This window comes from Bubalus kerabau, chromosome 1 (assembly GCF_029407905.1).
Source record: "Bubalus kerabau isolate K-KA32 ecotype Philippines breed swamp buffalo chromosome 1, PCC_UOA_SB_1v2, whole genome shotgun sequence".
In the NCBI taxonomy this organism is placed as follows: Eukaryota; Metazoa; Chordata; class Mammalia; order Artiodactyla; family Bovidae; genus Bubalus; species Bubalus kerabau.
Window position 1 is genome coordinate 85,017,573 of NC_073624.1, and position 144,179 is coordinate 85,161,751.

General features: G+C 37.5%; 1 long non-coding RNA gene across 1 annotated transcript; it reads right to left on the bottom strand.

The window, feature by feature from the left end:
* Positions 1–3,220: 3,220 nt before the first annotated feature.
* On the bottom strand, positions 3,221–75,980 carry LOC129641672 (uncharacterized). Its single transcript, XR_008709390.1, has 4 exons — positions 75,891–75,980; positions 60,363–60,487; positions 32,036–32,192; positions 3,221–3,509 (listed from the first exon to the last, which is right to left on the bottom strand). It is a non-coding gene; the product is annotated as an uncharacterized LOC129641672 (long non-coding RNA).
* Between the last annotated feature and the right edge of the window lie 68,199 nt (positions 75,981–144,179).

A 144,179-nucleotide genomic window follows, 5' to 3' on the forward strand; every position in this document is an offset into this window, starting at 1 on the left:
AGTCCAACTCTCACATCCATACATGACCACAGGAAAAACCATAGCCTTGACTAGATGAACCTTTGTTGGCAAAGTAATGTCTCTGCTTTTCAATGCTACCTAGGTTGGTCATAACTTTCCTTCCAAGGAGTAAGCGTCTTTTAATTTCATGGCTGAAGTCACCATCTGCAGTGATTTTCGAGCCCCCAAAAATAAAGTCTGACACTGTTTCCACTGTTTCCCTATCTATTTCCCATGAAGTGATGGGACCAGATGTCATGATCTTCGTTTTCTGAATGTTGAGCTTTCAGCCAACTTTTTCACTCTCCACTTTCACTTTCATCAAGAGGCTTTTGAGTTCCTCTTCACTTTCTGCCATAAGGGTGGTCTCATCTGCATAGCTGAGGTTATTGATATTTCTCCCAGCAATCTTGATTCCAGCTTGTGCTTCTTCCAGTCCAGTGTTTCTCATGATGTAGTCTGCATATAAGTTAAATAAGCAGGGTGACAATATACAGCCTTGACGTACTCCTTTTCCTATATGGAACCAGTCTGTTGTTCCATGTCCAGTTCTAACCATTGCTTCCTGACCTGCATACAGATTTCTCAAGAGGCAGATCAGGTGGTCTGGTATTTCCATCTCTTTCAGAATTTTCCACAGTTTATTGTGATCCACACAGTCAAAGGCTTTGGCATAGTCAATAAAGCAGAAATAGATGTTTTTCTGGAACTCTCTTGCTTTTTCCATGATCCAGTGGATGTTGGCAATTTGATCACTGGTTCCTCTGCCTTTTCTAAAACCAGCTTGAACATCAGGAAGTTCACAGTTCACGTATTGCTGAGGCCTGGCTTGGAGAATTTTGAGCATTACTTTACTAGCGTGTGAGATGAGTGCAATTGTGCAGTAGTTTGAGCATTCTTTGGCATTGCCTTTCTTTGGGACTGGAATGAAAACTGACCTTTTCCAGTCCTGTGGCCACTGCTGAGTTTTCCAAATTTGCTGGCATATTGAGTGCAGCACTTTCACAGCATCATCTTTCAGGATTTGAAGTAGCTCAACTGGAATTCCATCACCTCCACTAGCTTTGTTTGTAGTGATGCTTTCTAAGGCCCACTTGACTTCACATTCCAGGATGTCTGGCTCTAGGTGAGTGATCACACCATCATGATTATGTGGGTCGTGAAGATCTTTTTTGTACAGTTCTTCTGTGTATTCTTGCCACCTCTTCTTAATATCTTCTGCTTCTGTTAGGTCCATACCATTTCTGTCCTTTATCGAGCCCATCTTTGCATGAAATGTTCCCTTGGTATCTCTAATTTTCTTGAAGAGATCCCTAGTCTTTCCCATTCTGTTGTTTTCCTCTATTTCTTTGCACTGATCACTGAGGAAGGCTTTCTTATCTCTTCTTGCTATTCTTTGGAACTCTGCATTAAGATGCTTATATCTTTCCTTTTCTCCTTTGCTTTTCACTTGTCTTCTTTTCAAAGCTATTTGTAATGTTACTTATGTTTTTATTAGTATGTTTATAACATTTTCTTACATCATTTTAACCCAAAGCCCCAAATCAAGTCTGCAATTTTGTAATACAGTTTCAGTTTTTGTTATTGTTTTGCTGTTATTGACCTCAAGTCCCTCCAGCCTTTGAGGTACTATGGACCTCAAGTACCTCAAGTACTAAGGAGTTAGTACTTAAGTGTCTTAGTAAATAATCAATAGAGATTTAGGAAATAATAAATAATAAGTACAGTAAATAATGAAAGTTTAGTAAATAATAAACACAGATTTAGGGAAAACTTTTCATTTATTTATTTATAATTACATCTTATTCAGGTTATTGCTGAACATATATCTTTTTCCTGTGAGATCAGTGATATTGTCTCTTTCAGGCTTTTATCTCTATCCTCTTTGCCACAGGTCCCCTTCCAAGAGCTACTAAACAGTTTCAAGCCTTAGCTTTTTTACAAAACTAAAATCCTTTCTATAGAGTTTTAAAACAAAAACTCCAGATCTACAAGTTGAGAGAATCCTGCAATCACCATCTCCTCTTCTTCCCTTTCCCTTCCCCACACTTGAAGAGGTCCCCTTGACAGTCAGCCTGATTTCTTCAATGGTCAACCCAAGCCAATGGTCAACCAAAGCCATACTTCTCAGCTCTGAACTTAGTTCTCACTTTCTCTTTCTCAGAATGTGCTGCTCCCATGAAGTTCCTGGCACCACATGCTGCTGGAATTTTTTCTTTCTTTCTGGCTCCTCCTTCTCAGCTTCCTCTTCAAGCTCCTCTAATTCCATCTTTCCCTTAAAAGTTAATGTTTCACAGGATTTGCTTCTCCTCCCTCTTTTCATCCTGTACACACAGCCTGCACAGTCTCATTCATAACAATTTATATCTCTAACTTGATAATTCTCCTCATCTTTTGTTGCCTATTAGTCATGGATATCTAGCTATCTTGCAAGTAGATCACACTTAACAGCTTTCCATCTTGGTCCTTCTTCCCTGGACCTGTTCTTTTTTTTTTTTTTTTTATTTCCTTCACCTTTTGAGAATACCACCAGATAGCCTCTTGCCAACTCCAAGCACTGAGTGTGTTAGTTGCTCAGCCCTTTGCAGCCCCATGGGCTATAGCTCCCCAGGCTGCTCTGTCCAAAGAATTTTCCAAGCAAGAATACTGGAGTGGATAACCATTTCCTTCTCCTGGGGAACTTCCCTACCCAGGGATTGAACTCAAATCTCCTGCATTGCAGGCAGATCCCTTTCCATCTGAGCCACCAGGGAAGCCCCAAACACTGAGGGACATAGTAAATGTCAAAATATATCTTGAATAATTAAATTAATTCCAAAAAATTGAGAAACATTAAGCTATAACAGAAGTTATAGATTTAAAAAATATCCTTCATGTTATTAGCATACAACTTATTTTAACAAGCCAAGTGAGACCAATATTTTTTTAACTGAATTGATTTTTTGGAACATCTATGTCAAAAATGTATACTTAGAAATATATTTTTAATGACTTCCAGGAGGCTGCTTCTCCACATTTTATGTGAGAAAATGTTACACAGTGAGTAATTTACTCAAAAGAGCCTTTGGATGAGGTTTAACGTATGAGCATTTAAAATAAAAAAGCATCAAATGGAAGCAGTATATAAACTGAAGTTTGCTGCAATGAAATTTCATATATTCTTTTCATTTGGGGTTGCAAGAACTATGTTTCTAAACATCTTTGAAACCTTCTTATAAAATTCACCATGAGAGAGTCTCTTTAATGTATTTTAATTTATAAAAATTCAGCTTCAGTTTAGCGATAAAATTCTAATTGTTCAACATACATGTGTTCATAATGAGGCAGCAATGAGTGTGGATAATTAGGTAGCTCTGTTGAAAATTGAATCCTGGTAATTCCTTTATCTGTAATTAGTAACTGGATGCTTCACTTTCCCAGGGCATTAGTTTTAAAGATCTTGCTGAAAGCTTCTGCAATGCAGCATTCACATCTCATATTCAGTCTTCTGGCCATCAAACACTACAGGCCTTTAAGGAAGGAGAAGAAGAAAAGATTACTTATGAAAGGTCCTGTGTGGAAGAGTAGAGTTGCTTCTAGAGGCTGTGCTCACATACTGGCCTGTCTAGATTTCCCCCTCTGTGAGACTCATGGAGGTTCTAGTCTGCCTGTTGGGATGAACTTGATGCTTGAGATGCTCTATAGTAAGGGGATGGTAGGATGTGTTGGAAGGTGAATTAGAGACTCTTTAGCCTGGATGCTGTTTAGAGACTGGCATTTAGAATTGATCACCCTTGTGATGATTGATGCTTGTATACATCCTCAGATACTGAACAAAAAGGAGAAATATTAGGTAAAGTCATCACGGTCAGCCTTCAATAGGTCTTGTTATTGCCCCTAACTATTATTTTTATTTTTTTAAATTTATTTTATTTTATTTTTAAATTTTACATAATTGTATTAGTTTTGCCAAATATCAAAATGAATCCGCCACAGGTATACATGTGTTCCCCATCCTGAACCCTCCTCCCTCCTCCCTCCCCATACCATCCCTCTGGGTCGTTCCAGTGCACCAGCCCCAAGCATCCAGTATCGTGCATCGAACCTGGACTGGCAACTCGTTTCATACATGATATTTTACATGTTTCAATGCCATTCTCCCAAATCTTCCCACCCTCTCCCTCTCCCACAGAGTCCATAAGACTGTTCTATACATCAGTGTCTCTTTTGCTGTCTCGTACACAGGGTTATTGTTACCATCTTTCTAAATTCCATATATATGCGTTAGTATACTGTATTGGTGTTTTTCTTTCTGGCTTACTTCACTCTGTATAATAGGCTCCAGTTTCATCCACCTCATTAGAACTGATTCAAATGTATTCTTTTTAATGGCTGAGTAATACTCCATTGTGTATATGTACCATAGTTTTCTTGGTAGTGTACTTAATGAACTTGTGAACTTTGAAGTTAGGGTTGTTTAGACACTGGGTGGACAGATTTCCAGTACCAGATTTTCTTTTTTGCTAGAGATTCCTTTGACCTTGGTGAAAGCCAAAAGAGAGAAAATAGCATTCAAGGAGGCAAAACTTAAAATAAAAAACACACATGTACTAGGCGCTCTGTGTAAATGAAGCATGGAACACTGCCTAGGAACGTGGTGGAATTTGCCCTTGCACAGCGTGGCCTGAGGACTCAGGAATGCCTGACACTGGGTTGGCCATGTGCAGTAGGCACAGTGCAAAAGAGATAATGATTGGCCAGTGAAATTTCGTCTATGGTTTCCCAAAACTATAAACATTTTTTGATAAATATGTTTGTCTAAAGTGTTCTGTGAACTTGTTAATGGCTATGAATTTCACATGTGTCTTTCATGTTGTCCATTTCAAGGCACCAAATAAAAAGGCCTTTAATTTCTTTGATTCTTCCATATTCTGTAAGACAGAATATAACAAAAGGCATGTATTTATAATTTAGATATGGAAGCTTTGTTATAGGTGGCTTTGACTGCCTTGTGGCAGATGTGATTCTGTATTGAAGTTACTTATATTGTTAACTAACATTTATTGTCTCCTATAATGATAGCATTGGCATTTAAAAAGGAAAACAAGTCAGATACTTGTATGGAAATTAATCTGCTAAAATTAGATTTTAAAAATAACTCCAAAAACAATTTTATGCCACTCTGAGTGAGATATGAATTGCCACTAACCTAACATATATATATATTTAAAATTTCATTATATACTAGTGAATTATTTTTCTTTCAGTATATGTGTGTGATTATCTCTTCCACTAATATATTTGCTTTGGAGTTTTTGGTCAAAGAATATGGATTTTATAACAAAGATAGTACATTTGGTTTATTTCCCCCTATGAAATGTGTGTAACTGAAAAAATGAACTACTGGATTTTTATTGAAGGACAAATCAGCTCTGTATATTAAAGATTTTAAAAATTGTGCTTCCCATGCCTTTACTTACCCTGATTTCAATGTTGATTGCACTTTCCTTCTATTCTCAATTTGGTGAAACTCTATCCATCCTTCAAATGCCAATATGAACGTCATCTTCCCCAAAGGACTCTTAACTGAAGGAATCAATGTGCCTTCCCATGTGCCCCCTTTGCCCTAGGCTACAGGACCTGGGGGCACCTATGTCAATGATGTACTATATGCTATGGTTTTTTAATGAAGGTGGGCTGGCTGGCTCTTCACCGTATTTGGGACCCAGTGGGTGATGCAATACCTTTCACAGAAGAGTGTTTGTCTTAAATAGTGAAACATATTAATAAAATAAGCTGATGGTCTTTAGATATGTTTCAAATGAAAATATCATTATTTTCCTACTAACTTAAGGAAATACATATTTTACTTCAAAGAAATAAACATTTATTATCTTTATGGCTTGAGTGAAGGGATCCAAACTGAAAGGCCTTTATTTTGTGTCTTGCTCTGTATTTTTTTTTTTTTTTTTTGACTAGGTTAAAGACCAAATGACTAAACATCAACAATGTTTACAGAAACCTATGCCTACTTAATTTGCCTAAAATTGCTCTGCTGTCTCCAGTTTTTCTTAAAGAATCATCTCTTGTTTATGGCTCCAGATACATTACTGTTCAAAGCAATTTGTAATAACCAACAGTAAATTATTTGTCACTGTATCATGATAAATCCACACCTATGTTGGCTCAGTGGTAAAGAATTCACCTGCCAATGCCAGAGACGCAGGTTTAGCTCTTGGGTTGGGAAGATCCCCTGAAGATGGAAATAGCAACCCTCTCTAGTATTCTTGCCTAGAAAATCCCATGAATACAGGACACTGGTAAGCTACAGTTCATGGTACTGGGAGAGATTCTTGAGAGTCACCTGGACTGCAAAGAGATCAAACCAGTCAATCCTAAAGGAAATAAATTTGAATATCCATTGGAAGGACTGATGTTGAAGCTCAAGGTCTAGTAATTGGGCCACCAGATGTGGAGAGCTGGCTAATTGGAAAAGACCCTGGTGCTGGGGAAGATTGTAGGCAAAAGGTAAAGACGGCAGCAGAGTATGAGATGGTTGGATAGCCTCACCAACTCCGTGGACATGAATTGGGGCAAACTCTTGGAGATAGTGAAGGACAATCCATGGGGCTGCAAAATGTCAGACATGACTGAGTGACTGAACAACAACAATGTACTATATTAATTTGTATTGAAAGGAAACATATATAATATGCACAGGTATGACAACATATGATGTCACAATGAAATATTATAAGCAAAAATATTTGTATTAACTGTAATAATGAGGAAAAACATAGGTGAGAATTAATCTCATAAAATATTAAAACAAACCTAATTAATCAAAATTAATATTAAATTTAAAAGCAATCCTTATAAATACATTGAAAATAAGTCTAAGTAGGATAAATAGTATAACTTTAATATATTTTGCTCAGTATATAATTGCTGATATTTAGCAGTAAGTCTGGCTAGTAGGTCCTTTCAGTGCTGGAGAAAGGCTCTGTGACTAAGACCTTCTGGCAAAGTGTGTGCCTTCATCTTAATGATGCCTTTAAATCTGAGGAAATAGATGAAGTAATTTAGAGAGAAAAAGTAGAGAAAGAGGAAAGGTCATTTTAAGATCAAGGTCAGGAAGAAGCACATTTAAAGGTTGAGTGGAGATGGAGAAGTTCACAATGGAGATTTGACACTTGAAACTAGCTTTATAGGTAGTATTTTATCTTTAAAATGTCTTGAGCAAAATTTACAAAATGCACTGGTGAATCAGAATGACAGATACATAGATTCTGTTTTAGTATAGTCTATGAAAGTGAAAGTGAAGGTGTAGTCACTTAGCCTGTCTGACTCTTTGCAACCCCATGGAGTGTAACCCACCAGGTTACTCTCTCCAGGCAAGAATACTGGAGAGCGGGTTGTCATTCCAATTTTCAGGGGATTTTCCCAACCCAGGGTTTGAACCTGGGTCTCCTGCATTGCATGCAGATTCTTTACCATCTGAGTCACTAGGGAAGCCCCTATTCTAGAGTTTTTTACTATGCTTAAAATACTGCCTGACTTAAAACATTTAAAACTATGGAATGTTTTGCAAAAGTCATTCACAACATGTCCTGTGCTTAGTCCCTCAGTCGTGTCCAACTCTTTGAGACCCTATGGACTGTAGCCCACCAGGTTCCTCTGTCCATGGGGATTCTCCAGTCAACAATACTGGAGTGGGTTGCCATGTCCATCTCCAGGGGATCTTTCCAAACCAGGGATCGAACCCAGGTCTCCCGCATTGCAGGCAGATTCTTTACCACCTGAGCCTCCAGGGAAGCTTATTCATAACATAGCATTAGGTAATATAAACTTCACAAACTCACTTATTTCTTTATTAGTTAATGGCTAATAAATTATGACTATAAATGTTGAAATTGACCAGAATGCTGAGGATCTTGTAATGTAAATGATATGGATAATAAAGCATAGTATGTAGGTCACTACTGGAGACATTTTAAAGTGACCTTAAAAGGCAAGTCTCTGAAATGAAACTGTCTTCGAGTCACATTCTCCATTTGCTGTGAGCCATTGATCCCAAGGCAGGAAAGGGTTGTAAAGACATCTAATCCATCACATCATTTTTTGATGGAGAATCTGACTCTCAGAGATGCTGAAGGGCTTGTTCAGTCTCAGCCGGGTCCTCAAAACTAAGGCACAATTAGATAACATGTCTCCAGGGATGGCTTTATGCTATATTAGAAATACACATTTTAAAACATCAGGTTTAGCTTGCATGGTTTAGAAAAGCCCAAGTAGATTGCTTTATAACATAAGTTTTGATTTTTAAAACATCTCTGTGCTGTGTAATTCAACAATTAGGCTGTGAGAAAAATTTTTCTACAATACAAATAATAAAAAGTTGTGAAATATGTTTTGATTTAAGCAAGCTGATTAAAGAACAAACAAACTATACTCAAATGACAAAAATAATTAAATATATTGCAAAAGGATTTTTTTTTACTTTATATAAAAAAGTAAAAAATTTTCTATTTCCTTAAAAGTAAGATCTCCTAGTATAGAAATGCAAATAAGCTTAATTACGTATGTCACCTCTAATTGGCAGTGGCTGCCTAGAGCAAGCTTTGAGAGAAAAACCATGCCTGGACTTACTGGGCATATTAGTTATAGATCTCCAGAACCAATGTGTTTATTTAAATACAGAAAGAGATTCATTTTAAGGAATTGGCTCTTGCAATTATGGAAGCTGGCAAAGAGTAGAATCTATAGTCCTGGTCAGTAGGTTGAAATTCAGATAACATTGGATGGTACGGTCTTGACACAGAATTGTTTCTTCTTTAAGAAACCTCAAATTTTCCTCTTAAAGCCTTCAACTCATTGGGTAAGCCCTACTCATACTATGGAGGGTAATCTGCTTTACTCAAAAGTGTACTGCTTGTAAAAATTAATCATTTCTAAGCAATTTCTTCACAATGACATCTAAACTGTATGACCAAACAACTGGGTGCTTTAGCCTAGCTAAGTGGACACATGAAATTAACTATCACACTGAAGAAGAATGCAATGCAAGCTTGCAGCATGTTGAATGAGAGCCAAGAGTTTTGGCAGTTATTACTGCCGTGCGTTTGCCATCCTTATCCTGGTTTTATCTAAATGTTCCTTTAGTATAAGAAAATCCCTTTTATTGGCAAAACTTCAAGAATATTATTGGATAAAATGAAATAACTTAATTTATAAAGATTTTTTAATTTGAAAGACAGAAAGACATAAACTTTGTATTTCCTGAAGAGAAAGGTGAAAGAAAGTGAAAGTCACTCAGTTGTGTCCAACTTCATGACCCTGTGGACTATAGTCCATGGAAATCTCCAGGCCAGAATACTGGAGTGGGTAGCCTTTCCCTTCTCCAGGAAGTCTTCCCAACCCAGGGATCGAACCTAGGTCTCCCACCTTGCAGGTGGATTCTTTACTAGCTGAGCCATCAGGGAAGCCTAGAGATTTCAATAAGTGTACATTTTGCTTTATTGCTGCATGGTTTTCTAAGAAGGTGTTTAAAATCCTTCCTGTCTTGTTCTATCCCATTATATAATTCAAAATTTCAGACCACATTCACTATACATCCCTCACTCACCCATGTATGCTTTAAAGAGATCTCAAATGGTAATACTTTTATACTCTTACTTAGAGAAATTACTGTCTGGATTTTTCAGAAACTAACCACCACTTACAGTCCCTAGATTAAAATGTAACTGTCAAAAAATATTTAATCATCATTGATGGATTTCCTTAATCTATTACATTAGTTTTAATCTTTTAAATGATGTGATGCATCTTAACTTCTGATGACTTAATCAGTGTCTCATCTAAAGGGATGTGCTGCAGCCCAAACAATTGTACTATTGTACTGAGTAAAGCCCACAGCTTCAGAAAAGGACAGGGGAAAGTTTCATTTGAGAAGTGGCTTCAGCTACACTTTTTAGTTAGAAGATATTTGAAATAAGACTTAAAATAACAACCTCTGTTATAAAAACATCTTCATAGAAGAGTATTCAAAAAATCTCAGAAAAATGAACTCTTAAAACAATGATTACCAAAGCAATGATACTTGGATAACATTGGAATAAAACCAAATCCAACAAGTATTTTCATTAGAGTGTCTCTTTTGTTCTTCTTAAAAAATGTTTTATATTGTTGAATATAAAATGTCTTCTTGAATTTCTGTTTTCAGTTACATTTCCTGCTTGGAACATATGGAAAGGGTAAATGTCTGGAGTAAAATTTGGATGATATTTTAAACTATGAGAGAGGATCTTGAAGGATTAATGCAGTTAAAAGAGCTAAAACTGTATCTGCAGTTAGATGGAAACAACCATTTTGCTTATCCTATATTTTTTATAGAATATGAAAAAGAAAATGCAAAAAGCAAATCTTATAAAATTCTGGAACATGTTTACATTTTGATGTTAGTATCAATTTACTCTTCTACAGATGCTTAGTATTATTATATTTTGAACACAGAGACTTCATGTGTGTAACATTGCAGAGGATCCTAGTGGTAGACATTTTTGAATCAGGAAATGATTTCCTGAAGCACTTTAACTTGGAACCTCAGTGCTGATTTGTGAAGTCCCCTGTGCCCAGGGCTTGGGTCCCCTGAGCAAACTGAAGCATTGTGGTTCTTAGGTATTAGAGATGAATTTGAGTCATGGCCCAAAAGAAGGGTAGATATGGGCTGTTACTTCAGTAAATCAAGCGTAAAATGTGCTGTTAGTATTTGGCCTATTTAATCTTCAAATTACTACTTTGCTGTGGTCAGAAAGACATGGCCCTTTTTTACTTTCACAGTTTTTAATGTAGACATCAGTACTAAACACCCCATTCCTTAGCATTCTTGTGACTACTCAGAATCAGCACTGAGGCACGGTGAGTGAATCAGCTAATGCTGGACTCAGAGGCCAGAGTAGATTGTACAGAAGGTGTGGTTGGGCTGCTGCCGCTAAGTCGCTTCAGTCGTGTCCGACTCTGTGCGACCCCACAGACAGCAGCCCACCAGGCTCCTCTGTCCCTGGGATTCTCCAGGCAAGAACACTGGAATGGGTTGCCATGCATGCATGCTAAGTTGCTTCAGTCGTGTCTGACCCTGTGCAACCCTATGGACAGCAGCCTACCAGGCTCCTCCATCCACAGGATTCTCTCAACCTCTGCTAACATGGGGAGATAATGATATTAATTAACTGCACATTCCATCACATGCCAGGCCATAGGACACACATGCTTTCAGCAGTTCTTCAGTCGCTCAGTTAAGTCCAACTCTTTGTGACCCCATGGACTGCAGCACACCAGGCTTCCCTGTCCTTCACTATCTCCCAGAGCTTGCTCAAACTCATGTCTGTTAAGTCAGTGATGCCATCCAATCACCTTGTCCTCTGTCCTCCTGCTTCTGCTTCTGTCCTCCCCTTCTCCTTCTGCCTTCTATCTTTCCCAGCATCAGGGTCTTTTCCAATGTGTTGGCTCTTTGCATCAGGTAGCCTAAGTATTGGAGCTCCAGTGGCAGTGGCAGTCCTTCTAAAGAATATTTAGGGTTGATTTCCTTTAAGATTGATTGGTCTGATCTCCTTACAGTCCAAGGGGCTCTCAAGAGTCTTCTCCAATACCATAATTTGAAAGCATCAGTTCTTTGGTGCTCAGTCTTCTTTATGGTCCTCTTTTAGCAGTATAGTGAAAGTCTCTCAGTCGTTTCTGATTCCTTGCGAACCCATGGACTATGAAGTCCATGGAATTCTCTAGGCCAGAATACTGGAGTGGGTAGCCTTTCCCTTCTCCAGCAGACCTTCCCAACCCAGGAACTGAACCCAGGTCTCCCACATTGCAGACAGATTCTTTACCAGCTAAGCCACAGATCTCCTGACAAATCTGCAAGGTAAGCTTATTGTTCCTATTTCACAACAAGACGATTGGCTGAAGAATTACTTGTCCAAGACTTTTGAAGTTCCGATGTAGAGTTGGAATCTGGCTGTGTTTTCAAACCCTGCTTTGTTTATGTTGTACTTTTGTTATTATTTTCATGACTGAAACCAGTCTTGAACATTTCGAACTTACTTACCCAACTTGTTTATGATTTGTTCCATAAAAAATAGATGACAAATTATACTGATCAGTTCTAGGAGACATTTACTATTTCACTGGTTTTCAAAAACAGGTCATCAGAGCATTTGAATTCTTGTCATAGTGTCAGATTTACAAAGATGAAATAGAGGTTTCTGATAATGGAAATGAGGGGTACTTTAAGAAAGAACCCAGAATCAATTTGAGTATCCTGCAGACCTGAAATTTGTAGTCATTCAAAGTTCTGGGCAGATGGCCTGCAGTGCTATCATGTACTCTTGGGTATTTATCAATTAAGGCTCAGCAGCATTTTGCCAATATTCATTACATTTAAAATATTCCTTATCACAGGAAAGAAAAACCTCATTATTAACTCTTGATTAAACCTTGTGCTAGAAATTAACCTCTTGACCAGTGACATACGATCATGGTAAAGGAAAAAAAAAGATAAAAAAAGAAAAAAAAGGCAAACCAGAATATTGCTTAGGGCAGCTGACAATGACCAGCAATACACAGGGACCTCTCTTGGAAAAGTGTTTGTTCTCTCTCTGTTTTGCTGTTTCTTAGTTTCAGTGAAAACAAATAGTATTAGCAGCATTAAAACCACGTGTACTGTTCATATAGGTACATATTAATATCGTTTCCTACAAGCGTATCTTGATTTTGCTAATTTCCAAAATTTTTCAAAATACATTCGTAGAGAGAAGTTTTCAGTTCAATTCAGTTCAGTCGCTCAGTCATGTCCAATTCTTTGCGACCCCATGAATTGCAGCATGCCAGGCCTCCCTGTCCATCACCAACGCCCGGAGCTTACTCAAACTCATGTCCATTGAGTCAGTGATGCCATTCAGCCATCCCATCCTCTGTCATCCCCTTCTCCTCCTGCCCCTAATCCCTCCCAGCATCAGGGTCTTTTCCAATGAGTCAACTTTTTGCATGAGGTGGCCAAAGTATTGGAATTTCAGCTTCAGCATCAGTCCTTCCAATGAACACCAGGACTGATCTCCTTTAGAATGGACTGGTTGGATCTCCTTGCAGTCCAAGGGACTCTCAAGAGTCTTCTCCAACACCACAGTTCAAAAGCATCAATTCTATGGAACTCAGCTTTCTTCACAGTCCAACTCTCACATCCATACATGACTACTGGAAAAACCATAGCCTTGACTAGATGGACCTTTGTTGGCGAAGTAATGTCTCTGCTTTTCAATATGCTATCTATGTTGGTCATAATTTTCCTTCCAAGGAGTAAGTGTCTTTTAATTTCAAGGCTGCAATCACCATCTGCAGTGATTTTGGACCCCCAAAAATAAAGTCTGACACTGTTTCTACTGTTTCCCCATCTATTTCCCATGAAGTGATGGAACCAGATGCCATGATCTTCGTTTTCTGAATGTTGAGCTTTCAGCCAACTTTTTCACTCTCCACTTTCACTTTCATCAAGAGGCTTTTTAGTTCCTCCTCACTTTCTGCCATAAGGGTGTTGTCATATGCATATCTGAGGTTATTGATATTTCTCCTGGCAATCTTGATTCCAGCTTGTGCTTCTTCCAGCCCAGCGTTTCTCATGATGTACTCTGCATAGAAGTTAAATAAGCAGGGTGACAATATACAGCCTTGACAGACTCCTTTTCCTATTTGGAACCAGTCTATTGTTCCAAGTCCAGTTCTAACTGTTCTTTCTGACCTGCATACAGGTTTCTCAAGAGGCAGGTCAGGTGGTCTTTCAGAATTTTCCACAGTTTATTGTGATCCACATAGTTAAAGGCTTTGGCATAGACAATAAAGCAGAAATAGATGTTTTTCTGGAACTCTCTTGCTTTTTCCATGATCTTGTGGATGTTGGCAATTTGATCACTGGTTCCGCTGTCTTCTCTAAATCCAGCTTGAACATCTGGAAGTTCACGATTCACGTATTGCTGAATCCTGGCTTGGAGAATTTTGAGCATTACTTTACTAGCGTGTGAGATGAGTGCAATTGTGCAGTAGTTTGAGCATTCTTTGGCATTGCCTTTCTTTGGGATTGGAATGAAAACTGACCTTTCCAGTTCTGTGGCCACTACTGAGTTTTCCACATTTGCTGGCATATTGAGTGCAGCACTTTCACAGCATCATCTTTCAGGATTTGAAATAGCTCCACTGGAATTCCATCACCTCCACTAGCTTTGTTTGTAGTGATGCTTTCTAAGGCCCACTTGACTTCACATTCCAGGATGTCTGGCTCTAGGTGAGTGATCACACCATTGTGACTATCTGAGTTGTGAAGATCTTTTTTGTACAGTTCTTCTGTGTATTCTTGCCACCTCTTCTTAATATCTTCTGCTTCTGTTAGGTCAATAGCATTTCTGTCCTTTATCGAGCCCATCTTTGCATGAAATGTTCCCTTGGTATATATAATTTTCTTTTTTTTTTAATTTAATTTTATTTTTTTAACTTAACAATATTGTATTCGTTTTGCCATATATCAAAATGAATTCACCACATGTATGCATGTGTTCCCCATCCTGAACCCTCCTCCCTCCTCCCTCCCCATACCATCCTTCTGGGTCATCCCAGTGCACCAGCCCCAAGCATCCAGTATCGTCAATCGAACCTGGACTGGTGACTCATTTCATATATGATATTATACATGTTTCAATGCCGTTCTCCCAAATCATCCCACCGTCTCTCTAATTTTCTTGAAGAGATCTCTAGTCTTTCCCATTCTGTTGTTTTCCTCTATTTCTTTGCATTGATCACTGAGGAAGGCTTTCTTATCTCTCTTTGCTATTCTTTGGAACTCTGCTTTCAGATGCTTATATCTTTCCTTTTCTCCTTTGCTTTTCGCTTGTCTTCTTTTCACAGCTATTTGTAAGGCCTCCTCAGAGAACCATTTTGCTTTTTTGTATTTCTTTTCCATGGGGATGGTCTTGATCCCTGTCTCCTGTACAATGTCACAAACCTCCGTCCATAGTTTATCAGGCCCTCTCTCTAACAGATCTAGTCCCTTAAATATATTTCTCACTTCCACTGTATAATCATAAGGGATTTGATTTAGGTCATACCTGAATGGTCTAGTGGTTTTCATTACTTTCTTCAATTTAAGTCTGAATTTGGCAATAAGAAGTTCATGATCTGAGCCACAGTCAGCTCTCTGGTCTTGTTTTTGCTGACTGTATAGAGCTTCTCCATCTTTGGCTGCAAAGAACATAATCAATCTAATTTCGGTGTTGACCATCTGGTGATGTCCATGTGTAGAGTCTTCTCGTGTTGTTAGAAGAGGGTGTTTGCTATGGTCAGTGCGTTCTCTTGGCAAAACTCTATTAGCCTTTCCCCTGCTTCATTCTGTACTCCAAGGCCAAATTTTCCTGTTACTCCAGGTGTTTCTTGACTTCCTACTTTTGCATTCCAGTCCTCTGTGATGTAAAGGACATCTTTTTTGGATGTTAGTTCTAAAAGGTCTTGAAGGTCTTCATAGAACTGTTCAACTTCAGCTTCTTCAGTGTTACTGGTTAGGGCATAGGCTTGGATTACAGTGATATTGAATGGTTTGCCTTGGAAACAAACAGAGATCATTCTGTAGGTTTGGAGATTGCATCCGAGTACTCCATTTCAGACTCTTTTGTTGACCATGATGGCTACTCCATTTCTTCTAAGGGATTCCTGCCCACAGTAGTATATATAATGGTCATCTGAGTTAAATTCACCCATTCCAGTCCATTTAGTTCGTTGATTCCTAGAATGTCGACGTTCACTCTTGCCATCTCCTGTTTGATCACTTCCAATTTGCCTTGATTCATGGACTTAACATTCCAGGTTCCTATGCAATATTGCTCTTTACAGCATTGGATGTTGCTTCCATCACCAGTTACATCCACACATTTTGGTGACCAACTAATGGATAGCAATACACTTCCTTTCTTCTGTGTCCTCTTTGTAGGCAGAGAGTGTAAGATTGTATTGATGTACAATTGGAACCTAACTTGCATCTCAATTTTTATTGAGTAATATGTTACCATAAACTAAAATGCTCTGAGACCTTTAGTCTTTGGGACTTTTATGTTTTAAATTCTATTATCATCAGGTTAATATTAGCAGGGTAGATATTTTTCACAAAGTGTTTTTTGAATCTATTATTAGATATTTTGGACTAGCATCCCATAGTTTCATTGTAATGATAACCCTAGGGCTTGATGTGGTAGATATTTTTATTGTCTTTATTATTTTTAGAAGGATTTGAAGACAAGAAAAGTAAAGGGAGTTTTTCAATATTTTAAGTAACCAGTGTCTAAAGCTTTCTTCCTTTTTACCATTTATAATGTATACTTTTAGGGAAGCAAGTTTGCTAAACCATGTCATTTTCATAACAATTTCTGCTATTAGTTAATATTCAAATAAATTCAGAAGCAAGTTATTTATGAGAAACCATGATCCCCATGCTCTTAAAGTGTTTTTTTTCTGTTTGAAAGTGTGTAGTTCTCTCTTCTGTGGGTGTACTTTCTTGAAAGGCCTTTCAGCTCTTCTGAAGGTATGTAGGATTAACACTATCCTCTTGAAAAAGTCTTTTCTTGACCAATTTATAAAGATTAACCTATTTGCTCTGGTAGCTATTTTGTTTATTTTTTAATACTTTGATTACATTTTACCCCAAAAGAATAAAATCTCTTCAAAGGCAGGGATCATGTCTGTTGTATTTACCAATGTTTGCTTAGTGATCATGGTTCAGTGTTTGGCACACAGTGGGTGCTTCCATCTGGCTTCCCTGGTGGCTCAGTCGATAAAGAACCCACCTGCAATGTGGGAGACCTGGGTTCAATTCCTGGGTTGGGAAGATCCCCTGGAGGAGGGAATGGCAACCCCCTCCAGTATTCTTGCCTGGGGAATCCCATGAACAGAAGAGCCTGGAGGGCTACACACTATGGGGTGGCAAAGAGTCAGACAGGACTGAGTGATTAAGCACAGTCTGGAGATGAGCTTCCATCTGGAGATGGAATTAATGACTGAGTGAGTGGATATGATTTAATGACTAAGGAAGAAGTGTAGAATGAGGTTCCAGCAGTGGAATTCACTTGGGTCACTTCTGATGGAACCTCAGCATATTGAATGTGGAATTCTGCACCCATTGGTGACTGCTGGTTGAGTGATGAAAAACAAATAATGACAACAAAAATCCAACAGACAAATTTGCTACTGAAGCCACTTTCACTTATTAGACTTATACTATAGAACAATGAATGTGCTACATTTCATTTTTCCTTATTTTTTTAATCTTCTCTGAAAGTGAAATTGGCCCAGTCATGTCTGACTCTTTGCAACTCCATGGACTATACAGTCCATGGAATTCTCCAGGCCAGAATACTGGAGTGGGTAGCCGTTTCCTTATCAAGATTTTCCCAACCCAGGAATCCAGCCAAGGTCTCCTACATTAAAGGCAGATTCTTTTCATGTGTTTGTTAGCCATGAAAAGAATCTGCCTTTAATGTAGGAGACCTTGGCTGGATTCCTGGGTTGGGAAAATCTGGAATGGGGAGGGAGGAGGGAGGAGGGTTCAGGATGGGGAACACATGTATACCTGTGGCGGATTCATTTTGATATTTGGAAAAACTAATACAGTTATGTAAAGTTTAAAAATAAAATAAAATTAAAAAAAAAAAAAAAGGCAGATTCTTTACCAGCTGAGCTACCAGGGAAGCCCTCTATACAGCACTTGAAAGGTTAGGGCTGGTCTCACTAAGAAGGCACTGTCAGAGAAGGAGAGAAGGCAGAGGAAAAAAGAGAGAAGCAGAAATTTAAACTGCTGCTGCTGCTGCTGCTAAGTTGCTTCAGTAGTGCCCGACTTTGTGCGACCCCATAGACGGCAGCCCACCAGGCTTCTCCATCCCCAGGATTCTCCAGGCAAGAACACTGGAATGGGTTGCCATTTCCTTCTCCAATGTATGAAAGTGAAAAGTGAAAGTGAAGTCGCTCAGTTGTGCCTGACTCTTAGCGACCCCATGGTCTGCAGCCTGCCAGGCTCCTCTGTCCATGGGATTTTCCAGGCAAGAGTACTGGAGTGGGTTGCCATTGCCTTCTCCGAAATTTAAACTATTATAAAGATAATTCAGTTGTAAAGCACACTATTAGCATTTGGCAATCTTTCTTGTTGGTGTTTTTTTGCTTATGGAGAAATAGTGTTTTTTATTTCTTTACCATTTTGAATTTGACCCCTCAGAGAGTCAAAAGGCACAAACTCAGTGTCCCATGGTGAATATCTTTCCACAGAGCTAACTCGGTGCCATGGCTCATGTCAGTAGTACGGGGCTTGCAGTTTAGTTAATTGGCAGAGGGAAGAAGTGGGCCCTTTAGCATGCAATTCTGACACTTGAAATGCATTAATATATTTTTTTCACCAAAGGATATAAAGATCATAGATATATATTGATTGTACTCTGTTTCTTGGCCAGTCACATTGGTTGGGAAGCAGCAGATTAACAGGCATTTCTATATATTGAACTAATGTACCCATAATTCTCTGCATTTGTCAGTTTGAAGAAATGTGGGTGATGATATCAAGGCTAAGGGATGTATAATATTTCATCCTACTGTCAAAACCTATCCTTTAAATAACTGGAAACTTCTGAAACATTGAAATAAATTTAGTCCTCAAGGGAACAGAAAAGATTTCTTAAAAAGCAGGAAGAGAGGAAAAAAAGAAAGAAATTGGACTTTGGGTGATAATGATGTGTCAATGTACATTATCCCTTGTAGCAAATGTGCCACTGTGGTGGGGGATGTAGATGTCAGGAGGCTACAGACGTGTGGGAAGAGGGGATATATGGGTAGACTTTCTACTCAGTTTTGCTATGAACTTAAAACTGCTTTAAAATGTAGTATATTTTAAAATATATAAGTTTTTAGAAAGTCTATGTATGGAGTTGGGGTCCGGCAGTTGTAAGACTTAAGTAGTTACCTCCAAATTAATGACCACACACAGAATGGAGATACCTGAACTTCCAGGTTATAGCTACTTCTTCCTCATGAGTTCCTCCCTCAAAAGGCAATGACTTTATCACTTCTCTGAGCTATTCTCCCACACAGTATTTCATTTTGATCTTATAAATGAAAATATACTTTTGAGAGAACTCTGACAGACCTTGAGAGCTCTGAATGAATTCTGCCCAATACTACTGACTTTGGCCATGGCACCGAGTTAGCTCTGTGGAAAGATATTCACCATGGGACACTGAGTTTGTGCCTTTTGACTCTCTGAAGGGTCAAATTCAAAATGGTTAAGAAGTAAAAACAACAAGAAAACAATAACAACAACAAAAAACCTTCACTTTGAAGACTCAAAGGTCTAAAGATCACTTCACAGTGAAGCTAGACCTCCGTAGGTAGGGAAGTTTGCTTGTAAACCTTTGAAAGTTCAGATCCTGAGTTCCCATAAGTGATGGGCTCGTCTCACCAATTATAATGATTCTGCCTCCATAACCTAGGCTTTCCAGGCCTGATGGCCTTGATTTCATGTTAAATTTGAAAACCAGACAGTGCAATTTTTCACTCTTTTAAATCGACTACGTTTTTTGTGAAAGGGTACATACAGCAAATGGCTAGAACACATTACAACCGGACCATGAGATCTGGAAAATTAAAAGGAGAAGGGAAGAAGATGAATGCATGTGTATTCTGTGGAAACTATATAAATCTTTCTTTGGAAATTGTGATGTACAATTCTTTAAATGAATTCAGAAATCCAGTTACTGTATACATTGTTAAATAATTCCATGCCTTGTGTCTTTAAAAATGAAAAACACTTAATTGAAGCATTTATCACTGAATAGTTTTAAATACTAGGATGTTTTTCTTGATGACCTGTTCTAAAATAATCATCTACTTTCCCTTTGAGAGTTTCAAAATCACACTTTAGTCTGCTGAATATATTCATTTTCATTAGTAAATTATGTTAGAATTGCTTTGGGTACTGTTTCCTGGACACCAGGAAACATCAGTGTCACAATAAAAACCCAACTCTGTACAAAAGGCACTGATTCATATAGTTTTTTTCCCCATTAGTTTCTGCATGATTCATCAGCTATTTATTGGGCATCCGAAACAAGTTCATAAAAATGGAAAATAACAATTAAACCCCCTGAGGGTTATTAATTACCAGCTGACTTTCTTGAACCCATTATCTTACATAATAAAAATTATATTCCTACACAGTAAGTCTCTCTGTAATCCGTGTGAATGCACACAGAAACACAATTATCTTTCCTAAGTAATAGTCTCTTGTTATATTTTTATTTTACTATTATTCTCAAAAGTAGAGCTGAGAGCAGGAACCTTCCAATTTTAAATCTGGTATTACATAAAACCACTTATAAGCCTCTTTTAGTTGATGCTATTTGTATTTAATTATTACTAAAACTCTATTTCCTGTGGAAAGTGTCAAATAAATATTACAACATTTTTTAAGATTATTTTAATATCCTTACTTTTGCATTAAATCTTTGTAAAACACCTTTTAAGCATAATTTCTAGTTGAACATATATATATATATGTACATATATATATAATTTTTTCAACACAGTGAGATATGCATAAAATTTTCTTCTTATAATGCTTATCCTTTGGAAATCCATTCTTGTGCATATACCTGACATTTCTTTCTACTCTTGTACTTAAAATATTTTATTCCTTGTCTTATATGGAAAACATTATGAGAAGTTTTTACTTTATTATAATTCTTTTGTTCAACAAGAATAAAAACTCTCTTACATCTGGCATTCATGAAATGAGTATAGAAAGACACATTTTGGAACTTAGAATGTTTATTACTAATGCTTTAATTGAAGTTCCTTTCACTTAAACAGAAAACACCTAGATCTCAGGTTATTTCCAGTTACAATGAGACCACTTACTTAGGCAGAATAATCTAGAATAACCTAAATAAATAATCTGTTTAGGCAAATAATCAAGTCATTTGATTTTGTGTCTAGTTTGTAAAAATAATATAAGATAATGTTGCTCAGTGTTGTCTGGAGTCATCCTGCACACGACTCATCTGAGGCTCTTGTTAAAGATACAGGTTCCTGGACCCAGCACTCTGCTGAAATAGCTCTCATCAAATTCTGCAAAGATTTCTGTCTTGTCAAACATAATTATCATTTGACTGCTCACCAGCACTTACCACAGTTGCCAGTCTATCCTCTTGATGCACACTTTACCCTTGAATTTGTGAAAAGGCCTTCACTCTACCTCACATCAACAGCTCAATATCTTTGCCTATTTTCCCTCTTCTGAAAATCTGCTGTTGTTAACAAGCATCCCATATAATCCCCCCATGAAGATATGACACAATAATCCCTTTATTTCTTTCTTATCTTGAATACTTATTACTAGAATATTTCATCTCTATTTGAAATTATTTATCATCAATACATTTTATAAGTGAGAATCTATTATGTGTAAATATTCAAAGAAGCAAAATATACAGTCACTGTTTTTCAGAGAGAGAGACAGACCCATGTGAAAAGTTAGATAATCAGGGGGAGCTCTTCCAAACACACCTTATGAGGTCAGTATGACCCTGATACCAAAACCAGACAAGTATGCCATAGAAGAAAATTACAGGCCAATATTCTTGATGACCTTGGTGAGAAAATCCTCAACAAAATATTAGTAAGCTGAATTCAACAATATATTAAAAGAATCATCCATCATGATCTAGTGGATTTATTCCAGGAATGAAAGGATGGTTGCTGCTGCTGCTGCTAAGTTGCTTCAGTCGTGTCCGACTCTGTGTGACCCCATAGACAGCAGCCCACCAGGCTCCACCATCCCTGGGATTCTCCAGGCAAGAACACTGGAGTGGGTTGCCATTGCCTTCTCCAATGCATGAAAGTGAAAAGTGAAAGTGAAGTCGTTCAGTCCTGTCCAACTCTTAGCGACACCTTGGACTGCAGCCTACCAGGCTCCTCTGTCCATGGGATTTTCCAGGCAAGAGTACTGGAGTGGGGTGCCATTGCCTTCTCTGGAAAGGATGGTTAAACATCTGCAAATCAGTCAATGTGACACAATTCAACATTCATTTATGTTAAAAACCCTCAACAAAGCAGGTAAAGTAGGAAAACATCTCAACATAATAAGGGCTAAATGTAACAAGCCTGAAGCTAATATCAAACTCAGTAGTGAAAAGCTGAAAATATTTCCTCTAAGATCAGGAAGAAGACAAGGATGTCTACTTTCATCACTTTTATTCAGCATAATATTGAAATCTTAGCCAGAACAATTAGGCAAAAAAAGAAATGAAAGGTATCCAAATTGGAAAGGAAGAAGTAAAATTGTCACTATTCATAGATGACAAGATATAATATATAGAAAACCCTGAAGACTTCATTAAAAAACTATTAAAGCTAATAAGTGAATTGAGCAAATTTCCAGGATGCAAAATCAATTCACAAAAACCTGTTTCATTTCCTTAAACTAGTAATGAAAAAGCAGAAAGAAAATAACCAGAAAGAGCAATTAAGAAAATAACCCCATATATAATGGCATCAAAAAGAATAAAATACCAAGGAATAAATCTAACCAAGATGACAAAAGACCTGTTTAATAAAAACTATAAGACATTAATGAAAAAAAATTAAAGAGGATACATAGAAGTAGAGCTATGTTCCTTGCTTATGGATTGGAAGAATTTATATTTTTAAAATATTTGTACTACCCAAAGAAATCTACAGATTCAATGCAATCCCTATCAAAATGTTAATGATATTTTTCACAGGAACAGAACAAACAATCCTAAAATTTGCAAGGAACAACAATAGACTCTGAGTAGTCAAAGCAATTTTGAAGGAAAGAACAAAGTCAGAGGCATCACATTTTTTGATTTCAGATTATATTACAAAGCTATAGCATTTGAAATAATATGTACTGGCATAAAAACAGATTCAGAGATCAATGAAATAGTTAGAATGCAGAAATAAACCAACAAGCATGTGGTTGGTTAATTTATAACAAAGGAGCAAAGGATATACAATGGGAAAAGAGATAGTTTCTTCAATAAATGGTATGGAAAAAATATGACAACCACATGCAAAAGGATGAAACTGAACATTATCTTAACCATACACAAAAAATTAACTCAAAATGAATTAAAGACTTGAATGTAAGACCCCAAGCCATACAATCAGGGAAGAAAACATAGGTGGTAAGCTCCATGGCATAGGTCTTTGCAAAACTTTTTGAATCTGATACCAGAAGCAAAAGAAAAAAATAAATAAGAAGGATTACTTTAAACTAAAAGGCTTCTGCACAGAATTGGCAACCATTCACTAACAAAACAAAAAGGTAACCTACTAAATTGTAAAAGATAATAGCATATCATATATTTGACAAAGGGTCAGTATTCAAAATATAAAAATAACTCAGACAACTCAATAGTGGAAAAGTGAACAATCTGATTAACAAATGAGCATAAGATCTGAATTTTTCCAAAGGAGACATACAAATGGTCAATAGGTACATGAGAAGATGCTCTACACCATTAATTATCTGAGAAGTGCAAATCAAAATCGCACTAGTAACACCTCTCATCTGCCATAATGGCTATTTTCAAAGAAAAAGCAAATAAGTGTTGGTGAGGATGTGGTAAAAGGGAACAATCATTGCTGTTGGTGGGAATGTAAATTGGTGCAGACACTATGGAAACAGTATTGAAATTCCTCAAAAATTTAAAAATAGGACTACATGATCCAGCAATTCCACTTCTGGATATTATTCAAAGAAAATTAAAACACTAATTTGAAAAAACACACATATCTCCCCACCACCACATTCATATTCATTGCAGTATTATTTACAACAGCCAAGATATGGAAACAATTTGTTTCCTCTGGTGATGAATGAATAAAGAAGATGTGATATATACATATACCACAAGGCAAGTGAAATCTCAGGTCTCTGATTAAGTCTAGAAGAAAAAACTGTATTATATTTTGATTTATAAATATTGTGTGAGTAAGCAAGATTAGATTTAGACAGTACACTGAATTGAGAACTTAGATGTATTAGTAAATGATTTTTCAAATGAATTCCTGTTCATAGTCAATATTCCTATGAAGTTATCAATTCAGGAAACTAAATGAAAAGCTCTAAACAAATATCTAAAAACCATCGAGGCAAAAGCAAATGGCAAATCACTGAGGAAGCCCTTAACGATTTAATGAAAGGGAATAGGGAGTTCACCCACCAAAGAGAATAAAGTATTACAGATATGATTGATATATTATGCAAATACCACAGAAAATAAGGTTGGATGGCTCCAAAGGGCATTATGATTCTTTAATCTCTTTATATTAATCACAAATAATGTTTCTTTATGAAGTAGTTCATGTTGGATTTTTTTTGTAATTGTGATGGCTGTGTCTGTTGTTTAATAGTACATGGGAGAAAACTAAATAAGAATATGAAAAGAAGAGAAGAAAATTATGGAGCACAAAGAAGGTGGGTAGTCATAGGACCATCATCTATCTTTCCATGAAGCAATGCTAATGCTAATGCTAAGTTGCTTCAGTCGTGTCCGACTCTTTGTGACCCCATAGATGGCAGCCCACCAGGCTCCGCCGTTCCTGGGATTCTCCAGGCAAGAATACTGGAATGGGTTGCCATTTCCTTCTCCAATGCATGAAAGTGAAAAGTGAAAGTGAAGTCGCTCAGTTGTGTCCGACTCTTAGTGACCCCATGGACTGCAGCCTACCAGGTTCCTCCGTCCATGGGATTTTCCAGGCAAGAGTACTGGAGTGGGGTGCTATTGCCTTCTCCGCACTTCAATAAATAAATAATTCTGGAATTGGAAGATTTCTTACAACATTTATGCAGAGAATATTTCTCAACACCTATTGTATATACAGAAAGTAGACACTGAATATTCCTAAAACACATCTGCAAATGCAAATATAAATTAGAATTGGACTCTGTCACAGGAATGTTACAGTCTGGTAGGGGAAATATGTCAACACCTGTACATATTACTGTGATAGAGTTAAATATTGATAGGGTGTTCAGATAAGGGATTTTTTTTTTTTAATATTAGCAGGAAATAAATGCTCTTTTAAGCACATGACCATGGTTAAGTCTCTCCCATCTCAAAATACAATAATATTTTGCAACAAAACTTAGTCTTTTCATTACAAAACTTTTTACAACAAATGCAAAAATAAACTCTTTCCTTTTCCCTCTGTCTCTCTGGAGGAATTTTTCTAGATTTCTTATCCTCCTCAAATGCAAAGTTCTTAAAAGAAAGAGTTTTAGTTCCTTTTCCCAAATCCTTGTTCAAAATTCATCCACTTCACAATCATGTTCAAACTGACTTCTACATCTACCACTTCACTTTGTTGTTCAGTCGCTAAGCTGAGTCTGACTCTTTGCGACCCCATGAACAGCAGCATGCCAGGCTTCCCTCTCCTTCACCATCTCCATGAGTTTGCTCAAACTCATGTCCGTTGAGTTGGTGATGCCATCCAGCCATCTCATCCTCTGTCATCCCCTTCTCCTCCTTCCTTCAATCTTTCCCAGCTTCATGGTCTTTTCCAATGAGTTGGCTCTTTGCATCAGGTGGCCAAAGAATTGGAGCTTCAGCTTCAGCACCAGTCCTTCCAATGAATATTCAGGGTTCATTTCCCTTAGGATTGGCTGGTTGGATCTCCTTGCAGTCCAAGGGACTCTCCAGAGTCTTCTCCAGCACCACAGTTCAAACGCATTAATTCTTCGGCTTTCAGTCTTCTTTATTGGTCCAACTCTCACACCCATACATGACTACTGGAAAAACCATAGCCTTGACTATACGGACCTTTGTTGGCAGAGTGATGTCTCTGTTTTTTAATACACTATCTAGGTTAGTCATAGCTATTCTTACAAGGAGCAAGCATCTTTTAATTTCATGGCTGCAGTCACCATCCATACTGATTTTGAGTGTGAGTGCATGTGCTATTAATACCAAATACAACAAATTCTTTTAAGTCCCTCTATTACCTTTCACATCTTCTTCAATCAGATCTTGATTTATTTTTCCCTGGAACAGTTCTCTTTGCTTAGTCTGCTTGATTTTGCTTTCTGGCTAATGATTTTTTCTGTCTTCTTCCCAATGGTCTCTTCCCTAGCCAGTCTCTTAAATGTTGATATGCTCTAGAAATTCATCTTTGACTTTTTCACTTATTTCTCTTCTCAAATTTCTCCTGGCTGAAATCTTTCACTCTATGACACTTTTATACAAATAACTTATTAATATATGTCCTACAAAATCTCTCTACCATAATCCAGAGAGATTTTCCATTTAATAATCACATTTCTCAGACCAAGCCCCCTTAAATCCCAGAGAGGGCAAAAGACCAATTCATGATAATAGACTATGAAGAGAAATAATAAGTCATTTCTAGGCCAAGGAAACTAAAAACAAAGAAACAAAACCTCTTCTGGCTTTCCTGTTTTCCTGGGAGAAAATGGAACCATACACTGAAATAACATGGAATTCATAATCAGCATGTAACTAAACACCAGCTAGGGACATTTATGTTTGACATTTATGTAACTCAGAAATAAATTTACATGGTATTAAGCCACTTAAATTTGGGGATTTATTTATTGCAGTAGCCAATGTTATTCTAATATATGTTAGAAACTTGAAGTGTAGTGTTATAATTGAAAAACTTGGAATATGTGGAACTGGTTTAGTATTTGGGTAGCAGGCAATAGGAAATCAATATCAGAGTATAGTAAGATGTTGACAAAATCACACAGTAGTAAAATATTTGGAAGTATTTCTTGTAATAACTTGGAAGGCATCCAAGGCTCCTCTCTGTAGTTGTAGGAGCAAAGACTGGAAAACAGAATGTTAGTACCAATTGTTGATTGTTACTGCTTAACTTTAACAAGTTATGAGTGGAAAAAGATGTGGTCAGACAAGAAAGAATCATTATACAAGCAGTAAGTGAAAGAAGTAGAGAAAGTCCTGAAATATGGAACCTCTGAAAGTGAGAAAAACATTACTATTTTTAGACTCCAGTCAAAAGGAAATAAGACTTAAACAGGCTTTGAGAAGACAAATTACCAAAGGCACAATTCTTGAAAGAAATAATTGATAAGCTAAATTTCATTGTGGTCCTCTGGACAGTGGGTTGACAAACCACTTCAGTATTCTTGCCTTGGGAACTCCATCAACAGCATGAAAAGGCAAAAAGATATGACACTGGAAGATGAGCCTCTGAGGTTGGTAGGTGTCCAATATGATACTGGGGAAAAATGGAGAAATAACTCCAAAAAGAATGAAGAGGGTGAGCCAAAGTGGAAACTATGCTCAGTTGTGGATGTGTCTGGGGGTGAAAGTTAAGTCCAGTGCTGTAAAGAACAATATTACATAGGAACCTGAAATGTTACGTCCATGAATCAAGGTAAACTGGAAATGGTCAAACAGGAGATGGCAAGCGTGAACATTGACATTTTAGGAATCAGTGAACTAAAATGGATGGGAATGGGTGAAGTTAATTCAGATGACCATTATGTATCTAATACTATGGGCAAGAATCCTTAGAAGAAATAAAGTAGCCCTCATAGTCAACAAAAGGCTCTGAAATGCGGTACTTGGGTGAAATCTCAAAAACGACAGAATGATTTCTATTAGTTTCCAAGGCAAACCATTCAACATCAATCCAAGTCTATGCCCCAATTATTAATGCTGAAGAAGCTGAAGTCAAATGGTTCTATGATGACGTATAAGACCTTCTAGAACTAACGCCAAAAACAACATCATTTTCATTATAAGGAATTAGAATGTGAAAGTAAGAAGCGAGAGATACCTGCAGTATCAGGAAAGTTTGGCCTTGGAGTACAAAATGAAGCAAGGCAAAATCTAACAGAGTTTTGCCAAGAGAACACACTGGTCATAGAAAACACCCTCTTCTAACAGCACAAGAGACAACTCTACATATGAATATCATTAGATGGCCAATACCAAAATCAGATTGATTATATTCTTTGCAGCTGAAATTGGAGAAACTATATACAGTCAGCAAAAATAAGACCTGGAGCTGACTGTGGCTCAGATCATAAGCTCCTTATTGCAAAGTTCAGACTTAAATTGAAGAAAGTAGGGAAAGTCACTAGGCCATTCAGGTATGACCTAAATCAAATCCTTTATGATTAAATAGTATGTGACAAATAGACTCAAGGGATTAGATCTGATAGAGTGTCTGGAGAACTATGGACAGAAAGGTTTGTAACATTGTACAGAAGGTGGTGACCAAAACCATCCCCTAGAAAAAGAAATACAACAAGAGAAATGGTTGTCTGAGAAGGCCTTACAAATAGCTGGGCAAAGAAGAGAAGTGAAAGGCAAAGGAAAATGGGAAAGATACACCCAATGGAATGAAGAATTCCAAAGAACAGTAAGGAGAGATAAGAAAACCTTAAGTAAATAATGCAAAAAAATAAAGGAAAACAATAGAATGGGAAAGGCAAGAGATCTCGTCAAGAAAATTAGAGATACCAAAGGAACATTTCATGCAAAGATATGCACAATAAAGGTCAGAAACAGCAAGGACCTAATAGAATCAGAAGAGATTAAGAGGAGGTGGCAAGAATACCCAGAAGAGCTATGCAAAAAAGGCCTTAATGACCTGTTGTGATCACCCATGTAGAGCCAGATAACCACCATGTTATGATCACCCACCTACAGCCAGACATCCTGGACTATGACGTCAAGTGGGCCTTAAGAAGCATTACTATGAACAAAGCTAGTGGAGGTGATGGAATTGTAGCTGAACTATTTCAAATCCTAAAAGATGATGCCATTAAAGTGCTGCACTCAGTATGCCAGCAAATCTGCAAAAAACAGCAGTGGTCACAGGACTGGAAAAGATCAGTCTTCCTTCCAATCCCAAAGAAGGGCAATGCCAAAGAATGTTCAAACTACCATACATTGTGCTTCTTTCACATGCTAGCAAGGTCATGCTCAAAATCTTTTAAGCCAGCCTTCAACAATACATGATCTGGGAACTTCCAGGTGTACAAGCTGGATTTAGAACAGGCAGAGGAACCAGAGATCAAATTGCCAACATCCAATGGATCATAGAAAAAGCAATAAAACTCCACAGAAACATCTACTTCTGCTTCATTGACTATGCTCAACATCATAAATAATAAGGAAGTTGTAAATTAAAATGATGAAATCCATCCCTTGTCGAAGAGACTGTTTTTTATCTGAGTATTCTTAACATCTTTGTTGTAGATTAATTGATCACAGCTACATGAGTTTATTTCTGGGTTGTCTATCCTGTTCCATTGATCTATATTTCTATTTTAGTGCCAACACCATACTGTTTTGATGACTGTAGCTTTGTAGTATAGTCTGAAGTCAGGGAGTTTAATTCCTCCAGTGTCATTTTTCTTTCTCAGAAATGCTTTGGCTTTTCAGGAGTCTTTTGTGTTTCCATATAAATTAAAAAAAAATCCTAATTCTGTGATAAATGTCAATAGTTATTTGATAAAGAATGCATTGACTCTGTAGATTGCCTTGGGTAGTATAGTCATTTTCATAATGTTTATTCTTCCAATTCCAAAACATGTTATATCTTTCCATATGTTTGTATCATCTTTGATTTCTTTCTTTAGAATCTTATAGTTTTCAGAGTACAGTCTTTTGTCTCCTTAGGTATTTTATTATTCTTGATACAATGGTAAATGGAATTGTTTCTTTAAGTTATCCTTCTGATCTTTTGTTGTTAGTGTATAGGAATGGAAGAGATTTCTGTATATTAATGTTGTATCCTGCAATTTTATGGAATGTGTTCATGAACTCTAGTGATATTCTGGTAGCATCTTTAGGGTTTTCTATATACTAGACTCATATAATCTGCAAACAGTGGCATTTTTACTTGTTTTCCAATTTGGATTCCATTTATTTCTTTCTTTTCTCTGATATCCATGGCTAGGACTTCCGAAGCTATGTTGAATAAAAGTGCTGAAAATGGACACCCTTGTCTCATTCCTGATCTTAGGGGGAATGCTTCTAGCTTCTGACCTTAGAGGGACTCTGAGATTTTCATCACTGAAAATACTGTTAGTTGTAGTTTTGCCGTACATGACAACTATTAATGCTGAAGCAAGTTCCCTCCATTCCCACTTTCTGGAGAGTTTTATCATAAATCGGTGTTGAATTTTGTCACAGGGTTTTTCTGCATTTATTGATAGGATCATACTTTTTCTTCTATAGTTCGTTAATGTGGTATATCACACTAACTGATTTGTGGATATTGAAAAATCACTGCATCCCTAAGATAAATCCCACTTGATCATATGATCTAATTTTAAAAAGTGATACAAATGATCTGGTTTACAAAACAGAAACAGACTTACAGATATTGAAAACAAACTTATGGATACCAAAGGAGAAACATGGGAGTAGGGATAGGGATAAATAAGGAATTTAGGATGAACATAAACACACTACTATATATAAAATAGATAACCAATGAGGACTTGTATAGGATAGGGAAATCTATTGAATATTCTGTGATAACCTATATGAGAAAAGAATCTGAAAAAGAATGAAGATTTATGTATATATAACTGAATCACTTGGCTGTACACATGAAACTAACAACATTGTAAATCAACTACACTTCAATAAAATTAAAAAAATATTAAAAATGATGAGATATAACTACAAATCTGTTAAAATGGGAGAAGTCCAAAATTCTGACAACACCCAATGCTGGTGAAGGTGTGGTTCCACTTTCATTAATTAATTAATAGGAAACTTCATTAATCGCTGGTGGAAATAAAATATGACATAGCCACTCCAAAAGATAGGTTGGCAGTCTCTGGAAAAACTATATATACTCTTACCGTATAATGCAGTAATATTGTTCCTTGGTATTTACAAAAACAAGGTGAAAATTTATATCTACAAATATTCCTGCACATAGATGCTTATAGTATGCTTTCTTTATAATTGCAAATCTTGGAAGCAAGCAAGATGTCTCATTCCCATCACCCATTTGGATTTAAATGACACTTTAAATCTGTAGTAAGCAAAGCAGTATGGTATTGGCATAAAAACAGGCACATAAACCAATGGAACACAATTAGGAGCTCAGAAATAAATCCATGCAAATGGTCGACTAATCTTTGATGAATTTGACAAGAGTATACAATGGGGGAAAGTTTAGTCTCTTCAGTAAGTAGTGTTGGGAAAATTAGATATTCATATACAAAAGAAGGCAATTGGACCCTTATCTTACACCACATTTGGAGCCTATTATACAGAGTGAAGTAAGCCAGAAAGAAAAACACCAATACAGTATACTAACGCATATATATGGAATTTAGAAAGATGGTAACAATAACCCTGTGTACGAGACAGCAAAAGAGACACTGATGTATAGAACAGTCTTATGGAATCTGTGGGAGAGGGAGAGGGTGGGAAGATTTGGGAGAATGGCATTGAAACATGTAAAATATCATGTATGAAACGAGTTGCCAGTCCAGGTTCGATGCACGATACTGGATGCTTGGGGCTGGTGCACTGGGACGACCCAGAGGGATGGAATGGGGAGGGAGGAGGGAAGAGGGTTCAGGATGGGGAACACATGTATACCTGTGGTGGATTCATTTTGATATTTGGCAAAACTAATACAGTTATGTAAAGTTTAAAAATAAAATAAAATTAAAAAAAAAAAGAAAGTTAAAAAAAAAAAAATAAAAATAAAAAATTATCTCAAAAGGGACTAATGACTTAAACACCACACCTGAAACTATAAAACTCTAATAGAAACAAGGGGGAAAGCTTCTGAAACTTTTCAAGAAAGTGATGTTTTTAAATATGACACCAAAACACAGGTTACAAAAGCAAAAAAATAAAAGAAACCACAAATGGGACTATATCAAACTAAAAACCTTTTGGACAGCCAGAGAAATAATCAACAAAATGAAAGGATAACTTACAGAATAGAAGAGCGAATTCCTGGTGGTTATGAGTCTGTACTTTCACTGACAAAGGCACAGGTTTGATCCCTGGTCAGAGAACTAAGATCCTGCAGGTCGGGAAGGAGGTGCAGGTTTGATTCTTGGTTTGGAATCTGGATCCCATATACCTTGGGGTCTAGGAGCCAAAACATGAAACAGAAGCAATGTTGTAACAAATTTGATAAAGACTTTTTAAAAATCAAGTTAAAAAATAATAATACTGTATTGAAAGCTTGAAATTTGCTAAGACGGTAGATCTTAATTTCTCCCTACACATATAACAAAGATAGTATATGACGTAGAGTTAACTTAATTAAAGAGATAATTAAAAGTTAATTAAAAATAAATGAGTAGAGTTAATTAACTCAATTGTGGTAATTGTTTCCCAGTGTATATGTGTATTAAATCATCACGTTGTAGAACCTAAATATGTACAATTTTTATCAGTCATACCTCATTAAAGCTAAGAAAAAATAAAAGAAATGGGGAAACATTAATATATGCTTGTAAGTGAACAAAGACAGGATGAAAAATCTACATCCTATATGATTCCAACTATGTGACATCTGCAAAAGGCAATGAAAATAATAAAAAAGTCAGTGATTGTCAAGCATTAAGGATGGGGGGAAAGATGAATAGACAGAGCACAGAGGACTTTTAGGGCAATAAACCTATTCTGTATGATTTTATAGCAGTGGATACATGTATCATTATTTGCTGTTCATACTCTGTCATATCCGACTCTTTGCAACCCATGGACTGCAGTATGCCAGGCTTCCCTGTCCTTCACTATCTCCTGGAGTTTGCTCAGATTCATGTTGATATATATCATTACCCCTTTGTTAAACTCAAAGGATGTACAACACCAAGAATGAACTATAGATTTTGGTTGATAATAATGTGTCAATACATCCACTGTTACAAAGGTACGACTAGGGTGAATGTTGTTAGTGGATGATGCTATATGAGTATGGACAGAGCTATGTGGAAACTCTGCACTACCTGCTCAATTTTTCTCTAAAATAATAATCTATTAAAGTGGTAATAAATAAACATTCTCACAGCGATTCTTGATCAGAGTCTTGATCTCTGAAGAAGATTTAGCTTCAGGACCAGGGACCAGGCTTGATCACTCAAGAGCTTTTGTGTAGCAGAGTTTTATTAAAGTATGAAAAGGAACAGAGAAAGTGTCTGACATAGACATCAGAAGGGGGATGGAGAGTGCTCCCATGCTAGTCTAAGCAAAGGAGTTATATGCTTTTTTAATTGGTTATTACAATAAATCAAAAGAATGTCTCAAGGCTGTCAAGATTTACTAGGCCAACTCCCACAATTTAAATTGTAAGATGACAGGATTAGAACTAACAATAGAAAGAAATATACATTTTATTTATTTATTTTTAATATAAATTTATTTATTTTAATTGGGCGTTAATTACTTTACAGTATTGTATTGGTATTGCATTACATCAACATGAATCCACCACGGGTGCACACGTGTTCCACATCCTGAACCCCCCTCCCACCTCCTTCCCCATTCCATCCCTCTGGGTAATCCCAGTGCACCAGCCCTGAGTATCCTGTATCATGCATAGAACCTGGACTGGCGATTCGTTTCACATATGATATTATACATGTTTCAATGCCATTCTCCCAAATCATCCCACCTTCTCCCTTTCCCACAGAGTCCAAATGACTGTTCTATACATCTGTGTCTCTTTAGCTGTCTCTCATACAGGGTTATCCTTACCATCTTTCTAAATTCCATATATATGCATTAGTATACTGTATTAGTGTTTTTCTTTCTGGCTTACTTCACTCTGTATAATACGCTCCAGTTTCATCCACCTAGTTAGAACTGATTCAAATGTATTATTTTTAATAGCTGAGTAATACTCCATTGTGTGTATATATACCACAGCTTTCTTATCCATTCGTCTGCTGATGGACGTCTAGGTTGCTTCCATGTCCTGGCTATTATAAACAGTGCTGTGATGAACATTGGGGTACACATGTCTCTTTCAATTCTGGTTTCCTCAGTGTGTATGCCCAGCAGTGGGATTGCTGGGTCATATGGCAGTTCTATTTCCAGTTTTTTAAGGAATCTCCACACTGTTCTGCATAGTGGCTATATTAGTTTGCATTCCCACCAACAGTGTAAGAGGGCTCTCTTTTCTCCACACCCTCTCCAGCATTTATTGCTTGTAGACTTTTGGATTGCAGCCATTCTGACTGGTGTGAAATGGTACCTCATTGTGGTTATGATTTGCATTTCTCTGAAAATGAGTGATGTTGAGCATCTTTTCATGTGTTTGTTAGCCATCTGTATGTCTTCTTTGGAGAAATGTCTATTTAGTTCTTTGTCCCATTTTTTGATTGGGTCATTTATTTTTCTGGAGTTGAGCTGCAGGAGTTGCTTGTATATGTTTTGGAATTACTTCTTCGTCAGTTTCTTCATTTGCTATAATTTTCTCCCATTCTGAAGGCTGTCTTTTCACCTTGCTTACAGTTTCCTTTGTTGTGCAGAAGCTTTTAATTTTAATTAGGTCCCATTTGTTTGAGTCCGAAATGCAGTACTTGGATGCAATCTCAAAAATGACAGAATGATCTCTGTTTGTTTCCAAGGCAAACCATTCAATATCACAGTAATCCAAGTCTATGCCCCAACCAGTCATGCTGAAGAAGCTGAAGTTGAACGGTTCTATGAAGACCTACAAGACCTTTTAGAACTAACACCCAAAAAAGATGTCATTTTCATTATAGGGGACTGGAATGCAAAAGAAGGAAGTCAAGAAACACCTGGAGTAACAGGCAAATTTCGCCTTGGAATACAGAATGAAGCAGGGCAAAGACTAATAGAGGTTTGCCAAGAAAATGCACTGGTCATAACAAACACCCTCTTCCAACAACACAAGAGAAGACTCTACACATGAACATCACCAGATGGTCAACACCGAAATCAGATTGATTATATTCTTTGCTTCCAAAGATGGAGAAGCTCTATACAGTCAGCAAAAACAAGAGCAGGAGCTGACTGTGGCTCAGATCATGAACTCCTTATTGCCAAATTCAGACTGAAATTGAAGAAAGTAGGGAAAACCACTAGACCATTCAGGTATGACCTAAATCAAATCCCTTATGATTATACAGTGGAAGTGAGAAATAGATTTAAGGGCCTAGATCTGATAGATAGTGTGCCTGATGAGCTATGGAATGAGGTTCGTGACATTGTACAGGAGACAGGGATCAAGACCATCCCCATGGAAAAGAAATGCAAAAAAGCGAAATGGCTGTCTGGGGAGGCCTTACAAATAGCTGTGAAAAGAAGAGAAGTGAAAAGCAAAGGAGAAAAGGAAAGATATAAGCATCTGAATGCAGAGTTCCAAAGAATAGCAAGAAGAGATAAGAAAGCCTTCTTCAGTGATCAATGCAAAGAAATAGAGGAAAACAACAGAATGGGAAAGACTAGAGATCTCTCCAAGAAAATGAGAGATACCAAGGAAAATTTTCATGCAAAGATGGGCTCGATAAAAGACAGAAATGGTATGGACCTAACAGAAGCAGAAGATATTAAGAAGAGGTGGCAAGAATACACAGAAGAACTGTACAAAAAAGATCTTCACGACCCAGATAATCACGATGGTGTGATCATTCACCTAGAGCCAGACATCCTGGAATGTGAAGTCAAGTGGGCCTTAGAAAGCATCACTACAAACAAAGCTAGTGGAGGTGATGGAATTCCAGTTCAGCTATTTCAAATCCTGAAAGATGATGCTGTGAAAATTCTGCACTCAATAGGCCATCAAATTTGGAACACTCAGCAGTGGCCACAGGACTGGAAAAGGTTGGTTTCATTCCAATCCCAAAGAAAGGCAATGCCAAAGAATGCTCAAACTACTGCACAATTGCACTCATCTCACACTCTAGTAAAGTAATGCTCAAAATTGTCCAAGCCAGGCTTCAGCAATACATGAACAATGAACTTCCTGATGTTCAAGCTGGTTTTAGAAAAGGCAGAGGAACCAGAGATCAAATTGCCAACATCCGCTGGATCATGGAAAAAGCAAGAGAGTTCCAGAAAAACATCTATTTCTGCTTTATTGACTATGCCAAAGCCTTTGACTGTGTGGATCACAACAAACTGTGGAAAATTCTGAAAGACATGGGAATACTAGACCACCTGATCTGCCTCTTGAGAAATCTGTATGCAGGTCAGGAAGCAACAGTTAGAACTGGACATGGAACAAAAGACTGGTTCCAAATAGGAAAAGGAGTCTGTCAAGGCTGTATATTGTCACCCTGCTTATTTAACTTATATGCAGACTACATCATGAGAAATGCTGGACTGGAAGAAACACAAGCTAGAATCAAGATTGCTGGGAGAAATATCAGTAACCTCAGCTATGCAGATGACACCACCCTTATGGCAGAAAGTGAAGAGGAACTCAAAAGCCTCTTGATGAAAGTGAAAGTGGAGAGTGAAAAAGTTGGCTGAAAGCTCAACATTCAGAAAACGAAGATCATGGCACCCGGTCCCATCACTTCATGGGAAATAGATGGGGAAACAGTGGAAACAGTGTCAGACTTTATTTTATTGGGCTTCAAAATCACTGCAGATGGTGACTGCAGCCATGAAATTAAAAGATGCTTACTCCTTGGAAGGAAAGTTATGACCAACCTAGACAGCATATTCAAAAGCAGAGACATTACTTTGCCAACAAAGGTCCATCTAGTCAAGGCTATGGTTTTTCCAGTAGTCATGTATGGATGTGAGAGTTGGACTGTGAAGAAGGCTGAGCGCCAAAGAATTGATGCTTTTGAGCTGTGGTGTTGGAGAAGACTCTTGAGAGTCCCTTGGACTGCAAGGAGATCCAACCAGTCCATTCTGAAGGAGATCAGCCCTGGGATTTCTTTGGAAGGAATGATGCTAAAGCTGAAACTCCAGTACTTTGGCCATCTCATGTGAAGAGTTGACTCATTGGAAAAGACCCTGATGCTGGGAGGGATTGGGGGCAGGAGGAGAAGGGGACGACAGAGGATGAGATGGCTGGATGGCTTCACTGACTCAATAGACATGAGTCTGAGTGAACTCCTGGCGTTGGTGATGGACAGGGAGGACTGGCGTGCTTCAATTCATGGGGTTCAAAGAGTTGGACACGACTGAGCGACTGAACTGAACTGAACTGACCTGTTTATTTTTGCTTTTATTTCCAATATTCTGGGAGATCGGTCATAGAGGATCCTGCTGTGATTTATGTCAGAGAGTGTTTTGCCTATGTTCTTCTCTAAGTGTTTTATAGTTTCTGATCTTACGTTTAGATCTTTAATCCATTTTGAGTTTATTTTTGTGTATGGTGTTAGAATGTGTTTTAGTTAGACACTAATAGATGGAGAAATATACTGTGTTCATGGATTGGAAGAATCAATATAGTGAAAATGAGTATACTACACAAAGCAATGTATAGATTCAATGCAATCCCTATCAAGCTGCCAACAGTATTTTTCACAGAGCTAGAACAAATAATTTCACAATTTATATTGAAATACAAAAAACCTCGAATATCCAAAGCAGTCTTGAGAAAGAAGAACGGAACTGGAGGAATCAACCGGCCTGACTTCAAGCTCTACTACAAAGCTACAGTCATCAAGACAGTATGGTAATGACACAAAGACGGAAATATAGATCAATGGAACAAAATAGAAAGCCCAGAGATAAGTCCACGTACCTATGGACACCTTATCTTTGACAAAGGAGGCAAGAATACACAATGGAGAAAAGACAACCTCTTTAACAAGTGGTGCTGGGAAAACTGGTCAACCACTTGTAAAAGAAATATGCATTTTAAAATAACAAGATTAGTCAGAAGGTTTTCAAGAAGGAGAAACTGTCCTCAAGCAGAATACATTGTTGTTATATAATTTTTAGTACAGAGTTTAAACTGAGTTGTTCAGTTGTGTAATCATTAGTTCTGGGCTTAAAGGGGAAAAAAAAACAAAAACAAAAAAACAGGTTTTATCTGACTAAGACTAAGGAATGTAGAGAGAGGGGGGAAAAAAAAAGATATTTGTCCTTTCCTCCTCTTTGAGAATTTCAGACCCCTATCTCCTCCTCGAGAACCCCAGACCCCTTTCCCCTCCTCAGGGACCCTGGACTTCTTATCAATCTGCCTAGAAATTGACAGAAATTGACTCTCTCAATTTCTAGTCCCCATTTGTTAAAAAGAGAGTCTTTGCGGGCAATACTCATTAAAATATCTTACAAAACAAAGGAGCTCAGCCTCGTGGTCATTGTCCCAGCCATGTCTACTGCTTTGAAGTGAAGTGAAGTGGCTCAGTCATGTCCGACTCTTTGTGACCCTGTAGACTGTAGCCCACCAGGTTCCTCCATCCATGGGATTCTCCAGGCAAGAATACTGGAGTGGGTTGCCATTTCCTTCTCCAGGAGATCTTCCCGACCCAGGGATCGAACCCAGGTCTCCCACATTGACGGCAGATGCTTTAACCTCTGAGCCACCAGGAAAGCCCTTTAGATGGCCTCAAAATACCCAGCTTTAAGTTGAGAGAGGTTAGTATAAGGGCAAGAAGGCATAGAAATAAAGGGAGCTAAGTAGAATATAACTAGGAGAACTCTTGGAGAACTCTTGCCACAATTAAACTGATTTAAAACAAGTAAACTAAATAAGATGTATATTTAGTTTTTTTTTTTTTTTTTTTTAAGAAATACAATGCCAAAATAATTAAACCTAGTTATTCTAAAACTATCATGGACTTCCCAAATAAACCCCAGCAAGAAAGGGCTATTAAAGCCATGCAGGCACTAAGAAGGAGCTATGTCTCCAGATTCATTTCACGTGTGACCATGGAGGAAAAAGGACAGGAAAATTTTTGCAGAAGTGGAGCTATGTTCCCTAAGAACAATGGTCAAGGATATTCTTCCTAGTAAGTAGAAACCAGCATCTAATGAAGTAACTCTCCCACTGCTAGGGAATTTCCCTGCAGGAAAGTATTGATATGGAGCAATGAATGCTGTGTATCTCTGATCCTTTTTCCTGAATGAAGTATTTTATGATAGACTTCTGGTCTCTGCACTGATATTTCCTACTGGGTTAGGGCAAGGGCAAGAGGAGATAATTTGTCTTCAAGTTTCTTTGTTTTTGGACGATAAGGAACAATATTTAAACTTGATGGAGAAGGCTCCACGTCACTCAGAGATCCTTGAGCTGGATGAAGTGACTGTATTGGACCACACACTGTCTTCTTTGAAGAGGAAAATGATGTGTGAGATCTGCCCACGAATTTGGTGGCTGGAAATGTGGGCTTTGGCTCGCCATCAAAGATTCATGCTCCACTTCCATACTTGTATTAGTCAGCATTTTTCAGAGAAACAGAACCAATAGGATGTGTGTATATATAGAAAGAAGTTTTTTTTTGCTTTTTTTTTGTTGTTGTTGTTGTTGTTTTTTGGTGAGAAATTGGCTCCTATAATTATGGAGGCTGTCAAGACCAAATCTGCAGGGTGAGCTGGCAGGCTGGAGACTCAGGAAAGCTGACAGTGCAGATGAAGTCTGAAGGCATCTGCTGGAGAGTCTTCTCTTGCTTATGCTCAGTTGTTTAAGCTAGAATTTGGGTGTTACCACTGATTCTGCCTTGTCTATGTAGCTGACTCATGACTAAACCCTGGTCATTTTACCTCCTTATCCATTCTATTTATCTCAGTTATCATCACCTAAGGTGATGGATCATCTCCTTCTGACTATTCTTCTAATCTTTTACCCAGTATCCTGGTCCCTATTCTAGTTTGCTTGTTGTAAATGTTTCCTCCATCAAGCTTCTCTAATGATCCATCGAAATCACAAGCTGGGCCACAGCACTTTAATGTCTAAAATTCTTTAATTTTAGAAATCAACTATGATTTGAAATCAACTATTTCATGATTAAATCCAAACTCCTTGACATGAATGCAATGCTGCCTCTAATCTGCCCCTTTTAAAACCATTCAGCTTTTCCTCTAGTTACTCCTTACTTCAAATTTGACATTGAATTAGCAGTTCCACTGCTTGCTGTTCTGTATTTCACTTTACACTTTCTTTGTCCTTGCTGTCTTCTCCTTCCTTCAATTGACCAGCTTAATGATTTATTATTATGCCTTATCTTAGGTATCACTTCTCAGTCTCCTGTGTCTCCATTCTCTCCCTCACATGATAAGGATCTTTCTCCCTTGGCCCAGTAGCATTCAAAATCTACTCAACCACTGCAACCAATTTATAGTTTAATGAGTATCTGTTGATGTATGTCTGTCCTCAGTAACTGAAGTTGCTAGGGACACTGACTATGTTTCTGTTCAAATACTTATTAGCTAATATTATCGAATAGGAAACCAATTTAAGTGCTAGCATTACTGACAGACATGATTCCTGCCCTCAAGGAGCTCATTCCATAGAAGTGTGACATAAAAATGAATAAGAAACATAATTCAGGTAGTTTTAGAGTTTGATGAAGGCTGTGAAGTTAATAAAACAATACAATGTTATAAATAGACAGGGAGGGATATGCACTATGCAGAATGATCAGGAAAAGCACTTTTGAAGAGTGATATTTAAGACTCAACGTATAAAAGGAAATGTGACAACATGAAAGACTGGGGAGCAGACTAGAGTGTAATGAGCAAGAGTGAGATTGTTACAAGCCCATTTGAGAGAAGAGAGTTTGAAATTTTTTCCATTTGAGGGATTTGAAATCCTTTATATTGAACTGTGGGATTACCTGGTTGCTCAGTGGTAAAGAATCTGCCTGCCACTGCAGGAGACATGGGTTTGATCCCTGGACTGGAAAGATCTCCTAGAGAAGGAAATGGCAACCCATTCTAGTATTCTTGCCTGGGAAATCCCATTGACAGAGGAGCCTGGTGGGCTACAGTCCATCCATGGAGTCACAAAAGAGTTGGACATGACTTAGGGACTAAACAACAACAACAACAACAACATATTGAGTTGTAAATGACAAAAAAGTTAGCTTAAAATATTACTGTTCTTAAATTAAACTATAAAAACAAAGCACTTTCTTCTCCATTCTCACACATTATGTTATCCATCCCACTTTGTTATTCCTTCCAACTTCTTAGGACTTGGGAAGGAAGATGGCACCTCCTCATGTCTTTGATCTTCATTTAGTTCACCTGATCGCACTTTGACACTGCAAAAGCCTTCTGTGACCCAGGTTATCACTAACTTCCATGATGCTCATGGGGAGGCCTCAAGGAAGTTTTTTCTGTTGATTTGAGTGTTTCCATATATATGCATGTATTGTTAATGAGTATCAAGTAAAGAACTAAGTTTTAGAATGGCTGCAAGTCAGAGAGTAGAAAACAAGAATTCAGTGAAAGCTGAATGAGGCAGCCAGAAGTTTCTACGACTTTCCCTCCCACTTGATAAATTTGGGTTCCATGCTACTATCACTGTTAAAAAACCATTCATTACCTTTGCACTATGCGCAAAATAGGATTATCTTCATTAGATGGGCAAAGAAGACTTGGAAGATTTGATTTTAAGCTAACTGAGGGCAGGGATTATATATCTTTGTAGCTTTATATTTTATTAATTAAAAGTTTAAAATTATAGAAGAAATAATTTGACAAGCTCAATAAATTTGAAGAAAACATTAGGACTACCTCCAAGATACTGATAAAAATACTTAATTTGAATCATTGAATAAAACTAATATATATATATATTTTTTATTATTATTAATGAGCAGGTTGTTAAAATGTACTTCTCAAAGTCAAAACCATCTACTTTGTGCAAAGGTCTTGATGTCAGCAGTTCCTGCCAAGGCCCTATGGATGGCCTGGAAGAACTTGTCTACTGTCTGCTGCATTGAGCAGCACTTTGGGGTGCTTATATTTTAGGTTCTGTAGTTATTTTTCAGGGTATCCGAATACACAAGATTCATTTTAAATTCTTTAACACATTTTCCTCATATGGATGTTACTGTTATAGTCCCTTGTGAGAACATGTGTTGGATGTTAGAATAAGACTTAAAGTAACAAATTTACTTCCTTTTTAATGCTTTAGAAAATTTTAACCCTCAGGAATAAATCCCTAATTAGGTGAATGAAAATTGAGATCTGGATAAGTCTTAGGGAGTAAGTGAAAATAGATCAGGGAAGTTTTCTAGCATTGATCTTCCTCTGGAGACCCATTCTGCGGAGGTAGGGGTGGGGTGGGGGAGGGAGGTTGTCAGGAAACCACCATTCTCCCCTTACAGTCTTCCAAGTTACCTGTTGCCATGTGCAAGCTGTTCTCAGATAAAGGGATTCTTAGATGGAGAATGAAGGGAAGTGGGCATTGGGCCAGTAATTCTGGGAAGCAGAGCGTTGAAATAAATGTAGAATTGCGTGTTTGTAAGAAGAGATTTGGAGAAGGGTATAACTCTATGGCTATTGAAAACAAGGGCAAAGATTGAGCTCATTCAAAATACATTTCCTTTTCTAGACCTGAAAGATATCATTAAATCAGACTCCTCTATTCTTGCTTTGTCCCTCTGTAAACTGGATTCTCCTTGACCTACTCCAGTGCATGCTTCTGTATTCATAGTATATTTTATATGTATAATTTCTCATGCATTGTCTCATCCTATCCTTAAAATAGCAGTACGAAGTAGGTGGCATCATCAGTTTATAAATCAGGAAAGTAAGACTCAGAAGGCTTATGGGTATATTTTGAATGTCTTACAATGAGTAAGTCTCAAGTTTGGGTTTTTGTTCCTAAGTCTCATGATTGAGTCATCATATGTGCTTTGCTAGCCTGTATGTTTCTTCATGGTCAGGATCTTCTTTCCTACCCAAGTCTTGTATATTATCACTATCACCTTGGCATTTAAGTATCTGTAGTTCAGTCAAGCTGAATGTGTTCCAGGTCCTCAATTTTGCCCCAGTTCCTCTTACTTCTGAGTATTTACTTCTGTGTTCTTTGCTTCTGCCTATATTTTGGCCATCATTTTGTGTAATTGACTCTCAGTCAATCTTCACATTTCATTGCATGTTTCATCATGTCCAGGGAACTTTAATGGCCAACCCCCTCTGTAGTCCCCTCCACAGGGTCTTACTTGCCCTCCATCCTCATAATGTTTTGTGTTTTAATTTTATCACCCTCTGATCTGTGAACTATAGGAGAACAGAAGATTCTATTTTATTCAGTGTCTGGCTCATAGTAGGTGTTAAAGAGTTATTCTTTTCACTGATGAATTGAAAGGATGAATCAATGATGAATTCATTAAAATATATTATTCAAATATACTCTGTCTTCCGGACAGTTTCCAAGTCACCCTTATTATTTTCTTAAATGTTTTAGCATATTAAGAATGAGTTAATTTGACTTAAAGGTGAGGCCTGCCTTTATAAGTATGAAGCCCCTTTAATCACTCTGTAGCTTTCTGAGAGTAGTGGAAAGAACAGATATCACTTTGAGAGGAGAGAGAGTAAATTTTGAAAAATCCTATTTTGCTACTTTTCTCCTTCCACTTTTTCTCACTACCTACTTTTCAGCCTTGGCTTCCAATGGGTTCTATTTTCAGTCTACCCATCAAAATTTGTGAATATTTCCTGTGAATGATTTGTTACCTATACACAGCTAACTCATAGGTCAAAATAACAATAAAAATGCAAATATACACGAGTTTCCCATTATGCAGAAAAGGCATTTGAATTTTTGGTCCAAACATACTGGAATCTTAGACCTTGCTGTAATCAATTCCCTTGAGATTTTCCATCCATATGATTAGTAATGTGTTCTTAAAAGTCTTTCTTAGATTTTGCAGTCCTGACAAGCAACTTTGAAAGCTCGTGCCTACACTAGTAGGATTTTTTAATCCAAAATAATAAAAACTTCTCAAGGCTTCACTTTTTTGAATTATGTCCCAATTTTCCATGAGTGAGCTACATAAAATCTTGCCATATGTTCCTCTTCATAGCGATACATCTGAACAGAATAAGGTATTTATAAAATGATCTAGGTATATTTATTGACTGATGAAAGACATTAGTTTCTGCATACTCAGATAACTCTATGTGGCATTGTTTGATTTACCTGGACAAGTGAAATGTGGTTAAAACAAACCTATAGGGCCTTACACCATGAGGCCTTAAAATTTTTTTTTCTTTTGGCATGGAAAGGGTCTGGAGAGCAGCTGGCTACCAGCTGGAGTCTCATACTGTTTTATTGAAGTAGAATTGGGACTTTAACAAGCTTAATTATAACAAGACTTCACCTGCATCACAGAACCTGTTACATTGCCCCCCCCCCCTTTTTTCACACATTTCTGGTTGTTTGGAAGCCTGTTTTCAATATTTCCACCCAGACCACATTTGATCTGAAAGCTTTACTCTTGATTTAGTTGCCATGGCATAAAAAGGATAAATTAAATCTAGCTACTTTTGTGTAGGTCATATCAGGAGTGGTGTGAGGGAACTTGGAGATAATGGTGTTAAGTCTAAACTTAAGTGTTAGTTTTGGCTTCATCTTCTTTTTCAAGGAACTGGTGAGAGAGCCATGTGTCCATATCATTAGTCCATGTGTTCCGAGGGTTTACCTTTATTTTGCTTTATGATTTTCTTAAACATATTATAAAATGTAAGACTCGTATTTGATTATAAGCATTTCTAAGTACTTCCTAATGTAGCTGATAGTTCCCAGCACACAACTGACACTTTGGAATACTATCAAAAGCTTGACTTACTAGAAGTCTATATGGATTTGCAGAAAAAGATTACTGATCACATATTTAAATACTATATTACAAACTCTTATATTTTCTTGTAGTATGAATTGCTAAATGATGATTAAAATATACTATTTCCTTGTATTGTAAACAAATATTGTTAATGTCTTTAAGATGATGACTTGAAGATTTAAAATTAAATTTCAAACATGAAGAGACAAAAGTGATGAGAAACTTTGGTGGCAATAGTAATAATACAATGTGGAAATGTTGGTAAAAAGTAATAATCCCTTGTTGTTTTTGTGCTAAAAGATTTTTTGATTCTGGGCAACCTGGAAAGGCACAAGGCCTACGTGAATAAATTATATATTAACATGAATGAGTTGACCCTTTTGGATTTATGTTTATAGCTTTCTTGTCATCAATAAGGTAATTACACTTCCATTTGGATGTAACTCTTGGGATTAGAGATATTTATAGCTGTTGGAAAAGAAACTGGCTCAATCTAATAACACTATTGAAATAGACAGGGTTTTCTAAACTGAAAATTGGGTGAAAGAATCACCTATGATATTTACTATGTACCCAATTTTAGGTTTCGCTGATGCACGATATTCAGTGAGAGACACAGAAATGCCACATTCTCTTAGACAGTTTTATGAGAGAGCATGGTCCTCTAATAGAAGAAAAGAAAGTTTCTTATATTATTATATGTATTATTAAGTCTGTTCCTAATATCTTAATGGTTAAATTCAATTTCTCTCAAGCCCTGAGGTAACTCAAACATTATCTCTTCTTTGAAATTTCTTCTGACTTCTCTTGCTCATAACCTCCCTCCTTCCCCCTCCAGAAGGATTACATCTCCTTCATCTCTTGTAACATCTCTGCTAACAGTGCATTCCTCTTCTCTTATAGCACTCCTCACATTGCATTGTAATTATTTGTTTACACGTCTGTCTCTCTCACCAGACTGAGCTCTTCAAAAAACTGAGACAGCGTTTTATTTAATTCACTTGGTGTACCCACAGCCTGTCAGTGTCTGGCACATGATAGGCAAATAATAAACGCTAAAAGAAAAAAAGGGGGAGAATTAAAGAATGAATGTAAATTATTGTCATCTCTGATTTATTTGGCAGTCATATCACTGAGTGCAAAAAGAAACGCCCATCTTATTACTCCTTCAATGCCATGTAGTCTTTTCTCAAAAACTGCAGTGTTTAACAGTCTCCTCAACTCAGCTTGCGTAATTCCAGCATAGTGATAACAGCACTGTAATCAGATCTTAAGTACTTCCAAATTGTTGCAAATTGTACTGTATTGTGATCCTGGAGTCTACAGGCGTGGTTTTTGGTTTCAATTGTAAAACTCGTTAAAAAAAAAAATATATGTCTGGTAGATAGTATAAAACAATATCTAATGGTTAGATTTTAAAATTCATTTTATTTATGAATAGTTTAAATTAGAATTTATTCTTAGAAAAAAAGTCTGTTGAGTTATTGAAATTATTAAGTACCCTTATTGGTAAATGATATACTCACTTAAATACCAAGATTGGTACTCACAGTGGGTGAGCAAGTAGGCTGAAAAGCCTGCTGGGTATGAAGTTCATCTTCTGAACAAATGTTTTAGTTTCAATAAAAATGAAAATACATTCCACTCAGAAATTCCACATACATGTAAATGTTTGTATATTCAAGAGAAATTTAATTATTCTATTTCATCCACTTACACTTGAGTCATTAAAGGATATTTGATAATGGATAAAGGGACCTTTTTCTTGGCTCTACTCTTTATTGTTTTAAACTCCCTAAGACATTTTTTTTTCTTGACTTCAACAGACTTAACCAGTTATATGATCTGACAGTAGTACATTGCCACCGATACCAATTTTGGCTGAAGAAATGAAAAAATTTCATTCACTATATTGGGTAAATTATGCCTGTTAGGTTGTACTATTTTATAACAAACTTTTGGAAAATTAAACAATGTATAAAATTGCAACATGAATATTTATAGATCTTTAAGAACAAAGATAGCGATTTCTTATTTATGGTTATAATATCAGGACTTAGCAGAATGCCTCAGACAAAACAGGCACTAAATATTGAATATGGATTAGTAGCTGAATGTGTCAACAAATGTTACAGGATGACATAAAATTTGTTTAGTGATGAAATCAGCAGAGAGGAATGCAAAGGTCATTTTTGTATTTGAAGCATGTGAAGAATTTCAGTAATTGTGCCAGGCTGCACAAAGCAAATACTTGATTTACATGCATTGCCTATTTTGTGCCCTGGAGAGAAAAGAGGAGGAGGGTTGGTCTTACTTAAATAGAAGAAAGCAGAGATTTAATTAACATGCTGGAGTTTCTAATTAGCCAATACTGGGACTGGGCTTCCCAGGTACCGTGGTGAAGAATTCACCTACCAATGCAGGAGACACAAGAGATCTGGGTTTGATCCCTTGGTCAAAAAGACCCCCTGGAGTAGGAAATGGCAATCCACTCCAGTATTCTTGCCTGGAAAATTCCATGGACAGAGAAGCCTGGCAGTTTACAGTTCATGGGGTCACAGAGTCAGACACGACTGAACGACTGACCACTCAGTCTTGGGACTAGAGGAAGTTTATAATGGGAAGATGAGAAGAACTTACTCTTTCCCTTTTCCTAATATTCTGTTAAACTGACCAGCACAAAGTGGTCTTCAGGGAAGGGGCAACAGTTTCCATATTCTCTAAATCAGCAATTTTTCTCTTTTGACCTAGAATTTTTAAACATTAGAACCATTGGCTGGGAGGGAGTGTGGCTTCAGAGCATGCTTTAGAGTGAATCATCACATCATTGAGTAGGCTGTGAAAAGGAACAAAATTTTCATTTATTTTTATCTATAATTTTTTAAAAATGAGCTGAAGCTTTTTTCATTCTTTGGAAGTTTTTTTTTTTGTAAATTTGTTGAGCATACCATACATGCAAAAAAGTGAACAATGATTTGTATGCAGTTGGATTAATTTCATAAAGTGAACACATTACTCAGGTAATCAACACAGATTAATAAATAGGCAGCAGCAACCCCAAAGAACTGCCTTGTACCTCCCATGCATGACTCAGTTCAGTTCAGTTTAGTTCAGCCACTCAGTTGTATCCAACTCTTTGCAACCCCATGAATTGCAGCATGCCAGGCCTCCCTGTCCATCACCAACTCCCAGAGTTCACTCAAACTCACGTCCATCGAGTCAGTGATGCCATCCAGCCATCTCATCCTCTGTCATCCCCTTCTCCTCCTGCCCCCAATCCCTCCCAGCATCAGAGTCTTTTCCAATGAGTTAACTCTTCACATGAGGTGGCCAAAGTACTGGAGTTTCAGCTTCAGCATCATTCCTTCCAAAGGACACCCAGGACTGATCTCCTTCAGAATGGACTGGTTGGATCTCCTTGCAGTCCAAGGGACTCTCAAGAGTCTTCTCCAACACCACAGTTCAAAAGCATCAATTCTTCGGCGCTCAGCCTTCTTCACAGTCTAACTCTCACATCCATACATGACCACTGGAAAAACCATAGCCTTGACTAGACAGACCTTTGTTGGCAAGGATTTAATCTCCCTGCTTTTGAATATGCTATCTAGGTTGGTCATAACTTTCCTTCCAAGGAGTAAGCATCTTTTAATTTCATGGCTGAAGTCAACATCTGCAGTGATTTTAGAGCCCCCCAAAATAAAGTCTGACACTCTTTCTACTGTTTTCCCATTTATTTCCCATGAAGTGATGGGACCAGATGCCATGATCTTTGTTTTCTGAATGTTGAACTTTAAGCCAACTTTTTCACTCTCCTCTTTCACTTTCATCAAGAGGCTTTTGAATTCCTCTTCACTTTCTGCCATAAGGGTGGTCTCATCTGCATATCTGAGGTTATTGATATTTCTTCCGGCAATCTTGATTCCAGCTTGTGCTTCTTCCAGCCCAGCGTTTCTCATGATGTACTCTGCATATAAGTTAAATAAGCAGGGTGACAATATACAGCCTTGATGTACTCCTTTTCCTATTTCGAACCAGTCTGTTGTTCCATGTCCAGTTCTAACCGTTGCTTCCTGACCAGCATATAAGTTTCTCAAGAGGCAGGTCAGGCGGTTTGGTATTCCCATCTCTTTCAGAATTTTCCACAGTTTATTGTAATCCACACAGTCAAAGGCTTTGGCATAGTCAATAAAGCAGAAATAGATGTTTTAATGGAACTCTCTTGCTTTTTTGATGATCCAGCGGATGTTGGCAATTTGATCTCTGGTGCCTCTGCCTTTTCTAAAACCAGCTTGAACATCAGGAAGTTCATGGTTCATGCATTGCTGTAGTCTGGCTTGGAGAATTTTGAGCATTACTTTACTAGCATGTGAGATGAGTGCAATTGTGTGGTAGTTTGAGCATTCTTCGGCATTGCCTTTCTTTGGGATTGGAATGAAAACTGACCTTTTCCAGTCCTGTGGCCACTGCTGAGTGTTCCAAATTTACTGGCATATTGAGTGCAGCACTTTCACAGCATCATCTTTCAGGATTTGAAATAGCTCAACTGGAATTCCATCACCTCCACTAGCTTTGTTCGTAGTGATGCTTTCTAAGGCCCACTTGACTTCACATTCCAGGATGTCTGGCTCTAGGTCAGTGAGCACACCATCGTGATTATCTTGGTTGTGAAGATCTTTTTTGTACAGTTCTTCTGTGTATTCTTGCCACCTCTTCTTAATATCTCTGCTTCTGTTAGGTCCATACCATTTCTGTCCTTTATCGAGCTCATCTTTGCATGAAATGTTACCTTGGTATCTCTAATTTTCTTGAAGAGATCTCTAGTCTTTCCCATTCTGTTGTTTTCCTCTAATTCTTTGCATTTATCACTGAGGAAGGCTTTCTTATCTCTTCTTGCTATTCTTTGGAACTCTGCATTCAGATGCTTATATCTTTCCTTTTCTCCTTTGCTTTTTGCTTCTCTTCTTTTCACAGCTATTTGTAAGGCCTCCTCAGACAGCCATTTTGCTTTTTTGCATTTCTTTTCCATGGAGATAGTCTTGATCCCTGTCTCCTGTACAATGTCATGAACCTCATTCCATAGTTCATCAGGCACTCTATCTATCAGATCTAGTCCTTAAATCTATTTCTCACTTCCACTGTATAATGATAAAATATTTGATTTAGGTCATATGTGAATGGTCTAGTGGTTTTCCCTACTTTCTTTAATTTCAGTCTTAATTTGGCAATAAAGAGTTCATGATCTGAGCCACAGTCAGCTCCTGCTCTTGTTTTTGCTGACTGTATAGAGCTTCTCCATCTTTGGCTGCAAAGAACATAATCAATCTAATTTCGGTGTTGACCATCTGGTGATGTCCATGTGTAGAGTCTTCTCTCATGTTGTTGGAAGAGGGTGTTTGCTATGACCAGGGCGTTCTCTTGGCAAAACTCTATTAGCCTTTGCCCTGCTTCATTCTGTATTCCAAGGCGAAATTTTCCTGTTACTCCAGGTGTTTCTTGACTTCCTACTTTTGCATTCCAGTCCCCTATAATGAAAAGGACATCTTTTTTGGGTGTTAGTTCTAAAAGGTCTTGTAGGTCTTCATAGAACTGTTCAACTTCAGCTTCTTCAGTGTTACTGGTTGGGGCATAGATTTGGATTACTGTGATACTGAATGCTTTGCCTTGGAAACGAACAGAGATCATTCTGTCGTTTTTGAGATTGCATCCAAGTACTGCATTTCGGACTCTTTTGTTGACCATGATGGCTACTCCATTCTAAGGGATTCCTGCCCTCAGTAGTAGATATAATGGTCATCTCAGTTAAATTCACCCATTCCAGTCCATTTTAGTTTGCTGATTCCTAGAATGTCGATGTTCACTCTTGCCATCTCCTGTTTGACCACTTCCAATTTGCCTTGATTCATGGACCTAACATTCCAGGTTCCTATGCAATATTGCTCTTACAGCATTGGACCTTGCTTCTATCACCAGTCACATCCACAGCTGGGTATTGTTTTTGCTTTGGCCCCATCCCTTCATTCTTTCTGGAGTTATTTCTCCACTGATCTCCAGTAGCATATTGGGCACCTACTGACCTGGGGAGTTCCTCTTTCTGTATCCTATGATTTTGCCTTTTCATACTGTTCATGGGGTTCTCAAGGCAAGAATACTGAAGTGGTTTGCCCTTCCCTTCTCCACTGGACCACTTTTTGTCAGACCTCTCCACCATGACTTGCCCGTCTTGGATGGCCCCACAGGGCATGGCTTAGTTTCGTTGAGTTAGACAAGGCTGTGGTCCCTGTGATTAGATTGACTCGTTTTCTGTGATTATGATTTCAGTGTGTCTGCCCCTCTGATGCCTTCTCACAACACCTACCATCTTACTTGGGTTTTCACTTACCTTGGATGTGGGGTATCTCTTCATGGCTGCTCCAGCAAAGGGCAGCTGCTGCTCCTTACCTTGGACGAGGGTTATCTCCTTACCGCTGCTGCTCCTGACCTTGAACGTGGAGTAGCTCCTTTAGGCCCTCCTGCACCCGCGCAGCCACCACTTTTTGGACGTGTGGTTGCTCCTCTCGGCCGCCGCCCCTGACCTGGGGTGTGGGGACCCGGCCGCTGCCTCTGACTTCAGACGTGGGTAGCTCCTCTCGGCTGTTGCTGCGCCGTCACAGCCTGACAGTCTCGGCCACTGCCCCTGACCTCGGACGTGGGGTAGCTCCTCTCCACCACGCTTCTGTGAGGTCCATCGCAGCCGGCACGCTTCTGCCACGCCCATCCATGACTACTCCTTGACAAAAAACTATCCTGAATTCTAGTGCCATTTACTAGTTTTGCCTTTTAAAAATTTTGCCTGAAGGGAAACTTTTTGTGTATTATTTTGTAACTGGCACTTTCCTACTCATCAGCATGTTTATGAGATTCATCTCTATTGTTACCTATAGGTATAGTACATTCATTTTCAGTGTTGCCTATTATGAATATATCACAATCTCCATTCTACTGTGGTGAACATTTGGGTTTTGTTGCTGTCAAGTTTTAGCAGTCACAAATAATGCTATAATAAATAGTATTATCTACCAATATTTTCGGGCGTCCCTGGTGGCTCAGAGGTTAAAGCGTCTACCTGCAATTCCGGAGACCTGGGTTCGATCCCTGGGTTGGGAAGATCCGCTGGAGAAGGAAATGGCAACCTACTCCAGTATTCTTGCCTAGAGAATCCCATGGACGGAGGAGCCTGGTACGCTACAGTCCACGGGGTGGCAAAGACTTGGACACGACTGAGCGACTTCACTTTCACCAATATTTTGAGCATTACTTAAGTAATGTTCAAAATTCTCCAAGCCAAGCTTCAACAGTATGTGAACCGTGAACTTCCAGATGTTCAAGAAGGATTTAGGGAAGGCAGAGGAACAAGAGATCAAATTGCCAACATCCATTGGATCATCAAAAAAAAACAAGAGAGTTCCAGAAAAACATCTACTTCTGCTTTATTGACTAAGCCAAAGACTTTGATTGTGTGGATCACAACAAACTGTGGAAAATTCTATAAAAGATGAGAATGCCAGACCACCTGACCTGCCTCCTGAGAAATCTGTATGCAGGTCAAGAAGCAACGGTTAGAACTGGACATGGAACAACAGACTGATTCCAAATTGGGAAAGGAGTATGTCAAGGCTGTATACTGCCACCCTGCTTATTTAACTTATATGCAGAGTGCATCATGAGAAATGCTGGGGTGGATGAAGCACAAGCTAGAATCAAGATTGCTGGGAGAAATAAAAATAACCTCAGATAGGCAGATGACATCATCCTTATGGCAGAAAGCAAAGAAGAAAGACAGAGCCTATTGATGAAAGTGAAAGAAGAGTGTGAAAATTTGTCTTAAAACTCAACATTCAGAAAACTAAGATCATGGCATCTGGTCCCATCAGTTCACAGCAAATAGATGGGGGAAACAATGGCAACAGTGATTTTCTTTTTGGGGGCTCCAAAATCTCTGCAGATGGGGACTGCACTATGAAATTAAGAGATGCTTGGTCCTTAGAAGACGAGCTATGACAAACCTAGACAGCATATTAAACTGAATAGACATTACTTTGCCAACAAAGGTCTGTCTAGTCGAAGCTGTGGTTTTTCCAGTAGTCATGTATGGATGTGAGAGTTGGACTATAAAGAAAGCTGAGTGCCAAAGAATTGATGCTTTTGAACTGTGGTGCTAGAGAAGACTCTTGAGAGTCCCTTGTACTGCAAGGAGAACCAACCAGTCCATGCTAAAGGAAATCAGTCCTGAATATTCATTAGAAGGACTGATGCTGAAACTCCAAAACTTTGGTCACATGATGTGAAGAACTGACTCGTTTGGAAAAGATGCTAATGCTGGGAAAGACTGAAGGCAGCAGGAGAAGGGATGACAGAAGATGAGATGATTGGATGGCATCATCGACTTGATGGACATGAGTTTGAATAAACTCCAGGAGTTCTTGATGGACAGGGAAACCTGGAGTGCTGCAGCCCATGGGGTCACAAACAATCGGACATAACTGAGCAGATTAACTGAATGGAACTGAACCAATATTTTGGTTGAACAGATAGCTAGCACTAGAATTCCTCTTTTTTAGGGTATGAAATATTCAGTTCAGTTCAGTTCAGTCGCTCAGTCATGTCCGACTCTGCGACCCTGTGAATCACAGCACGCCAAGCCTCCCTGTCCATCACCAACTCCCGGAGTTCACTCAGACTCACATCCATCAGTGATGCCATCCAGCCATCTCATCCTCTGTCGTCCCCTTCTCCCCCTGCCCCCAATCCCTCCCAGCATCAGAGTCTTTTCCAATGAGTCAACTCTTCACATGAGGTGGCCAAAGTACTGGAGTTTCAGCTTCAGCATCATTCCTTCCAAAGAAATCCCAGGGCCGATCTCCTTCAGAATGGACTGGTTGGATCTCCTTGCAGTCCAAGGGACTCTCAGGAGTCTTCTCCAACACCACAGTTCAAAAGCATCAATTCTTTGGTGCTCAGCCTTCTTCACAGTCCAACTCTCACATCCATACATGACCACTGGAAAAACCATAGCCTTGACTAGATGGACCTTTGTTGGCAAAGTAATGTCTCCGCTTTTCAATATGCTATCTAGATTGGTCATTAGGCTTTAGCATATGGCACTGAATAATTTTCCAAAGGGGTTGTATCAGTTTATACTCCCAACAGCCATTTTATGAGAGTTCTAATTGCTCCATACCTTCACTAACATATGATCTAGTTTTACAACACTTCTTTTGCATATAATGACACTGCACTGTGGTTTTAATTTCTATTCCCCTTATGATTAATGACTTTTAGCCTTTCTAAATGCTTAAGGACCACTTAGATCCCATTTTCTTACTGAAGTTTTTTGTTGTTGTTGTTGGTTCCTTTTTGTTCATTTTTGATTTTTGGTTAGGCTGTTGGCTCCTCTCCTTAATAATTTGTAATAATTCTTTACACTGGTCTTTTACTGATATGTGTTACAAATCTTTTCTACCCCTGTGGCTTGTCTTTTCACTCCCTTAATAATGAAGCACTATTAATCTGTCTTATGAAACATCATTGGCATCCTCACTGCATGCACATGCATGTCAGGTAGTCATTACATACAGAACATGCCTGTGTAGAGAAAGTATTGAGAGGAGGAGCAGGATGGCGTGCTTAACTGCAGTGCATACACTTGAACCTTTCCTTTCAATGTATTGTTACACATTACAGTTTAATATATGCATGATTAAATAAACAATGATTTATTATCCAGTTTTTACCAATCTTCACAAAATGTATAAATGTCTAAAATATTCTTGCAAAACTAGTTTAAATTGAAAATCATGTTTATCCTTGGAAGAAAAGTTATGACCATCCTAGATAGCATATGGAAAAGCAGAGACATTACTTTGCCAACAAAGGTCCATCTAATCAAGGCTATGGTTTTTCCATTGGTCATGTATGAATGCGAGAGTTGGACTGTGAAGAAAACTGAGCACTGAAGAATTGATGCTTTTGAACTGTGGTGTTGGAGAGGACTCTTGAGAGTCCCTTGGACTGCAAGGAGATCCAATCAGTCCATTCTGAAGGAGATCAGTCCTGGGTGTTCTTTGGAAGGAATGATGCTGAAGCTGAAACTCCAGTACTTTGGCCACCTCATGCGAAGAGTTGACTCATTGGAAAAGACTCTGATGCTGGGAGGGATTGGGGGCAGGAGGAGAAGGGGATGACAGAGGATGAGATGGCTGGATGGCATCACCGACTCGATGGACGTGAGTTTGAGTGAACTCTGGGATGGACAGTGATGGACAGGGAAGCCTGGAGTGCTGCAATTCATGGGGTCTCAAAGAATCAGACACAACTGAGTGACTGAACTGAACTGAACTGAGTGAGCATTTGGGCACTACAAGAAAATGTTTGATCTGACAATTCTTCTCCAAATGTGAGCTATTTCTCAGGTAGATAAAGAAAACATCAACTTGATAATATCCAAGAAGCTAGTAAAAAATAAAATTATCAGAAAAGTTATTTAAAATAAAGCTTTGTGTCTACTTTAGTAAGACATTCTAATATAGTAGTCTTGATATACTAAACTATACAGTCACCATGGTTAACAAAACATTGTTTCATTTCCCATTCTTTAACATTGTACTGTACATATTACCTGTATAATTTATAAATAAATTAATATACATTCCCTGGGATCATTATTGAAATAGTTTGGAGCCCTCTTCTAGAAAATTTTTAAAATATTGATTTCAAAACTAGGTAGAACCTTATCATGCAACCTCCAGGAACTTTTGAAATTTTTATCATTGTTGTTGTTGTTTAGTCACGAAGTCATGTCCAACTCTTTGCCGCCCCATGGACTGTAGCCTGCCAGGCTCCTGTGTCATGGAATTTTCCAGGCAAGAATACTGGAGTGGGTTGCTATTTCCTTCTCCATTATCATTGTTAAGACCTGGCTATTTGAAAAGCATGGCATGGAGTTCACAGTGCACACAGGGGAGGGGAGGTGCCTGAAACAGAATTCTGATAGTTTTGTAATAGAAGCCATTGTTATGAAATCTCCATTGCTCAATAGAAGCTGTCCTGTTCTCAGGTGAAGGCTGATTCCAAAGAATAGAATATTCCTGTGAAGGATGGAGAAGGAAATGGCAACCCACTCCAGTGTTCTTGCATGGAGAATCCCAGGGACGGGGGAGCCTGGTGGGCTGTCGTCTCTGGGATCACACAGAGTCAGACACGACTGAAGCGACTTAGCAGCAGCAGCAGCGAAGGATGGTAGGTTCCACATTGCAATGTGGGGTTCAGAGACTAAGCATGGAAGCCTGGGAATAACTAACCATGTTTTAAGGATGACAGCAAATCAACTAGTAGGAGCAGTTGCTACTTAGTAGCAGGTGGAGCTTCCCAGGGAAATGTCAGTTCTCCAGAGCCGCCATAAAGACCTAAGTCCGCTTAGACAGATAAGCATTTCCTTTCTTCTGAGAAGTCTAAATACAAAAATAAAAGTAAGTAATGGAAAAAGAAACATGATGGATATAATTTTTTCCTTTTCATCAGATTCTGCAGCTTTTGCACGTTTTGGTAAGACTAACTGGGCCAACAGCTTCGTTGCTGGGTATGCATTACAATTGTCTCCTTTCATATGATGAATGAAAATAGCCTCAAGAATCACCTAACACTTCCTGCCTGTTGGACGGCCTGAGAGAAGCCTCCCTGGGTGGACAAGTCTTCAGACTCTCCAGGGGAGGGCTTTCCAGATCCTGTCAACAACCCCCTGCAGTTGTTTTTGGCTGCACATTTGGTGAATGTTTTTCTTTCAGCTGGGCCTCACATCATTTACTTGGAATGATATGTTCTCCTCTCACTGCCATCCCAAATGCTGTGAACTCTTGGGAAGAAAATGCTATGGAAATGTGAAGCATTATTTTAAGAACAAAATCTCTGTAGCTTCTAAGCTTTTGCTAAGCACTGCATCTATAGGCTATGTATCTGCCGCATCTGTTTTTGTGTGTGGGAGGCACACTCTATTTATCACTGGGGATGAGTCACTCTTAAAGGAGCATAATCTACTAGAGCTTTTGTGTTTTAACTGCTCTCTGGTCAAATGAGCTGTAGTATTTAAGCTTTAAGTGTTACATATCTATGCCCCTTAGTAGCACCCTGCCAAGAACAACAATAGCTAGAGAGGAGAAAAATCGCCTTCCTTTCATTTCCTCTCAGTCTTTTTAATGATATTACTGCAGAGGCAAAGGCAGTGTGGATCCTCAAGGGGTACTGCCATGAAAGACCAAGCCATCCCACACCTGTTCTGGAATTAGAACAGCTAAATTTGGCAAGACAAGGAGACACAGAGACAGGATGAAAAGAACCAGAGATATGACAAAACACCAGTAAAATATCTCTAACCAATCATTAAATATCCACAGTAGTTGAAATCAGGGATTCTAAGTCTGGCTCTCAGACTGGGTCTTTAGTATGAAACCATTGGTATATATTGCTGATTCCCTAACGATATTTCTTAGTTTTCCTGCAGTTTAAAAAAAAAAAAAAACAAACAAACAGTAACTTTGACCCTCTTTGCAGTGCTATCTTGAAAGTGAAAGTGAAAGTTGCTCAATTGCTGACTCTTTGTGACCCCAGGGACTATATATACAGTCCATGGAATTCTCCAGGCCAGAATACTGGAGTGGGTAGCCTTTCCCTTCTCCAGGGGATCTTCCTTCCCAGGGATGGGAAGGGAAGAACCCAGGGATCGAACCCATGTTAGGTTTGTCTACTATATACTGATACTTGAATAAAAATCCTCATCTGGACCAACATAGCTGTATGACCCAAGTCGTGAATCAGTTAGAACTTGGTCTGTAAGTGAAACAGAGTTCACAATACAGTCTCACATATTAACTTGTTGTTTTACCCCCAGTTCCTACCTTCACATCCTGCTCAAAAAGACGAAGAAATGTAATCCAAATGATCATGTCTGCTGCTTTTTAGAGAGAGTAGTGCAGTCAGTTTATAGATACAGGATTTAGTTGACCCCTGGACATAGTTTTTCTTTGTTATTAAAATTGTGTGCAAGGGGTCTGGGTCATCAGTTCAATTCCCACTTATGTCCAGTTATCTTTAACAATATGGAGATAACCTTTTCCATGGCCTAACTGGCTTTGTGATGAGGTAATTGTATGATTCTGTCTTGTTGGCTTGAGAATATGGGAATGTTCTCTTTTAATTCCATTCCAATGAAGGTATAGGCAACTCTTTGTCTTTATTCTTGTTTTTGACAGCTTAATCTTACTCTTTCTTTTGGGTTTAAGTAATAGAATTCCTCTTAAAATTTAAACATAATTTTGAAGCCATCAAATTAGACCACCACCAACCCTCAAATTTTTCCGAAGGATTTTTTCCTAAAGAAATGTGAGGGAACGCAACTCTGGAGAAGTAAGCTGGGGTGAAGATGTAGGAGGCAGGAACAAATATAGTACAGTCCCTACAAAGGGAAGCAGAGGTTACCTTATGGGGCCAGGAGAAGCAGTGGGGCCTTGCTTCTTCTGATTACAGAAAGATACAAATATTACAGGATAGAGCACAGAAGAATGTCAAGAGGAAAGATGCCCAGCTCTGCTTTCCTTTCCTTTTATCTACTGTGTCCTTGGGTGATGCTGGCTGGAAAGAGAATTGAGGAAGGAAGATGGGTAGCTCAAAGAGTTCAGCACAGAAGAGAAATACTGGAAGAAGCTGGACTTAGGTCAAGAAACTTAAAAAAGTGTTTAGGACACAATATCACAGATATTATAGATTGTATAATATACCCATCCTTGTTCCTAGAGCATAATAATCACTCATTGCAAGTCCTCCTTTTCTTCCTCTCATTTCTTCCTCCTTCCCCTTCTTGTTGTTTTCACTGCTTTTTTTGTTACTTATTCTCATTACTTCCTCCTGCCTTTACTCCTCACTGCCACTGTACAGGTCTTACCCAAACGTTAAGGTCATTTCTCTAGTACTTAAGTTCTATCTCCTTCACTGAACTTTCTCTAACCCTAACCCACACTGACCTCCTGTTTTGGGATTAATACTTAGTTGCTCACTATCTTAAAAACCCACACTGACCTCCTGTTTTGGGATTAATACTTAGTTGCTCACTATCTTAAATTGTTCCTTGTTATTTCAAGCATTATTTAGTATTATTTAATCTTGGTAGTTGAGCAAGGTGAGAGATACTTTAAATGCTGAAACCATATCCCTATTTGTTTCTCTGTATTCATTAGGATAATTATAACAATGTTGAGCATATAGAATCCTTACAAAACTGTTTTTAAAATAAATTCCAGGTATTTAATCAATAGAGTTTGATTGGCTGTTTTCCCTCTGCATGATTAGAAAAACAGATACATTTCTGTACTGTGATGTTAAAGAAGAAGTGGATTTGTTCTTATTCATAATTTACTTGGCAAAGTCATATTTGTGCCCTGCCAGGTTGAAACCTATCCTTTATTTACTGTTCTGTCCAAAACAAATGAACAAAGGAAAGTATCCAGAAGAGGAAAAAAATACAAGCAACAACAAAAATCACAAAACATAATTAAAAAAACACCAAAAATTCAAACATTCATGAAATGAATAAAAATAGTACATTTATAAGATCAACATAGATAATTGAGTATGGATTGCAATTGGGAAAGAATGACTTAGTCAAGGTTGTGTTTATTATCCTGGAATTGAAGCAAATATTTGAAATGAATTAATAATGAATAGAGCTACATCTGAGTTTTTTCCACATAATCTATTTTAGATCAAGAATACTTTGTGGCAAGAACATGAAATCAGTTGAGACCAGATGACCTTTGCAAAGAATTGTGGCTGGTTAACTTCATAGTTCACTTCATATTGTATTTGAGACATGAAAGAAAAATCTTACAGTCCCCATCTGCTGAATTATCTCCCATCCCCTCCTTCAAAAGTCATACAGAAAACCACTCTGCCACAAAGCCCTAGAGTGGAAGACGCATACAAACAACTTACTCTGTCATATTCGAGCAGTGCGACAGCCATTTTAACTCTTGAGTAATTCAGGCAAACAAGAAGACAATATAGTTATATATGATTAAACATGCAGCAGAATGTTTCTTTTTCCTTTAGATTAAAACATTTTTTTTTCTGACTGCCCTCATAGTTTGTCAAATCAGCTTAAATTTAATTACATAATAAGGAGTGACATATTTTTTAATTTTTGGTCTGTGTTAAGGACATAACTCGGAGAAGGCGATGGCACCCCACTCCAGTACTCTTGCCTGGAAAATCCCATGGACAGAGGAGCCTGGTAGGCTGCAGTCCATAGGGTCTCGAAGAGTCGGACACGACTGAGCGACTTCACTTTCACTTTTTACTTTCATGCATTGGAGAAGGAAATGGCAACCCACTCCAGTGTTCTTGCCTGGAGAATCCCAGGGACGGGGGAGCCTGGTGGGCTGCCGTCTATGGGGTTGCACAGAGTTGGACACGACTGAAGCGACTTAGCAGCAGCAGCGGCAGCAGCAAGGACATAACTACCACAATGTATTTGATAAGATATGCAAAACATACCCACCAGATTCAATTATAGCTGCTCTTTGGTTAAAAATAAACTTCTTCTGAATGCTTGATAGCAGAATTCTTCCAAGCACTGGTATAGCCATAACTCTTGATTGCTGAGTAGTACGGATGCCTCCAAAGCTGAAAAAACACAAAAAGAACTGTTTAGAGAGCCCTTTCTTCCTCCATCCAGTCCTGTTTCTCAGTGATTCCCAGGCAAAATGTAGCTGGAAGAACATTAACACCAGTATATTCCAAATAGTTGCCTAAAGGAAACAGTTGATGTAAACTCTACCTCAAAGATGTTCCACTCACGTGGCAGAGTTTGGGCTTGGCATTGTGCAGTGTGCTTTTATGTTTGCATCTTTGTGTTCTGAAGTTGTTCTTTCTCTAAGTGTTCTGCTCCCTTGTACCTGTGGATTGTGCCTACCACTTGTCTCTGTAAGACAAAATTATCTTTTTTTCATGCTTATTTTTCATCTAATGTAAATATTGCTCTCTCAATCTCTATTCCCATTTTCATTTTCCTTGCAGATCTTGCCTAAACTGACCTTGAATAGGTGGGCTTGTATGAGAACTGGCTTCCCTTTGTATTCCATTTCTTGATCAATGAACCAGGTGTGTGAGCAACTATGGTGTAAACTAACCAGAAGAACACTTTATTTTATTTTATTTTTACGTGTTTCTGCTTCCACATGATAACATAACAGTTGGAATTGAAGGACCTTGCCCTTTGAAGCACCTCCTATTTTTATCACTTTTAAGCCATTATTTTCCTCTATGTGACCTTCCTTAAAACATCACTGCTCTTGTCTACCACACCCTATAATTTATTTCAAGTTATATAAATGATTTGGCACAAAAGTTCCGTTTCCATGTGCTCTTCAATCTTCTTCAATAACTTCAAAACTTACACTTTTGACCTTGAAGATTCCTTGATTTGATTTCTTCTCATTCCTGATTCTATGGACCTGTAGATCCTTTTTTGCTGAGTCACTTAGCCTGAACTTTGTCAGTCCAAGTCAATATTTTTCTTTCCAAGTTCTTTCATTCAGCACTTAACTGTTTCAACCAGTTTTTTACCTGCCTCTTTCCCCCGTTTAATCCAACTTTTATTCTTAGTTCTCCTTGGCACCAGTACGTACTCAAATAGTGACTCCTGTCTCTCTTTTCTGAGCCAGCCTTGTATCCACAGCAAACTTTCTCAGTTGGCCTCTGTGATTCTTCTTTCTGCCCAACTCATCAACTCTCAACCTTGGATAACCACTACCAGTTGTTTTCCCTGCCTTTTAAATTAAATTAAATTTTATTTTATTTTTGAGTCTACAGAATGTTTTCAATGTTCCTTAACATTGAAAATTTGCATCTTAATTCAGCTTTAGCAACCAGTTTAGAAGCATTGTTTCCTTTCACCTCCCAATACTGTCATGAGACCCCACTACTTTAGGACAAAATACACATCAGATCTGCCTACTTTTTCAACTCTTAATGTTTATTCTCCTATGTCTCTTTCTCCTCCACTTTCCTCCAATTTAAACTTCATCTCTTGAAATGCTGGACTCTAAACATGACCAGTGTTTTCAGGATATTACTATCACAAGGATCTGCTTTTTGTCTAACATCTTCACTTTATACCAAATACATATGTTTGAAATAAAAATAAAAGCAAAACCAAGGCTCATTCATTTAGCAAATATTTATTGAACTGCTGCTCTACTTAGGCACTTTTGTAGGTGTTTGGGATGCAAGGAAATAAGATTCAATGTACAGAAAATTTTGTGTGCATTTTCTTTTTAAAGTACCAGTTAAAATTCTTTACTTTCTTCAAAAACTTTTCAAATGTCCTAAATTCACTCCCTCTCCTTTTATTCTAACCATTCCCATAGAAGTCACTTATGTCTGGCTTTGCTTTCATTGATATCATTCTCTTAAGTATTAAGATAAAATGATGACTTTTTTTGTTTTTTTAGAAGATCTTTTCTCTGTTCTCATTCTCTTTGTTAACTTCACTTTGTCTTCTATTCTGTTTTCCATTTTTCTGCTTCTCCTTTCATGTCTCAGACTTCTTATCTCCTCTCTCACTTTAAGTCTGATTGTCCTTTAAAGTGTCATAAACCCTATAATATTTTCTCTTTATTCACTCTATCAAGGGTTGATAGTGTGAAATCTTTATTGATACGTGTTAAAGATTTCTCACTGTCATTCCTTTGTCCTGCTCCTAAAATTATATCTCAACTCCTAAAGTTATATCTTGTACCTCCTCTGCAGCCTATAATTGAAATGGCATATCCAGTGTTTCTGTTCGAATCCCCTACCATACCTCAAATTCAACATGATCATAGATGTGATATAGATCTGAGACATTGAATTATGGGAGGACAGGAATCCTAACTGGGATGAGGGCACACAGAAAGCTAACTTTTATATAGAGTCAGCCCCAGCAACATCACTGGGAAATGTCCCAAAGGCATTAATCCAGTAGATATGGTCATTCTCAGGTAAGGCCAAATCAGTGGGTCTAAAACATTATTAGCAGGAGTTTGGGGAAAGGGTAGATGTGCGAAAGGTGTTTATCCTCAATGAGCCCTCAATTCATAGTTGGATATATGGAAAATATAAGACAAATATAGACAAATGAACAAGCAAGAAACATGGGAAGCATTATGGATGCAGCTATTAGGTAGAATTCCTGAGAGGGTCCTAGAATAAAAAGCAAAGTCACAGAACAGACTACATATAGACTGATGGTCAAGGCAAAAACCTAGGTATACGGATGGTGACAATCGGACTCCATAGTGCTGGGAAGAAAGAGAAAGGGTCAGGAGAAAGGTGTCTTTTAGCTGAATGGCACCATGGGATACCAGGTTAGCTTCTGATAATATATGGGAAAAGCCAAGTTGTTGATAAACTTCCTGTGTTATTGCAATTCCTGTTTTACTGAACATCTCTGAAGTATTGACACTATCATCCACACGTTAAATCTTTAGTCTCTACTGTGTTAACATCAATGAGGGGGCTCTTTCAGAACTCTTCTGTATTTTCCTAAGTATTTCTTAGTCTTCCTTGTGCACTGCTCTTCTTTTTGTATTCCCAAATGCTGGTTGTCTCCTTGGGTTTCTGTCTTTGGTCTTCTGACATTCTATCTTTACACTCCTTGGATTAAATTTGTTCATTTTGTTGATTTCAACTACTGCTGTATCCTGTTTCCTTGTAATCAGATTTGCAGTTCTCACTTGATCTTTGGACTCACATATTTAACTACCTTCCAGTTTAGTCCATTGAGATGTCTTACTCATCATGTATAAATACAACATGTTCAAAGTGGATTTGAATTTTCTCTCTCTCTCCAAACCCACTCTTTCTTCTGATGTTTCCTGTATTAATTAATTGCAACATTATTCATTTATTACTCCAGCCAGAAACTGAATCATCCAAAGTCACTTCCTCTCCCTTATCTCCCACATACAATCCACCAGCCAATCCTACCAATTTTATCTTATGATTATTTCTCAATATTTTAGACTTTCCCAGTTCAGTCCATCATAATTGTGTACCTGGAATATTTCCCTAACCAAACCTCTGCTCTTCCTGGTTGCTAACTGGCTTATCCACATTACATTGCCCTTTAAACAATCTGGATGCTGTATTTGAAATCCTCATCTGGTCAGGTCACTTTCCTAATTCTAGCATTGCCATGGTTCACCATTGTTTACTGAATCAACCTAAGCTTCTTAATACAGCTTAAAGATTTTCATGAACTGGCTCCTGTCTGGGCTCTTCGCATCATCTCCTTTTGTACCCTACCTTAAACTATTTGCCTAAAACTTATCTCAAGCTTTGCTTTTATCCACTTCTCATTTCCCAAACATGTACCTCCTCTTAAATCCATGATCATTTTCTCCAATCTTCTAGATCAACAAATACTCCTTTACTTTTCTTTACTTTTCTCACCAATAACTCAGTTGCTCACCTAATTTGATTACTTTTTATGCCAGAAAGTATCTCTCAGATCTGGACCTTCCATTCTATTCTTCTTTTAATGTTTCTTTTCTGAACTATGAAAGCATCTTGATACTACTGGGTTTAGCTTTCTCAGTATTTGATGGCCACATTCTGTGTTGTGACTTTGGGTTTTCCTGAAAATATTTCTAAAACTATTGAACATTTATGGAGGAAAAGAACATATTACAAGTATCTTTATATCTATCTATTGAGAGATGTATCACCACTGGATTCAAAGTAAGTATTTGATTAATACATAATTATGAGAAAAACAAGGAAAGTTATGACCAACCTAGACAGCATATTAAAAAGCAGAGACATTACTTTGTCAACAAAGGTTCATCTAGTCAAGGCTATGGTTTTTCTAGTAGTCATGTATGGATGTGAGAATTGAACTATAAAGAAAGCTGAGCACCTAAGAATTGATGCTTTTGAACTGTGGTGTTGGAGAAGACTCTTGACAGTTCCTTGGACTGCAAGGAGATCCAACCAGTCCATCCTAAAAGAGATTAGTCCTGGGTGTTCACTGGCAGGACTGATGCTCAATTGAAACTCCAATACTTTGGCCACCTGATGTGAAGAGCTGACTCATTTGAAAAGACCCTGATGCTGGGAAAGATTGAGGGCAGGAGGAGAAGCGGATGACAGAGGATGAGATGGTTGGATGGCATCACTGACTCAATGGACATGAGTTTGGGTGAACTCCGGGAGTTGGTGATGGACAGGGAGGCCTGGCATGCTGTGGTTCAGGGGGTTGCAAACAGTCAGACATGACTGAGCAACTGAACTGAACTGAACTGATGAGAAATCACATAGGTAGGTAGATAGATAGATTCTTGTTGCTGTTGTCTGGTTTCTAAGTCACATCCAACTCTTTTGCAACCTCATGGCCTATAGCCCACTAAGGCTCCTCTGTCCTTGGAATTTCCCAGGCAAAGATACTGGAGCGGGTTGTTGTTTCCTTCTCCAGGGGATTTTCCTGACCCAGGGATTGAACCCATGTCTCCTGCACTGCAGGCAGATTCTTTACCACTGAGCCATCTGGGAAGCCCAGATAGATAGTTAGAGGTAGATAAATACATGGTCATAATCAGTCTGCCAAATTTATGGACATGGGGTAACACTTATTTCCCTGTAAGTTTTTTGATGGCATAAAGTACTAGCATAACATAAGGATGGAATGTCATTTTCTTCCTTCTAACAAAGAATCATGGAACATTTATTGTAAAATTTATTATAAAATGTTCATCTAAATAATCGCCATGTCATTCACACTCACCTCCTTGCCCACATTGTGTGGAGCAGAAGATGTTTGGAAGTTATCTAGGGTTTTATGAAACAGATAAGCAGCTGACTCCACAAAATTTGGGAGAAAACTCAAGAGAATCTTTCTTTTTGGTGTTTCCTATTTTTGCTGTGACTAAAAATACTGTTAAAAAACAACTTTCTGGGAAGTAGTTTCCATGAAAGTTCTATTACTTTCCTTTTTCCTCCTGCCAATTCAGGGGCAAAAAAAAAAAAAAAAACTGCTCCAAATTCGTCTTAAATTGAAGCCCGATGAACAACTACATGCTTTTAATAATTCAGTAGCTTCATAAATGGTTCCTCAAGGCATGAACCAAACTACCATATATACTGTTAATGAGAATGGGAAACTTGGAAAGAGAATGGAGAAGTGAGCCTGCTTTGTAATTGAAGATGGTCTAAAGATGCCCTCTGTTTCTCCATTTAAGTAGCAATTATAAATAGCGACTACTTACTATGTTCAGAAGAAAGGTCTCTGCTTATTTTGTGGAAAGATACTGATAGCTTTCACTTTTGATCAGTTCATTTTGGGGGGCCTGCTTGTCACCATACCTCTTATTGGACATTGAATCATAAAGACTCATATTTCACTTTTTTACCATCCAGGGTCATTCATCTGGTGGCTTCCCCTCACATCCGACAGCTCATGCATAATCCGGATGTAACACAAGACCAGCCATCCTTGGCCCTGCAGCCATCCTCTGTAAGTTGCATTTGCAGCAAGCACTGTGTCTAAAAGTGGAGACTGCCTTTAATGTTGGCAAGCTGATGATGGGGAAGAAAAAAGTGTCTGAGTTCTCAGAGAGGATAACCTTATCTTGAGTGTAAATTTGTTTGGAATGTCAGTAGACAGTCTGAACAAAGGAATTCCTTCTATGGTGAAGACGCCTTGCTTTTTGAATTTTTCACTGAAGAACTGAATTGAAACAATGGTCTCTGGGGGAAGAAAACAGAATCAAATAATACTTTAGATCACTGGCATTTACAATTAGGATTTTTATTTTTCCTGGCGACCCAAATTGTAGGTATATACCATTTTGATTCAATTATCTGCTTTCAACATTTTTCCCATACCACCAATTTTGGCGGTCTAGACAGTGTGGTTGCTCTCTGGTAAGTGGGCTTCTTTCTGGGAATTGATTTCTTTTGGATCATTGAAGAAGTCTCAGCAGACCTGGATAACTCTTCCCACACATTTCTTTTGCCAACATATTTCAATATCTATGAGGCCATAATAAATTAATACATCTGTATCATATTAATACTACATTAGAGCAAAGCAGCAGTAACATGATCCAACAGAAACATTGCTCACCCCCTAAGAGTTTCACATGGCTCCGCAGGACCAAAACCATTACTGTCAACTCCAGCTCACAGACCTTATGTCTGTGTAAAGGCAAAATAGACAGTGTTCTGGGTGCCTCTGAGTCGTATAAACTGTCTTGTTCTCAACACTAACACTGCTGTCCAGAGATAAGGAAAGCAGACACTCAGACTAGTTACTCTGTGAGCTCTGCCTTTTTTTTAATAACCCTAAATATTCTCCTCTTTAGCGTTATTAGTTTGTCATTCTCTGGATAATTGTTCATAAATTGTTGCTTAAATTGCTCATGACTCCAGTGTTTCTTGCCAAAAAGCCTTTCACTGAATATTAGATTTTCCAAAATAGTTTACTCATAAGATACTTGGATTTCAAATTTTCAAAATCATAGGAAAAAACATAAAGAAAAAAATTAAGGCTTTGCATAATAGCCAAGTTTGCTGGATATGATTTTTATTTTCCAAGTGCATAACACAGATGCATGAATCTTCACTGGGCCTTTCTTTGTAACTGCACTCCTAAACATCTATTTCTTCTATTTAATCTGGTCCAACCATAGCACATTTCTTTTTTATGGAAGCTCTTTTCCCAAAAGTTTCCAAAGAAAGAAATGCCATAACTTGGAGGGTTAATTAACTCTATTGTTTCATAAAGACTTTATAGGGACTAACCTAACTTTATGCTGCATTGGAAATCACTCTCCTGCACTTATTGCCATCATAAATAAAAATCAAAAACAGCTGCTTACCTCTGCTTATTCTTTTTCACATCCTTGAAATATGTTGGTAGCTTTTCCCCTTCATATTTCTGCACTAAATAGACCCAGTTCCCGTGACCTTAAGTCAGAGAGACAATTTTCCAACCATTTAATCATTTTCATTGCTCTTCTTTGGATCTGCTCCAAATTCTCCTTCCTTGGGTAGGCCCCCATGGTCAGAGTGTTGCAGTGTAGACTCCTAAACAGCGCTGACTAAGTAGGAAGTTACTTCCTTGGAGGCTCATAGCATGAGCTTGATGTCATTCTATCCATGTGGCTACATCTAGCTTTATGCAATCCCACTATGTGACAATCGAGACAGACTTTTAAAAGAAAGTTTGCAATAAGATTCACCATAGGAGAACTTCTAGAAAAATAATATATTTCAAATAGTGTTTGTTTTCAAAATCTATGTTTCTACAACTGTAATTGCTGAGAACATGATGTGAAATGAAGTACACAATATCCATTTATTTATTCACTCATTCTTTTTCTATTTTTTTGGTGTGGGGGGGTGGTTTGTGCTGGGTCTTAGGTGCAACATGCGTCTTAGATCCCTGACCAGGGATCAAACCCATGCCCCCTGCATTGGGAGCAAGGAGTCTTAACCACTGGACCACCAGGGAAGTCCCCACTGATTCATTCTTTCATTTATTCAAGAACATTTGTCAAATATCCCATATATTCTGATAGCCACTGGGGATAGAAAAATGAATACCATACCTCATCCAACTTGGCTCTGTACCTCGAAGAGAGACAGGATAAGCAGTTTGGCCTTTGGAATAAGTCAGGTCTGTATGGAAATTGTGGTCCACTATTTACTAGCTGCAAATCATCAGCACATACTTACTTTCCTTAAACCTTAATTTCCCCATCTTTAAAGTAAATATAATTTCTGTCTCAAAAGGGGTGACAAAGTTTGAATAAGAAATACATATGAAAAAAAAAAAAAGAAATACATATGACTAGTATGATAGCAGCTTTTTGTTATTATGTTCCAGAGCCTTTCATATAGCAGACAATTTTATTTACCAACTGAATTAAAAGAATAAATAAATAAGTGAAACATATTTGAAAACTAATTATTACTGGACAATAAAATAAGCATTATAACAAAATTATGAACAAAATCTCATGGGAGAACAGAGGAGCAAACTCTTAATAAGCCTACTTGTGGAGACTCCAGGAAATAATATTTAAATTGTGTAATTAAAGTCAAGTAGATGTTTACTAGGTTGAAAATGTGGGGAAGGGCACTCCATACAAAAGAAAGAACATGTGTAAAGGTGTTGAAATACAAGTAAATATGGCAGGTTAAGGAATGTGAGAATCCAGGTGCATTCTGAATGGGAGGGTTAGATGAAGGGCTTTTGCAAATGATGGGGCTGGAGAAGTAGGTTTGGGTAAAGATGAAAGTCACGAGAGTAAGATATTAGAATCTATTCTTCAGGCAATAGAGAGAAAGTGAGATTTCAAGCAGAAGAATCAGGTTCAAAGAGAATTTGGAAAAAATAAGTAGGAGTATAACTGGCATGGGGCTTCCCTCATAGCTCAGTTGGTAAAGAATCTGCCTGTAATGTAGGAGACCCAGGTTTGAGTCCTGGGTCAGGAAGATCTGCTGTAGAAGGGATAGTCTACCCACTCTAGTATTCTTGGGCTTCCCTGGTGGCTCAGCTGGTAAAGAATCCACCTGCAATGCAGGAGACCTGGGTTCAATCCCTGGGATGGGAAAATCCCCTGGAGAAGGGAAAAGCTATCCATTCCTGTATTCTGGCCTGGAGAATTCCATGAACTGTATAGCCCATGAGGTCCCAAAAGGTCAGACATGACTGAGAGATTTTCACTTCACTTCACTTCAGTTCACATAACTGGCAAAAGTATCAAGCATGCAATGGAAAGAAAAGAGACTGAAACAGAGATACCAGTATGATATGAAATCTGTTGACGTGATCCATGGATGAGAGGAGTAAGGTCTGAATTAACAGTGGCAGCTGGATAAGATGTGAATAACAGTGAATCATGAGTTTGGTTTTAGTCAAGTAGTGTAAGACTTGCTCTACAGACTTGAAAATGAGGATCTGTGGCTTGGAAGAAAGGTTTGGAGCAGAAATAAACTTGGGAACTGTCAACCTATGGATAGCAATTGAAGTTTGAGAACAGATGCAGTCTCTTGTTGAGCTTGGGATCCTTTTTGGTTCCTATCTAATTGCCATTCCTAATCTATATCATACTTACAAAAAATGTTTTTCTGTCAAAATATAAATTACTTTAGAATAGTCTCTTTGGTATAATTTAATAATATTTTTTTGTCCATCTGTCATTAATTCATTTAAAATTTAAGTTTCCAAGAGACTAGCCCCTTTACTAAAGACACACCTCTGTCTCCAGATCCACTTGCCTAAAGAAATCCGCCCCAGAATCAGGACTATACTGAGTGCACTTTTTCTTTCTCAAGCACGAATGACAGGAATATGTAAGAATACTGGGCTCTATTACATAAGCAGGGAACTAAAATGGGAAGAAATGATTATGTCTTGAGATGTCACTCGAACAAAAATCATTGATTAAAGATCCATTTGCAACCATTTGCAGCACACTATCACTCCATCAATTCTATTGCTTCTCAAATCCAGATCTATCCCAAGCCCACCTTCTGCATCTTCCAAGTCATAGTAAAGTTATCATGTCTGACTGGGGAGTGTTGGATTGCTCTGTCAACATTGCCCTCCTCAACCTCAAATCCTTTTGTTAAGCAGTCATGAAGAAAAGAAAGAAAAGAAACACAGAGCCATTGAAAGACAGAAGCTCTTGGCATCCATCAATCAGCCATAATCATGCATAAGATACTTTCAAATGACATCATTTCTATCTTATTGTTACAGAAAATTTAGAGTATTAATTTTAAAAACCTGTAAATTTCCTTGAATTTCTCTAATTTAAAAAATCTGCTTTTAAGACTTTCTGGAATTTTTTTTTTATTTCAACTGTGATTGGAATCTTTTATAAAATGAGATCTTTTATTCTTGTCCTACAACTTTCTTTCTTTCTTTTTTTTTTTTTTTTTTTGCATCTGGATTCTAGGAACAAAACTTTGTTGCAATTAAAAGATCAAGTTCTAAAGTGAAAGTGAAAGTCTCTCAGTCATGTCTGACTCCTTGGGACACCATGAACTGTATTCACAGTCCAGAATTCACCAGGCCAGAATACTGGAGTGGGTAGCCTTTCCCTTCTCCAGGGGATCTTCCCAACCCAGGGATTGAACCCAGGTCTCCCACGTTACAGGCAGATTCTTTACCAGCTGATCCACAAGGGAAGCCCAGTTCTGCTGCTGCTGCTGCGAAGTCACTTCAGTCGTGTCTGACTCTGTGTGACCCCATAGACGGCAGCCCACCAGGCTCCCCCATCCCTGGGATTCTCCAGGCAAGAACACTGGAGTGGGTTGCCATTTCCTTCCTCAATGCATGAAAGTGAAAAATGAAAGGGAAGTCGCTTAGTCGTGTCTGACTCTTCACAACCCCATGGACTGCAGCCTACCAGGGTCCTCCGTCCATGGGATTTTCCAGGCAAGAGTACTGGATCCCAGTTCTAAGTTGTGTCTGAAAATTATCATTAAAAAAGTAAGTTAAAGATCTAATCTAATCAGGCAATAAGGAATCATTTTTTATAGTAAACTGTCTTTCTAATGTCCTATTGTTCCCATACACTAAACACCCACAGTATCTGACATAGCAAGCTTTTTCTCATGGGAAAACATCTCATCACTTTAAGAATAATTCTTCTCATAATTAAAACCATGTGTCATGAGCTCCTTGACTGAAACTTGTTTGGAAATCATTTTCCATATTAAAATATATTTCTCTGGATTTTTGTCTTCTAGCAGCCTAGTAATTCATTTCTCCTAGCCTCATTCTCTGGTGGCTTAGATGGTAATGCAGGAGACCTGGGTACAACCCCTGGATGGCAACCCACTCCAAGATTCTTGCCTGGAGAATCGCTGTGGATGGAGGAGCCTGTGGGCTACAGTCCATGGGGTCAGACACGACTGACAGACTAAGCACAGCACACACAGTCTCATTCTCAGTGGTAAGAGCTTGTTGCTGTTCAGTTGCTCAGTCGTGTCCAACTCTTTGTGACCCCATGGACTGCAGCATGCTAGGCTTCCCTGTCCATCACCATCTCCTGGAGTTTGCTCAAACTCATGTCCATCGAGTCGGTGATGCCATCCAACCATCTCATCCTGTGTTGTCCCCTTCTCCTCCTGTCTTCAATCTTTCCTAGCATCAAGGTCTTTTCAAATGAGACGTCTCTTGGCATAAGGTGGCCAAAGTATCGGAGCTTCAGGTTCAGCATCAGTCCTTCCAATGAATATTCAGGACTGATTTCCTTTGGGATTGACTGGTTTGGTCTCCTTGCAGTCCAAGCAACTCTCAAGAGTTATTTCCAACACCACACTTCAGAAACATCAATGTTTTGGTGCTCAGTCTTCTTTATGGTCCAACTGTCACTTCCATACATGACTACTGGAAAAACCATAGCTTTGACTATATGGATCTTTGTTGGCAAAGTAATAACTCTGGTTTTTAACTAGGTAAGAACTAGCTTAAACTATAAGTGAATTATTGTGAATGTGTGTTTGGATGCCAATGCACCAACTTAGGGAAGAGAATGACTTTGCACAAAGAAGAGATTTCAAAGGTCATAGTTTCACACCCCTTGGATCAGTTATCAAAAAACTAATTCATGAGACAAAGGATCATTGACCACTTCTGAATCAGACCACAATGGTGTACGTGGACAGGTAGAATTATTCGTAGACCAATGCTAGGTGTTTGGAATGCAGGCATGCTGAGGCTTCCAGCTTCTCATAGCTGTCTTTTAGTTTATGCTTTCTACCATTTTGCTTTAAAGTAATTCAATTTGGATAGCTTTTAGTGGAAGGATTCTTTTTGTATGATACTTTCAGAAATAAATATATAATGAAGCCCACAAAACTGGAAAGAAGAAAGTTTTGTCTACCACAGATAAGATTCTATCATTTCTTTTTTACTAGACTCCTCATTACAAACAAAGAAATCAGATTTTTATGACAAATTTAGGTATTCCTAACAAAGTGACAGACTTTTTAAGGTTTTAAATGACTCAATTTCATCTTTTCAGGGGCAATTACATATACTCCTCATTGCAGATCTTTAATCTTTTAAAAAAAACTTTGCAAAATTATTTATCTATTAACTTTAAATATATTCTTAGTGGGGAACACAGATGCCAAGTAGTCACTTAAATTTTATATTTATAATTTCTTACTTTTTGTCCAAGCATTTTAGTAATCAAATGATTTAGCGCATGATGTTTCTGTGGATTAGCCCACATCTGTTTCATAAATCTAGAAAGATTCCTGAGAATTGTCCAATATTTTTATGGGAATAATAGAGTAAGTCCAAACCTTTTCTTATATATATGTCTGTGATATGCATACATCATATATATAATATTTATGATATATATAAATTCTGTTCTAGAGGGATCTTCTGTACCTAGCAAATATTTATAATCAGGAATCTAAAAAAGGGTAATCAGAGAACTCAACAGTTAAATTTCACTAATACTCAATAACCTATTTAGTTTACCCCAGGCCTGAATCAGTGAGATATAAGGAAAAAGTCAGGGATTTTTAAGTAAAATAATCTGGGTTAATATGATTATCACTTATATGGGGAATCTAAAATATAACATAAATGAACCTATCTACAAAACAGAAACTCACAGACATAGAGAACAGACTTGTAGTTGCAAAGAGGGAGGTGGGGAGAGGGAATGATGGATTGGGAATTTAGAGTTAACAGATGCAAACTGTTGTATATAGAATGGATAAACAGCAAGGTTCTACTGTACAGTACAGGAAACTATATTCAATATCCTGTGATAAAATATAATGGAAAAGAATATAAAAAGAAATATATATATATATGTATAACTAAATGGCTGCTGTACATTAGAAACTAATTCAACATTGTAAATCAATTATATTTCAATAAAAAGTAAAATAAAAAAGATCTGGGTTAAATAGTCCAGATATGGTATTACTTATATTCCTTCATCCATTAGAAAATATTTACTAAGCACTTATGTGTTGGGCTTCCCTGGTGGCTCAGAGGGTAAAGCGTCTGCCTGCAATGCGGGAAACCGGGGTTCGATCCCTGGTTCAGGAAAAGCCCCTGGAAAAGGAAACGGCAACCCACTCCGGTACTCTTGTTTGGAAAATCCCATGGACAGAGAAGCCTGGTAGGCTTCACGGGGTCGCAGAGTCGGACACGACTGAGCAACTTCACTTTCACTTATTATGTGTTAGACTCTGTATTAGAGGATAACATATCCTTATTATGTGTGTAGAAAGTTACTTAATAGAGAGCTTCAGCTTTTGAATCTTCAAAAAAAGGGAAATAATTCCTTTACAACAGGGTTGAGGAAAGACTGAATATGATAGTGTAACACAGTCTGCCACAGCACATGAAAATGTTCTAGGTCAAAACATAAAGAGAAAGTGGTTGATGTCGAACTTTGGAGTCATGGCCAACTATATCTTCATAATAAATTAAAGAAACGTAGCATGAGGAATGAGAAGAACACAGCAGGATTGTCCCAGGGAACCTTGGACAGATTTGCATTCAAATCCTAACCTACCTGATTATTTTTTGAGTGACTGTGTAGGGTCTCTTTGAGACTCAATTACTTCATCTTTTACTCCCCATATGATTACTCCCCATCATATTACTCCTCATATGATTGTTGAATTAAATGTGATAATAGCTGTAAGGAATCTAGCACAATTGATGGGAGTAATTATTATGTTGTTGTTGCTAGTCTTATTAATAAGGATTTCTTGAAAATTCTAAGTCTGTCATTGCCATCTGGCCTTTATCATCATGTTTTTCCTACGTCAATAATGAAATAACAAATGGAGTCATAAAATTGCATGAAAATTCTAGCAGTCTATCTCCAATGAAAATTATTTTCCAGAAAATTCTTCCTTTGTAAGAAGAAAAGTAGCTATGAGAATACTCCCTGATTAAAACTACTGTTTATTGAATAAGGAAGTGGTTTCATACTTAGACTAAAAGTTGGGTCTCTAGGTAGAAAAATAATCAGCACTTTTCTACTTAAGATTTCATAGGCTTTCTTTGAACAAGTTCATGGCATCTAAACTAAAGGAAATGTTATTTCCTCTGGGTTGAGAAAGAAACCAATATGTTCTTTAACTTTATCTTCTTAATCATTACTTGTTCACCTATTCATATTGTAAACTCAGTTTAGAAAAGAACTATTTATTTTCCTATGTCAGCATTCTGCTCTTTCTCATGTGTGCATTCCTTATCCACAGAAAATGATAGAAAATCCTCCATGTGAAAGGTTTAGTGAAAGTAACAGCACCAACATTCTTTTATCTGTGATGATGGAAAGATAATCCACATGTGAAAGCACTTGGTGCTTCAGCTTATTTTGAGTGACAGAAGTATAATAGAATCCCCCAAGCATTAACATTCTACAATAACACGGCATTGTCATCCTTTGTCTGATCCTGGCTCATACAAATCTCACTCAGTGTTTCAAACTCCTAACAAAAACTGGAGAAATACACCTCAAAGCTATTATGTAGAAATGGATTAGGTATAGCTCTAAATCTTTAAACAAACCCTTAATGATAAAAAGTCCTATTTATATACTTCTCGTGGGATGTTTATAGATAAGATGAAAATTATGAATCTAGATATCACAAGCAATTTTCATAGCTAAATCCTGTATATATTTTGCTTCTCACAGTGTTAGCCTTTTCTGTCCTTTCTTGGCATTTGATATTTTGGTTTCTTGATGTTATTCTGCAAACCATTTTAAGAAGGATGAGAGGAAAATTCCATATCCATTTGAATTTAGAATTAAGGGTATTCAGTAATATTCCATTCTTTTCTGATTTTTAATTTTTAAAACAAAGTTATTACCTTTTGATCAAGTATGACAATTCTTTGGCAATTTTTGCGATTGATGGAACTTGTCAGCCATTTCTTCCCACCTCTCTTTTGGTGCCACCTTCTAGGAGCTGAGATCTCCTGTACTGCTCCCTGGTTGTCTTGAACTCTTGTCAGAGGCATTAAATCTGGACTTACCTCTCTAGCCTTGAACGTTATCCTTCTTCCTTTGTATCCATTGAATCTTAACCATCTTGGTTCTTATTCTCCCAGCTTTCTACTCCTAGCTGTGGTCAAAGGGCAGCATGGTAGGAGCAGAAAGAGCATTGGGCTGTAAATAAGAGGTTGAAGTCATAGATCTGGTCAGGACTTGTGGTGTGCTCATCTGTGCTAAGCACTATTTTAAGTACCTGTCATGGGATAACTTATTCAATTCTTATAAATAGACCTATGTTTATGTGTGTCCTATGAAAGCAAGCACAATAGGGTTAAATCACAGTTAGCAAGAAGGGGAACTAGGATTCTAGTTCAAGTGGTCTGACTGTGGAGTCGGTGTTTAGTAACTATACTATCGTGGCAATAATTCACCCTGTGGACTTTTCTTGCTCTTCCAAGTAAAGGAGTTTAGACAATAGCAAGGATCACTTTCCACTATAAAATTATAGTTCTAAGGAGGAACTCAGTTGAGTCAAACAAGTTACATTTAAGGCTAGACCTACAAGTGCATTTTGTTTGCTAGCATCAAATACTATTGATTATGGTAATAGTCTTCTCTTGTATTTCCATCAGAGGGTATGCAATTGACAGTTAATGCCTGGACATATAAATAAGTAACTATACATCTAAATGTATGCAATGTAATCTAACATGTTAACAAGATACCCTCTTATCACTCAATATCCATTTTTCCTTTATTTATTTTTAAAAGATTGATGATTTTATTTTGAACTGTAAAGAACACAGCTAAAAGGTAATGTCCCAGCCTTCTTTGGTCTAATGCCCATATATTCTGACCAGAGTGAATGTGTTGAGTGGAAGTGATTGATGCATTTTCAATGAAAGCTGTTTAAAGGTACCTGACATATGAGAGGAAGGCTTTTAGTCCTTGACCCTTCCTCTTTCTTTCTGTATAGAAGGCAACCACCTTGGACTGTGAGCTGATCACAAGGACAGAAACATGAACTAGGATGATAGAGTGGGAATACAGGAAGAACTTGGATGATTAAGGTACCTCAGCCTGGAAACCTTATTTCCTAAACTCTTTTATATGAGAGAAATAAATTTCTGTTTTGGGCGAGTCATAAATATTTTGGCTTTTCAGTATATGCAGCAAAATAGCATTTTAAATGATACAAGAGTTAGCTATAGAACTCTATAGAAAATGAATACCAATGACATGGAGAAGCTGTATTTGGAAGGTATTGGGTTGGCTAAGGAGAAGGCAATGGCACCCCACTCCAGTACTCTTGCCTGGAAAATCCCATGGACGGAGGAGCCTGGTGGGCTGCAGTCCATGGGGATACTAAGAGTCAGGCATGACTGAGTGACTTCCCTTTCACTTTTCACTTTCATGCATTGGAGAAGGAAATGGCAACCCACTCCAGTGTTCTTGCCTGGAGAATCCCAGGGACAGCAGAGCCTGGTGGGCTGCCATCTATGGGGTCGCACAGAGTCGGACACGACTGAAGTGACTTAGCAGTAGCAGCAGTAGGGTTGGCCAAAAGGTTCGTTTGCTTTTTTTCTCTAAGACGGCTTTAGTAGTGTTTAGTTGCCCTTAACTTCATTCAAAATAATTTTGTTAGATTATAATGTGACAGTTAACATATCAGCAGTCATTTTTTAAACATAACTTTGGTGAAGCTTATCAAAACTGATTAATTTTTGTGTAACCATTTTAATATTGAAGATAAAAGAAGAAAGCAACATTTTTGGCATATTATGCTTTATTATCTCAAAAAAGGTAAAAATGCAACTGAAAAGCAAAAAAAAAAGATTTGTGCAGCATATGGAAAAGGTGCTGTGACTGATCAAATGTGTCAAAAGTGGTTTGTAAAGTTTCATGCCGGAGATTTCTCGCTGGACAATGTCCCAGTGTCAGGTAGACCAGTTGAAGTTGATAGTGATCAAATTAAGACATTAACTGAGAACAATCAACATTATACCATGCAAGAGAGAATCGGCATTCTCAAAATATCCAAATTAAGCATTGAAAATCATTTGTACTACTTTGGTTACGTTAATCACTTTGATGTTTGGGTTCCACATAAATTAAATTAAAAAAAAAATCTTGACTGCATTTCCACATGTGACTCTCTACTTAAATGAAATGAGAAGATTACATTTTTAAAACAAACTGATGGGCAATGAAAAGTGGATACTGTACAATAATGCAGAATGGAAGAGATTGTGGGGCAGCAAAATGAACCACCACCAACCACACCAAAGGCTGGTCTTCATTCAATGAAGGTTATGTTTTGTAGATGGTGGGATTGGGAGGGAGTCCTCTGTTATGAGCTCCTTCTAGAAAACCAAATGGTTAAGCACTGCTCCCAATTAGACCAACTGAAAGCAATACTTGGTGAAAAATATCCAGAATTAGTCAACAGAAAGTGCATAATATTCCATCAGGATAAGGCAAGACTGCATGTTTCTTCAATGACCAGGAAAAGCTTGGTTGGGAAGTTCTGATTCATCTGCCATAATCACCAGACATTGGATCTTTGGATGTCCATTTATTTCAGTTTTTATAAAATTCTGTTAATGGGAAATATTTCAGTTCCTTAGAAGACAGTTAAAAGGTATCCAGAACAGTCATTTGATAAAAAAAGATGAAAAGTTTTGGGAAGGTGAAATTATGAAGTTGCCTGGAAAATGGCAGAAGGTAGTGGAACAAAAGAGCTTCCCTGGTGGCTCAGTGGTAAAGAATCCACCCGCCAATGAAGGAGATGAGGGTTTGATCCCTGGGTTGGGAAGAGTCTCTAGAGAAGGAAAAGGCAACCCACTCCAGTATTCATGCCTGGGAAATCCCATGGGCAGAGGATCCTGGTGGGCTAGAATCCATGGGGGTTGCAAAAAGTTTGGACACAATTTAATGACTAAACAACAACAAAGTGGAATAAAACAGTGAATACATTGTTCAATAAACTTCTTGGTGAGAATGAAAAGTGTGTCTTTTATTTTTACTTAAAGAATTGAAGGAACTCTTTAGCCAACCCAATATTTAAAGCAGTGTCAATAGGACTTGGTGACTGACTGGATGCAGGGGGTAAAGAGGAGAGGAGTCAAAGTCAATGACTAAATTGAAGTAACATTGTGGATAGAGGTACCATTCTCAGGTAAAGAGCATAAAATGGGAAACTATTTCCATGGAGAAGATGATCCAGTAACATTTACATTTGTTAAAAATACAGGTGTATGTAGAAGAAACAACAGGAAATGTGAGGAGGGAGGTATATATTCAGTACCAGGGTTCAGTAAATTTATCTGGGCTAGAAATACATAGATGGATGGAGCAACTAGAATTATAGTTAGTAACTGAAACAATTGAAATTGGCAAGTTCGCCTGAGAAGAATGTGAAAAATAAGAAAAGAAAGACCAAGACTCTGCTGCTAAGACCAGGACTCTGCTGCTACATTTAATGGTGGGATGAGAAAGAGTGAATAAAGATACAGAGAGGTAAGAGAAAAGACAGGAGAGCCGGGATCATTCAAGCTAAACTGGGAGTTTCAAGCATAAGGAAAAGTGAAATGGTATTAAATGCTACAGAGTAAGGTAAAATAATAACTAAAAAGATATTTTTAAAGGTTATTTCAATGAAGATCCTGATAGCCTCGAAGAGTGAAGATTTGTGGACTCAGTGAAGAAACAAAAAAGTAGTGAGATAAGAAGTACACAAAAGGCCGAGGTAATGGACACAATATGAGTAGACCACTTTTTCTAAAAGTTTGTTGTGAAATGGAGAAAAAGAGGACAGTGTTTGGAGGAAGATATGGAATCGAGGAAGAAGAAAATCAGTACGGTGAGGTTCTGCATGGCGATTGCACAGTTAGCTTATTTTTAGATGGGAGGAAAGACATCTAATGCATTGCAAAAGGAAGGAAGGAAGCATTAGAACCATATCTGTTTATTTGTAGATAATGGAAACTTCAAAGGGTTTTAAGCTGATGACTTTACTTTCCCTATGAAATAGCAGTCAAACTCATCTGCTGAGAGAATGGAGGGAGGGTTAAGAATTGTGGAATAGTTTGAAATGACTCTGGAAAGTGTATGAGAATATTGACCAATAAAACAGAAGGATTCAGGTAACAAACAAGGGCATGATAAAGGTCAAAGGCTTCAAAAGTACCGTGGTCTTCTTCTTCTACGCTTCTTCCTTCTGCTTCTTAACATATACATATTTCCATATTTCTTATTAGCTTTTTCTTAGGTGTTTCCTTCATTTATAGGAGATTTTTTCCATAATATTTTCCAACTGGCTATTGCCAACATAAGTTAAGCCTATTTAAATTTTCTATATTGATTTCTGGGCTCCATGCTGAAATTTGTAATCTGGCATTGTTCAGATTTTTTAAAAAATGCCTCTAAAAATAACGATCATCTCATCATTCTTTTCTTAAATACATTTATCGTTCATTTCCCTCCTCTATTTAGTGACTGCAACTTCTGAATAATAACGAATAACAAAGTTTACAGAAATAATCATTTTCTTGTTCCTGAGTTTAATGGGAATGCCTTTGGTATTTCACCATTTATTAGCATTCATTTGTTCCATAAATATTTATTAAGCACTATCATTGTAGTCATTGAAGTAAGTACGGTGGTAAAATAATTTGGCACCATTTTGAATGTCATATAATTTAAGTCTAGTGGAGAGATAAAGGTTTTAAAAGGTTATGAAGATACCATCTCACAATAATAGCTTGTGATAAGTGTTCAGTTCCATTGCTCAGTTGTGTCTGACTCTTTGCAACCCCATGGACTGCAGCACACCAGGCTTCCCTGTTCATCACCATCTTCTGGAGCTTACTCAAACTCATGACCATTGAGTCAGAGATGCCATCCAACCATCTCATCCTATATCGTCCCCTTCTCCACATTCATTCAATCTTTCCCAGCATTGGGTCTTTTCAAATGAGATGTCTCTTCACATCAGGTGGCCTATTGGAGTTTCAGCTTTAGCATCAGTCCCTCCAATGAATATTCAGGACTGATTTCCTTTAGGATGGACTGGTTGGATCTCCTTGCAGTCCAAGGGACTCTCATGAGTCTCCTCCAACACCACAGTTCAAAAGCATCCATTTTTCAGTGCTCAACTTTCTTTATAGTCCAACTCTCACATCCATACATAACTACTGGAAAAACCATAGCCTTGACTAGATGGATCTTTGTTGGCAGAGTAATGTCTCTGCTTTTTAATATGCTGTCTAGGTTTGTCATAGTTTTTCTTCCAACTAACAAGCATCTTTTAATTTCATGACTGCAATCACCATCTGCAGTGATTTTGGAGCCCAAGAAAATAAAGTCTGTCACTGTTTCCATTGTTTCTCCATCTATTTGCCATGGAGTCATGGGACTGAATGCCATGATTTTAGTTTTTTGAAAGTTAAGTTTTAAGCCAGATTTCTCACTCTCCTCTTTCACTTTCATCAAGAGGCTCTTTTGTTCCTCTTCACTTTCGCCATAAGGGTGGTATCATCTGCATATCTGAGGTTATTGGTGTTTCTTCCAGCAATCTTGATTCCAGCTTTTGCTTCATCCAGCCCAGCATTTTGCATGATGTACTCTGCATATGAGTTAAATAAGCAGGGTGACAATATACAGCCTTGATGTAATCCTTTCCCAATTTGGAACCAGTCTATTCCATGTCCAGTTCTCATTATTGCTTCTTGACCTGCATATAGATTTCTCAGGAGAAAGGTAAAGTGGTCTAGTATTCCCATCTCTTAAAGAATTTTCCACAGTTTGTTATGATCTATACAATCAAAGGCTTTGGTGTAATCAATAAAACAGAAGTAGATATTTCTCTGGAACTCTCTCGTTTTTTTTGATAATCCAATGGATGTTGATAATTTGATCTCTGGTTCCCTTGCCTTTTCTCAATTCAGCTTGAACATCTGGAAGTTCATGGTTCATGTACTCTTAAAGCCTGGCTTGGAGAATTTTAACATTATTTTTCTGTTGTGTGAGATGAGTACAATCATGTGGTAGTTTGAACATTCTTTGGTGTTGCCCTTCTTTGGAATTGAAATGAAAACTGACATTTTCCAGTTCTGTGTCCACTGCTGAGTTTTCCAGATTTTCTGGCATACTGAGTGCAGCACTTTCACAGCATAACCTTTTAGGATTTGAAATAGCTCAACTGGAATTCCATCACCTCCACTAGCTTTGTTCATAGTGATGCTTCCTAAGGCCGACTTGACTTCACATTCCAGGATGTCTGGCTCTAAGTGAGTGATCACACCATCGTGGTTATCTGGGTCAGGAAAATCTTTTCTGTATAGTTCTTCTGTGTATTCTTGCCACCTCTTCTTAATATCATCTTATTCTGTTAGGACAATACCATTTTTGTCCATTATTGTGCCCATATTTGCATGAAATGTTCCCTTAGTATCTCTAATTTTCTTGAAGAGATCTCTAGTCTTTCCCATTCTACTGTTTTTCTCTATTTCTTTGCATTGGTCCCTGAGGAAGGCTTTCTTTATTTCTCCTTGCTATTCTTTGGAACTCTGCATTCAGATAGATTTATCTTTCCTTTTCTCCTTTGCCTTTAGCATCTCTTCTTTTCTCAGGTATTTGTAAGGCCTCCTTAGACAATCATTTTGCCTTTTTGCATTTCTTTTTCTTGGGGATGGTCTTGATTATTGCCTCCTGTACAACGTCATGTATCTCCATCCATAGTTCTTCAGGCACTCTGTCTAACAGATCTAGCTTGTGATAATAGATACTAAATAAAAGAATAGCTTGTGAAAAGTGTTAGGAGTGAAAATAGGGGGATGCTATGAGAGGAAAAAAAGGGTGTCTTAATTTAGGTCTGCCTGCAATATAGGAGACCCCAGTTTGAATCCTGGGTCAGGAAGATCCACTGGAGAAGGTATAGGCTACCCACTCCAGTAATGTTGAGCTTCCCTTGTGGCTCAGCTGGTAAAGAATCTGCCTGCAGTGCAGGATACCTGGGTTCAATCCCTGGTTTGGAAGATCCCCTGGAGAAGGGAAAGGCTACCCACTCCAGTATTCTGGCCTGGAGAATTCCATGGACTATATAGTCCATGGGGTCACAAAGAGTCAGACACGACTGAATGACTCTCACTTTAATTTAGGTTGGAAGGTGAAGTAATTCCTCTCTGAAAAAGTGACGTTTAAGTTAAAAAGTAAAATGGAGTCTGTATTACAGAAAAATCAAGGTGTAAAGTAAAGGTGTATAGGTAGGTATGAGTAAGAGGAGTAGGGAATTACAAAATATAAGAAAGTTAAATGAGATGACAGATTGAGATATCTTTGTACAATGAAAAGCATACAGTGTATAGACTAAATTCTTATTAAACATTGACTCTACATATAATTTAAGATGATAATTTTAAACTTTTCTTATGTTAAGAAAGTAAACTTCTATGCTTAGTTTACTAAGGAGAGTTTTTAAAAATAGGCACAAATTTCAAATATTATTAAGAGGACCTAAAGTTGCATTTTGAGGCAATAATATGGCTTTCTTTCTTTACCCTGGAATGTGATAAATTATGTGATTTATTTCAAAAATAAATCTCATGAGATCATGATTTTTTCCCCAATATATCTTTTCATTTAGCTGGCCTTTAGTTTATTTGAGATTTTGTAAATATATTAATAAATTGATTTTTAAAATATTTTGGTTATTATTTATTTGAGTACATTGATGTAAGTAATTGTTAGATATGTCATTACCAAAATTATGCTAATTTCATAAAACTAAGTGGAATTCTTTTTTTTTTTTATTGTTTGAAAACAACTTCACCGACATAAAAATTTCAAGTAACATTCCTATGAAACCATTTGAGCTTTGTGACTTGGGAAGCACACATTTCTTTGGCAATATTATCATTATTTCTGGTTATATTCTAGTTTTATGTCTTATTTTGTGTCAGTTTTGATAATTCATATTATACTAGTTTAAGTGATCATTAGTTTTCCAGTGGGCTGTTTACAAATGATTTCTAACTGGTCCTGTTCAATTCCAATTTATTATTTTTTTAGTATTGTCAGTGTGATCTCTCAAAGATGTTATCTAATTAATTTACTTCTCTGAAAACACCTCAACAATTTTCCATTTCTCTCAAAATGAAATACAAACTCTTTATACAAGACATGTGTCTCTTGTTTCTAATCACATCAATTGCCTTGCTATCCTTTAAAAACGTTTTTTATTGAGGTATCAAAATTTTCATAACAGATTACAATGTTGTGTTAGCTTCTGGTGTACAAAAAAGTGATTAAAAGGTTTCTTCTCAGATGTAACCAGGAAGCTGTCCTTGCTGCTGCTGCTACTAAGTCGCTTCAGTTGTGTCCAACTCTGTGCAACCCCATATACGGCAGCCCATCAGGCTCCCCCGTCCCTGGGACTCTCCAGGCAAGAACACTGGAGTGGGTTGCCATTTCCTTCTCCAAAGCTCTCCTTAACTCCCAAGATTATATAGTGTGTCCCTCCTAACCAATATCTATGGAAAGAGAATAACACAGTATTTGATAATCTGCCTCACACAGAGGACTATAAGCAAATTGAGAAGGGGAAATATTGCTTTATTCACACTTGTATTTTCAATGTCTGGAATAAAGGCTGACACACAGAAAGGACTCAATAAATATTCATTGAATGTTGAATGAATGACAAGTGTGAATGGCTTCTAATTACACTGAAATTTTTAACAACTCATGTTTATTTAGCCTTTCCAAAGTATTCAACTTAGTTATCAGATAAAGAACACATTTTTTTTCCCACTCGTATATCACTGGTTTATATAATATTTACCTTAACTATGTGATTACAAATACAATTGCAATTAGCATAAAGAAGCTTAAGGTCAAAACCTTGACTCTTGCTTGACACATAGCTGAACCAATGAAAGCAGAAATAACTTGCTGTGGGTACAGACATGGGCATTGTTTGTTCATCTGTGAGCTGATTAAGTGGAAGTCTCTTAGGGTTTCTATGAGATCTAGAGATAGATCACAATTTAAAAATAGTTGTTGAAGTTCATTTGTAAGTTTGTCAAGTTGGGTCCTAAAACACATTCTGTCATGCTAGATAAGAAATGGATAAGGCTCACAAAATTCTGCAAAAAGTCCTCAGTAATATGGAAGTTGAACTAATACCACATTATTGTAGCCTGAGTTTTAGGTTCAGAGAGTTGGGAACTGTATAATAAAGAAAAAAGGAGAATAAATCAAATAAAAGTATTTTATTTTTTCTGGATACTGAAAAGACTCTAGGAAAATTTCCACAACACATAAAAAGGTTTTGTTAGCCCAGATGCTTCTGTCCATTTCTCTTATCTCCTATTCAATCTCTTCCTTGGGTATTTCAAAATTCTCTATTTACTAAAATTATTTGGAAGGTCCTGATTTTTAGAATTTACTTCTTTTCCTGCTCTTTGTTTCTTTACTTATTGTAAAACACCACTTAATCATTCCAATGGTGTATGTCAAATACCAATTTTTATGCCTAAACTGGGTATAAAACTTCTGCTTTGGAAAATACCTGGCTCACATATTTTGGGACTTATCTTTGGGATCATTCACTCTATTCTGATTAATAATGTTGTAACATTATTATCTAAATACAGATTATTATTATCTAAATACAGAATATTATTATCTAAATATAGATAACAATATTATCTAAATTATCTAAATACATTATTATATTAATGTGTACACACTGTATTTAGAGGGCTCAGAACTCAAATTGTCTGCCTAAAGGATAAGGAAAACTGGGTGGAGCTGATTCACACAGTTTTCCTAATCCCTTTTTATTTATCCATCTATCTCTGCAACATTAATTTACTAGAAATGCTCAATCAATATCTGTTCACATACATTGTTCCAAGATAATTTATCTTCTGTTAAATGTCTGCTGAAAAACTTAACCCTAGAGGGCGGATAAACACCAGAGAACTCTCTATTGGCCATTATATGCTCTAAGGTAGCAACTTCATTCAAGTTGGGGTCTCTCTGTCTCTCTCTTTCTCTGTGTGTGTGTGTGTGTGTCTGTGTATGTGTCTGTCTCTCCTGAGAATTGGGAGTTAATATATATCGAGTCAGTTTGTTGTGACTACTGTATTAGACAGTTCCCTCGAGCTGGACTGTAAGTTGATAAGGGTTATAAAAGCTATGCTAATAGCAGAATTAAAACAAAAGAGTCTTTTCCAGAAAACATGTCAAGAACAAGGCAGACATGCAGGGAGAAGCACAGACAGGATGTGGTTATGGAGGGAAAGATTCAAGAATGGCTGCCTGATGACTTTTGGATCATCTGAAGTCCAGGTATCCTGCAAATGCTTTATTTCCTTGAGATTCTCTAAGATCTTTTCAATAAAATTCAGTAATTGTGAAGTATAAGTGAGTGTATATTTCTTGAAACCAAATGATTCCTGGCTCATTCTTTGTACCATATTGAGAATCTGAAAACAAATATGTAAACTTTCAGATGGAAAATGTGACTCATTGAAGAGACAGGGTGACAAGCAAGAAAAACATTGCCTCCTCCACCCCCACTCCTGCTTTGTTATCCTTTTCCTTAGAAATTGTAGGGCCCAGGCCCCCTACTAGGCAGATATCACAATCTGTTTGCTTTTGATGCTCTCAGTCTTTCCTTTTATCTATTCTCTAACTTTTAAAGGTACAATTTTATTTTTTTGGTGTGTAAGGACTCATGCTTTCATCTTTCTCCTTATTATAATTGATTTCAAAAAATTGCCTTATACATTTATTTACAGGAAGGAAAAATAATTTTAAAGCTGCTTTGCCTCTTTCATTATTCATGCATATATGTCAGAGAATTCCCCTTTTGACAGTATTCAGAATGTTAAGTCATCAAATAAATCTCGAATTGGGAAATTTCAGCTGGTGAAGAAACATAACTTGGGGGCAACCTGAACATGTTTGAAATCACACTGCAGAGATGCCTGGCTGTCTCCTCTGTTTCCCTGTTAAGGCTTGCTCTGATTTGAGTATGTCTGTGACAGGGTGTGGAATGTGAATATTTGAGAAGAGACCACCCTGCCTGTTTGGATTAGTGTCTGTATCTATTTTAACAAGTATGGTGCCTGGGAGTTCAGTTATTATGAGTTCAACTCAAGTTTGGGATTCTGCATACATTTCAAGGGTAAAGGGCAAAGTACTTGTAGTCTTTTCTCTATGCCTCTTAAGACTCTTTGAAATATAATATTTTCTCTTAAGTGGACATGTCTTCAGAATGAGCCAGCTAGTTGACAGATAGCTTGCATATGCTTATGGAGAAGTGTATTTGTAACATACAACTATTCAAAAATGCCAGAATTGTTTTCTGAAAATTCCATTTTGCATAATTCTGGTAATTAACTTACTGTCAAACTCTGCATAAATTTGAATTGCTTCAGTCTGTAGTTTCCAAGTTTCTAGAAAGGTTGAATGGAGATCAAACAAAAACTCTCAACCTCACTAATGCCAATGACAATATAAGACCAATTCCAATTTTTTTCCATTGCATAATCAATAAAATCATATGAATTTTTAAACAGTTCTGTCAAATCTCTGGACAGATTTGGCCTCAGACTTAAGGTAGCCTGCAAGGTCACAGAAAAAATGTCTGAGGAATTTTGGTTTTCTTTTAAAATCATCCAGACTCAAACCTGTGTGCTCAGATTTGTTTATTTGAGGATATCATGTCACAATTTCCTGCTACTGAATAATGATATCAAGGAATTTTTATTAGAATTTTTATTCTAGAAGAGGGTGCACAGTAGAGTTACAGAAACCCAAGTTGGGAAATTAGAGGTATGGACTTTATTTCAAGCCAGATCCTTGACTCATGAGGAATCATGCTTTTTATTCCTTAATCTATTTGAAAAACAGGACAATACATTAACAGTGTCCAGAACTTCCCAAGGAATTGCAATGCTGGATGATCTGATGAGTGTAGATTTTCACTCAGGAACATTGTTTTTTGTCCCTAATGCTACTCCCTTTGTTTATTCAGCTTCCTATAACAAATTGTCACAAACTGAGTAGTTTATAAATAACAGAAATCTATTTCTCATAGTTCTAGAGGCTGCAACGTCCAAAATCAAAGGGCTGGTAGATTTCGTTTCTAGTAAAGACCCGTTTTCTAGTTTATAGATGATTGCCTTTTCACTGTGTCCTCACATAGAAGAAGGGTAAGTGATGTCTCTGGGGCCTCTTTAATAAGTACACTAATCCCATTCACAAGAGGATGTTCCTCATGACCTAATCATCTTCTAAAGACTCCCATCTCTAAATACCCTCACAGTAGTGATTTTCAGCATGTGAATTTTGGAGGGACACATTCAGTCTATAGCAATTAATATTAAACTATTTTTTTAACATGATGTCATTGATCTATTTGTTTATCCCACTGATCTTTTTGAGTTTCTACTAAATGCCATGTTCTGTGCTTAGAAGAAATTCAGAGGTGAGTAAGGCACAGTCTAAAGAGTTTACAGTCAAATAATGTCTAATTACAGTGATAGAAATAAGCAAAAGTGTTAGGTGAACCCCAAGGAGTGGTACCTAACCCATTTTAGTAGAGGGTTGTAGGAGAGGCAAGGAGAATAAGGGAAGATGAATTGAGAAGTTGATGATATTTGAGTTGAGTCTCCAAGGATACCTAGATGAGAACCAGACCTAGAAATCAGTGTGGGCAAAGGAAACTGTAAGAAGCTTTGGGTGCACTGGAATGAAGGGTGACACAAGAGTCCTGAGGGATTGCTGAGATTGGAGAGAGAGGCAGAGGCCTGATAATAAAGGATCACTGATGCCATCAAGTCCCATAAAATCCTTAATCCAAATATCTTTCACTAGATTATGGGTAGATTAGCCATTTCTTAATCATCTTTCTAGCACCCAAATACAACACAGACCTGTTGTGATAACTGAGTAAATGCTTACTGCCCGGGTAGATTCTCTAGCTCTTCTTATTTTGTTGTTGCTATAAAAAAGAGGAATTTTTTGAGGTTCATTTGTTTAGTTTTTTAAATTTATTTTGATTTTAATTGAAGGATAATTGCTTTATAATATTGGCTTGATTTCTGTCATACATTAATGTGAATTAACCATAGGTATATATATGCCCCTCCCTCTTGAACCTCCCTCTCACCTGCTACCCCATCCCACCTTTCTAGGTTATTACAGAGCCCCAGTGTGAGTTCCCTGAGTCACACAGCTTTTCCATTGGCTATATATTTTACACATGGTAATGTATATGCTTCCATGCTACTCTCTCCATTCATCTCACCCTTTACCTTCCTCCCCTTGCCCTTGTCCATAAGTATGTTCTCTATGTCTGCATCTTCTTTGCTGCCCTGCAAGTAGGTTCATCAGTACCATCTTTCTAGATTCCATATATATACATTAATATATGATACTTATTTTTCTAAAAAAAGGCATTTTTACTTTTAGATGATATCACAGGTATAAGTTAACCTTATAAAATGGATCAAAATTTTGAATATAGAAAATAATGTCAGACTTTTCCTCATCAATTTTTTAATGTCTTATAGAGGGAAAAATACATCAGGAAACACAAATCAATTAAGAAAAATGAACGGCTCTTACTTGAGTGAGTCATACCTAGGTGCTAAGCCCTAGGCTATATCTTGGCATGTGCATTATTTAATACAACAGCCTCATCAAGTAGCTTCTATTATCCTTACTTTATATATGGGAATGTGAGTGTGAGAATTGTGAAATTGTTTGTCCATGTTCAGATAATAATAAGGACAGAGGCAGGGTTTGAATCTTAATTTTCTGACTTCAAACTCTGGTATACTATAGCACGTCCTGAGCCAGGGAACAAATCAATAGGAAAGAGTCTCTATTTAGACAAATTCAAAAAAAAATTTACACACATAAAAAAGGCAGTTTTTTATATTCATTTGGTGATATCTGAGCTAAGATTACTAGATATTAGGAAACCATTGACCAAAACATTAATTAATGCTATGCTTTATATCACTTTAATGGGTCAGGACCTTCTGATTTGAGTTTGCTGAAAAAGCACCCAATATATCACTGCAAAATCTTTTGAAACTGCATCTTGACTAAAGCTGTCTTAAATTGAATTGAGAGAGGGAACCTTGTCTCTTCTGTGGTTCCTGGAAGGTTTTGCTCTCTTTGTGGTTAGATAAGCCCTTGGCATTTTTTCCTTCCAGGGAGACCATCTGAATAGCAGTATTCAGATTGTCAGAACTTTCTTCCTGCCAAGACTGTAAAGTGAGGGCGTATAATGTACAGTTGTTACTGGGTTCCAGTGATTCTAGCAACATACCCAATGTCCTTTCTAACCAAAAATGAATGGAAGAATAAATGGAGGATATCCCATCAAGATAGGAAAGTAATGGTAGCCAGATGAGCTTTGTTGTTTAGAAGAAAAGGTATATGGGGCAGTTGTATTGACATCTCATGTTGCTTACAATGTCTATGTTTTCTTTTTGCTAAAAAAAGATGAAAACAACTCTAACCTTTTTGCACGGAGCTCAATATATTTCCAATTTTGAGTAATTCTTCCACTAAAATGCTTAAACAAAGAGGTATAAAGAAAGATAAAAATCCAAGTTTTAATCTGCCAGTTAAAAATTTTCTTTCGTTAGTGATTTTCCCATTACATTAGCTAAAGGATGCTATATTCCCATTTTTCCACCCCTAAGCTTTTCTATCTTTCCAAAAATAATTCTTTTCTTTTCGTCTTTTTTTGCACTCAGACATTCTCAGGTTTCCTGTGCTGAGAAATAGAGCCCCAAGTTTTGGAGATGATTGAAAGCTAGATGATGTGATGGTTAATTTTTTGTGTCAACTTGATAGAAACATGGGTTGCCCAGATTAAACATTATTTCTGGGTATGACTATGAAGATGTTTTCAGAAGTGATTAACATTTGAATTGGTGGACTGAGTAAAGTGGTTTTTTCCTCCCTGGAGTGGGTCATCCAGTCTGTGGCATCCAGTCCCATGGCATCATCCAGTCCATGGAGGGCTGGAGAGTATGAAAATGTGGAGAAAGAGTAAATTTACTCTCTCTGCCTGACTACCTGAGCTGAGACAGTGATCTTCTCCTATCCTGCCTTCAGCTGTTACTCAGGCTTTTGGATTAGTCCTGGGTTTCCCTCTTGTAGATGGAAGATCACTGAATTTCTTCTGCCATAATTACATGAGCCAATACCTTGTAATTATATATATATATATATATATAATTATCCTGTAGGATATATCCTATTGATTCTGCTTATCTGGAGAACCCTGAGTAATACAGAGAACATGCATCTATTTACATCCTTCCCAAGAATATAATCTTTCCTCTTTTTCCCAATATTTGGGTTCCTGTCTTCAGTGCACAGGCCTCTACGCTCTTGACACCTTTAGTGTTCCTTCTTCTATCTGTCTTCTTTCCCTTTCGAAAGTTGAGACATGATTAGACAGTATACCAATTCTGTTGCCAGCTCTCTCCTTCTTCCTTTTTTCCTTCACTTTCCCTTCTTTCAAAATATCCCCATTCTGACAATTGTCTGGGACTCTAAATCTTTCTTTCTCCATCAGCCTCCTCATCAGAGGCAGCTTAGCTAGTGAGCTCACTCTCAAGAGAAGTTCATGTGTAAAATAATTTAAAATACATATTGATGGCTGATAATATACTAAAATTGCTTAATGCTAAAGGAGTTGTTGACAAACTATCATAAGTGGAGGAGAAGGACCTTCTGAAAAAGAAGCAGCCAAGTATCAGTGTTCATTTTCTCACCATCAGAGATGGCCCCTTCTGTACTATCATTGGTCCAGTCCTGCCATTCAAATACCTCAGTCCTCAGATTATTTATCCTTGTCTCTCCTTTAAGAGTGAAACGTACTAATCAGCTTTTTCATGTTGATTAAAAGTATTCATCCACATTCTCCATTGGATTTTTGTTCTTTTTTTGGTTTTAGAACTGGAAAAGAGCAAGTCAATTTTTAAAAAGAATCTATTATTAGATTGCATATATTAATGCCCTATTTTTTTTTTAACAACAGTGAAACATTTCAATCAAAATAAAACCCCTAAAATGGCCGTAAAGGAATATGATGCCCTTACATTACAGAAAGGATGAGGGATTTAGATTGAAATGTATTTTATCACATAATAGAGATCTTATCTTGGTCCAAGTGGCCCTTGTTCAACATGTGTGTTTACATTGGCATCTCTTTTTGAAAGGTTTTTTTTTTTTTAATGAACAATTGACCTCTTACCATAATTTTTCTCTGAACATCTTCTAAAAGACTCTGAGCCTTAATAACATTGCTTGTAATACATATAAAGAACATTTTTTCCTGTAATTTGGTGAGAGTCTTAGTTTATGTTTTTGAAGTTATGAGTTTTTGTAAATCTAAGGAAGGTAAAAGCTACACCAGACATTCAGACATGTGCAGTATTTTCTCTCTCTTGAAAAAGGAAAAACTCGTAAATGTTTGAATGCCTTAAAAATCATGGGGTCTTTGATTCATGTTTATTCAACAAACCACTCAGTTTCTATTTTCTCTTTTATTTGGTCCTGGGTGTGTCATTGAATACTTTAGCAGTTAACAGTGATAGGAATGCAGAATGATGGGTCAAGTGATTTGGGGGTTACTGATAGCAATTTCAGGTGATACCACCGTTTGTGTAGGAAATCATTCAGGGCACAGAAACCGAGAAGCCAATTTATGCACCAGAGCAACAGTTTGCAGTGCACAGAATAAGCATCAGACCTAGGTGAGACACAGTTTCTCTAATCTTCATGGCAACCCTGGAGGGTAGGAATTGGTCCTGTGACTTTACAGAGGGGTAACAGAGAATTAAAGCAACAGGCTTCAAGATAGAGTTCAGAGGTTTGCAAGCAGTGATTCAAAGCTTAGACTATTGGCTCCCAAACCCACGTTTTTGCCATTAAACCTTGAGAAAGATGTGCACCTGAAAAGGTGTTTAGTTTTTTTCAAAAATGGGATCTGCTTTAATTTTTATATGATACAATTTCTGGAATAAATTTTAAAATAATGGTACTTGAGATGATGTTCTGTGGTGTTGGAGAAGACTCTTGAGAGTTCCTTGGGCATCAAGGAGATCCAACCAGTCCATCCTTAAAGGAAATCAGTCCTGAATGTTTGTTGGAAGGACTGATGCTGAAGCTGAAACTCCAATACTTTGGCTGCCTGAGGTGAAGAACTGAGTCATTTGAAAGAGACCCTGATGCTGGGAAAGATTGAAGGAGAAAGAAGAGGACAACAGAGGATGAGATGGTTGGATGACATCACTGACTCAATCAATGTGAGTTTGAGTAAACTCCGAGAGTTGGTGAGGGACGGGGAAGAATAGCGTACTGCAGTCCATGGGGCCGCAAAGAGTCAGACATGACTGAACAACTGAACTCAATTGAATTGAGATGATGTTCCAGAGTCTCAGTGAAACACTATAAGCAGCCTGTCAATAAACAGATGAATGGATAAAAGTATGATATCAGACACACACACACACCACACTGGAATACTACTGAGCCATAAAAAAGAATGAAACACTGCCATTTTCAGCAATATAGATGGGTTGGAGAATATTATGCTTTAGTTAAATAAGTCAGACAGAGAAAGACAAACATTGTCTTTCAGTGTTTGGTTTTAGGCTAATTGATTCTGGGTTCTGTTCTGCTTAATTCCAACCACCTTAGAAAACCAGCCCCACAGCTCTTCTCACAGCCCCAGGCTTGGCACTCACCCAACCACTGATTCCATTTGCTATTTCCCCATGGATCTCCCTTACTCTTCTGCAGGGCTCTTATGCATTTAAATAATATAACTAAACTCTTCTCATTAAAAGAAATATGTAGAATCTAAAAAAATATAACAAACTAGTTAATGTAACAGAAAAATGTAGCAGACTCACAGTGGGGAGAAGGCAGGCAATAGGGGTTGTATGGGGCAAAGGAAAAAGAGCTATAAACTATTATGCATGAAATAAGGTATGAGGATATATTGTACACCAAGGAAAACATAGCCAATATTTTACAATAACTATAAATTGAGGATAACCTTTAAAAATTGTGAATCTCTAAATTGTAACATATATAAAGTTGTAGCTCAATTATATGTCAATAAAAATAAAATAAAGTCTTTTTTTTGGTGAAAAGAGTCCTCATATAATATATAAAATTTCATACATAAACTATCATATTATACACATTGTTTTACAACTTGAAATTTTTAGTTTAAAAATTGTTTATGAATGTTGTCCATGTTATTATGAATAGTCCTATTTTACTCATTTTTTTCTCCAATTTTTGTAGCTATAACAAATTCATTCCTTGAAGTTGTGACAATTATATTCCCAACACAAGGGTATGCATATTCCCATTTTCCTACAATATTGCTATGGCAGACACTACTAGTTTATCTGATATCCATTTGCCATTTTTTCTTACTAATAGAAGACAAGTTTCTTTCAGTGGTAATATGTCCACCTTCAAAAACTACATTTCCCAGCCTCCTTTGCTAACTAGAGAGCGGTAGCTATGTGCTTTAGTTCTGGCCAAGGAGATATACTCAAAATCTGTTGGATGATTCTAAAGTTTTTCATCAGTCTTATAAGTGCCAACCATTCTTTGCCTGTTTCCTTGTTTTTGAACTGCTGAGTACAGATATGATGTTAGAGATGGAATAGTAATCTTTAGCCCATGATGTACTAGTCTGAGAGTGAAAAACATGCCATAACAATGATGTACAGTAACAGAAAGATAAAAGGATGCAGGGCCATTGATGGAGCTGATGTATTGGCTATGAACTGCCCATCTCTGTGTTTCTGGTTAATGAAAAATTTAAGCTATTATTTAGTAAAATCATTTTACAGAAATGATTGCAAAGAAAAAGATGCTGCTCTGATGATTTTCATTACATTCTTGACAGGATATTGATGTATTTAAAAAGATGATTTGCTATTTCCCCATGCCAGTTTTTGCATTTAAACTGCCATTTTTAGATGTTTTGTATTTGAAACTCTCAGAATATCTAATCACTGTATTTACTAAAAAAAAAAAAAAAAGAAGAAGAAGAAGCCTCTTCAGCCCTTTAAACTTTGAGCTTTTAATTAAATCAAGACTTTGCACCACTCCCTCAGCTTAATGTGAGGGAAGCTCTACTCCAGATTGTACAACCAAGAAGATAGGGGCTGCCTCTTCCCTCAGCTCCTGGTCTATGATTATATTTTTTCTCAGGGAGGTCCAGGTCACAAGCATATCTCATTCTTTTCAGTTCTGTGTAGTAGAAACTCTAGTCAGACAAACACGGAGTCTGGGACTCTCTTATTCCACTAAACTCCCAATCACAGACTGAGGGATTACATTCACCCCAGTTTGCTCATGGGGCAGAGACTCCACATTGAGAGATAAGCCAAGAAGATGAAGGGCTACTGTCCCCACCCAGCACCCTACTCAGGGAGTAGGGATCTTCCTTGAAGACAGGCAGACGGTTTTATAGGCTCTGCTCAGAAAGGAAAGCAGGCTGTAAGCACAGAGAGTCTGTAACTCATCCCAGCGAAAATGGATTATTTGGAACAGAGTGGGGAAGTTCAAACCTAAAGATTCTATATTAAAAGGAAAAAGGAGATTTTTATGAGCAGTTAAGAGACAACTAGTAGTTCCATGATAGCAACAAATGAAATGTTAGATTACTTAGTAGTTTTGTTTTTAAAACAAAGTTGGGGGGGAAGAGAAGCTAAGAAAAGCTCTCCTGAGGTATGATCAGGTCATAAATACTGGCCTAAAAGACTACTTATGAAGAAAGGGGGAAAAAAAAAAAGCAGTTTTTAATTGGTTCATAATGCAGAATGATTTATGCCCTTGGGAATTTTCCAAGAAAAAATCAATCAGCTAACATTTATTAAAGTTTAACCGCTGTGGAATAATAACACTAGAGGCAGGCCAGTTAGAATTTTAGTATGAAGATAAGGAAAAGAGACTTTTGAAGACATCTCAGCTAAAACCACTATCATCTCTGGGCAAAATGGGTATCAAGGTGACCGTGTACATGTCCAAGGCTATGCTACGCTACCAGAGTAGTGACATTAAAGGACTTACCCTAAAGCAGAAATAGAATTCACTGAAGTATCCCCCAAGGTTACTAAGCAACAAAACAAGCCACAAGTACAGGAAGTCCCAGGTTGGCAGAAGGATCAGTAACTAGAGTTACTACATCAAGTTTTCAAAAAATTCACAAGAAATGAAAAGAAACATGGATGTGTGAACCATACCCAGGGAAAAACAAGCAACAGAAGCTACATTTGAAAAGGTCCAAATAGTAGATTTAGCAGAGACTTCAAAATAACTGTTATAAATATATTCAAAAAACTAAAAGAAACCACCCTTAAAGAATGAAAGACATGATGACAGAGTCTTATCAGAGATTACCAGCAAAGAGAAATAGAAATTATAAAAAAATAACTAAATGAAATTCTAAATGTGAAAATATAATAATCAATATAAAGATGTGAAGAATGAAAACTCACTAGAGGGAATCAATAGACTTGAAGACAGATTAATAGAGATTATGTAATCTGAAAACCAGACAGAAAAAAAGTATGAAAAAAAAATTGACAGAACCTAGTATAGGATGCCATTGAGTATAATAGAAATACTGGAAATACCTATATGTGGGATAAAATCAAATATAATAGAAATACTGGAAAACATTTTTAAAAGAAAGAAGCAGAGAAATTATTCAAAAAGCAATTGTTGAACCTTCCCAAATTTAATGAAAAAAATAAAGTTGTGTCTTCAAGAAGCTTACTGAACTCCACGTGGAATAAACACAAAGAGATCCACATCCAAACACATCATAGTCAAAAGGTTGAAAGCCAAAAGAAAAGGAAAATTGTGAAAGTAACAAGAGAAAAATGACTGCCAAAGACTTCAGACTACCTAGAGTAAAACCAATAATTCAGACTTAAATGTAAGAAAGTGGGGAAAACCACTAAACCATTTATGTATGACCTAAATCAAATCCCTTATGACTATACAATGGAAGTGAGAAATAGATTTAAGGGACTAGATCTAATAGACAGAGTGCTTGATGAACTATGGAATGAGGTTCGTGACATTGTACAGGAGACAGGGATCAAGACCATCCCCAAGAAAAAGAAATGCAAAAAGGCAAAATGGTTGTCTGAGGAGGCCTTACAAATAGCTGTGAAAAGAAGCAAAAAGCAAAGGAGAAAAGGAAAGATATACTCATTTGAAAGCAGAGTTCCAAAGAACAGCAAGGAGAGATAAGAAAGCCTTCCTCGCGATCAATGCATAGCAATAGAGGGAAACAATAGAATGGGAAAGACTAGAGACCTCTTCAAGAAAATTAGAGATACCAAGGGAACATTTCATGCAAAGATGGGCTCAATAAAGGACAGAAATGGCATAGATCTAACAGAATTAGAAGATATTAAGAAGAGGTGGCAAGAATACACTGAAGAACTGCACAAAAAAGATCTTCAAAACCCAGATAATCACGATGGTGTGATCACTCACACTCACCTAGAGCCAGACATCCTGGAATGTGAAGTCAAGTGAGCCTTAGGAAGCATCAATATGAACAAAGCTAGTGGAAGTGTAGGCATTCTAGTTGAGCTATTTCAAATCCTAAAAGATGATGCTGTGAAAAATGCTGCACTCAGTATGACAGCAAATTTGGAAAACTCAGCAATGGCCACAGAACTGAAAAAGGTCAGTTTTCATTCCAATCCCAAAGAAAGGCAATGCCAAAGAATGCTCAAACTACCACACAGTTGCACTCATCTCACATGCTAGTAAAGAAATGCTCAAAATTCTCCAAGCCGGGTTTCCTCAGTACGTGAACGATGAACTTCCAGATGTTCAAGCTGGTTTTAGAAAAGGCAGAGGAACCAGAGATCAAATTGCCAACATCTGCTGGATCATCAAAAAAGCGAGAGAGTTCCAGAAAACATCTATTTCTGCTTTATTGACTATGCCAAAGCCTTTGACTGTGTGGATCACCATAAACTGTGGAAAATTCTGAAGGAGATGAGAATACCAGACCACCTGACCTGCCTCTTGAGAAACCTGTATGCAGGTAAGGAAGCAACAGTTAGAACTGGACTTGGAACAACAGACTGGTTCCAAATAGGAAAAGGAGTATGTCAAGGCTGTATACTGTTACCCTGCTTATTTAACTTATATGCATAGTACATCATGAGAAATGCAGGGCTGGAAGAAACACAAGCTGGAATCAAGATTTCCGGGAGGAATATCAATAACCTCAGATATGCAGATGACACCATTCTTATGGCAGAAAGTGTAGAAGAACTAAAGAGTTTCTTGATGAAAATGAAAGAGGAGAGTGACAAAGTTGGCTTAAAGCTCAACATTCAGAAAACTAAGATCATGGCATCTGGTCCCATCACTTCATGGCAAATATATGGCGAAACAGTGGAAACAGTGGCATATTTTATTTTTGGGGGCTCCAAAATCACTGCAGATGGTGATTGCAGCTATGAAATTAAAAGATGCTTACTCCTTGGAAGGAAAGTTATGACCAGCCTAAACAGCATATGAAAAAGCAGAGACATTACTTTGCCAACAAAGGTCTGTCTAGTCAAGGCTATGATTTTCCCAGTAGTCATGTATGGATGTGAGAGTTGGACTATACAGAAAGTTGAGTGTCAAAGAATCGATGCTTTTGAACTGTGGTGTTGGAGAAGACACTTGAGAGTTCCTTGGACTGCAAGGAGATCTCACCAGTCCATCCTAAAGGAAATCAGTCCTGAATATTCATTGGAAGGACTGATATTGAAGCTGAAACTCCAATACTTTGGCCACCTGATGCAAAGAGCTGCCTCATTTGAAAAGACCCTGACACTGAGAAAGATTGAGGGCAGGAGGAGAAGGGGATGACAGAGGATGAGATGGTTGGATGGCATCACTGACTCAATGGACATGAGTTTGGGTAAACTCCGGGAGTTGGTGATGGACAAGAAGGCCTGGCGTGCTGTGGTCCATGGGGCTGCAAAGAGTCGGACACGACTGAGCAACTGGACTGAACTGAACTGAAAATAGTGAAATTTAGGTGGCAATAAATATTGTATCTTTAAAAAGTTATCATGTAAAACTATCAATAGAAGCTTCATATTTTGGTGGCAGAGTCAATACCGTTTGGGGAAACTAAATACTTTTCAAAATTGACCTGATATATGCATGTCACTTAATATACTAAGTAAAGTTTGAAGAGATAAAGAAAGAAAAAAACAGGACAGAGTTAGAGGGCAGATGAGAGCAGGTTTCCTGGCAAGTGTGGCAATCTGCACAGAATACTAAGCTGCCCACAACTCATCCATCAGATTATCTCCTAGCCACCTGTTATTATTATTATCTCCTAGCCAACTCAACAACATGGGTTTGGGTAGAGTCCAGCAGTTGGTGATGGACAGGGAGGCCTGGCGTGCTGCAGTCCATGAGTCAGACACGACTGAGGGACTGAACTGAACTGAACTGAACTGAAAACCAATAACTGATCTGTCCAAAACAAAGGTGGCTGGAAGGCAGTGAATATTCAAAATGGTGGAATAAAATACCATAAAATGGAGTTCTTATGTCTGTCAAAAGTATCCTTCAGAACTGAAGGCAGAGAGCCGAGCTGAGCTCCCTGTGCCTTACAGCAACTTCCCACTAGCTGGCTATTTCACACAAGGTAGTGTATATATATCAACGCTACTCTCTCATTTCATTCCCCTGTGTGCACAAGTCCATTCTCTATGTTTGCACCTCCATTTCTGCCCTGCAAATATGTTCATCAGTATCATCTTTCTGGATTCCAGTGGGAGGGAAGGAGGCTCAAGAAGGAGTGGATGTATGTAACACATATGGCTTATTCACAGTGTTGTTCACCAGAAACGAACCCAACATTGCAAAGCAATTATATTTTTATAAAAACAAATGAAGGCAGAGTAAAAATTTTCCCATATACACAAAGCTGAGATAATTTTTTATTAGCTAAATTGTCTTATAAGGCATACTAAAGAAAGTTCCTCAGGCTGAAGACAAGTAATCTCGAACAGTAATTTAAATCCACATGAAGAAACACAGAGTGTTTGTAAAGGTAATTACATAGGTAATTATAAAAGACTATAATTGGGTGTTCTCCTCTTAATTTATGTAAAAAGCAGTTGTATAAATCAATATATATATATAATTATTTTGCTATGATTGTAACATTCAGAAATACAATATATTCACAAAAGAAGTGGGTAAGAGCAAAGCTGTATTGTAGTGATAAAGTGATACCAGATCATAACTCAAATCTACAGGAAGATGAAAAAAATAGAAACATGAAATTAAGAGACACCTGGTCCTTGGAAGGAAAGCCATGACAAACCTAGACAGTGTATTAAAAAGCAGAGACATCACTTTGCTAATAAAGATTCATATAGTCAAAGCTATGGTTTTTCCAGTAGTCATATATAAATGTAAGAGTTGGACCATAAAACAAGACTCAGTACTTTTAAAAGAATTTTAATCATATAAAGTATGTCTCTAACCAAAATGGAATAAAATGAGAAACCAATAATAGAAGAAAATTTGGAAAATTTACAGTCATGTTGAAGTTAAACAACAGATTCTTGAATAACCAATGGATAAAAGAAATCACAAAGGAAATTAGAAAATACTATGAGATGAATGAAAATGGAAGCATAACATAGCAAGCATGGGATGCAGCTAAAACAATGCTTATAGGGAAATTTATAATTCTTAATACTTTTATTTAAAAAAGAAGATCTCATATCAATTATCAAGTTTCCACTTTAAGATATTGGAGAATAGCAAAGTGAAATAAAGACAGTAGAAGGAGGGAAATAATAAATATTAGAGCATAAATTGTTGTTAGGGACTGATGCTGAAGCTGAATCTCCAAATATTTGGCCACCTGATGTGAAGAGCCGACTCATGGAAAAAACCCTGATGCTTTTGCCTTTGAAAGATCAAAGGCAAAAGGAGAAGAAGGCAGAGAGGATGGGATGATTAAATAGCATCACTGGCTCAATGGACATGAACTAAAGAAAACTCTGGGAATTAGTGGAGGACAGGGAAGATCAGCAAAATTTACAAATTTAGGTAAATTTACCAAGAAAAAGGGAGAAGACACAAATTACTAAAATAAAGAATGAAAGAATATCACTACTGACCTTTCAGAAATAAAATGAATTATAAGGGAATACTCTAAGGAACCAGATGCTAATAAATTAGATAACTTAGATGAACTGAACAAATTTCTAGAAAGACACAAACTCTTAAAACTGATCCAAAAAATAGAAAATGTGAATAAATATAACAAATAAAGAGATTGGATTAATAATTTTAAAAAATTCCCACAAAGTATGTAAAATGGTACAGACACTATGGAAAACAGTATTTTTGTTGATGTTTAGTTGCTAAATTTTGTCCATGTCAGTGATACTATCCAACCATCTCATCCTCTGCCACCCCCTTCTCTTCCTGCCCCCAATTTTTCACAGCATCAGGGTCTTTTCCAATGAGTTGGCTCTTAGCATCAGGTGGCCAAAGTGTTAGAATTTCAGCTTCAGCATCATCCTTTTAATGAATATTCAGGGTTGATTTCCTTTAGGATTGACTGGTTTTATCTCCTTGCAGTCTAAGGGACTCTCAAGAGCCTTCTCCAGCACCACAACTCAAAAGCATCAATTCTTCGGTTTTCTTTCTTTATGGTCCAGTTCTCACAGCTATACGTGGCTATTGGAAAAACCATAGCTTTGACTTGTACAGAGCTTTGTCAGAAAAGTGATGTCTCTGGTCTTTAATATGCTGTCTAGGTTTGTAAACTGGTGCAGACATTATGGAAAAAAATATGGAGTTTCCTTAACAAACTAAAAACAGGGCTACCCTATGATTCAACAGTTTCACTCCCGCGTGTATATCCAGAAAATCTCAAAACACTAAAATTGAAAAGATGAAGGCACCCCATGTTCACAGCAGCACTATTCATAATAGCAAAGATATGGGAGTAACCCAAGTGCCCATCGACAGATGATTGGTTTAAGAAAAGATATGGGAGTAACCCAAGTGCCCATCGACAGATGATTGGTTTAAGAAAATATGAGATATATATATATATAGATATAGATACAGACATATATAGATATAATGGAAAATTAGTCATAAAGGAGAATGAAATTCTGCCATTTGCAGCAATGTGGATGGACCTAGAGAATATTATGCTTGATGAATACGTTAGACGTAAAAAGACAAGTACTGCTTACATATTGAACCTTAAAAATAATACAAATGAGTGTATACACAAAACAGAAATAGACTCACAGATGTAGAAAACAAACTCACGGTTACCAAAGGGGAAGGGAAAGGGGAGGGGCAAGTTAGGGGTATGTGATTAACAGGTAAAATAACTATACGTAAAATAGATAAGCAACAAGGCTTTACTGTATGGTACAGGGAATTATACCCAACATCTTGTAATAACCTATAATAAAAAATACTGAATCACTATGCTATACTCTTGAAATTATTATAGTACAATATTGTAAATCAACTATATACTTCAATTAAAAAAAAAAAAAAAAAACAACAAAGAAAAGCCAGCCTGGATGGCTTTACTGTTAGATTCTACCAAACAGTTAAACAATATCAATTCTTCATAAAATTTCCAAAAAATCGAGGAGGGTATACTTTCTGACTATTCTATATGGCCGGCACATCCATGATATATCTGATTAGGGATTTTAATTCAGAATATATATAAAGAAATATTACAACATAATAAAAATATAAATAACCCAATTGAAAATGGGCAAAGTATTTAAATAGACATTTTCCCAAAGAAGAGATATAAATGGCCTATAAATACATAAACAGGTGTTGAACACATTAGCCTCCAGGCAGATCAAAACTAGAGTGAAATACCCCTTTACATCCACTATGATGGCTGAAATAAAGTCAGTTAATGAAAAGTGATGGCAAGAGGGCTGAGAAATTGGAACTCTCATACATTGTTGGTAAAAATGTAAAACAGTGCAGTTGCTTTAGAAAATAGTCTAGCACTTTCTCAAAGGTTAAACAGAGTCAACGTATGACAGCATTTTGCTGCTAGTTATATCCTTAAAAGAAAGGATAACATGTCCAACAAAAACTTGAACACAAATATTCATGGAAGCATTATTAATAATAGCCAATTGATAAATTCATTCAGTGGATAAATGGATGAATATAGTTTATCCACACAGTAGAATATTATTTTCCAATAAAACATACTGAAGCCACAACATGGATGAAACTTGAAAACATGCTTAGTGAAAAAAGCCAGTCACAGAGGACCACATATTGTATGAGGCTACCTGTAGAAGTGCGAGGAGGTGAAATTGGAAAATTGACTGCTAATAGTACAAGATTTTAGGGTGACGAGTGATAAAATGTTCTGAAATTGGGATGATGGTCGTGATGAGCTTGCACAACTCTGTGAATATATTGAAAACCATTGAATTATGTATTTTAAATGGATGAATTATAAGCTGTGTGAATTACATCTGAATAGAGCTGTTTTGAAAATTCTTAGGAAAAAGAGATGCTAAAAATTACATTTTAAAAAATTACATGGCTTTTCTCTGTTAGTATATATTGATGAAATTTCTTCATCTCATGACTGTTCTGTAATAGAGTAGAAATGACAAAAACAAGGATCAAAAGAACCACATTTATGCTTCTCAGCTGGTGGTTTGCATGAAGAATTGTGAAATACTGAAGGCTTCTTCTTCTTGTAGATTATTCAGACACAATGGAATGCTTAAGATTCGGGGGGCCTTAGAGTGCATCTACTCCCCCTCCCCCACACTTTAAAAAAGAGTAGATTTGGAAACCATGAGGCCTTGCAAGACAAAAGTGATTTGCCCAAAGCCCTGTGGCCTTGGACCCTCACCTATAACCCAGGATTTTTTCTTCCTAGTCTGGAACTTAGTTCAGATTATGATTATGGTTGTGATATATGACATTCAAAACATTATTTTTTGTTCTTATGTTCATCCAAAATCAAAATACCTGTGTCTAAGAGGCATCTGGGAAAGGTTGACGGCATGAGGAGACGAGGATGACAGAGGATGAGATGGCTGGATGGCATCACCGATTCAATGGACATGAACCTGGGCAAACTTTGGGAGATGGTGAGGGACAGAGTGGCCTGGTGTGCTGTATTCCGTGGGGCTACACAGAGTTGGCCATGACTGGGTGACTGAACAACAAGAGGCATAATGTTATACCCTAACAACAGGATTTAATCTTCACTCAATGGCACCCCACTCCAGTACTCTTGCCTGGAAAATCCCATGGAAGGAGGAGCCTGGTAGGCTACAGTCCATGGGGTTGCTAAGAGTCGGACACGACTGAACGACTTCACTTTCACTTTTCTCTTTTCATGCACTGGAGAAGGAAATGGCCACCCACTCCAGTATTCTTGCCTGGAGAATCCCAGGGACGACGGAGCCTGGTGGGCTGCTGTCTATGGGGTCGCATAGAGTCGGACACGACTGAAGCGACTTAGCATAGCATAGCATAGCATTTATTTTCTGATGCCAAGTTTTCCAATGTGTCAGTGAAACTACAACATGCATTCATTCATTTTATTTAAGCAGTGCTGTTAAACCCATACTCTGTACCAATCTCTGGGCTCTGGAATTGCTGATCTCTGTGTAGGACCACAAACTGGAATAGTATAGCCAGTGTTTTGAGCTGAAAGGAGAGGTAATTGGAGAAAAATATAAATATAATGGCAATATTATACACACAGAATACATTTTAATATGAACCATTGTTGACCCTAATAATTAAGCAGTAGAATAAGATAGACAGCTGGCATAATTACTGCTCCTCCATATAGTATGAGTATTAACAGCTCACTTTAAGGAAAAAGACTTAAGGGAAGATTGCTTTACTCAAAATATGAAAAACATTTTTTTCTGCCTTTTAGTCAGTTTGTTTTTTTGATGTTGAGTTGTATGAGCTCTTTACATATGTTGAATATTAATAACTTTTCAGTCATATTATTTGCAAATATTTTCTTCCATTCAGTAGATTGTCTTTTCATTTTGTTGATAGTCCCATTACTGAGCAAAAAATGGCCAGAAGAACTGTTTTTCCAAAGAGGAAATGCAGATGGCCAACAGGCATATGAAAAGATACTCAACATTGCTAATCATCAGGGAAATGTAAATCAAAACCACCATGAGATATCAACTAACCTGTCAGAATGGCTATCATCAAAAAGATCATAAATAACAAATGTTGGCAAAGAAATGAAGAAAAGGGAACATTTGTACACTGCTAGTAAGAATGTAAGTTGGTGTGAGCCACTGTGGAAACACTTTGAAGGTTCCCCCCACCCCGAAAAAAAAAAACCTAAAACTACAATATGACCCAGTATTCCAGATCCTCAGTATATTTCTTAAAAAAAGCAAAAACACTAAAATAAAAAAATATTAATACCTGAACCCCAATGTCATAGCAGAATTATTTACAATTGTCAAGATACAGAAGCAAACTAAAAGCCCAACAGCAGGTGTATGGATAAAGAAGATGTGAAGATGTATATATATATGAGAGAAGGAAATGGCAACCCACTTCAGTACTCTTGCCTGGAAAATGCCATGGACGGAGGAGTGTGGTAGGCTATAGTCCATTGGGTCACAAAGAGTCAGACACGACTGAGCGAGTTTGCTTTCACTTTTACATATATATATATATATATATATATATGTACACATACATACACAATGCAATACTACTCAGCTATTAAAAGGAATGAAATTTTGCCACTTGCAATAACATGGATGAACTTGGAGAGTATTATGCTAAGTGAAATAAGTCAGACATAGAAAGACAAATGTATAATATGACATATATGGAATGTAAAATATGCAACAAGCTAGGATGTATAACAAAAAAGAAGCAGACTCACAGATACAAAGTACAAATTAGTGGCTATCAATAGAGGGGGAGGAGAAATATGGGGAGGAGGGAATGAGAGGTAAAAGGATAAGATTTAAGATAGGCTCAAGTATTGTACAACACACAACACAGGGAATATGGCCAAAATCTTGTAATAACTGTAAATAGAAAATAATCTTTCAAACTTGTATAAAAATTAAAAAAAAAACAAATAAAATCCCACAAATTGTACAGAGATAATATAAAGTAATAGCACTGACTGTACAAAAAAAAATTATGCTAACCAAAATAAACACTTGCCTTGAAAAAAAACTGAATAAACCCTTAATCTCAAAAAAAAAAAAAAATAGGAAAGATAGGAATTTCTTGTCTTCCTTAGCATGTGACCAGGAAGCTTCTTTCAAATTTGCAAATACACTTTGTTTACTGCTGCTAAGTCACTTCAGTCGTGTCTGACTCTGTGCGACCCCATAGACAGCAGCCCACCAGGCTCCCCTGTCCTTGGGATTCTCCATGCAAGAACACTGGAGTGGGTTGCCATTTCCTTCTCCAATGCATGAAAGTGAAAAGTGAAAGTGAAGTTGCTCAGTCATGTCTGACTCTTAGCAACCCCATGGACTGCAGCCTACCAGGCCCCTCCATCCATGGGATTTTCCAGGTAAGAGTACTGGAGTGGGGTGCCATAGCCATTTAAAATTAAAGTAATACTGAAGCGAATATAATCACAAGGAAAACTGTTACAGTCAGTCAGTTCAGTCTCTCAGTCATGTCTGACTCTTTGTGACCCCATGGATGGCAGAACGTGAGATTTCCCTGTCCTTCACCAACATCTGGAGTTTGCTGTGACTCATGTTCATTGAGTCGGTGATGCCATCCAACCATCTCATTCTCTGTCATCCCCTTCTCCCACAGCCTTCAATCTTTTCCAGCATCAAGGTCTTTTCCAGTCAGTCAGTTCTTCATATCAGGTGGCGAAAGTATTGGAGTTTCAGCTTCAATATCAGTCCTTCCAAAGAATATTCAGGACTGATTTCCTTTAGGTTGGACTGGTTTTATCTCCTTGCAGCCAAAGGGACTCTCAAGGGTCTTCTCCAATATCACAATTCAAAAGTATCAATTCTTTGGCACTCAGCTTTCTTTATACTCCAACTCTCACATCCATACATGACTACTGGAAAAACCATAGCTTTGACTAGACAGAACTTTGTTGGCAAAGTAATTTCTCTGCTTTTTAATATGCTGTCTAGGATGATCAGTTTTCAACAGTTCATTGTGATCCACACAGACAAAGGCTTTGGTATAGTCAAAAAAGCAGAAGTAGATGTTTTTCTGGAACTCTCCTGCTTTCTCAATGATCCTATGGATGTTGGCAATTTGATCTCTGTTCTTCTGCCTTTTCTAAATTCAGCTTGAACATCTGGAAGTTCACGGTTCATGTATTGTTGAAGCCTGGCTTGGAGAATTTTGAGCATTACTTTATTAGCATGCAACATGAGTGCAATTGTGCAGTAGTCTGAGCATTCTTTGGCATTGCCTTTCCTGGGGATTGGAATGAAAACTGACCTTTTCCAGCCTTGTCGCCACTGCTGAGTCTCCCAAATTTGCTGTCATATTGAGTGCAGCACTTTCACAGCATCATCTTTTAGGATTTGAAATAGTTCAACTGGAATTCCATCACCTCCACTACCTTTGTTTGTAGTGATGCTTCCTAAGGCCCACTTGACTTCACGTTCCAGGATGTCTGGCTCTAGGTGAATGATCACACCACCATGATTATCTGGATCATAAAATTATTTTCTGTATAGTTCAAGGTTTTCTTGTCACCTCTTCTTAATATCTTTTTATTCTGTTAGGACTGTACGATTTGTTTCCCTTATTGTGCCCATCTTTGCACGAAAAGTTCCCTTGGTATCTCCAATTTTCTTAAAGAGATCTCTAGTCTTTCCCATTCTATTGTTTTCCTCTATTTCTTTGCACTGATCACTGAGGAAGGCTTTCTTATCTCTCCTTGCTATTCTTTGGAACTCTGCATTCAAGTGGGTATATCTTTCCTTTCCTTCTTTGCTTTTCACTTCTCTTATTTTCACAGCTATTTGTAAGGCCTCCTTAGACAACAATTTTGCCTTTTTGCGTTTCTTTTTCTTGGGGATGGTCTTGATCCCTGTCTCCTGTACAATGTCACAAACCTCTGTCCATAGTTCATCAGGCACTTTATCAGATCTAGTCCCTTAAATCTATTTCTCACTTCCACTGTATAGTTATAAGGGATTTGATTTAGGTCATACCTGAATCGTCTAGTGGTTTTCCTTACTTTCTTCAATTTAAGTCTGAATTTGGCAGTAAGAAGTTCATGATCTGAGCCACAGTCAGCTCCTGGTCTTGTTTTTGCTGACTGTATAGAGCCTCTCCACCTTTGGCTGCAAAGAATATAATCAATCTGATTTTGGTATTGACCATCTGGTGATGTCCATGTGTAGAGTTTTCTCTTGTGTTGTTGGAAGAGGATGTTTTCTATGACCAGTGCGTTCTCTTGGCAAAACGCTATTAGCCTTTGCCCTGCTTCATTCCGTATTCCAAGGCCAAATTTGCCTGTTACTCCAGGTGTTTCTTGACTTCTTACTTTCACATTCCAGCCCCCCTATAATGAAAAGGACATCTTTTTGGGGTGTTAGTTCTAGAAATCTTGTAGACCTTCATAGAATCGTTCAACTTTAGCTTTTTCAGCATTACTGATCAGGGCATAGACTTGGATTACTGTGATACTGAATAGTTTGCCTTGGAAATGAATGGAGATCAATCTGTTGTTTTTGAGATTGCATCCAAGTACTGCATCGGACTCTTTTGTTGACTATGATGGATACTCCATTTCTTCTAAGGGATTCTTGCCCACAGTAGTAGATATAATGGTCATCTCAGTTAAATTCACCCATTCCAGTCCATTTTAATTTGCTGATTCCCAAAATATCAACCTTCACTCTTGCCGTCTCTTGCTTGACCACTTCCAATTTGCCTTGATTCATGGACCTACCATTCCAGATTCCTGTCCAAAATTGCTCTTTACAGCATTGGACCTTGCTTCTATCATCAGTCATATCCACACCTGAGTGTTGTTTTTGCTTTGGTTGAACCTCTTCATTCTTTTTGGAGTCACAACAAACTTTGGAAAATTCTTCAAATTTGGGAATACCAGACCACCTAACCTGCCTCCTGAGAAATCTGTATGCAGGTCAAGAAGCAACAGTTAGAACTGGACATGGAACAACAGGCTGGTTACAAATCGGGAAATTATGTCAAGGCTGTATATTGTCACCCTGCTTATTTACGTTATATGTAGAGTAAGTCACAAGATATGCTGGGCTGGATGAAGAACAAGCTGGAATCAAGATTGCCAGAAGAAATATCAATAACCTCAGATATGAAGATGACACCACCCTTTTGGCAGAAAGTGAAGAAGAACTGAAAAGCCTCTTGAAGAAAGTGAAAGAGGAGAGTGACAAAATTGGCTTAAAACTCAACATTCAGAAAACTAAGATCATGGCATCTGGTCCCATCACTTCATGGCAAATAGATGGGAAACAATGGAAACAGCGAGAGACTTTATTTTGGGGGCTCCAAAATCACTGCAGATGGTGACTGCAGCCATGAAATTAAAAGACACTTATTCCTTGGAAGGAAAATTATGACCAACCTAGACAGAATATTAAAAAGCAGAGACATTACTTTGTTAACAAAGGTCCATACCCTCAAAACTATGGTTTTTCCAGTAGTTATGTATGGATATGAGAGTTGGACTATAAAGAAAGCTGAGCACTGAAGAATTGATGCTTTTGAACTGTGGCATTGGAGGAGACTCTTGAGAGTCCCTTGGACTGCAAGGAGATCAAACCAGTCCATACTAAAGGAAATAAGTCCTGAATATTCATTAGAAGGACTTGATGCTGAAGCTGAAATTCCAATACTTTCGCCACCTGATGTGAAGAACTGACTCATTGGAAAAGAGCCTGATGCTGAGAAAGATTGAGGGCGGGAGGAGAAGGGGATGACAGAGAATGAGATAGTTGGATGGCATCATGGACTCAAAGGACATGAGTTTGAGTAAACTCTGGGAGTTGGTGATGGACAGGGAGATCTGGCGTGCTGTTGTCCATGGGGTCACAAAGAATCGGACATGACTGAGCGAGTGAACTGAACTGAACTAAGGTTGGTCAAAGCTTTTCTTCCAAGGAGCAAGCGTCTTGTAATTTCATGGTTGCGGTCTGCAGTGATTTTGAAGCCCAAAAAGATAAAGTCTCTCACTGTACAATCTACTTCAGATATTTTTGTATTCAAGTTATATTAAGATATTTGAATAAACTTGTATACTTAGTCCTAGAGCTCTGCACTTGTTCATTTACACTGAAAAACTGACCACTGGATTGAAGAATCCAATCCTGTTTCCCTTTTATGGCTCAACTGGTAAAAACCCTAACATAAGACTTGCTCTACCAAAGCATCATAAATTAGATAGTTGAATCTGTGGTTTGTCCTGTAAGAGTGGATTTTCCAATTCATGTAGCCCTTATGTACTGAATAGGTATGCAGGCTATCTTTTGCCTATCCCCTCCCTACCCCATGATATTCATTGAAAAAGAAAAGAGATAAACAAAACAATGTTGTATGAACTGATTGGAAATAACTAGGCTCTGATCAGACAGATAATAATTTAGCTCTCTTGTTGAGTCTGTTGAATTGTTGTTTTCATCTGTCAAAATTCAAACTGATATTGACCTCTTTAAGTTTTTGTGTGTTTTCTCCACAATTTAGTGTGATGCAATATTTTGCCTATTTTAAGTATATTTTCACTAAGAATGATTAGTTGAAATCGCAGTACAACAACTATGAATGTATTTTATTTTTCCAATATGTTTTTTCAAACAAATTTTTAAGCTCTGTTTTTTTAGTACTTGATAGAAGTTTCTATGTGTGCTAAGGTGGATATGAAAATGTATGTATAGTAATAACCTAAATTAAGTGTTTTTAATACTAGAGAGGGTAGCCATTATACCCAGAGATTGAACCTGGGTCTCTCACATTCCAGGCAGATTCTTTACCATCTGAGCACCCAGGGAAGTCCCAAGTATCCCAGAGTGGGTTGCCATTCCCTTCTCCAGGGGATCTTCCCAACTTTCTCAGGTAGTGCTAGTGGGAAAGAACCTGTCTGCCCATGCAGGAGATGCAAGAGACTTGGGTTCAATCCCTGGGTTGGGAAGATCCCCTGGAGTAGGAAATGGCAAACCACTCCAGTATTCTTGCCTGCAAAATTCCATGGGCAGAGATGCCTAGCAGGCTACAGTCCATGGGGTCACAGAGCTAGACACAACTGAGCAACTAAACACACACACAAACATTTAGGGTTTAAGCCCAGCTGTGTTATACACATTAGGATAAATATCGCCATTCCTAAACTACGTTATCAATATCAGTAATATTTCATGGTGCTCATTAATTCTCTATGTCTTAAAAGCAAAAATAAAAAAGCTCCTGGTGAGTCCATCATTCTCCTTCTCTCTTCTGTGCTACTCCAGCATTCTGTGCATACATCTAGCCTAGTGCTTATCCCCAGAGCTTCCATGCTATCCAACATTAGGGAACAATTTACACTATGGCCTTTTGAATAGTTATGTGCATTCAAACACAGTGGGCATCACTTGCAGAGGCTGCAATGCAAATGTACCCTTAGAGTTGTGGCCCTGTTTATATCTTTAAACCATAACTATTAACTTCGCTGTCTCTCTCCCCCACCAGAGAGAAGGATACCTGAGGATGAGAATGATGTCAGGCCCAACTTTGCATCCCTGTCTCCAGCAATCTTCCTAACATATTCATAGTGTTGAAGAAGTTTTTATTGTGCAAGTGAATAATAAACTGATCCATGGAATAGGAAAGCTGTCACATTGTAAAGTAGTTCAGATGTTCCAATTATCTCTCATTGTTAGAAAGATAGTAGCTTAAAATATGTCAAACTTGGTAGTTTAAAATATGTCATTTTATTTTTGATTTTTTAATTAAAATGTTTTAAATAATTTCTATTTTTTAATTGAAGTATAGCTGATTTACAATATCATATCAGTTTCAGGCGCATAGCACAGTGATTTAGTATTTTTTATATATATATATTTATATATATATATATTCATTTTTATATTATTTTTCCTTGTAGGTTATTATACAATATTGAGTATAGTTCCCTATGCTGTATAGTAGGTCCTTGTTGTTTATTTATTTTATATATAGTAGTGTTGCTGTTGTTCAGTCACTAAGTCATGTCTGATTCTTTGAGACCCCATGAACTGCTGCATGCCAGGCTTTCCTGTCCATTACCAACTCCTGAGCTTGCTCAAACTCATGTCCATCAAGTTGGTGATGCCATACAACCATCTCATCCACTGTCACTCCCTTCTCCTCCTGCCCTCACTCTTTCCCAGCATTGAGATCTTCTCCAATGAGTTGGTTCTTCACATCAATTGGCTAAAGTATTGGAGCTTCAGCTTCAGCATCACATGTGTTAATCCCAGACTTATAGTTTATCCCTCTCCCTACTTTTCTTCTTTGGCAACCATAAGTTGGTTTTCTATTTCAGTGAGTCTATTTTTGTTTTATAAATGAGTTTATTTGTATCATTTTTTTAGATTTCATGTATAAGCAATATCATATGATACACTTAAAAGTCTTTGCATAGCAAAGGAAACCATAAACAAAACAAAAAGACAACCTACAGAATGTGAGAAAATATTTGCAAATGAAGCAACTGACAAGGGATTAAGCTCCAAAATATACAAACAGCTCATATAGCTCAATTAAAAAAACACACACACAACTCAAGAATAGGTGGAAGATCTAAATATACAGTTTACTCCAAAGAAGACATCAGATAGCCAAAAGGTTGAAAAGATGCTCAGGATCACTAATTTTTCAGTTCAGTTCAGTTCAGTCGCTCAGTCATGTCCAACTCTTTGCGACAGCATGGACCACAGCACGCCAGGCCTCTCTGTCCATCACCAACACCTGGAGTTCACCCAAACTCATGTCCATCGAGTCGGTGAAGCCATCCAACCATCTCATCCTCTGTCATCCCCTTCTTTTCCTGCCCTCAATCTTTCCCAGCTAGAGAAATGCAAATCAAAAGTATAATGAGCTATGACCTTACACCAGTCAGAATGGCCATCATTGAAGTCTGCAAATAATAAATGCTGGAGACGATGTGAAGAAAAAGGAACCCTCCTACACTACTGGTAGGAATTTAAATAGGTACAGCCACTATGGAGAACAATACAGAGGTTCCTTTTAAAACTAAATGTAGAGCTACCATATGATCCTGCAATGCCATTCTTGGGCATATATTTGGACAAAACCATAATCTGAAAAGATACATTGTTTATTGCAGCACTATTTACAATAGGCAAGACATGGAGGCAACCTAGATGTCTATCAACAAAGGAGTGGGTAAAGAAGATATGGTACATATATACAGTGGTATATTACTCAGCCACAGAAAGAATAAAATAATACCATTTGCAGCAACATGGAGGTACCTAGAAATTATCATACTTAGTAAGTATACTAGTATACTATCATACAAAGTAAGCCAGACAGGGAACTATTTTATTACATCATGTGATTTTTGTGAGCTAGAAATCCAGACAGGGCTCAGCTGAATGGTTCTGTTTTTCCACATAGCATCAACTTGAGCCAGAGATACCTGATCTGGAGAGTACAAAAGAAGCTCATTCACACATGTGGCTCCTGTACCAAGGTTGCTGGAACACTGCAGATTGGTTAGCATTGCTTTCTCTCTCCACGTGGCTGGCTTGGACTTCCTCACAGCAGGTCGGTCTCAGGATAGTTGGACCTACAGGCAGCTCAGAACTTTAAAAGCAAGTGCTACAAAATACCAAGGCAGAAGCTGTAAGATTCACATCCATTGCATTTTTTTCATCAGCTAAATAGCAAAGGTTGGCTGAGAGTCAAAGGAAAGATTGTTAGATTCTACCTCTCAGTGGGAGGAAAAGCGAATAATTTTTGGCTGTCTTTAACATACCACAGATACTTGGATCCAACCTTTGTTTATCAAGAAAGAGGTTAAGTTGATAAACAAAATAATATCAGGAATGTTTACATATTTTGTGACTTCTACTAGGATTGGCACCTCTTCCATCCTATGTCCCAAACCATCTACATCTGCATCTATCATTGTATGTTCATAGTTTACAGTACAAATAAAGAAATCTCAGCAATCTTTGAGATCAATTTTACTATTATAAGTTTTCTTTACAAGTTTCCTAAAAATTAACCTACAAGTTTAAAATGTGTTATGCATTCTGTTGAATATTGCTGGAGACAAGTAGCACATTTCATAAATATTTTCATTACGATTCAGGATAAAATGCCAAAGATAGTCCCCCACTGTCTATACATAGAGATTTTAAGTTGCACTTTTAGGAATATATGATTTTTACATATTTCCTGTTTGAAAATACTGTAGTAATACTTCATGGAGTCCAGGGTGCCCTCTTGTTACTGTTAAAATGATTCAGATATGACTTTCTGAGGATAATCTTATCCTTCCCAGTTATCCCTTGAAGTGAAATGAAATGTAGTTGCTCAGTCATGTCCGACTCTTTGCGACCCCATGGACTGTATCCTACCAGGCTCCTCCATCCATGGGATTTTCCAGCCAAGAGTACTGGAGTGGGTTGCCATTTCCTCCTCCAGGGGATCTTCCTGACCCAGGGATTGAATCTGAGTCTCTTGTATTGTAGGCAGACGCTTTACCCTCTGAGCCACCAGGGAAGTTATTCCTTAACTCACCATTAAGTGGCTCAATGGCAGTCTTCTACTCCATTGGAATTTCTACTTGATTTTTTTCTCAGTTTGCCTCAACTAACAATGAAATACAGCTGTTTTTTATGCTACTTGCAAGATTAATACCTTTGAAAGCTCAGCTGAAATAAATAATATTTGTGGAGAGCATCCTGGAAAACATCAATCCCATCATCAAGAAACTCACAGCTCTCTGCCTTGGCCAAGCCAATCTTGGAATAACACATCTTAGAATACATGGTATTGAATATAACAGAGACAATCTTACAAAATTCTCTGCAGCAAAATAAGAATGTGGACTATATTAACACAAAGTTTTCACTCTACATATTGAACAAAAATTTTGCTTAAGTTTTAGCACCAGGGTTGGTTGCACGCCCTAAGTGTGTAGGTTTTTTTTTGTTGTTGTTTGCTTGTTTTTTGTGTGTTGTGGACATTGTGAATCACACAACTGATCAAATTTCTTTTTTCTGCTGGCTGATAGCAAGCTTATAGACAGTGGCCCAACTCTAGCAATTATAAAAGATTTCATAACCTCAGATAATATACACTGATGAAATTCCTTGTCCCACTAAACTCTTTTATCCTATTTTTCTTTTGCCCATTTTTTCTTGATTTTAAATACATAGGTTATCCTGCTGTGTTGAAGTGAATCATGAGAAGCTTTAAACCATTCTGAAAATAATGGGCTACAAATTAATAGAAAATTCAAATGAACAGGTGCTACGCATTTACTGACCTATTTTTTTTTAAACCTACCATGGGATACATGGCTGTTTCTAGATTTGAATTTAAAACCTCTGGTAGAATAGCTTTATTCTGTTGTAAAAAAGAAAAAGAGAGCTAAGCCTATAGAAGACTCATGGATAGAGATAACTTCTATTATTCAATTATGCAGCTTCAGAGAGTTAGCAAGTTTGGGGGGTAAGCTTTCAATTTTCAAACCCCAATATTTGCTCTGCTACTGCAGAGCTTGCAGAGGGAGTGTTGGGGATCTGCTGCCTGAGCCCCGGGCAAAGGATTCCTGGCGTCCCAGCTTGGCACAGGGACTTTAACTCCCACAGAAAGAGTGTTCTAACTTGTAGTTACCTGTGGTTAAAAAAAATGGTGAACACACACATATTTTAGATGCATATAAACTAAGTACAATTTTTGAGCTTATCTGAATATCTAATCATAATTTTGCAACATCATTTTGATCCAAGCTCCAAATTGCCTTATTGGTAAATTTTGTGAGCAAAATTTGTGATCTGGGCACTTCCTTTGCCTAGATTTGAGCTTTACTGAATGCATTTTTGTGGGAAAAGAAAATGAACACAGGCCACATCTTCATTAAATACAGTGGAGGATGGATAATTAGTATTACAAAGGATGTTCTTTTCAATCACTTACTCAGTAAAGGAATTTTCCTGCTTATCTGTCATTTGTGTCACTTACAAACCATAAAATCAAAACTTTTATTTATAATTTTCTTTGTCCAGTATGCCAAATCGATATCAGTTCAGTTCAGTCACTCAGTTGTGTGTGACTCTTTGTGACCCTATTGATTGCAGCAAGCCAGGCTTCCCTGTCCATCACCAACTTCTGGAGCTTACTCAGTCTCATGTCCATTGAGTCAGTGATGCCATCCAACCATTCCATCCTCTGTCCTCCCCTTCTCCTGCCTTCAATCTTTCCCAGCATCAGGGTCTTTTCTAGTGAGTCATTTCTTTGCATCAGGTGGCTATTAAGTATTAGAGTTTCAGCTTCAGCATCAGCCCTTCCAATGAATATTCAGGATTGATTTCCTTTAGTATGGACTGGTTTGATCTCCTTGCAGTCCAAGGGACTCTCAAGAGTCTCCTCCAACACCACAGTTCAAAAGCATCAATTCTTCTGCACTCAGCTTTCTTTATAGTCCAACTCTCACATCCACACATGACTACTGGAAAAACCATAGCTTTGACTAGATGGACCTTTGTTGGCAAAGTAATGTCTCTGCTTTTTAATATGCTGTCTGGGTTGATCATAGCTTTCCTTCCTAGGAGCAAGAATCTTATAATTTCATGGCTGCAGTCACCATCTGCAGTGATTTTGGAGCCCCCCAAAATAAAGTTTCTCATTGTTTCCCTTGTTTCCCCATCTATTTGCCATGAAGTAATGGGACTGGTTGCCACGATCTTAGTTTTCTGAATGTTGAGTTTCAAGCCAACTTTTTCACCCTCTTTTTTCACTTTCATCAAGAGGCTCTTCAGTTCTTCTTCACTCTCTGCCATAATGGTGGTATCATCTGCATATCTGAGGTTATTGATATTTCTCCTAGCAATCTTGATTCCAGCTTGTGCTTCATCCAGCCCAGCATTTCGCATGATGTACTCTTCATATAACTTAAATAAGCAGAGTGACAATATGCAAACTTGATGTACCCTTTTCTTGATTTGGAATCAGTCTGTTTCATGTCCAGTTCTAACTGTTGCTTCTTGATCTGCTTACAGATTTCTCAGGAGGCAGGTCAGGTGGTCTGGTATTCCCATCTCTTGAAAAATTTTCCACAGTTTGTTGTGATCCACACAGTCAAAAGCCTTGGCATGATCAATAAAGCAGAAGTAGATGTTTTTCTGAAATTCTCTTGCTTTTTCTATGATCCAATGGATATTGGCAATTTGATATAAAATAATTGAATTAGAGGGGAATAGGAAAAATAAACTATCATCTATTTAACAAATGTTCAGCTACCAACTGCTTAGTAAAAAGTTAAAGCTACATTAAATTGCATTGGAGACTACATTTAAACAAGTAAAAATAAGAAAACAAGAATGATTTTAAAAATAAAATTAATGAGGAGCATGGAAATTTCCAGATAAATGGCTCTTAGCTGTGTCTATTTGAACAGAGAATGAAATCAAATTAACTTCATTTGATAACTCTATATGGTGACAACTTCTTTGTCAATCCTAGCTGAAGAGTAGGTCCATAATCACCCCCAAAGAGCAAGGCCCTGGAGAAACAGGGCAGTAGACAGAGGGGCATGGCAGGAAATTTCTGGATATAGTTGAGGATGGTGTGTTTGTGTGTGTGAGCGAGAAAGAGAGAGAGAGAGAGAAGTCTGTCCCCATGCTGTCAAGAGCATCACAAAAGGCACAGTTGACTTGACTGCTTTTGTCTGATGGGGCCATTGAGAGGCATCTCAGAACGGTCCATGACAGGAGGAGAAGGGGTGTACCACTTATCTGCTGGTTATTTCCAGTACCATATGTCTTACTGGTCAGCCTGAGAAACATTATCACCTCTGAACTTTGGCCTTGTGTTAATGGTGGTTCTAGGCAGCTCCTGAGGACAGTTGCATGGGAGGGGCTTCTCAGTGAGTGGCAGGAATTTTATGACTGAGGGAGATGGGATGAGCCATGTCCAGAGTTATTCTCACTGTTATCAAGTCCAAGCTTGCTCTGCTTGCCCCTCGAAAGGCCATTGAATTCAAGACATGAGGTGTTAAGGCAAAGAATACTTTATTTGGAAAGCTGGCTAACTGAGAAGATGGTAAACTAACATCTCAAAATAACCATCTCATCAGTATTTGGATGCCAGGTTCTTTTATGGATCAGAGATGGGGGGAGGTGAGGAGTAAAAAGTAAAAGACCAGTAAACTTGCAAATATCTCCTAGAATGGCAAGCTTCAGGCCGAGGGATGTGTTATTTTCTTCCTCCCTGCCATCTACAGGGACAGGGTGGACAGGGTTCTGAACAAAGGTACTTTAGCTTAATAGTCAGGCAAAGGGGCAGGGTTCTCTGAAGCAGGCCATTACACATGATTAAAATAACAAAAGTAGCCAAAGAAACACATCTGTTAATATCATAGAAGAGTTAAATTGACTCTTCCCTGTTCCATCACCAGCAACTGGTAGGGCTGAGTCAATCTGGGTTGGCACATACACATATCAACACACACATCAGATAATCTCTACCCTTCAACTTTGCATAACCACCACCAACATATAACATTTATTTGCTGCTTCCTATATTTCAGGTTTTATCTTAAGAATTTGATTTATGTTATCTCCTCTAATGCTCAAATAAAGACTTCTAAGAAAGGCACTATTGTCATTTCTATATAAGTGAACTGAAGCCAAGAGGGTGAAAGTAAAATTGGCTGGGGCTGTGCAACAAATCTTGATCACAAAATTTCTAGGCCTTAACATGCCAAAGTTTTGTAGAGCAAATGCATTCCACTGAATGAGGAATACATTTTAATTTTATTACTTGTCAAATAGTTGACCCAATTTCAGGTTCATAACAACATTATGGATAACAATTCATTAGTAACTTTTAAAAAAATGAAGCATCATAGATGACTTAGCAGCCAACTTTAAAAATGCCATGAGTAGAGCTGTTTATTTTATCATCATCAGTTGATGAATAAAATGGATGTGGGCATGGTGTTGTGATTAATAATAGGTCACTTGATTATGGGGTTTGCACATATCTAGACCTTGATAGAAAATAGTCTTATAATTTGGGTGGTAGTCTTAAAGTAATTATTACCATTTGGGCCTTCCATTGACTACGTCCCCACCCTCATTTCTAATACTGTTAGCAGCAATATCCTTGAGTCTGTTATTGAGGATCCCTTGGAATAATAGTGGCCTCACAAGAATGATTAATGACTCGTAATCAGAGAATGGGAGACAAGCTTCCGAGCACCAATTCAAACACTAAATATAATTAGCATATTTGCTTTTCAGAAGTCAGTCATTTTTTTATTATAGTTTGTGCTGTAGTTCTCTGACTGAAACTTGTAAGTAATTATTTTACATCCCTTTATTTATTGCAGTGACCTCTAATGCTAAGTATGCTTTTAATTTGGGGAGATGACTGCCTGTTGTGTGACTTCTTAGGGTCTATGCTTTTGATGTTGGATAGTTTGTCCTTAGTAATAGTCTAATTATCCCTCCGGAGGAGATGTTTTGTTTTCAAAGGGGATTATTCATGGCTTAAATCGGATACCACAAAGTTGCCAAGTAATAAAAGAGATGGTTAACATTCTAAATCATCTTGCCTAACAACTAACAAAAAGCCAGAAGTGTTGGTGTTATTTCGGTGACCGTAGTATTGCATTCTTCCTGCAAAACTGCATAATTGAAGGGGTGGGGTCTAGTTTGCATTCCATCTCAAATGACTTTTATAGCTCTTAGAGAGCTGGAAATCTGCTTCATGTCTAACATCTCTTTCCATAGCAGATTAGGTTTATCCTTTTTTCATTAAGTCATTGAAAAACTTCACCATTCAGTCTTGTTCAAGTCTCAAAGTAATGAAGACCCTCAATATCTTTTTATGTTGAAACATGTTCCAATGTAATCCTCCACTGTTGGTCTTCACTTTTATATTCAGTCTTAATGTGCCAAGTAATTTAGTTTCAACTTTATTTCTTAATAAGCAGTGAATAACATTTCACTGGTGAGCAAATGCATAACCAACATCTACTTCGGTGAGCTGGAAGTTTCTCAGCTTGAGGGAAGCATTTCTCTTCATTATTTTGCACTTAGCCTGGAAGAACATTCTCAGTGCTAGGATGCAGTTTTTGTCCCCCTCTCTCCCTTACTCCACTGAGGGTTAACATAAGTTGGGAACAAAAGAAAAATCAAATAGTAAATTCAAAAGATGGACTGGAAGTAAGTCTTGGATCCAAAAAAAAATCTGACTCAGGGAAAGCAAATGAATAGGTACAGTGAAGGAATGAAGAATTAAAGAGAAATAACAAATATGACCAAGTCCTCTGGACAGTCTGCCATGAAATCATGCCTCAAAGGGCTGCCAGGGTCTCTAATACTGTTCCCTAAACCATTCCATATGCATGTCTAACTTGTTCTCAAAAGAGGCAGATTTTCACATCTGCCTTCATGAATGTTTTGCAATTGACGTATCTCCCTGTTTGTACCCAATCTCAGAGTCCACTGCCACCACTGAAGTTTAGTTATTCTTTTCATTCTCCAGGTGAAATGAAGAATTAACCATGGTTTATGACATAATAATTATTTTTAGCCCAGAACAGTGACAAGGTTACCTCTCAAATACTTTTTGACTGTGCTATTTCCTTCTCCAGGGGATCTTTCTGACCCCGGGATCAAACCTAAATCTCCTGCATCTCCTGAACTACAAGCAAATTCTTTACTGCTGAGGTATCAGGGAAGTTTGCTTTTCAATCAGAGTTTACTAATTTTCAAATATAATATTGCTAGGCTTTATGGACTGGATCTCTGTACAGCCAATGTAACTATCATTATATAGCAAATTATAATGTAAAATTAATATGACTTCCAATCTTAGTCAAACACAGATAAAAGTCCTTCAATCCTTGTGCCATGTTTCCCTTTAGCAATATCCTTCCCTCCCCCCCCACTTTATTTCTAAAGTGTGGGAAAGTTCTCTTTAGCTGTAATATTTGAATTGGCCCCAATATCTCTATCCAAATAAATATTCAATAATTCTAGACTAATTTTTATCACAAGTTCCCCTCTTTTTAGTGCCCATTTGCCTTGATTTTACCTTGTTTTGGTTCATTTTCATTGCTTTTTCCCCCTAAAACCATTTTCAAAAACAAACTTTCTGACTTTAATTTTGTTATGTCTTAAAGCATCACTATGAACAAAGCTAGTGGAGGTGATGGAATTCCAGTTGAGCTATTCCAAATCCTGAAAGATGATGCTGTGAAAGTGCTGCACTCAATATGCCAGCAAATTTGGAAAACTCAGCAGTGGCCACAGGACTGGAAAAGGTCAGTTTTCATTCCAATCCCAAAGAAAGGCAATGACAAAGAATGCTCAAACTACTGCACAATTGCACTCATCTCACACACTAGTAAAGTAATGCTCAAAATTCTCCAAGCCAGGATTCAGCAATATGTGAGCCGTGAACTTCCTGATGTTCAAGCTGGTTTTAGAAAAGGCAGAGGAACCAGAGACCAAATTGCCAACATTCGCTGGATCATGGAAAAAGCAAGAGAGTTCCAGAAAAATATCTATTTCTGCTTTATTGACTATGCCAAAGCCTTTGACTGTGTGGATCACAATAAACTGTGGAAAATTCTTCAAGAGATGGGAATACCAGACCACCTGATCTGCCTCTTGAGAAACCTATATGCAGGTCAGGAAGCAACAGTTAGAACTGGACATGGAACAACAGACTGGTTCCAAATAGGAAAAGGAGTTGGTCAAGGCTGTATATAGTCACTCTGTTTATTTAACTAATATGCAGAGTACATCATGAGAAACGCTGGACTGGAAGAAACACAAGCTGGAATCAAGATTGCCAGGAGAAATATCAATAACCTCAGATATGCAGATGACACCACCCTTATGGCAGAAAGTGAAGAGGAACTCAAAAGCCTCTTGATGAAAGTGAAAGTGGAGAGTGAAAAAGTTGGCTTAGTGCTCAACATTCAGAAAACGAAGATCATGGCATCCAGTCCCCTCATTTCATGGGAAATAGATGGGGAAACAGTGTCAGACTTTATTTTTTTGGGCTCCAAAATCACTACAGATGGTGACTGCAGCCATGAAATTAAAAGATGCTTACTCCTTGGAAAGAAAGTTATGACCAACCTAGATAGCATATTCAAAAGCAGAGACATTACTTTGCCAACAAAGGTTCGTCTAGTGAAGGCTATGGTTTTTCCTGTGGTCATGTCTGGATGTGAGAGTTGGACTGTGAAGAAGGCTGAGTGCCGAAGAATTGATGGTTTTGAACTGTGGTGTTGGAGAAGACTCTTGAGAATCCCTTGGACTGCAAGGAGATCCAACCAGTCCATTCTGAAAGAGATCAGCCCTGGGATTTCTTTGGAAGGAATGATGCTAAAGCTGAAACTCCAGTACTTTGGCCACCTCATGTGAAGAGTTGACTCATTGGAAAAGACTCTGATGCTGGAGGGATTGGGGGCAAGAGGAGAAGGGGACGACAGAGGATGAGATGGCTGGATGGCATCACTGACTTGATGGACGTGAGTCTGGGTGAACTCCGGGAGTTGGTGATGGACAGGGAGGCCTGGCGTGCTGCAATTCATGGGGTCGCAAAGAGTCGGACACGACTGAGCGACTGATCTGATCTGATCTGGATGGGATCTTAGTTGACTCTTGTCTCTTTCATGCCTCTATGCAGTCAACACTCATTGATGAAAAACAAAATCTAAAAACAAAATCACATTCCACTTTTAAATTAATATTTCATTCCAGTTTTGGAAATTTTTCTTAAGAAGTAGATAATCATCAATTCTTAGCCAAAAATGGAAAAAACAAGTAGAAAATGTTTATGTTTATTTAAAAAAAAAAACTTTTATACAATGTAGTTTTTTTGGTTGTTGCTTTAGTCTTGTAAGCTGCAATAAAATTAACCTTTCCCCACACAATCAGTTGCTTCATATTGGAAAAATGTCACACATCAGCATCTGGGTGTTAGGAAGGGACTGTTGCCCAATTGCTGTGGCCAAGATTGAGTGTGCTTTAGGAATACTTGGCAGAACCTTGGTGGAATGAACAGGACAAATTCAATGCCTAGCTTCTAGGAATTTTTAACAACAAAATAATAATGATGAAAATTGCTATCATTACTGATAAGTCTGGTATAATAGAAAAGATTTGGGAGTTAAACAAACTTGAGTTTGAAACCCAGGTCTACCACTGTGTGACCTTGGACAAGTGACTTTGCCTCCTTAAATTTCAGTGTCCTTATCTGTAAAACAGGAAATAATACAACCTACTTATTGTGAGGATATAATTAGATACCTAAAATATCTATTCTATCAAACTACCTGACACGTAATATAAGCTCAAAAATATTAGTTTTCTTATTTTCAAAATCCTTTTTACAAAATTATAATCAAAACCTAATCTACTTCAAAAAGTGTTTTAAGACATAAACACAGCGATAGTGATTTAACAATATCAAATAAAAGTTTGAGAACTAGAGGAACTTAGAGAACCACTGACTCAAAGGTTTCCCCAGTTTTATGAGCAATAGTAATTACTATTTCTGTCTTTAGAACCTTGAGGTTAAAGGTAAGTGTCTGAGACATTTCTGTCAGCTCAGAAATTGTAAAGAAGACAGTTCTTGGGGAAGGCTTTATGTGCTCTATAAGATTTATATCTAGTTGAAAAATTCTACTCACCCAAACTAGAGACAAAGAATCTGGATCTCAGAGTTTGTAACTTGGCCAATTGGTGGTACCACTGAGAACTAAAAAAATTGGTGTGTTTCCCAATTGAATGCACTTCCCCAGTTGAATGCAGTTATTTTGAGTCAAACAAAAAAATCTGCAAGAACATCAAAACAATGTGTTTTGTTTTGTTTTTTTTTTCTCCTTCTGACCTCAATAATAACTGGTTAAGGATTTAGAATGCTTTGGAACAAATTCTCAAAGCAGCTGCTGGTCCTCAAAGTTCCAGAATAGATATTTTAAAGTTCTTTATGCAAAAATTCCTGAAAAAGACCTTCTTTTCACAGTAACTAAAAAGGATTCCAGCTCTCTTGTCACTAAGCACCTTTGGAGACATCAAATACAAGTTGCTCTCCTTTGAGATAATGGGAGAGGATAGACAGAACTCCAGAAGAAACATCAAAAAATACCTTGATCCTAGTTCTAATTCAAGTTTATTTTTTATGTGGCATGAGGTAAGCTATAGATATCTCTGAATTTGAAGTTATTTTTGATTCAATTTTCTCCCACACTCCATATCTAGTTCAACAGCACAACTTGATGAGGTTATCTTTAAAATATTCCAGAATCTGACTATCATACCACTCAAATTACTACCACTTTCATCCAAGCCATCATGATTTCTTCTCTAAGCAGTTAAAGAAGTCTTATGGGGCTGCCTGCCTCTACCCTTTTCTCCTCCATACATTACTGAGAATAATCTTGGAGTTTGTTAGCCAAGCTTCCATAATGGACCTGTGTCTTGTTTAACAACTTTAATTTGTTTCTAAAAACCCTGCTGGTAACTGAAAAGCTATTATATGAGAAAGCATTTTTCATTAATTTTACTGGAAAAATTATGATAAATTTCATCCCAACCCAGGATACTCCCAAAATGTCTGCAGATAGATAAATATTTTAATTGAGCAATCAAAATATTCTTCAACTGTTATGCCATTATGTAAATAATTAACATGAAATTTAAGATCATAAAATAGTTTTGCATAAAAAGTAATGACATGAAGATTTACTATACTCACAAGAGCAAGAAAAGATGTGATGGCAGGTATTGGTTGATGGAGTGTTGAAGGTAGTTGTTCTTTGTAAGGTACATTCTTCTCTCTGAACAATTTTTTTAATTAATGTCTTTTAATAATTTAGAGGATCATGGTTATCTTGCACTCGGACTGCACTTAAAATTTGAAATTATAGCATAGGAACTTCCCTAGTGGCCCAGTAGTTAAGAATCTGCCTTCCAATACAGGGACCCAGGTTCAATCCCTCGTCAGGGAACTAAAGATCCCACAAGCTGTATGGTAACTAAGCCCACACATCACAACTACTGAGTCCCTGCACCTTGGAGCCTATGCTCCTCAACAGGAGAAGCCCCTGTGTGCCAAAGATAGAGAAAACCTGCAAGCCACAAGGAAGTGCCCACCCACCGCAATGGAGACCCAGCACAGTCAAATAAATAAACAAATAAAATAAGTTATAGCATAGAAAGATATCTTTAGTCAAAATAATAGCTGTAGATGCGAGCACTTGGAAAGATAATAAAATTTACTTAGTACATAGAGTAAAAAGTCACCAAAAATGTTACCTCTCCATCTTTTTGACCAGGCATACTTAGGCAAAATAAAATGTTTTTAGTTTACTCAAGCATGGTGCACAGTTCAAATTTGTTCCAGTATTTGATGACTAATAAATGAGTCACATGAAAATGCATGTTTCTCCAAAAACTACAAAGTTGAAATATTATTTTTATGCTCATTTGCTTTATGTGCTTGAAGAAATAAAGGTCACTATAACAAAAGAAAGAATTGTTTGGAAAGTGTGGGTAAGTGAACAGGTATTGTGTGCGGTAAATCTGTGTTTACTGATCTTTTTATTAAGGAGTGTAATTCGTTGTGTGGCAGTGTAAAACACTATTGGCCTGTGTATAACCCAGGAATCAAAACCATAGGGAAGCCATAGAACCTAACATATTTCATGATCAACCAATACAAGATGCATTTTTAAAGTGCTGGTTATATACCAGAAAATATGAAAAAACAGGTAAGCCAAAGAAGAAAAGCAGGGAGGGCTTGACTCGGCTTCAAGAAGCTAGGTACTCACATGGGAAGTTTGGAAAAGTTGTGGGTGCTTTAAATAGCTGGGAGTTGGAGTCACCTGGAGTTTCTTTCACTGACATGTACCATCAATGCAGAGGTGGCTTTAAAGCTGGGTTCAGCCAGAATACCTACAAAGTTGGCCTGCCATTTCCACATCTACTCTGTTGGTTGAGCCATAGATGTGTACGGAACCTGGGGACAGGGAGGACCATTTTACCACCCATTTTATATAAGGGATTTGAACATCTATGGATTTGGGGACCAGGGGTCTCCTGGAACCCAATCACCTTGTAGATACTAAGAATGACTGTACATGAATTCTCTAGGTTGCCTGGGCTTTTTTCTCCCAGTAGAAAGGCTGGTTCCTAGAGGGAGTCTCCTCAGAGGAAATGACCCAAGAACAAGCATTCCAAAAAAACCAGATAGAAGCTGCCTAGACTTTCCTGAATTAGCCTCAAATGTCATAGAAGGTCACTTTCTTCATATTCTCTTAACTCACATAGTTCTAATGGAAGGAAAAGGATCTTATATCCCATCTCTTCATACAAGAGGGTCAAAGAACTTGCAGCCATTTATTTGAATCCCCATATTATAAAACATTTAACAATCACACTATAGTATTTTCTATATAGGTTATAATAGAAGATATTGCTTTCTGGTATAACTGTCAGGTAAAATCTGCACAATTGGTATATTTTTACTTTGTAGCTATTTGAATCAGATAAATGACTGTATTTCCCTTAAGTTGGGTGAACTTAGAACATTTTTTGTTATTTAAAACATTTTTGAAAGAAAGCACAGAGTAAACAACTAAAATCTGTTTCTAGGTGGCTATAGCTTTAGTTCCACATACACAAGAAGTAAGGGTAGAGATGAGGATGTGAAAATGGGCAGGGACCAGATCAGAAAGGCCATATATGTTCTGCTGAAGACTGCACTACTTCACGTTATCCAATTTAATCTGGTATATCTGCCCTGTTTATATCCATGCAATTTAGGGTTTAAGTTTATATTTAAATTTAGTAAAGAAAATGATCAGGATAAATGACATTTTTTTTTAATTTAAAGTTCAAGAGCTGTGTGATGGATTTATGACTACATAGTTTAAATCTATATCTCATTTCAACATTGTAGTTTAAGCAAAATAATTTTACAAAATTTCCTTTTGAGGTAAAGAATAGCAGTGCTTCTGGAACTATCTGTGAGTAAAGGAGCCATTTTATTTTTTATTTTCAATCTGCCATTCACTGACATTTTTCTGTAAAATATAATTACAAGTAATTCTTTTTTAATTAAAAATTATTTTAATTGGAGGATAATTACTTTACAATATTGTGATGGGTTTTGCCCATACATCAATATAATTACAAGTAATTATAAGAAAAATGAAATGAGAAAAGATACAAAATACAAGCCAAATTTTTGTTATTAGATTTAACAGGTATAAGATGACTTTGTCAAATTTCTGTAAAGTTTCTAAGTGCTAACTTTCAATTTCTGTACTTCAACTGGCAACAGTTACTAAAACACTGTCTTGCTAAGTTGCTAAGTCACTTTAGTTGTGTCCAACTCTGTGTGACCCCATAGACGGCAGCCCACCAGGCTTCCCCATCCCTGGGATTCTCCAGGCAAGAATACTGGAGTGGGTTGCCATTTCCTTCTCCAATGCATGAAAGTGAAAAGTGAAAGTGAAGTCGCTCAGTCGTGTCCGACCCTCAGCGACCCCATGGACTACAGCCTTTCAGGCTCCTCCATCCATGGGATTTACCAGGCAAGAGTACTGGAGTGGGGTGCCATTGCCTTCTCCGAAAACACTGTCTATCATAGACCAACTTTGAATAACATTGACCCAGAGAATTATATTTATGCAGAAAGGTTATTTTTCATGCCTTGATCTCTCACCCAAAACACAGTTACTGGTCTACCTTGGGTGGCCCCCTCAGTCACCTCTCCCAGCTGGGTTTTTCTCAAGCATTCCAAACAACTTTCCTTCAGTGGTTTATGCAGGAGGGTCCACTTACTCCAAATTGTCTGGGGAACTGTTAGTGCCTTTCTCTTGTTCAGCCTCAGCTGGTGTTCAAGGAGGAGAGCAAATCCTCTGGTGATTAAGCAATGGAGTACACATAGTATGCTCATGACTTATAAGGCAGCTAAGTCCTTCATCACACAGTTTCTGATGGTATTGAAAGGTAGAAAATGGATCTATTTGAATGTTGTCTGTGTATTGAATGGAAAAAGATGGCTGTATATTGATGCTGTGTATATGTTTGGCAAAAGAGTTAAATATCTATAATTATCATTTCTTTAGAAAATATGTGTAGATTAAGAATTTTTCTTTGCATAGCTTAGCTGAATTTTTGCTAGTTCTGTGGTAAAATTTATACTACGTGAGTACTTTCTAAGCTCCTTTTGCAAAAATGAGAAAAGAATGCAGTTTTAATTTAATATCAAAAGAATTTGCCTGTCTTGGTACCTCGTGAGGTTTGATAGCATCAGATTGGCATAACATTTTCCAAAGTGAATTTCACAGAGTTAGAGCTTTCTTTCCTGATTCTTATCCTTTATTAGATGATTTTTCACAATAAGACATTGTTGAGAAAAACCACGTAGACCAGCCCAGCTAAGACAAGTAGATTATCTCCTCGGTTCATGGGTCAGTGTCTTTAAATATAGTTGTTAGTCCTTATTTTACATTGAAAAAATTTGTAACGCTTTAAAAAAAAATACTGTTGACTGGATCCCATCTCAAGTTCTGAATTTATTATTCTGGTGTAGTACTTGGTCATGGACACTTTTTAAAAGCTCATATAATAATTCTATTGTTCATCAAGGTTGAGAACCACTGCCCTAAACTAAAAGATGCAATAATAAAAGAGTCAATATAATTGTGGTCAAATTCAGTTCTCTTTTTTACAGGACAAATTTTACTTCAAAAATTGATGAAAATAGTATATGTGCTTAATATCTTTATTGTTGATTATAAAAATCAGTCAATCTGAGAAATAAAAAAATTACAAATAAATAGATAAAATAATTTACTGAGCACTATTACAGACTGAATCATCCACTTTAGCCTCACAATGTTGTAAAAGTTAGTTTATTATTTTGGCTTTAGAATTACAGACACTAAAGTACAAATAACCTATGAAAATGATCTAAGTTTATAACTAAGAAAAGTAGAGCAGAAGGTCACTTTTGGGTTTTTTTTAGTTTGAAATCTACTATCATTTTATTAATCAGATGCTTAGTATTTTAAAGTCAGTGTCTTTTTCCCACTGATACTTTTGGCCCAAAATACGGCCCCACTCTTCTGTAGGCCAACATCTGTATTTAAAATTTAAGAAAGATCCTTGCCAGCTTTTAAATTATCCATAATCTTCTCTTGGTCCATTTTCCAACATTAAGCTCTCTCCATTGTTCCCATTTGAATCTGGCACTTTTAGGTTATCCATTATTTTGGAAACCTAAAATCAAGGCTGAGCTGCCTGGTTCTTGAACTTGGTTTGTGTTTGGACTCGACTGTCTTCTTGCCTTGGGAGAACCAGCCTGTAACACACCTGCAGCACACTAGTCCAACCTATGACCTCCTGTTTCTCAAGTAAAAACAGGGATAAGGAAGCCAAAATATTAACACTTAGATCACCTTATTGCATATTCTAAACCAGATTTCCATTTTATACAAGCACAAATTCAAATAAAATAGACCAAGGTAACTATCAATGACGAAGCAGAGAATATAAAGGTCTGGGTTATGTTTCCATTACATTTCTACTCCTGCACTGGGTACATGCAGATACTGAAAACATAGCAATTTTAATCTCAATCTTCCATAATACATAGGGCATGGATATTTATGTGTTGGTTGATTCAGTTGGTAATATGGTATTTATGAGATCCACATAGCAGGTTAGAATTGCCTTAAGAGCTAGTATCTCAAGAAGCAAACATTCTTCCATAGATATGAAATAGTATAACAGCTCCTCACAAATAAACTGAGGAATGTGGTGCTTGCATTATTAGAAAAGCACAACCATAACCAAGACACCATTTAATTGCCAGCACACTTTACTGAAAGACAAATATGTGATAGGAGAAAATATCTCTTGCAAGTTAAACTTAAAAATCCTCCCATAATAATGATTATCATGCAAGTCACAGTTAGTGTATTATTTTTGAATGATATGTATTACTCTGAAGTCAATTTTTTATGATGTGAAATGTTGTGGATATATGAAAATATTTTAAATTATTTGACAAATACATCAACTAACCTGGAGCAGAGAAATCAGTTTAGATGTGAGAGCTTCAGCAATCTTCTACAATCTAAATTCACAGCATAATTGCATAGTTACATATTAAATGATGCCAGAAGTTTGTGGAGAATGTGCAAAGCCACTTCTCCAACCTGTTATACGATTTAGACAATCAAGTCATTACAACCCCCATGGTTATGCAAAAAAGAGCTCCTATAATTTGTCCCAAGAATCCCAGGGCCCTGGCCATCCCAACTGCCGTGCCCCGGTTCATCTCTTTGTCAGATCCCACCCCTGCCCCTCTAGTCTTGGGTACTAGAGTTTTAACACCCACAAGGGTGTAGAAAATGACTCTTCTTACATATGGAGGCAGAAGCTGGAACTGAATTCCCTTCCAGAAAACCTAGAGCCTTATAGAGTGTCTCCTTCTTAACAGGTGAGTAGGGGAAATGCTGCACAGCACTCAACTACTATTGACATATACATACTACTATATATTTTTATATAATATAAAAAATATAAAATATAAAAATATAATTTATAAATATATATATTTTATAAAAATATATAGTAGTATGTATATGTCAATCCCAATCTCCCAATTTATCCCCCTGCCCCCTAGGCTTACATCCTAACTAGAATATTAATTTCTCCTAGGAGCTTTAGTTTTTCTTCTTTCACAAAAAGCACTTCACAAAGTATATTGCTTCTTACCCAGAGTGCTGTGCAGCATTTCCCCTACTCACCTGTTAAGAAGGAGACACTCTATATAAGGCTCTAGGTTTTCTGGAAGGAAATTCAGTTCCAGCTTCTGCCTCCATATGTAAGAAGAGTCATTTTCTACATCCTTGTGGGTGTTAAAACTCTAGTACCCAAGTCATAGAAAAAGCAAGAGAGTTCCAGAAAAACATCTATTTCTGCTTTATTGACTATGCCAAAGCCTTTGACTGTGTGGATCACAATAAACTGTGGAAAATTCTTCAAGAAATGGGAATACTAGACCACCTGATTAGCCTCTTAAGAAATTTGTATGCAGGTCAGGAAGCAACAGTTAGAACTGGACATGGAACAACAGACTGGTTCCAAATAGGAAAAGGAGTTGGTCAAGGCTGTATATTGTCACCCTGTTTATTTAACTTATATGCAGAGTACATCATGAGTAACGCTGGACTGGAAGAAACACAAGCTGGAATCCAGATTGCCGGGAGAAATATCAATAACCTCAGATATGCAGATGACACCACCCTTATAGCAGAAAGTGAAGAGGAACTCAAAAGCCTCTTGATGAAAGTGAAAGTGGAGAGTGAAAAAGTTGGCTTAACGCTCAACATTCAGAAAACGAAGATCATGGCATCCGGTCCCACCACTTCATGGGAAATAGATGGGGAAACAGTGGAAACAGTGTCAGACTTTATTTTTTTGGGCTCCAAAATCACTGCAGATGGTGACTGCAGCCATGAAATTAAAAGACGCTTACTCCTTGGAAGGAAAGTTATGACCAACCTAGATAGCATATTCAAAAGCAGAGACATTACTTTGCCAACAAAGGTCCGTCTAGTCAAGGCTATGGTTTTTCCTGTGGTCATGTATGGATGTGAGAGTTGGACTGTGAAGAAGGCTGAGTGCCGAAGAATTGATGGTTTTGAACTGTGGTGTTGGAGAAGACTCTTGAGAGTCCCTTGGACTGCAAGGAGATCCAACCAGTCCATTCTGAAGGAGATCAGCCCTGGGATTTCTTTGGAAGGAATGATGCTAAAGCTGAAACTCCAGTACTTTGGCCATCTCATGTGAAGAGTTGACTCATTGGAAAAGACCCTGATGCTGGGAGGGATTGGGGGCAGGAGGAGAAGGGGATGACAGAGGATGAGATGGCTGGATGGCATCACTGACTTGATGAACGTGAGTCTGAGTGAACTCCGGGAGTTGGTGATGGACAGGGAGGCCTGGCGTGCTACGATTCATGGGATCGCAAAGAGTCGGACACGACTGAGCGACTGATCAGATCTGATATATGAAAAGGTAACTAAGAAAAACCTACTTATAGCACAGGGAACTCAACTCATTACTCTGTAATAACCTATATGGGAATAGAATCTAAAGAAGAATATATATATATATATATATATATATATATATATATATATATATCTGATTCACTTTGCTGAACACATGAAACTAACATAACATTTTAAATCAACTACACTCCAACAAAAACTAATTTAAAAACCTGATGTGAGCCTAGGGTTATGTTATTCCAAAGCTCTTGTTCTTTGCTTTGGTTTATGCTAGTTCTCCTTTCTTGGGATTATCTCTATAATTTATGGAGAGCAATAAAGTGTTTTTCTCTTGAATCCAGAACATAAGCTTAGGACTCTATGTACAAATGAATTCTACATTTTTATGCATGTCACCATGCCAGCTTTGGTAAATTCTTTTTTTTCTTTAGATAATGATATTTTTCTCTCTTATTTTTTCTGAAAAAGCAATTTTTCTCTAGTATAGGTCTCAAAAGTCTGTAAACTAGTGAACATTGTTGTAAAGCAGTGCAAACCTCAGCCCTCAGCCTCAGATATTTTGTCAGAAATTGAATTCCAGTCTGCCATGGTGTATGCTTCAGAGAAGAACTTTTTTGATTCCCCCCTAAAAACTCACTTGAGTTAAAAAGCATCATTGCAATCACAAAGATTACCAGCCTGAAGAAAACTGCGTTTTGAGAAATGATGCAGGTGTATATGTATATTGGATTTGGGTATAGAATTTACCTTAAGAAGAATCTTGATGTTATGTTTGTGTTTCTAAAAATAGGTGGTTGGGAACCAACTTGTTGCCCATTAAGGGGCTTTGAAACACTTCAACACTGCATGGTACAGCTGAGCAGGTCACACACAGGCCGTCAAGAGGCACATCTTGCTTTGGATCAGTCATCTTGGATCTGGTTCAGGGTCTGGGTGGAGAGGGAGAGGCCCAGTGTCATCCGTGATGGCTAACAGGCTGATGTAGTCAAAGATCTCAGGGCAGTAGAGCTCCATGGTCATGGGACTACATTGTGTCAGTGCTCAGCAGAGAAGCTATAGGCCTGGGCAATCTGGAGACTGGTGGCCTGGGATCAGGGTAATGTGTCAGGATGTCCAAGCTTAAATTCCAAGAGCTGGACTGTCTTGATGCCATAGAAACTGTGATCCACAAAGTCTTCCCTGAAGAAGTAGTTGGTCCAGGGATGTGGCTACTCTCTCTGAACAGCTCCCTGAGGTCATAGAATCATCCTTGGCTGCAGCCCTATGCTGTGACTAGCCAGTCCAGGCTCTGCATGTTGCTTTCCATCCTACTGCATCGGGCCTTGACTTCTCGCCTCTTAATGATCTCACAGAGTGGCAGCTGCTGGACCTGCAGGTTTAGGTCCGGTTCTTTGCAGTGGTCCACCTCTCCCCACCCCTACAGGTCAGTGAGGGCTGCGGAGCACACAAGTCTGCGCCCCTCCCACTCTGACTCCGGCTCTTGGCTCTCCGGCTCCCTGCCTTCCCTCTTCCCTGCCACCACTCCTTACCCTGTTACTCACGCTTTCATCCTGGATCTTTTTGGTAACTTTTCTCCCTTCTCAGCTGTAGTTTTTCCCAATTTTCTTGATTGTCATTTATTTTTTCTTCAGATTAATTTGGTGATTTCTTTATTTTCTATTTTTCTTTTTTTTCTGTCCTAGTTACACCTTTTGTTCAAGATATTCCACCCAAGAAAAACTTAAATCTCTAAAAACTGTCTACCTACATAGAATATTATATTTAGCATAGATGCAATGTTATACACAAATAATGAAAATATAACTAACATTTACTGAGAAGTATATGCTAAGCACTTTTCTATGTGCTTTACACAAATGCATTCATTTAATTCTCTTAAAGTGTGCTTTGATCTAGATAGTATTTTATCTAGATTGTAAATAAGGAAATGGAAGCCCAGAGACATTAAACATAATGCCTCAAATTTATATAGCTGAAAAGTGATGGAGCCAAGTTTCAAACTCTGACATTTTTACTTCATGCTTTTAACATTAGAATATAATGCACCCCGAATATGTGAAAACTGCCCTCATTAAATTTTGGGAACACATGTAATGTCTTGTCTCAAAGTGAGTACTACAGAGAACTATACCCCATGATTACTGGTTTCATGTAAACAAGTAAAGAGAAAATACATAAATGATCTAAATAGGTAATAAGATAGTAAAACATATGAATGTAATGGATGAAACTTCACTTTATATTGTCTTTTGAATTTAAATGAAGGTTTTGTGTTCTTTTGAAGATAAACAATGGCATGGACATTTTCCTTTCATTTAAATTAATGAGTTTTGCCTTGTTTTTCAATGAATGTTAAAAATAGAAAGTATGACACATTGTATATACATTCTTATTTTCCTAATCACTAGTTTGCAAGGAAGAGGATTTAATAGGTAATTTAAACTTTCAGAGACTTGAAATTGACTCTGGAAAGTAATTTTATACAACTGTGATTAGCTTAGTCAACAGGATGTATGTGTGGCCATCATCTGCAAGCCCCTGGGCCAGAGAGGGACACCATTTGTCTAGGGTGGTCTACACTCAAGGTCAATAAATCTTGGCAAAATTTATTATAGTCAAATACAGACAAAACAATTCTATAAAAGCTGAGTAATACATGTTTTATGTACTTTAACTTATAAATTAGACAGTTTCCTGAAAGTATTTTTTTAATGACAAAATCAGACTCTAGCAATGGTGTTAAAAAGCTGAGTTAAGAAAGGGAAAAGATGAGAACAATTACCTATCTTTAGAGCACAGCAAATAATCATGTAAATTAAGGTCTTTAGAGAGGGAGTAAATTAGCACTCAATTCTACATTATAGCTTAAAAGTGAACTATGCTCATGAAATCTGAAGTCAGAGAAGATGAACATAACCCTCTTGGCCAGATCTGAATGTGTAAAGGTGAATAATTATGGTTAGATCCTAAGTTTGTTTTTCCATCTTCTTTTTCATGCTGTCTTCATAGGAGAGTGTCAGTATGTATGAATCTTTCTTTTTTATTTTTTTTATTCATGTGCTTGCATGCTAAGTCACTTCTGCTGCTGCTGCTGCTAAGTCGCTTCAGTCGTGTCCGACTCTGTGCGACCCCATAGACGGGAGCCCACGAGGCTCCGCCGTCCCTGGGATTCTCCAGGCAAGAACACTGGAATTGGTTGCTGTTTCCTGCTCCAGGGGATCTTCCCAACCCACTGATCAAACCCACGTCTCATGTCTCTTGCACTGGCAGGCAGGTTCTTTACCACTAGTGCCACCTGGGAAGCCCACTTTATTAGGTCTGATTTTAATATGTTTCAGTCAATAGGAACATATTTAGTTAGTTTTTAAATTTTATTGGAGTTTACAATGTTGTGTTAGTTTCTACTGTACAGCAAAATGAATCAGTCAGACATAAACCTATATCTCTCCTTTCTGGGCTCCCTTCCCATTCAGGTCACCACAGTGCATTAAATAGAGTTCCCTGTGCAATACAGTGTGTTCTCATTAGTTATTTATTTTATACATAGTACAATAGTGTATATGTGTCGATCCCAATCTCCCAATTCTTATCCCCCTCCCCTTTCTCTCTTGGTATCCATATATTTGTTCTCTATATCTGTGTCTCTATTTCTGCTTTGCAAATAAGATCATCTATACCATTTTTCTAGATTCCATATATATGCATTGACACATGATGTTCATTTTCCTCTTTCTAACTTACTTCACTCTGTATGACATTCTCTAGGTCCATCCATGTCTCTCCAAATGATCCAATTTCGTTCCTTTTATGGCTGAGCAGTATTCTATCGTATATATGTACCACTTCTTTATCCATCCGTCTGTTAATGGACATTTAGGTTGTTTACATGTCCTGGCTATTGTAAATAATGCTGCTATGAATATGTGGGTGCATGTATCTTTTATCTTTCTTTACTATTGAGTTTTCTTCTTAGTGCTCTGCCTTCAGAGACCTTAATTCTTTGGTATGCTATCACATTCCAACAAAAGAACAACCTAACCAAGGTCTAATAATTTTGTAATATATGGGAGAATATGTTTACTTTAAAGAATTCTTCCTAGACTACCAGAAAATATTTTAACAAAAAAGAAGGTTGTTTTTACCAGAATAAGTTTAGGTGATTTTGTCTTATTTTTCTAGAAACAATACAAATCTGAAGAACTTTCTGAAGTTTGGAATTTCCTGAAGTATGTGAGACTCAGGCAAATAAATAAGATTTGTCTGGTTCAAATGTGAAACATGATTAGTTTCATGGTAACATTTTCAATATGCATGCCAAGGATTAGAAGATGTACAAGTTAAGAAGCAAATGCCAAAAGAGAGGACAATTGTGGTTTGCTAACCACTGCTTAAAGCATAGAGTGTTATGCTATTATTACATTTGTAATAAGTAGGGTTTGGAGTTCATATAAAATTATCAACTGTCCTAAACTGAATTAATAAGTGTTATGTGTAAGTGTAAGGAAGTCATTTTTAAAGTATCATCTTGCAGAAAGTTAGCTTTTAATTATCAGTGACAAGGAAGAATAGTGACAAAATCTCATTCACCACAAGGTAAACTTTCATTTTAACAAAGTTGAAATAGTTGCATTTGACATCTAAAGGCAGACTGGAGGGCAGACTAGAGGGCAGATACCTATACAGAAGGATTAGAGTCAAAGCAAAATGTATATTTTCTATATACTAGAGTGCTGTACTACCCAAATGTAAGCTGATTTTATAATACTGAGCATATGTTACATGCCTAGCAGTAAACACTATAAGTAGTTTAACAAAATGTCTTTCTGTTATAAAAAAATATTACTAGAGAGTTATATTTCCCATTGAACTCTGGACAAACACATTTCTTCAAAATTACTCCTGTCTTTCCTTAGAGGATTAAAGATATTATAATATGTAATCTGATTCTTTCAGAGTGCATGAGCCTGCTTTCACTTGTCTCAAACTTTAATATAGTTTCTTCTTTTAAGCATTTTTACTATAACATGATGCTCATAGTAAAAAATTCACAACTGAATTTCTATCCAGCAAAATTTCTAACATTATTTGACTCTAGCTTCCTGCTCATTTTTCTAATTGATAATCCATAATATTTTACTTTTTATGGTTTATTTTTTTAATGGCCATATAATCTGTCATCAGATAAAGTGACAGTGAAGTTGCTCAGTCATGTCCGACTCTTTGTGACCCCATGGACTGTAGCCTACCAGGCTCTTCCATCCATGGGATTTTCCAAGCAATAGTACTGGAGTGGGTTGCCATTTCCTTCTCCAGGGGATCTTCCAACCCAGGGATCAAACCCGTGTCTCCTGCATTGCAGACAGACGCTTTACCCTCTGAGCCATCAGGAAGTCATCAGATAAATATATTATATATTACCTGTTTACTTGTATCTAGGTTTTCCTAAAATTTTCCAGCTTTATGGAAGTATAATTGACATATAAATTGTGTAAGTTTAGGGTGTCTAATGTGTTGATTTGATATACTTATGTATTGTAAAATGATTCCCACCATAGTATTAGCTCTGATACCTCCATTAGCACATAATTATCATTTCTTTTTTTGTAGTGAGAACATTTAAGATCTACTCTCTTAAGCACAGAATACAGTATTGTTAATTATCATCACTTTCCTATATATTTGATCCCCAGAACTTATTAATCTTATGTCTTGAAATGTAAACCCTTTGACTAGCATCTCCCAATCCACCCGCGCCCCTGCCATCCAAGCCCCAGCCCTTGGTAGCCACCTTTCTGTATTCTGTTTCTGTGTGTTCAGGTTTTTAGATTCCATGTATTAATGAGATCATACAGTATGTGTCCTTTCTGACTTATTTCACTAGCATAATGCCCTCAAGACCCATTCATGATGTCTTACATGGCAGAATTTCCTTCTTTCTCATGCTGAAATATATATATATATATATATATATATATATATATATATATATATATATATCTCACACCTTCTTTGGGATTCCCAGGTGGCTCTGAGGTAAAGAATCTGTCAGCTAACACAGGAGACATAGGAGATGTGGGCTCAATCCCTGGATTGGGAAGATCCCCTGGGGGAGGGAATTGCAACCCACTCTAATATTTCTTGCAGGGAAAATCCCATGGACAGAAGAGCCTGGTAGGGTACAGTCTATTTGGTCGCAAAAACTTGGATATCACTAAGGGACTGAGCATGCATGAGCACACTTTCTTTATCCATCTGTTCCTGAACCTGAATGACAGAGAGAGGAGAGAATAGAGTATAAATTACAATTAGACCTTCATGTCTGAACATTTAAGAGTATGTTAGAAATTTAAGGGGTTATACATATTTCCATTCCCCTCATTAGGAAATTTCCATTTAGATTTAGGATTTATGAGCCCTTTATTCTTGTTACGTTTTATAGATTTTAAGTGGCTCACAGTTAACCTTTCTTCAGGAATTTGGAATTTTCCTTAGGTTTTCTTACATAATTAGTGGGCTGCCTATTACATGAAATGCTAAGTTGAGAGACTTGTGGTAGCTCCAGAATTTTATTAAATATGGGTGTGAAAGCATGGGTTTGAGCACAAATGACATAATTAAATACATGGAAATTCTAGGGATACTGCCATCTGAGTTGGAGGATTTCTTTAAACTGTGTTTGAAACTGTACCTCTTATCTATTTTTACAATTAAATAATTAATTAATGTTGCCTTTTTTTTCTTATTGTTAGTGGGGCAGATGGATGGGAGGAGTATAGCAGGTGTAGAAGTTTAGATAAGGATAGATTTGAGCCTTGGAGAAGGCAATGGCACCCCACTCCAGTAGTCTTGCCTGGAAAATCCCATGAACGGAGGAGCCTGGTAGGCTGCAGTCCATGGGGTCGCGAAGAGTCGGACACGACTGAGCGACTTCACTTTCACTTTCATGCGTTGGAGAAGGAAATGGCAACCCACTTCAGTGTTCTTGTCTGGAGAATCCCAGGGACGGGGGAGCCTGGTGGGCTGCCGTCTATGGGGTCACACAGAGTCAGACACAACTGAAGCGACTAAGCAGCAGCAGCAGCAGATTTGAGCCTAAAAAGCTAAAACTGGCTAACACATATGACTTCATTCTCAACAATGCATTTTATATATATGAATAATTATTTTTCATAAGGAGACAAACTATAGCTAAACCCTTTTTTCTATCCTTCTTTCCACCCCTTTTTATCTGCATTCCACTCTCTCTTTCCCCACCAGGGACAAAATTTTTTAATGTATATCCTTTAGTTTGGGAGCTCTTTTATAAAATGTATATTACTTTTTTGTATGCATTTACTTTTACATAAACAATTCTGCATATTTGTATATATATATTTTACATGTGTACATATATCCTTGTTTCTTTTTTACCCAAAACTATATGTTTGATACCACAACATATATATATTTAAGCCAAGATATATATATATATATATATACACAAAAATGTACAACTTGAAGAATGTTTGCATGCTCAACATACGTGAGTTATCAGCATCCAGAGATATAACATTGGACCTCCCTGATAGTACAGTGGATAAGAATCCGCCTGCCAATCCAGGGGACATGGATTCGATACCTGGTTCAAGAAGATTCTACATGCCAAGGAGCAACTAAACCCGTGGGCCACAATACTGAGCCCACACTCTAGAGCCTGCAAGCTGCAACTACTGAAGCCCGTGAACCTAGAGCCTGTGCTCCACAAGAGAAGCCACAGCAATGAGAAGCCCACACACTGCAAAGAAGAGTAGCCCCTGCTTGCCTCAACTAAAGAAAGCATGCACACAGCAACAAAGATCCAGTGCAACCAAAAATAAATAAAATTATAAAAAAAAAGAAATATAATATTAGCAGTACCCTAACTGTCCCCTAATGTCCCCTCTCAGTCACTTCCTCTCAGAAAGGGAATGCTCATCATGACTTCTAACACTTAGTTGTTGTTGTTTAGTCGCTGAGTGTCCATTGTTCAGTCGCAACAATGTCCAACTCTTTGTGACTCCATGCACTGCAGCTCAACAGGCTTTCCTGTCCTTCACTATCTCCTGGAGTTTGCTCAAACTCATATCCACTGAGTCTCATGCCATTCAATCTTATCATCCTCTGCTACCCCTTCTCTTCCTACCCTCAATGTTTCCCAAACATTATGGTCTTTTCCAATAAGTTGGCTCTTCACATCAGATAGCCAAAGTATTAGAGCTTCAGCTTTAGCATCAGTCCTTCCAATGAATATTCAGGGTTGATTTCCTTTAGAATTGACTGGTTTGATTTCCTTGCAGTCCAAAGGACTCTCAAGAGTCTTCTCAAGCACCAAGATTAAAAAGCATCAGTTTTTTGGCCCTCAGCCTTCTTCATGGTCCAACTCTCACATCCATACATGATGACCGGAAAAACTATAGCTTTCACTATACGGACCTTTGTTGGCAAAGTGAAGTCTTTGCTTTTTAATACACTGTCTAGTTTCATCATAGCTTTTCATCTAAGGAGCAAGCACCTTTTAATTTTGTGGCTGCAGTCACCGTCTATAGTGATTTTGGAGTCCAAGAAAATAAAATCTGCCACTGTTTTCACTCTTTCCCCTTCTATTTGCCATGAAGTGATGGGACAGGAGGCCATAATCTTAGTTTTTTGAATGTTGAGGTTTAAGCCAGCTTTTTCACTCTCCTCTTTTCACCTTCATCAGAGGGCTCTTTTTTCTCTCTTGCTTTCCGCCATCGGGTCATCTGCATATCTGAGGTTGTTGACATTTCTCCTAGAAATCTTGATTCCAGCTTGTGATATTTGAACTTTCTATAGTTGGGATCATGTGATACATACTCTTTGTGACTGCTAAACATTATGTTGCCAAGAATCATCCACGTGATTGTTTAACAGTTTCTTCTCTTTTTTATAGTTTTCTATATTATGAATATATCATACTTCCCTCTATTTTTGTTGGATGTTGAGATTTTCCAGGGTGAGTTACTTGTACATATAATTTGGTAAACATACAAATATTTCTGCTGGCTACATACTTAGGAGTATAACTGCTGGTGCATTGTGTACAAGTTCAGGTTTAGGAGACATCATCAAATAATTTTCCAGAGTAGTTTATCACATAATACTCTCATAACTGTGTGTGAAAATTTCACTTTAACTAATATCTGGTACTTTCTGCTTTTTTATTTTATCAATTTTTGTGGCCATGGCAGTATGCCATAATGAAGTTGTGAACAGGTATGATTGACATGAAATAAACTGTGCGTATTTAAAATGTATATTATGAAACATTTTGATAAATGTATGTGCCTGTGAAACCATCATCACAATCAAGATAATGAAATATCCATCACCCTTAAAAGTTTCCTCATACCCCTTTGTACCTGTTCCATCCTGTCCCCACTTTTCTCCATTTCCCCCAGGATAACCACTGATATCTTTGTTCCCATGTATGTGTTTCTTGTCTTTTTTTTTCTCCTCTAACTGCTTCTAAGATTTTTCTTTGTTGCTGTTTTAACACAGCATTTGATGTGTCTTGGTGTCAGTTTCTTTAAATTTCTTTTGGTGGGCTTTGTTGTACTTCACAAACAGTGGGTTCATTATTTTATTTAATTTGAAAAAATCTGGCCATTCTTTCTTTTTTTTTTATTTAGAGGCTAATTACTTTACAATATTGCATTATTTCTTTAAATTTTTTTTTTTCTGGTTTCCCCCTCTCTCTTCTCCCTCAGTGACTCTGATTACTAATATATCAAGCTGTTTGAATTTGCCCTGTAGCTCACTGATGTTTTACTGGGTTTTTTTGTTTGTTTCTCTTATTTTTTTCTGTGTTTAATTTTGCAGCTTATTGCTACATCTTCACATTTACTCTTTATTCTGCAACATCTAATTTCCTGTCAATTCCATCTGATTTAGTTTTGTTCCCTGAAACTTTGTTTGTCTGTTTGTTTTTAATATTTATCTACTTGACTGCATTGGATCTTAGTTGTGCTACTCAGGCTCCCGAGAGTATTTGCAGCTCATGGATTTAGTTGCTCTGCAGCATGTGAGATCTTAGTTCCCTGGCCAGGAATTGAACCCACGTGCCCTGCATTAGAAGGTGAATTCTTAACCAAAAAGGGAAGCCCCTACACTTCTGTTCTTTTCTGTCTAGATTTTTACAATATCCATTTTTCTCATTTTTATTTTATTTTCCATATGTCTCATTAACATACTTATGTTTTTTCTACCTTCTTGAACATGAAATATAGTAACAAAAGTAGATCTTAATGCTGTTTTTTTTTTTTTTTAACTGATTCTATCATCTGAGTAGTTTGGGGGTCTGTTTCTATTGACTGATTTTCTCTGCATTCTGGATGTTTTTCTGCTTCTTTTAACAGTTTGTAATTTTTTTATGGAATGCAAGGTAGTGTGAATTTTAACTTGTTAAGTGCTGGATATTTTTGTTTTTCTGTAATTATTTTGGGGATTTGTTCTAGGGCTAAGTTATTTATTCAGAAACAAATTTGATCCTTTTGAGCGTTTCCTACTAAGCTGTGGCTGGCATGACCAGAACAGCCTGAATTGTAAATGTCTGTTCAAATCATTCATCTATTTTTCTGTTGGGTTATCTACAGAATTATCATTTTTAGGATATGTATTCATTCTATATATGAATGCAGTAGAAAATAAAAATAAGCAAAATGAAAATATATGTATTCATTCTACATGGGGCTTCCTGGTGACTCAGATGGTAAAGAGTCTGCCTGCATTACAGGAGACCCTGGTTTGATCCCTGGATTGGGAGGATCTCCTGGAGGTGGAAATGGCAACCACTCCAGTATTCTTGCCTGGAGAATTCCATGCACAGAGGAACCTGGCAGGCTATACTCCATGGGGTCTCAAACAGTTGGACACAACTGAGTGATTAACACACTACTCTTCATTCTACATATGAGCCATTTATTGAATATATAGGAAATATCTTCTTCCACTCTATGGCATGCTTTTTAAACTTTTCTCAATCAAAATGACATAATAAATATTTTCTATGAAGGACATAATAAATATTTCCTTTCAGGACAAGGCTATTTGCATTGTAACAGGGACCTAAAGGGCTTGTCAAAGGATGAAAGTCTAATGGTAGAATTTCCATCACCAATTCACTATGTTGGGAATTCATCATAGCCCTTCCTGGTATCTCTTTAGTCATAACACAGTGTTGACATCTCCTTTGCTTATTGCTAGGATTGATTGGACCCATTATAGAAAAGTAAAGACCAGTTTCTGTATGACATATGTTTGCTTAGAGTGGCCCCTGTAGATAGCAAAAAAAAAAAAAAAAAAATTCTGTAGATCATTCACAAAGAAACATAACAAAATAAATATACAATCTCCCTTTTTATTAAATATATTCTTTTAAAGATGAATGTATATTCAGAGATGAAAATGCCTATAGGAATATTTTCCTGGAAATATGAATCATTCAGTACTTTGGCTTTGCATGAAAAAAAAAAAAAAAGGAAATGAATCTCTGCTTAAGTGCTTCAGAATGTGAATCTGTTATATCAGCTATTTGTGTTTCAAAGGGAAAAGGGTTAATTAAATAGCTTCAATTAAATCACTATAAATTGAGTAATTTCTATTTTTGTCCAAATAATTTCCAAATGTTTATTATCCCTAAATCATAATAACTGGGAAATTGACCTCCCTATTTTTTCCTACCTTCAATACAGATAATGCTAATTCATTTATCTTTTCAGAAATAATTAACTACTATGACACTAGACTGGAGAAGGAAATGGCAATCCACTCCAGTGTTCTTGCTTGGAGAATCCCATAGACAGAGGACCCTGGAAGGCTACAGTCCATGGGGTCGCAAGAGTCGAACACGACTGATCAA